The sequence below is a fragment of the Eucyclogobius newberryi genome, unplaced genomic scaffold (genome assembly GCF_026437365.1).
Source record: "Eucyclogobius newberryi isolate DKJ021-1_F unplaced genomic scaffold, fEucNew1.0.hap1 SCAF_2, whole genome shotgun sequence".
In the NCBI taxonomy this organism is placed as follows: Eukaryota; Metazoa; Chordata; class Actinopteri; order Gobiiformes; family Gobiidae; genus Eucyclogobius; species Eucyclogobius newberryi.
Genome location: NW_027315834.1, coordinates 40,861,302 through 41,004,585, shown reverse-complemented (window position 1 = coordinate 41,004,585; position 143,284 = coordinate 40,861,302). Strand labels below are relative to the sequence as shown.

At 40.7% G+C, this 143,284-nt stretch overlaps 9 protein-coding genes and 1 long non-coding RNA gene across 13 annotated transcripts; 6 read left to right on the top strand and 4 right to left on the bottom strand.

Annotated features, from left to right (window-relative positions):
- The first annotated feature begins 630 nt into the window (after positions 1-630).
- Positions 631-20,794, top strand: gnaz (guanine nucleotide binding protein (G protein), alpha z polypeptide). Its single transcript, XM_072455369.1, has 3 exons — positions 631-1,022; positions 9,490-10,794; positions 18,560-20,794. Exons 2-3 carry the CDS (start codon positions 10,072-10,074, stop codon positions 18,902-18,904), a joined length of 1,068 nt encoding a protein of 355 aa, XP_072311470.1. The 5' UTR covers positions 631-1,022; positions 9,490-10,071; the 3' UTR covers positions 18,905-20,794.
- Positions 20,795-28,097: 7,303 nt separating this feature from the next.
- slc5a1 (solute carrier family 5 member 1) lies at positions 28,098-35,343 on the top strand. Its single transcript, XM_072455368.1, has 16 exons — positions 28,098-28,281; positions 28,894-28,965; positions 29,080-29,184; positions 29,748-29,807; positions 29,935-30,039; positions 30,120-30,225; positions 30,793-30,873; positions 30,964-31,172; positions 31,435-31,570; positions 31,661-31,768; positions 31,850-32,000; positions 32,084-32,252; positions 33,506-33,721; positions 33,807-33,924; positions 34,497-34,822; positions 35,196-35,343. The coding sequence occupies exons 1-15, from the start codon at positions 28,150-28,152 to the stop codon at positions 34,709-34,711; spliced, it is 1,983 nt and encodes a 660-aa protein (XP_072311469.1). The 5' UTR covers positions 28,098-28,149; the 3' UTR covers positions 34,712-34,822; positions 35,196-35,343.
- Positions 35,344-45,146: 9,803 nt separating this feature from the next.
- rnf208 (ring finger protein 208) lies at positions 45,147-47,280 on the top strand. Its single transcript, XM_072455367.1, has one exon. It carries the CDS (start codon positions 45,778-45,780, stop codon positions 46,558-46,560), a length of 783 nt encoding a protein of 260 aa, XP_072311468.1. The 5' UTR covers positions 45,147-45,777; the 3' UTR covers positions 46,561-47,280.
- Positions 47,281-48,762: 1,482 nt separating this feature from the next.
- On the bottom strand, positions 48,763-56,946 carry LOC140368366 (uncharacterized). The gene is made up of 6 exons (XM_072455366.1): positions 56,213-56,946; positions 50,298-50,444; positions 50,032-50,194; positions 49,863-49,945; positions 49,109-49,191; positions 48,763-48,876 (listed from the first exon to the last, which is right to left on the bottom strand). The coding sequence occupies exons 1-6, from the start codon at positions 56,777-56,779 to the stop codon at positions 48,789-48,791; spliced, it is 1,131 nt and encodes a 376-aa protein (XP_072311467.1). The 5' UTR covers positions 56,780-56,946; the 3' UTR covers positions 48,763-48,788.
- A 2,397-nt stretch (positions 56,947-59,343) lies between these two features.
- Positions 59,344-62,035, top strand: cimip2b (ciliary microtubule inner protein 2B). Its single transcript, XM_072453928.1, has 6 exons — positions 59,344-59,430; positions 60,028-60,233; positions 60,624-60,778; positions 61,079-61,208; positions 61,426-61,632; positions 61,707-62,035. Exons 1-6 carry the CDS (start codon positions 59,354-59,356, stop codon positions 61,799-61,801), a joined length of 870 nt encoding a protein of 289 aa, XP_072310029.1. The 5' UTR covers positions 59,344-59,353; the 3' UTR covers positions 61,802-62,035.
- A 581-nt stretch (positions 62,036-62,616) lies between these two features.
- LOC140368365 (AP-4 complex accessory subunit RUSC2) lies at positions 62,617-71,120 on the bottom strand. 2 transcript variants are annotated; one of them, XM_072455364.1, is made up of 10 exons: positions 70,800-71,120; positions 67,423-68,645; positions 66,934-67,159; positions 65,692-66,573; positions 64,594-64,670; positions 64,324-64,498; positions 64,124-64,229; positions 63,501-63,547; positions 62,824-63,409; positions 62,617-62,740 (listed from the first exon to the last, which is right to left on the bottom strand). In XM_072455364.1, the coding sequence occupies exons 2-10, from the start codon at positions 68,590-68,592 to the stop codon at positions 62,653-62,655; spliced, it is 3,357 nt and encodes a 1,118-aa protein (XP_072311465.1). In that variant the 5' UTR covers positions 68,593-68,645; positions 70,800-71,120; the 3' UTR covers positions 62,617-62,652. The 2 variants fall into 2 exon arrangements, with proteins under 2 accessions (XP_072311465.1, XP_072311466.1); XM_072455365.1 differs by having other exon boundaries at positions 65,692-66,561.
- Positions 71,121-71,677: 557 nt separating this feature from the next.
- On the bottom strand, positions 71,678-72,701 carry LOC140367445 (liver-expressed antimicrobial peptide 2). The gene is made up of 3 exons (XM_072453927.1): positions 72,372-72,701; positions 72,150-72,289; positions 71,678-72,002 (listed from the first exon to the last, which is right to left on the bottom strand). Exons 1-3 carry the CDS (start codon positions 72,435-72,437, stop codon positions 71,969-71,971), a joined length of 240 nt encoding a protein of 79 aa, XP_072310028.1. The 5' UTR covers positions 72,438-72,701; the 3' UTR covers positions 71,678-71,968.
- Positions 72,702-73,211: 510 nt separating this feature from the next.
- scarb2c (scavenger receptor class B, member 2c) lies at positions 73,212-79,526 on the bottom strand. 2 transcript variants are annotated; one of them, XM_072455384.1, is made up of 12 exons: positions 79,332-79,526; positions 78,704-78,861; positions 77,281-77,443; positions 77,026-77,196; positions 76,854-76,945; positions 76,570-76,689; positions 74,855-75,033; positions 74,649-74,767; positions 74,114-74,187; positions 73,872-73,923; positions 73,625-73,777; positions 73,212-73,540 (listed from the first exon to the last, which is right to left on the bottom strand). In XM_072455384.1, the coding sequence occupies exons 1-12, from the start codon at positions 79,449-79,451 to the stop codon at positions 73,505-73,507; spliced, it is 1,437 nt and encodes a 478-aa protein (XP_072311485.1). In that variant the 5' UTR covers positions 79,452-79,526; the 3' UTR covers positions 73,212-73,504. The 2 variants fall into 2 exon arrangements, with proteins under 2 accessions (XP_072311485.1, XP_072311484.1); XM_072455383.1 differs by having other exon boundaries at positions 77,026-77,217; positions 77,299-77,443.
- A 1,248-nt stretch (positions 79,527-80,774) lies between these two features.
- rai14 (retinoic acid induced 14) lies at positions 80,775-115,507 on the top strand. 2 transcript variants are annotated; one of them, XM_072455376.1, is made up of 21 exons: positions 80,775-80,837; positions 81,737-81,811; positions 104,481-104,611; positions 106,121-106,209; positions 106,286-106,350; positions 106,513-106,570; positions 106,648-106,718; positions 108,927-109,033; positions 109,141-109,313; positions 109,455-109,480; positions 109,719-109,805; positions 110,029-110,106; positions 110,490-110,606; positions 110,950-111,051; positions 111,616-112,269; positions 112,401-112,876; positions 112,954-113,116; positions 113,208-113,375; positions 113,458-113,616; positions 113,706-113,771; positions 114,211-115,507. In XM_072455376.1, the coding sequence occupies exons 2-21, from the start codon at positions 81,776-81,778 to the stop codon at positions 114,295-114,297; spliced, it is 2,913 nt and encodes a 970-aa protein (XP_072311477.1). In that variant the 5' UTR covers positions 80,775-80,837; positions 81,737-81,775; the 3' UTR covers positions 114,298-115,507. The 2 variants fall into 2 exon arrangements, with proteins under 2 accessions (XP_072311477.1, XP_072311478.1); XM_072455377.1 differs by lacking the exon at positions 110,950-111,051.
- Positions 115,508-117,786: 2,279 nt separating this feature from the next.
- Positions 117,787-118,546, top strand: LOC140368451 (uncharacterized). The gene is made up of 2 exons (XR_011928163.1): positions 117,787-117,896; positions 118,325-118,546. It is a non-coding gene; the product is annotated as an uncharacterized lncRNA (long non-coding RNA).
- Positions 118,547-143,284: the final 24,738 nt, after the last annotated feature.

The following is a 143,284-nucleotide window of genomic DNA, read 5'->3' as shown; positions in this document are numbered from 1 at the left end:
GATAGGGGGATTTCTGCTGTTGGAGCTGATGGGTTAAGTGTGAACGTGAGTCAAAAATACGTCTCTGTAGCTCTAGTGTTATCCATTAGGACAAAGCGTGAAGGCTGCTGTCGTAGCAACATCTGCACTTATTAAAACACCGCCGGTCTTGTTTTCCCCATAAATTAACCGTCTATGAGAAAAACACGTAAACGGGAGCCGGCAATTACACCCATGGAACGCTGCCTCATTTGCCAGAGCTCCTATCAATTCATAGTTATAGCCAATAGCAATAAAGGAAGTCATCCCACTGTCACAGAAACAGTTGGCACGGAAACAGCACATTACGTTCGGCCCTCCTCCTTGTTCGTTGTCGTCATTTGTGCCCTCCCCTGCCTTCCACTCCTCTATTGTCCCCTCCTCCTCACTCTTGGCCTATCATGTATGTTTTTTCAGTCATCAATGAAATCACAACCAAGCCTGCTGTTGGCTTCTGGCTCAGCAAACACAACTGCCCAGCGTTCTGTTCACATTCTGGCCTCTTAACAGCCAATGAGAATTTTACTGTCATGTTTTGTCCACAGTCAATTTGGACAGTCTGTTTGCGATGGTGACGGCAGCTACATCAGGGGCAGCATTTTGTTACCCTCATGACTTAATCCTGACCATTTCCCTTTTCTCCTCTCGGTCCCAGCTGACTCCTCCCTTCGTTTCTGCTCCGCACTCCCTCTCGCTGCCTCTGTCTCTGGCTCACACTAACACACACGCACACACACATATATACACGCCCTCCACCCCCATCGCTGCAGTGTCTCAACTGCCTCGGAGCAAACAAGAGAGGATACAGCACACAGACGCTAGTAAGAACGAGAAGCAGGGGCACGGAAAGGCTGAGCGATGTGCCAGTGTGACGCCGTGAATGCGAGGGAGCAACGAGGATGAAACAGCAGGACTAAAGCGGGATTGCACAGAGCTGTTCTCACTCCAAGGGCTTGTCTGCAGTATCCTTTTTTTTTTTTATCGGATGCTGGCTTGTGAACACGGTAAGACTACTTTACAATATACAGCTTTTTTGGTTTCTTTGGACATAGAACATGATCAAGAAACCATTTGATTGCAGCTACTCTGTGAAGAGGGAGTGGCAGTGTTTTTATTTTTTTCTGTAATGTAGCATAAGGGATGTTCAGAGATGGAACCAAGGCTTGGCTGCCCTGTCCCCTCCTCCACCCTGCTAGCTCTGTGCCAACAAATGGTGTTATTTTATGCTTGCAATTTGACTCATCACATCCCCACTGCGTCTTTGCTTGACATGGACATGCTTTTAACTAAGTGCTCAGTGCTTACCTCATATAATTACTTCAGGTTATGTAGGACAAGTGGAAGATGCATCAAAGGTATGTGAGCGCTCACGTCTGCGTCTGCGATTCTCTCCAGGCCGTGCGCTTTGAAACAGAAACAAGTCGGTAAATGATTTCCAATCAATGGGGTCGACTCGAAATATTTTATGTTGATGTTCTTATAGTGTTCACTTCCATATGGGACTTATTCTGCGACGACTGAGGTGAATTGTAGCTCATCAGGAGGAGAACAGGAACATTCACGTAGGCTCTGCCAGCGGAGCTCGCTTTCTTTGAATGGAAGAACATTTATACATTGACACTGAACTACAACCTCATCTCAATCTCATTTTCTTTATTTGCATCGGGTAGCATGCATCTATTTATGAGCACAAATCTTAAAACAGTAAGAAGGAGCCACAGGAGCGCGCGGGGCATGTTCATGTACTCAGCAGCCAACAGGATGATTTGTGACATTTTCTGTCTCAACCATCCCTCATATTTTTTGACACAGTATTAGGCTATTTTTCAATGGGGGTTCAGCGCTGTAGCATCAGGAGAGGACTGGAGCGTTCATTGCGTAGTGTATGTGTGTTTGTGTTTCATGCTCGAGAGACTCACAGAGAGAGAAAAGGAGTGCAGGGAGGGGTCGTCGGGCTTCGGGTTTAACAGTAGGGAGGCAGATGGGGCAGAGGGGCGGAGGTTGATGCAGCGGAGAACAGCACAAAGAGGCAAATAAGAAATACATTGAAAGGAGATTTGGAACAGATTGGATGACAGAAAGAGGGGAAAGACTGTGATGATTTTTATGGTGCAGATCCAGCGTTTCAGAGCATGTGACAACTAAAGAATGCGTGTGTGATAGATCCACCGACACTGAGGCCTAGACATCTGCGAAGCGAAGAAAAATGGTGGAATAAATCCTCTCTACATCTGCTATCAAAACAGAGTAGAAATTGGCATTCTTTTAAAATGTCCAGTTACGGTTTCTCAAGGGAACACAGAAAAGAATAACGATTGTGTTCCATGTATGGTGTTAAGATAAGATAAGATAAGATAATCCTTTATTGTCCACACATGGGGAAATTTCATTGTTTTATGTAATAAGCCTTAATCCAAGCGAGTGATTATGCGAGTGAATATATGTCACCAAGTGTAATAAATCTGCTAATTCATTAGCACAACTACAGTTTGATGCACCAGGGTTAGTCACAGTTATCACAGTTAAACCACAGAATACAAATCATTTCGAATCGTTTGTGAATGGCATGTAGAGTTGTTTAATATGTTTTTTACAACTCTGACTACATTTTTTTACTTATTACAATTTAAAACTAAGTCCATCGTATGTACAGAATCCCATGTGGTTACCAATCAAATGTGTATAGTTAATCATGTACAAACGTAACCACCTATGCTATACGTTAATAAATAAAACTGATTATGCTACATAATAAAAAGTGTGTAGTGTAGTAGGAATGGTCCTAAATATGTGACCTACAGGGATATGATAAGAGCAATGACAAAACGTGACTCCCCTCCAGACCTCGTGTTACAAACTCTGGCCACACCACTGGGTGATATTATGGTCCAGGACAGAGAGGACAAATGGGGTTTCACAGTGACCGTTTGCTCCCTTAGGCCTTTGCTCTGATCCATGAGCAGTTTCAGACATATTTAACCTTGCAGGTGAGCGGACCAACTACTTGGAAGATTACACATCGTTCTATTAAAGCACAATGCCAAAGGGCTAAGTCTGTTTCCCTCAGGGACCAACTTTATACAATTATTAATCAAAGATGACACTTTGTTCATGAAGAGTATAAGAATTACAGAATAATGTATTTAGGGAGAGTACAAATTAGTTGTAGAAGCAAGTGTTGTTATATGTGTGTAAGGATTGCTTTGTCACTCTATGATGTCAGGCAGGACATTGGTCTGTTTTAGCTAGCTCAGCATTTGTGTTTGTTTTGGGTGTTTAAATGCTTGCCAGTTTCTAGGGCAAAGTATCATCTGTGGACAAAGAGCGATGGTACAGTGTCTGACAGCCACATACAACACAGACAGGTGAAGTGGACTCATAAATACATTAGCACAGATAAATGCAAAAATGCAACATTTCAAACCAAGTTCAAACAGGGTTGCATGAATGAGTTTGAGGTTGAGCTACATAAAACAGTTGATTCAGTTCACCCCTCGCCTTTTTCTATGCGCTGTTGTCTGATGTTTGTTGGTTGCAGAAGACAGGGGCTTGTCTGTTTCCCTGACTCTGGAGAGTGAGAGGGCCTTACTTGGAACACTCAAATCTAAGGGGCAGAGCAGAGGGAACTAACAGAGCAACTTTGTGTTACGCTGCACACACACATAACAGCGGTCATATGACAACAATGAGGTTGTGGAAAGGGAGAGAGATGATGAGGGAGTGCTACAGCCTCCAACCAACAGCAGAGGGGAGTGAAGATAAGGTACACGATTTAGAAACACTGAGTGAAGGGACGCACCATCTTTGATTCAACCAATTGCATATTGTAGATTTTAAAGTAGCCGAAAGGCTGAAAATGAGTGATCCTAATATATTGGTGTGTATTGTAAGTTCTGTTTAGAGCATGTAGTTTAAAAAAGAAATTCAGACATTGAATGTGTTATCTTTTTTGTCAAATAGTTGGCTCTGTTTCTATCTGCTATGTGCTATCTGTATATCTGTGGGTTTTAAGAGCCTGAACGAACCCACAATTTGTATCAGCAACTAGCAAGCGCCTTTTATCATAACCAAAATGACTAATACCGTGCTTCAGTGCGTGTGAATGTATGTCAGAAAGCCTTTTGCAATAGCTCCATGGTTTTGATTAGTGTTCAAATATTTCTGTGCAAGATAAAAGTTTTGACACGCTTTGCAGGCTGTGGCTGTTTCGATCTACATCAACAATGTCGTCTCACTTCACACAGTCCACGACACAAACTCCAGCGTCCACCTTGTGCCATCTTCTCCTCTCACATCACAGTATGCACTACACACAGCTCCACTCTGCACAAACCTGCCATTGTCATCACTGACTGGTCTTGTGACTCAGTGTGACCCGTCAGATTGAAGCACACACTGAGAACACAGCCATTGAGATCAGCTACGTTCAACAGAGCATTATCACGAAAAAGCATCTAGAGCACAGAGAGCTAACCCCCAGCACATCTCCACCCTCAACAGTCTACTGTTGGAGGGAGTGGAACACAGAACACTGCACATCATTGTCTTCCTTAATGAATGTGTAATGTCCTTCAATGTGTATAGGGCAGGCATCTCTGAAGTCTGCACCAGGCTTTCAGTAACATAAAGCATGTCTCTCAACTCCAGAGATGCCAATACAAGGAAGGGAAAAAGTGCCTATGATCTGTCTCTCATAATTTATATTTGATTAGTCAATCAGTTGAGGGACAGTGCAGAAGATAGTAAAAAAAAAAAAAAAAGGAAGGAAGGAAGGAAGTAGATTCCTTTATCAGTGTCATCAATACAGGAAATGTCATCCAAAATGCAGATACAATTTAGGCAAAATCTTAAATATAACTGTGTTTACAACATTTATTTAAAATTCATCTAAAATTACATTTTAGTGAAATCTGTGGTCTCTCATTTGCTGAGTGTGGAATTGAAATGTATTAACACTTAAACACATTTATATTGCTATCTCTTGTTAAATAGATTTGTAAATCTGACATACCTTGAGGTCTGACTCACTACAGAAAACAAGCTTCCAGTGTGCAAAATGTACATGACGCTTTTCGAGTATTATTAGCTCAAACATAGAGGCCTCATACGATACAGTGCTATCTGCTGAATCTATGTTGCAACTGACATTGCTGTGATATTAATCTAACGGTTGTTAGAAGCATGACATTGACAATGTCTGCTTTTTGCTGAAGTTTAAATTTTTTATAGATGTAGCAAAATTACCGGTATTTAACTATTTACAGATTCTCACTTTAAATTTACTATGCCTAACTGACTTAAAACTGCTTTTGTTTTGTGATCTCTGCTGCAACATTCAGAGGTATTTTACAATCTAATACACATCATCTGGTCAGTTCAAATTGTCCTTTGAAATTACACAACTTTTATGAAATACATGTTGTATTTAATAAATATAAAATTCCAATGAGTCGAAAATACTCAGGTAAGCAAGTCTACAAACCGTTTCTGTGAAATTTGAGTCCCATCAGATCCTCCTTTTTGGAATTTGCTTGCTTGTGCATTGATTCTTGGAAATCCTCTCAGGCTGCGAGAATCTCCCTCACCAGTATCACATATCAGGAGTGTGGCCAATGGAAACGGAAGCAGACATATTTGAGATATGATCTGGAAAAAATAAAAAAATAAAAATGTATACACAATTATGTTTTCCATAAACTCATCAAGATGATTAAATTAATTGATTCACTGTGTGTATGCAATTTTTATTCAGATTTGGCTCAGCAACCACGTTGACTTGTAAAGTTTGCCCCTGTCAATAAGAAACAAGATTGAGCCCCCCTGGACATTCACTGCACCAAATTCGTGTCATGTGTACTCTATAAACCAATGTTGTGGTCCAAATTAGGGCTAAATCTAACTAGATTAAAACCTCATGTTTTCAATTATTTTATTTTTGCAGTTAGGCCGTAGTTATTTTATTACTTGGTTTATGGATTTTTAAATGAAATATATTGAACATGCGGGCAAAATATAAATATAATTTCAATTTTCAAAAGACGCGACGCACAGGTGAGTGTAACAGTAGATTTAGTGTGTTTTGATTCGGTAGAACAGACGCTTCTAAGTGTGCAGCCTTAGTCACGGCAAAAGGTGCTGGATAAAATGTGGTAAAAGAGTTTAAAATGTGTATTTGTTAGTTAGCGCTGCGCCTAGCAGACAAGGAAACGGGCCCGTGCGTCTTCTCATGCTCTCCCGGAGCCGTGCGCAGGGACGGAGCCGCTTTGTCCCAGACTCATGCAGGATTTTGACGAAAAATTGCTTCACACGCTCTTATCTTTTGACTTTGGCTTTTTATATTTCATTTAATGCTATTTTGCCTTGTCGGCGGTACTTTATAAAAAAAAAATGATAACAATGTATTTTATTTATATTGTAGAAATCAATCATCTAAGTGCGGATTCGTAAACCAAGTAATAAAATAACTGTGGCCTTAACTGTAACTTAAGAAACATTTCTGCAAGGGCCCGGAATTAAAAGAGAAAATGATGCTTGTTTAGCACCATCAGTCTAGGACAGTTGGTCTGTTGTTCTGACCCATGAGTGGGCCTCTCACGGTCAGGCAATTCTCTAGTCTTCACTGTTCGTCTATTTTCTTTTTCAGTTTGAACGTTAACTTTCTCAATCAGTCATACAGAAGGTGTAGAATACAATAAGTATATGGCATATTTTCTAAGCTCCTACATGCACCTTTGCGCTCTTAAAGTTAGGGTACATTACGTTATTATGGTGCTTTCAACACCTGTCCATAGGGGGCTTTTGGGTTTAGTCCAGATAGACAGGTTAAAAATTCAACACAAATATAGACAAAGGCACATTTCTTTTTAATAGAGAATTTTTGGCCCCTAGGCTTTTTAGACAGGACAGGGGAGCGTGAAATGGGAATGAGGAAGGACATGTAGTAAATTGTAAGATTTGAACTCAGAACACAGCAACCAGCTTCACATGGAGCTTGCCCCTTTTCAAACATTATATGACTAGCTCTGGCCTGACTTTAACCAGTTTCAGAGTCTTGCTGAACATGTTGGGTTTAGTCTGTAGTTTTAGGTCAGAGGGAAGAGAGTTCCATAGTCTGGACCCCTTTTAAAAGAAACTGGACTAGAGAAAATTAGTGGCAAAATTAGATTAGTTTTCATCTATTACCAGTAATAAAGTATTTGACTGCGCTTTGGTGGTCCGCCCCTGCTTCACTTTGCTGTCCTAAAGCCGAGCATGCGGACGAAAAAATCATGTGCCAAAGGGTTTGTGAGACCTATAGGTACTAGTTACATTAAATAGTTTGAGTGGGTAATACATCTTTAACCTAAATCATAATGTTGTATAAATTGAGCATGTTTTTCAGATTTATTAGATGTCACAGAATGTAGTAACTCCATTGAATAGGCATTCTTAACTTTTTTTAACCTAATTTTCTGTACAAAGTAACCTGGGGTGCATTGTCATATTGAATGTATTGTAATTTACTGAGCCCTCAAGGAAGTGCTCGTGGCCCTACTTTGGGCCCCGGCCCTAGGGTTTAGAATAGGCTCCATAGATTATGCTGCTGCAACAGATGTTAACAATAACATCGAAACTGTTATTACAGTTTGATGCGATAGAGAAAATCAGTTATCGCGAGTAAGCAGCATTCTATTCTGTGATAATTTACTTTAACCCAGTTGACAGAACTCATTCAACCTCAGTAACTGTGTTTATTATAGAGTTGATTCACCCATATGTATCCATTATGCAATATTGTTTTTAAGTGCAGTAAAATGTCATGTCTGAGTCCGGTGGTTGAGTGCTTTTGCGACACAGCACACGTATGCCAGGCGCCAAGTGCAGCCGGCCGCAGTCTTGTGAGTTTGAATCCTGACAATGTGCTGCATGTCCTCCCTTCTCTCTCATCCCCATTTCACACTGTCCTTTCCTGTCTAATAAAGCCTTTGGGCCAATCTGAAAATCATCTGAAAAGAGAGCTGGTTAACGCTAACCTGAACACTAGGCTACCGGCATATCACGCTCAGGACGTACCACGTTAGCTGCCCGGGACCACGCGTTGTGGGGCTATGACAGCGAGACCACAACAATCCCAAGTCAGGAGAGATCACATCGGAGCGTTAACAAAGCGGCGCCAGGTGACAGGCCACGGCACTAAACCACAGAAACCATTTTATGAGTAAAACTACATGATCGAATCGCATTAGCAAAAAGGACAACTACTACCTGGAGAGCGGAGGTACGTGGAGCAACACCCAGACCCAGGAAGTGCGTAGGTCAGAGGATGAATGACAAAACTGATCAACATTTTATTGGCCAACGGCCCTAATGATTAGCCAATAGGAAGTGGCATGGTCTGCCCGCAGGCCATACTGCCACATATGCAATAATTGTGACAGTATGTTCAAGTTCAATACAGGCTGCAAGCATCTTGGTCATAATGTTATTGTTTATTTAGTAACAGTTTTGACAATGACCTTTGAGAACTCACGTATTGTAACTCTGAGCAAGTAATTCTCTGTAGTTGCTCCCTGGGCTTTCTACTTTCCACACAAATAATTACTAGCGTGAAAGAAGACTTGCTTTATTGCTAACGTCAAAGAATGTGAATACTACTTTCTCTGATAGACTGCGCGGATCATTGTTTAAGATCAGTTCTACTCTTGACAGCAATTATTAAGTATTCTAAACAAATTCCCCACTTACCATTTTTTTTATGTGTGTGTGTGCATGTGCGCGCGCGTGTGTGTGTTTGTACGTGTGTGTGCGCATGTTTCTGTGCGGGTGTATGTGTGCGTGTGTGTGTATGTGTGTGTGTGCGTGTATGTGTGCGTGCGTGCGTGTGTGTGCGTGTATGTGTGTGTGTGTGTGCGTGCGTGTGTGTGTATATATATATATTTATTTTTTGCAGGGAGCAGTGGACATTATGGGAAATAAAGATCAACGTTTTTGCGGTTGTTGGATATTGAAAATTAAGAGTTGAAACCGTATTAAAATGTTACTGTTTCGCCTTAGTTCACCTCTGTGTAGTCTTGACCTTGGTTTGTTGTTTGCTAATGCACGTGTGCATGCAGTAGTGGTAAAAGGTGGGCGTGGTAAGGCAAAACAGAAGCACAGGGTGTGGACCTGCTGGTGTTAGAGCTGTGCTTACAGGACAAGGACAGTAATTCATGGGCAGTAAGGTTAGTGAACACATTATACTTCCGAATACAAAGCTTCATTGCTAAATAACCAGAAAAATGGAAAGTTCAGGATAAGGAGGTAGTCAAACTAATATCTGTTTTTGACTCCCGTTAGCCTGAAATTCAGGTAAACCAATTATTTTAGGTAAGTCATTATTCAAAAAATTTTTGTACAAAGTGGAGTTCATTGTGACACAAAAAAACATTGATCTAAATATTGTATACTTCCATTTGGACTGAACATGCTTTACTTGTTTATCTTTTTTGGCAGACTGTGAGACCTTCACGTGTGGGAGATAACATCACATCAGAAGTATCAAGACCTGAGCTGGGAATTCAAGTGAAGAAGACAAATATTGAGCTGAGGTTGATTGTTCTTAAAGATAAACGGAGGCAGCAAAACTCAGTCGCAATGTGGGAGAAGAGAGTGCGAGTGCTTCTGTCCAAAGACCTACTCCACTGATAAGACTGCAGACTCTGTTGTCCCCCGCCCCATCCAAAGCTGTTTCTTAAGGGCCCTGCTATGCACCCCTGCTCCGTTGGCCTCCATAGGCAGTCCCAATCTCAGGGCCAGGCACTGTGTGGGAATCACACCAGTCTGGCTTCTGCCCACACAGGACTCCAACTGCCTTTGAGTTAAGAATGAGATACTCCTGAATCACTCCTGTGCGCTGGCTCCTCTCTCAAGGACTAAATTGGTCTGATTCTGTGCTTTCACTGAAAGGCCGAAATATATTGAAAACACTACTCCAAGGCCGTAATAATATTTCCATTTGGAAAACACTTTATCATATTGTGTTCCCCATCAAAAAGCAGCACGTGTTCCTTTGTGCTCACCACGTGGTGGAGGACCATGGGATGCCGTCAGAGTTCGGAGGAAAAGGAAGCTGCACGGCGCTCGCGGCGAATCGACCGTCATTTGAGGTCAGAAAGCCAGCGACAGCGACGTGAAATCAAGTTACTGTTGTTAGGTACTAGTAACTCTGGGAAAAGCACCATAGTAAAACAGATGAAGATCATTCACAGCGGAGGCTTTAATCTTGAGGCCTGCAAGGAGTACAAGCCCCTAATCCTGTACAATGCCATCGACTCCCTCACTCGCATTATCCGGGCCCTCACCACTCTCAAAATTGACTTTCACAACCCTGACCGGGCCTATGATGCTGTGCAGCTCTTTGCACTCACTGGGCCCGCTGAGAGCAAGGGGGAGATCACACCAGAATTACAGGGTGTCATGAAACGTCTGTGGGCAGACTCAGGAGTCCAAGAGTGTTTTCAACGATCCAATGAATACCATTTAGAAGACAACACTGCCTACTATCTGAATGACCTGGACCGCATCTCTGCACTTGAATTCATCCCTACTGTCGAGGACATCCTACGGTCCCGTGACATGACCACAGGCATTGTGGAAAACAAGTTTACCTTCAAGGAGCTCACATTCAAGATGGTAGATGTAGGAGGACAGCGCTCAGAAAGAAAAAAGTGGATCCACTGTTTTGAGGGCGTGACTGCGATCATTTTCTGTGTAGAACTTAGTGGCTACGACCTCAAACTCTACGAAGACAACCAAACGGTAAGATTGACAAAATTATACATTACATAATTTATTACTTTATCTTCCATTTAGACAATGATTATTGGAATGGTATACCTATTAACACTTATATCGAGTTGTATTATTGTGTTAGTTCATATATCTGTAATTACTGGACCTATACACATGAAACAAAAACTGGCACAAACAGTATAAATGAACAAAAGTAAAATTATTCCTACACAATAGCCCTATGTTCCCATACGACTATATTCCCACATTTGACCGACATTTTGTTTTTATTTATTTTTTGGTGATAGTTAGAGGCTTTTTGTAGGGTTATGGTTAAGGTCAGGGCCTTGTTATTCGTTTTTGGTTAAATGAGCCTTTTAGCCGCACTAAAAATAAATACTTACTCACACCCGTAGCTCACACAGCAATCAGTGAGTTACGGGTGGATTTCAATGACAAAATACAAGGTTATTTTTTTAAGATACAAAAAGGTGTAAAAATAATAAAATACAATACAGTGCATGATATAAATATATGTATATATGGGTGAGTTAGTCTGTCACTGACAGACGGAGTTATATGTCCAGCTTCTTCCTCTCCGTAAAGGATGAAAGAAGGTCCTCAGGTGTGGCCCCCTCACTCCACAGCAGGTAGTGCCAGCTCCCTCGGGCCCTTCCTGTACTGTGCATCTGTGTTCAGTCCAGTCTCTTATGTCCTTTCCTGGGTGTTAACTTGTGAAGGGGCAGTACAGTGGAGTCTGTGGAGGTCCATCACCATCTTCTTGTTCAGCTCTGCGTTGATGAGGAGGTGGTTCAGCTGACACCAGTCCACAAAGTGCTGTGTTACTCCTCTGTATTCCACATTGTCTGTGATGTCAGTGTAGGGACGACCACACAAAGCTAGCCGGCCACTGTTGTGCAATAAGACAATATGCACCCATTGTAAAAGAATGAGAGCAGTTCCGAGTTTGCCTGTGTTTGCGCTGGTCCAAAATTACGACTAACTAAGTTAGTTGTTTATTAATTGCAGTCCAATATTTCTTCTCCAGCCAGTAATGGAGAATGATAGGGGGTCCTTGAGATATTTTCTGACTGATGAGGGGTCCCTGGCCTCAAAAAGTTTGAGAACCTGAGATGTAGCGGATTTCAACGAAAATGCAATCTTCTCGTGTTAACTCACACCCAAGCCCTGTATACTGTAACTTTACAAAACACACTTTCTGTAAATAATGTCTATGTTTTCTTTTCTAATTTCTATTAGTAATTTTGAACGTTCAATTGGGTTTAATACGCCGTTAACATTAAAGGATGCTAATCATACATTTTCAGATGCCATTTTGTTAGTGGTATTGAATTCACCCTGGTGAAACTCTCTGGTCCAGCACAACACACAACCACAATAACTACAAAAACATGAAACAGGGAAAAAATAAACTGAAAAACAAAAGGATTTGTCACACACATCCTGATCAAATACTTGGAGTGATGTCAGATCTGTAAGTCGGGCCCTTTAAGCCAAGAACTGGATACACAACCTTCCAAAAACCACTATGTTCCTCTGCCATAGCTTGTTATCAATCAAATTTCACGCTCATCCAATCTACCACTATTGTTACTCCATGAAGTCTCCACAGAGCAGATATACCATGATCACAATACCAAACATGGTGTTCCCAGCTATGTTCATGTGTCAAATCAATAATTGAAATGTATAGAGCATGTGTGTTCATGTAATTACCATCCTCAAATCCATGTAATAATCATCACCATAATTACCATGTTTAAAAACCACGTTTCAGCCGTCTATGCCTGAATTCCTCACAAACTTGAATACCGGCTGCTAAATCATGAGTAAAGAACACTTTCTTGTCATTGTACTTGATCTCTCCTCTGAATCTTGCAGCTTGCAGTACCTTTTCTTTGTCATAGTGAATAGGAACTGCATTATCAGGCCACGTGGGGGGTCGCCATCTGTTTTGCCCTCTCCAAAGTAAAAAAAGTGATCAGAACTGGAGTCGCAGATACAAGTTCCGTAACAACGGTTTCAAGGAATCCTTCAAATTGTCCTTCTCCTTGCCCTCAGGGACTCCCACGAGTCTCAGATTATTTATGGTGACCTGGACTCCAAATCTAGAAGCTTGTTTTTCATAGCCTCGTTCTTCACCTGCAGCCTTCCCATCTCAGCTCTCAGCTCCCTCACCTCCTCCGTCCAAGACTCGCTACTCCGCCTACCACACCTTCGGCCATTACACCCAGGTCAGCTTTCAGAACAACAAAGTCCAATTCAAATTTTGACCCATGTGGAGTTTTCGCCTCTTATTTGAGCTTGCATTGCCGCCATCTCACGCTGCATTGCACTTAGCATCTCCATCACCCGTTCAAGCGTTATGTCTCTCAGCCAGTCCTCTCTTCCGTCTGCTGAGCTCGCCATGCGGTGGTCTCCCAGGTTTTCCTGTGCTGTGGCTGTTGGTCACCTAGTGCCAGGGGCAGTTCTGAGATTGATGGTGTAGCATTGTAGCATTAGCTTGAGAGGCCGTTTTTTCTTAAGATTGTACGGGAGTCGGAGAGTTCTTGTCTTTGGATATCCATCTCTAAAGCGTCTGGCTCCTTGTTTTTATTAATTATTTTGGTTAACAAAATCAGCTTGATCACTTCATTCTGGAACCGGAACTTGAAAAGCATATATTTCAAATCAAGAAGTAGCCTAATGTGAAGGTTTTCAGGAGAAGGCCTTACGGCTTCTTTTCAACTTTCACTCATATTTCTCTTTTATAATGATGTTTTACCACACATTCTCCCATTCGTCATATATAATATTTTGTCTCTAAACAAATGTGTTGTCTTTTTGAGTGTGCCTACAGAAGGCTCCTTATCTTATATCTTACAAAATCTAGATCACCTAAACCGTAATTAATACACAGTGTGGCACTATTACCATTCAAACTGACAGTTTCAGATACTTACAAGCCAGACCTACATTTCAGTACCATGAAGATTTTTCAGGAAGTGTTATAGGCTTTGTTTAACCTGTAAGCTAATCATTAATGGATGCAAAACACTGTATGTTGCCATTTTCACATGTCAGAATGCTATAGTAAGCTACATAATGTAATAAAGTTGTTGCAGAAATCCCAGCATTACAGCTAACAGTGAAGATTGGGATAGTTCCGATATTTGAGCAGTTAAAGCATTTTTCCTTTGGAGTTTCACATTTGTTTATATTTGGCTGTGTACAAGTGAGTACACCTCTAAACCTGGCTGTTACCGCTAGTGTTGTTGGAGTGCGTTATGTCAGCTACATGCAGCGGTGGTCCAAGTTGACACGGTGTTCCTCAGTTGTGCTACTACAATTTAATTATAATCCAGTTAATGTTTTGTATTCTGATTTACATAGATTCTGATATTGCTTGTCTTTTTATAATAATTGAACCAATGCAAATGTATGAGACACAAATAATCTGTCTCAATAATAATAATTTACCGTAATAATGTAATGTAATAATAATTCCCCCACTGTAATTTAAATGTAGGCTACGTTTGTAAATGGGCTACAAGAATAAAGCAGAGTGCTGATGTGCCAGGTTAGAACAGGAAATCAATTACTTTTATGTTTAAAAATAAAGCAAGATGAGAAAATCCAGTGTGGTGTTAATTGAGTTCACAGAATCCCGAGGCTGTACCTGTGAGAATTAACAGATTGCCATGGCATTGTGCAGCTGAGGGAGTTCACAGGTGCTTGGAAAATATGTTGTTAAATATTAAATTAATGTAACATTTAAAATTATTTGAACACTTTATTAAATAATAAATTACGATTTTAGGCTTGTAAGATGAGCTGCTGTGTTTGAGATCTCTCAGTTCTAGTCCTGGAGTCGTTGCTTGTGCACAGCAATGGACACTGGGTTGTAGAGGCTTTAAAGAAGCATCTTAAATTTCTGATGATGCTGTAAAAACTGTGCCTCCCTTACAGTCCCTGACTTTCTCTGCTTCGCCCCAGCTCACGGACAAAGCTTTTTCTCACCTTTGTCACTCTTCTCACTAGCGCTGAAGACAGATGATCCAGACAAATCACAGGCAAACTCTTTTATCAGGACTTTTCAATTTTGTTTAGGCCTACAGAAAATTTTGGTTTATCGAAAGAATGGCAATGAATTAGAGCACGTAGGAGGGCTTGTGTGTAAAATGCATTGTGAAAACTATGCTATAAGCAATTATGAAAACTAGGTAGGGCTGTATGCCGGCTAATTGAAATTTGTCTACAAGGCCCACTATAGTTTATGTGCCCTGATAAAATCAATATCACAAGAACCTGACGCCCAATATGTACAGTGCAAGGTTTGCCTTATGGAGTGTTGTTACTGTCTCTCACACACGCAACACCCATTCTTCAGCCCACATCAGAAGGAAAAGGCTCAAAATTCACTCAAAATGGGAGAGACAACCAGTGTGGGAGTTTAGAAACTTCCAAAATACTGGCCATATTGCTCGCCCCAGCACTCATGAAGCCCCCTGCTGGCCGAGGCCCAGGGCTGCAGCATACAGTATGAGGCCAACTCCTAAGATGGCCTCGACTATAACTGCTGAATCCGTGCAATAATAATACAATAATAATGTCTTTGACTTTTAGATATATTATTTTACTTGATTCCTCCCAGTTATCACCCCGAGTCTTAGTAACCTTCACTCAAAGTCATCAACATAAAAACCAAAGTCAGCACCTGAGCAAGACCATGTCCAACACCAATGCACTAACTCACACAAAACAGGGCCTACTGTAATAATTGCAGTAGAACATTTACCCGTCAACCCATTCCCTGATGCATTTTCCTTGTCCCATTCCCATCCCTGTCTTCATAATGAATCGTTGTCATGGTTACTGTTGCTTAGCAACAGGCCAGTCAAATGCTCCTAATCCTGTGCTGCTGACAGTGAGCTGTGACTAGGAAAGTGGGGATGAGAAGCGCAGTGGAGGGAAGTGAAAGGGGAGGGGCTTTAAAAAACACTTATGAAATGTATATGAGCATGATTATGTGTTTGTGTGTGTATTATTGATGTGGACAGCAGGTGTGTACAGAACAGGGGTTCTTGCAAATAAATGTGTAAGTGGAAAAAAAAGCTATAAAACATGGTCGGAGTTACCTATAAATCATCCATAAGAAAGCATTTTAAGGGTTATTTTATTGAGATGCAATTAACTCGGGTAAAATGTGGGTATTAATGATCAAATGGGAGCAAAATCACCCTTATGGGTTGATTCCACAATGTATGTCCACACTACACATACTGCACTACTACGCTACAGACATCTCTGACTGAGGGCGCAGACCCTTGCTTACCCTTGTGTTTTGTCTCCTCACGGGTGCACTGCACATGGCTGTGGAGCCCTGAGGAGCTCGAGAAGAAAATATGCAGAGACCGTGGGCATCACAACCATTTCAGATGTGGAAGTAACAAATAGAGTTGGGTGTATGACAGGAAAGGGGGTGTAGGTTTCTTATGGCTGGATGAAGTGCCTTTAAAATCATGACTCAAAGACACCCCTGTTCATGTTAAAAAAAACTTTCCATGATAAAATACAAAACTGATGAGGGTTAAATGTGGATTGTGTCATAACTTTGGAGAACAAAGTTAATTGATTTAATTTATCCCAATCTAAAGTCTTAAACTCCTGCTCGTCTTGTTGCTGTTCACTTAAGCTCTTGGAATGAAATATATAGGTCTCATTTACTCATTTTGGAGACAGTAAATCATAAATGAAGCCATCTATAAGTAAAACATTCTGTTGTAGGCTTGCAGTAAAGGAATCCACTGTATTCAATGTCATTAATGCGATGAAACTACCCAAGTGATCTTTAACCTTATTTCAGACAAACTTATTGTGCCACTGGCTGCTTCCTTCCCTGCCCAGCACAGTAACTACAAGCCATGCAGGCCTCTCCCCCTTAACGCTTTGGTGAGCACAGTACAGAGAAGGGACCCAAGAGCTCACTATATCATAGTTAACATAAAAGAAGGATTTTCAAGGCAATATGCATGATTAGCAAATACAAAAGCGGGAGAGGGAAACAAAGTGGTTGTCAGATTTCACATCGTAAAGAGCAGACTAGCTGTGAAAAGTGGGAGTGCAAATCGCACCGGTGGAGAAATATGTATTCTTAAGTGCAGAACACCCCTGTTTATTATGTAGATCGCTTTCAGTTTTCACATGTTTTTTTCTCCACCACAAGAGTAATCAAGCATTAAACTGTTACGTGAAAGTTAACAGCCAATGGAGTCCAAATATCAAAGGAACAACAACAACTCCACTGTCATCCACTTTGACAGTTATAAGCATAACATAATAATATTTTAAAAAGGATCTTTGGCAATATCATTCTAACCAAATCCAGACAGACTTGAGTAGACGCCTCATGGAGCACCAGCCCCACACCACAGCACATGTTGGATGTGTTAAAAGCATTACTTTATGCTAGTTCCTAACTTTACTCCTAATGGAAATATAGCTGCATTAACTCATCTTAATGAAGTGCTCTACCTCTAGAGTCGTCTGACAGGAGGAGGCGAGGGGAAGCAGAGTGGGCCACAGCACCAGTAGGTGTTTAAAGCAAAGGAAGGAAGTCTGAAGCCTCAGTCCTCCTGGGTTCTTTCACTTCCTCCTGTTCTCCGGCTTCCCATTAACAAACTTACTGTAAGAGCGCCTCATTGGCCGGTGCAGAGGCTGGGGACTCCCACAGCTCAGCTGGCTGTCTCCTGCCCAGTTCTGTCTCCCAGCATCGAGGCTCTTGTTTTTCTAACTGTGAGATGAGAAGTCAAACAGCATGTCAGACTCTGTGTGCACATTTATTTAGGATCAAGTTATATTCTACAGAAAATGGTAAATCAGACAGATATAGAAAGTTCAATTAACATTTTGGTTTACCACATTTTATTTTTTCACTTGCACTTCCAACAGAAATAAATCAGGGTTTACTCCTTTCTGTATTTTTTGATGCAGAGAGATCTTGTGATTTGCTCAGAGCATCATGTTGTTTCTGTAACCTTTCAAGCAACAGCCTTGCATCTGACAACCTTCCAGTCACAAGCTCCTGGCTAGTCGCCACATGCCAGCAGCTGCCATGAGCAGATCAACTTTCTCTTTATTCCCTTTCTCTTATACATTGAAAGTCATATGAGCCCCGGCAGTATTGACGCATGCACACATGCGCATGAGTGAAGAGGAATGCTTTTTGTAAGAATACAGCAAACATATACCTCTTAAAGCCTGAACACCAATATTTTGCTCAATGATGCTTGCTGTAAAACCTTAAAATTTTAAGTGATTGATTAATTTTACTGGATGAACATAAACGTCTTTAGTTTGTCTCTAGTATAAACACATTGCTCATGTCCAGTATTTCTGCTGACATCCACAATGTCATATAGAATTTCTTTAGTTGCAGTACATCATTTATAGCCATGGCCACATACTTCTGTAACAGTTTGTCGAGTCTACTGAGTAATTAGAAATATATATTCCTTGACTCAATAAAGGATTGTGAGAAAAGTAAGAGGTGATTGTAGGAGTTCAAACTCAGGTCTTCAACTGTCTTCTTCTGTTGACATAACAGAAAAACTGAACCTTTGGCTAGTCAGCTGGTTGGCTGGGATATGTTCTGGTTCACTTTACTTTTCTTTACTCCCCTGAATACATTTTAACATGACTGCAAATGTTTCCTTATTCTACATTGATTACATGATATATGTTTATGGAAAGAAGGGGTTTTAATATTGTCTTGTTTTTTCATCCCACACAGAGTCGTATGGCAGAAAGTTTGCGTCTGTTTGACTCCATTTGCAACAACAACTGGTTCACCAACACGTCTCTTATCCTGTTCCTCAACAAGAAGGACCTGCTGGCTGAGAAGATCAAACGTATTCCTTTAACAGTATGCTTCCCAGACTACAAAGGTCAAAACACCTATGAGGAGGCAGCTGTCTATGTGCAGCGGCAGTTTGAGGACCTTAACCGCAACAAGGAAACCAAGGAAATCTATTCGCACTTCACCTGTGCCACTGACACCAGCAACATCCAGTTTGTGTTCGACGCTGTCACGGACGTGATCATCCAGAATAATCTCAAGTACATTGGTTTGTGCTAGGATCTGACTGGGGGATGGGATTTGGGAGGGGAATTCAGACCTCTGCACACCAGCTAGCCAGCCATTGGGCAGGTTTTACAGACAGCCTAGTGTTTTATCTCCACTGAGAGCTGCAGCAGAGAACTTTATAGAACTGTGGTTACAAGGTGCTCTGACAGATACTACTGTAGAGTCAATGTGTTCAGCTGAGGCTAAAGAGCTGATGGTCCACACAAGATGGGTATCCCCCTTTGTGTTTGCACTGAATATGAGTATGCAGAGACACCCAAATACCCACACACACACACACACACACGTACTTTTCTGTTTGCTCACACATGGTCTTTGGATAACAGTCAAGTACTTCTATATGTGGCAACAGTGGAGTTGTTCAACATCTGTCCCTAGTCGACCAAACCAGACTAAACTGGGGCTTTCCAGTTACTTTGGTCTCTTGTTTTATTTTGCCTGTGTCAATTAATGCTGCATTACAACTCAAATCAAATATTAATGTTCTCTTTTGAATTTTCACCCAACAATTAAGCAGTGAGTGCACTTGATGTGATGTTAGGAGCATTGTATGTCTGAAAAAATGTCAGTAGACATTACGATGTCACAGGTATTTTGCCTGAAAGAGGAAACTGCCACACTTTAAACCCAAGTGAATATTCTTCTTCAAAAGACTTAGTTTGACCCACATTCGTAGCTCTGTTCAGTTCAGATTCTATCATTTTTTATTTATTTTCCCTTGTACCTGAAAGGTGTTACTCAAGTTGAGTCAAAAGTATTAAATGTCATACCATTGTCCATCCAAAAGACAAACAGTGCCAAGATCAGATTGTAAATAAACACAGATCCTATCTACAACATTTGTTTTTATGGACAAATATTTTAAACATGCATGGTTTTGTTACTTTGGGATACTAATATATTTTATTTTGAATTTTGTTTCTCTATTCTTAGGTAAATAATATATTCCCAAAAATCTATATAAAAGTCAAACACTGTGTACGATTGTACAGTTAAGAGAGGAATTTATTGAAAAGAGATATATAAATATAAAGTGGTCAAATAATATTCTAATAATGGTGAAGATGGCTGTGATGCTAAAGACAAAGTGAAATACACATCACAGAATAAGCATGAGAAAAGCTCAAAGGAGAACAAGACTGTAGAAAAAAAAGAAAACGTTCAAAGCTCAAGCTTCCTCCCATTATCGACGTGGAAAGTTGTTCAAGTCAATCAGATGACGTGTAAATATACTCTGTAAGGTACACTCTGCGTAAACAAATAAAGATGACAATGGTATACTGAAAGGGGTGGAGACAGAGCATGTAAGGATGAGTGGAAAGACTAAATCTTCCTCTCACCCTTTTAAAACTGCTGATTTGCAAAACAACTGTGTTAAGGGCTCAAGGCTTGACTTTACAGGATGTCCAAACCAACAAAAAACAGCAATTAAAAATATAATTAAAAAGGACATTAAAAATGAATAAAACAACTTATGCAAATTTCTATGGTGTTGTATGGTTTTGAGTGCTGGTTGTGTCCAATATGCTAACAACTTTTCTTGTTTAATTTTGATGTGTGAGAGTGGTTCTTGTCTGAAAGCATCATGTCTTTTGGCCCAAATCATTCCTCTCTAATTTTATGTGCATGGCAAACAAGTTCTCTTCATTTGAATGATTTGGCAAAAGTGCTCAGTCACAGTCATAAGGGAAATCTTTGCAACAACATGGGTTGGCTTTATCTTTTAATCTAGTGACGGTTACCAAAAACCCAACATTCTTACTTGTAATTATAATCCAACTCTGAACCGACAAAGAAGGGCCACAAAGATGTGCTGGACTGACAAGAGCCTACAGTGTTCATGGTGAACTGCTGTATGGTATAAAAATGCTCAACACCTCCTGTCTTTCTTATTATTTCAGAATTGCGCTGCATCAAAATATTTGTCACTTTGAAAAGAACACACTGTCCAAATTCATTCTGCGTGCTCCTCTGTCCAAGATCATGACATAATAAGCGTTTGTCCTCATCGTACAATGTAGCTACTGGGGCAGCAGTAATGCAGACATAAAGTATGCAATTAAATTACTCCTGAATGAACTTGGCCTATGAGTGATGTGGTGACAATGTATGTCCAGATTCCTCTCTAATTGGTGGCTAAACCCCAGCTGACCCAAGATGTTTTTGAAGCAGTCACGGTTAAGCATTAAAGAAGTTAAAGGTACAATTAGATTTACAGTTTAGCAGGAGCTGATCTTCTGAGTACATGAAAACACACAGGCGTTCTTTACACACTCTCTAAAAACAAGTTGTAAAAAGAGTCCTGCTGTGGATGAACAGTTCTCATGGGTCAGGTGACTGTAATGTGGACACTACACTAGCTGATGAATCATTACCAGCTCAATGGTCAATCAGTGTTTGGAAACATGTTTTCAAGTCACATCCCCATTCACTTTGTGGAGTCACAAGGAGAATTTGTGTAGGAAATGGACATTAATATAATCTGGTTATAGAGAGTTTCGCTGAAATCATGCCTCGTGACAATCATGTGATAGGGGTTGGTTGCCAACAATAAAAAAATGAAACTAAATGGGAGTAAAGATTCATATAATTCACATTCAGTCATCAAACATCTATTAACAGGAATGTTTATAACTGACCTTGTTTGCAAAGAAGCTGATGTTTGGTGGCCCAGGAGCAAACATGACCTCAAAACGATAAGGCCAAACTGAAGCAAAACAAAGTCCATTTTCATTCAATCAACATTGAACATAAATGTGTGTAATAATGTACATATCAACATCTGATTCTTCAAATGAAAGGAACAAAAAACATACACTCAAACTACACCAATATATTTCAGTATTTCAATACTTTTCTTTATGTAGAACTGTGGGAAATGACGATTTATATACTGTAATGAAGTCGGGCTGCACATTATCTTGGAATTGAATTGAAATTGCAAATTGAATAGGGGCAATTATCAAAGACCATATTTATTCAATTGATAGCATGTCCTTGTATAACAAAAAATGTTAAAAAATAACAACTTTCAACCCTCTGAACAGTATCCTATTTTTTTCTTTTTTAAACACACCATAAATATAAACAAACACGTGCCAGCAAAACTGCAGATCAATTTAAAAACAACAAGATTCAAAATCATGTAGGTCTGTAGTGAAGTACACTCAAATGTGCAGGAAATGTTCTCTCTTCATACATGACAGGACATTCTTTGTTGACCTTGGAGGTGTTGCAGACCCATACATGAAGTCCTACATGATCTCTTTACTGGACCTATCCTTAGTTACTCTCACTCCACTCCTCAGTAACCTCCATAACTGACTTAAACCATAACCTCTTCTGGCCTCCTCAGTTTTGCTCTTAGCTCATCTATCTGCCCCCACCTTTTCTTTGGCTGCGAACTGTCAGGAAGAGACACTGCCAAAGCCTTGCAGCAGTCACAAAAATCCACCAATCTGAAGTCCTAAAATCACATGAGCAGAGCGCTGATCCTATTGCTTTCATCTGGCTGTGAACCATCTGTCTTTGACTCGTTATACCACTGGTCTCACAAAACGGCTTCTTGACCGCTCTGACATCCATTATACTTGCTTCACTTTCACACTCCCTGCCATGAGCTTAGTTTTCTAATAAAACCTGGACTCACGGTAATACTCAATAAAAAATAATTCTGTGTTTGTTATGTTTTTTTAAATATCTGAAGTAAATACAGACCACAATCTTTGTCTGCCTCAAGGGCATGTCGTGTGCTGTGAATCGTCTCGTGAGGCTGTGTGGAAAATGAAACATTCAAACCAAGAGCGTGTGATTGCGTGCTGCCTGACCGACACACATACCTGGATTTTTCATTCAAATGGTGCTCAGGGGGCTCAGTGAAGCCTGGAAGGAATATCAAAGTTAAAACAATTAAAAACACATGTGAAAATCTGTTTCTAAAACTAGTCTTTTTTAATCATTTCTATAAAAATATATTAGAGGTGGGCAATATAGTCAAATTTAGAATGATTATACCGCACATTTTGTTTTGAAGATATGCAAGTATCAAGTTTATCATTTATGTTAAAAAATGTTAAATTGTTATTATTAAAGTGATATATATAAGCGTATAAAGTGATATACACTTTTGTTGCACTTATGCTATAAACTTTACAAATAATTCATCCTTGTCTGATGATTAAACCTCAACTAATACATTTAAAGACATATTTTAACACATTTCTGTTGGTTTCTCTGAACATCGTTATTGGAATATTAAATAAAATATATGTAAAGATGTACCTTCTAGTCAATATTGCCCACCTAAAGCCAAAACTACTTTTTTGCTGCGTTCTCGGGAGAGACTCCAGCTCCAGCAGTTCAAATTGTACCAAAAATGTAGAATGAGTCCTCTTAAACTACTAGACAAAGGATTTATTACTAAATTTAACATCAGGTATTTCTTAATCAATTTTGCAATAGGCCAAGTATGTCACTCGAGTATTTGGTTGAATGTTTAGTTATGATGGCAATTTGAGTGCAGTTCTTCTAAAATTGCCAATCCTTAATAATTGGTTTAATGTTTTGTTTGATGCATTGTTGTTTAATTAATACACATAAAATCCAGCTGCTACCATTCCCTACTTTATCTCTGTGTATCTTCATTTCCATGACCCTCGTTTTTCCTAGCCCTCTTGAAGTCCTGATTCATGTCCAACCAAAGTTTTCATAGTCATATGTTCCATTACTTCACTACAAATAGAAAGATACTATTTCACAGGAACAATCCACCTTTAATTAATGCACACTATCCACTTTCCTGTTCTGGGCTTTCTTCTTTTCAGCTGGCATTCTTCATTACACCAGAGAATCTTATATTATAAATGATGAAAATAGCCTAATAGCCTTAAAGTGTACAGTATATGACAAAGCATAGTGAACATGATTATATTTATGGTTTTAAACATACACTTGGCCTATTTTTCGCCCAGTTTGACAATTTTGGTGATGTTTTTAATGTTACTTCCTGGTTGGACATGAGCAGCAGAGGTGACATAGGTAGAGGCAATTCCAAGACTGCTACCTAGCAGCCAGACTGTAAACAAGGGCCATAAAGAATGAACACATAATAATACCTGATAACACTTTAATTATGTTGGAAGTTGGTTTAAACTGTCAGAGAAATGTGTCAGATGTGTGTAAAGTGTCTTTGCATGTGTGATAGTTGGTAATTCTGTTTTAGAACCACAGGACTAAGCTCTACTTCCTGTCATTTTCAACTTTTATATTGAACTATTTCTTCACTAAGTGCCACTTGACTGATGTAAAACTATGATACATATTTACCACAGGTTCTATCCCACCAAAGTAATCATTTGAAAAACATGAGAACCTTTATATGGACTTTAGGGCTACGGGGAAAATAATAAACACAAACTATGTTAAAACTATGTGTGGCTATAATAATACATTTGCAAAGAACTTGTAGCCTTTTGCTTCATGGAAATCTAAAAGTAGGCCTATATTCAGGGGTGCTAAAGCAGGAGACCACACAAAACAACCCTAATTTTCACCAAGAATGGGCCCTTTACGTGGTCCTAAAAAGGCCCGTTGCACACATGGCTGATTTCATGAGCTCAAGGTAAGTTTCATCTGTAAAACACATTGAAACAAACCTATGCTTCTTTGTAAATGTTGCTTTTCCATCTTTAAAAAGTGATGCAGTCAGACATTGTGCGTAGGCCTGCAGTAGGCTTTAATTAGTGGGGATTGATGTGTTATTAAGGCCCATTAACTAAGGTTATTTGTGCAGGAGGGCTTACCACGTGGTGTTGTTAGCTTTAGCAGAACGGTTTTAACCAAATTAAATGAAAAGGCAATAAAACATACTTATAGGCAACTTACCCCTGCCAAAGTGGTCGTCTCCTTTACAAATGACTAGAACATCTAATACTTTATATAGTTCTGGTTCACTCTCCCTTCGGCCTTCTTCATGTCTGTAAAAGGAAAGAGGAAACAAAAACACAGAGTAAATCATCTGGGGGTTGAGGGAAAGAAAAATATCAAATAATCTTCTCATATAACCGCTTTCGTGTGGGTTTATAGAGTAAAGCAATGGCCGTAGTCGATTATAAAGCCCTCAGCAGCAAACCTAGGAGACATAACTGGTCTCGCGGCGGCAAATGATCCATTTAACGACATAATGTTACACTGCGTTTATTATTTATGTCACTCAAGAATCATGAGCATCAGCTACGTCTCCAAAAGAATGAAGTAAAGACATTTCCTGGCAGAATAGGCTTCAGGAGGGACACGTGCACTTGCGCCCCCTGGTGGTCGCTGCTCGCCTCCTGACGTGAGAAGGTCTATGGAGTTGACCTACAAACCACAGCAGTGATCTATCTGATGAGGTGTTTGTCCTTCATCCAAATGTCATCTCATTTATTCTGAGGTCACGAAATGATTCAAAGTGGGTCAGTTTAAATGTGAGCGTAGCCTCGCCATCATCATTCTTGAACTCAAAGTTTTGATTGACGCTTCAGTAATCACGTATTGTCCTGCAAGTGCTCAGGTAATTCCCGTCCTCACCTACCCCCTATCCCCGCCCACATCTTGGTACTTAGTTATGATTTTTCACTCCGAGTGATGAGCGTAGAGTTCTAAATGCCACTTTAGCCACTTTTCTCGACATGGCGGTTTGAAAATAATGAACAAAATGTGAAATGCTGATCTACTGATGTGAAAGTTCAATAATAAGAGAATAACATGTCTCCTGTTAAAGTGCACAATGTAACTTTTCTGGTAGAAGATCCACTTGTTTCTTCTCTACTTATCTCTACTTTGCCTGTAATTTTCCACAGTATGGCATAAACTTATGCCACCAGACCAAGTTACGGGTCAGATCTGTGGAGAGGAGCCCCCGCCCACTCATGGTGAGAATGAATGCATGTTTTTCTAGCAATAGAAACATCCTAATTGAATAAATGGAAGACAGAATACCTTACATAGTGCACCTTTAAGGGCAAACCACATTCCACAGAATATATTACATATCAAACTTAATGAAACTTGTCACACAAAGTACCTACAATACAGACAAAAATGAATATCTCAGTATTTTTTATGTCAACAATGATATTCAGACAATATTCTAACAATGGGTCAGGAATGTGCTCAAATGTCCTGTAAATGTCTTGGATGAGGTTCAAGTATCACACAAAACCTGAATGGGCCATAAATTGAACAACAAAAAGTGCAGAAATATGACTTAATAACCTTGTTTTAGTCATGTTTATTAATAGTTTGAAATATAAAAAGACTAATATTGCATAACTCCAAAACAACATTTACGACATTATGAATCTTTCGGCAGGTCTAAGGGATTATTGGTCCAAGGCTGAGGACATGTACTAGCAGTAGCCTAGTTCTAAGGACAAATACAAAGTAAGAACATTTAAAAAATAAATGTGGTCTGTAAACAGAGCACATAGGCCCGAAGAGGATCACGCTTTGTTTTGCGATCTTCCTCAACCCGTTCTCAGCGATGTTCACCCCCTGGTCTGGCATCTAAAGCTCTGGGAGTGATTATAGACCTTCATGAACAATAACAAACTCACACATCCTTGTTTAAGCACTCTTTGGCACAAGAATAACATCACCTTCCTTACCTTGCCTTAGCTTACCTTCTGTATTTATTTAACTGTAATTCATGTCCTGTGACAAAACTACTTTCTACTGTGGCCGTTTTCATTTGCCATATGACCACAATCTTCTCATTTACATCTATAAAACATGCAATGTCTAACAATGTATAAATACCAATAATTGTAGCTATTGATATTTACATTCTGGTTGTCATATTGCACAATGCATGCTTGAGATTCATGCTTCCTTTTTGTATTTTTTAGTAAAACACGCCAAACTTTTGATAAAAGGAATTGTATTACAGTTGATAAGTTGACACACTTCCTTATGAGTTATGATGAATTGGTGTGTTGTCTTTTTATTCATTTATTATTCAGTTTGACAGTTTGATAGTCTCTCTTCATCTTATCCAACCATACTTTTAGAGGCTTCCCAGGGCCAGTTTCCTCCAGCAATTAGCAGAGTGTTTAGTGTTTGTAGTCCAGAGACGTGCTCTTCTCTGTGTCTTTGTGTTTCGACAACAGACCGGGGAGATATCACATAACGAAGCCCATTCACATACGTCTGCCTTGGCTGTAGTGAAGTGTCCTACAGAATGAGGGCTGAAATTACAGTGTGAGTGGGCCTTAATCTGCAGAGCTCTGGCCTCATTCCAGTCATTGATTCTCATTCAAGTGAATATTGATTGTCCCCATTTGGAGATTTCAAGCCATTTACAACAGAACCAGTCCGACAACTCCACCAAGAGATTCTGGAAAATACAAATATAGCCTAGCCAAACATCACGACTGACTTCGATTTACACGCTTATTGTCGATTGGAGTGATTAGTGTATTTCACCATGAACTCCAGTGTCAAATATGAGCAAAAGTAATAGATGGATCAGAAAAATACTATTTATTTCACCTCAGCATTAGAGCAGTGTAGCTGTAACGGTTGTCAACATAAGGCCGCACAGTGTGTCGGATAAATGCATACAAAATATAAAATGGAATTTGTAATTTCAGAGGAAATAGGAGCAGTTTTTGCTGCTCATATTTGTAATTATACTATAGAGCCCTCTAGTGGCTTTGAGTAGAGTTGTCTTTTACGTGCTATTTTTACTATTTACAATAACATTTCACTGGAAGAAATATAATTGGAAACTACAACATGTAAACAATGATGTGAAAATGTTCGAATAATGTTTTATTTTAATATTGTTTATAGTGAAATTGCTGGTTTAGTAGATGACAGCATGTAGTCACTTATTTCCTTGATAAGAATCATTGTATTTGATTGGACATTCCCACCATGCTCATGCAATCATTTATTTATATAGTTATGATTATGTGTTTTTTTTTAATTATTTTTACCTTTACCTTTGATTATAAAATCAAACAGCCTTTACGCTCGCCTCACAATCAGATAAAGCATTCATTTTGCAGGTGGATTATTTATTTGATTGGATAATATTTAATCATTGTGAGTTACATGTCTCTGCTTCTGACCGTCCTCCCAGTGACGCGTGCTCCACAGATGCACAATAAAGACACACCTCCACCTGTGCGACCCACAGTCACAGGTGGAGACCGGGACACACTCTTTCACCTTTCTCTCGGCCGATTGTAGAGATGTCTCAAGATTACTTTGGATTCTCGTACATCAAGACTGCTGCCAGAAATGGCACGTATGCTGTTAACAATGCAGCAGATATTTCTGTCATTGTGGTTTATTTCATTGTCGTGTTGGCCGTCGGAGTCTGGGTAAGTCTGTCTGTTGTTGACCATTCAATGAGGCCTTGTCTCTGTGAATTGTTAACTTTTTAGTTTCAGGTGTGAGAGTTGTTCTTTCATGCTGTAGAAGTCATACTAATAAAATGCCGACATATAAGGCGGTTCATCATTGTAGTTTAGCATAATACAAATTAAAGGGTTGACAAATGATTTCAGTTGATTTACTAAAGTATAATTAGATGGCCTTGAAGTGAAATTGTGCAACACAAGAGCCACCCATTCACAAAAATGTTATTGCCTGTCAAGCTTAACTATGTGGAAATATCTCAGTGAAGAAGAAGAAGAAGAAGAAGAAGAAGAAGAAGAAGAAGAAGAAGAAGAAGAAGAAGAAGAAGAAGAAGAAGAAGAAGAAGAAGAAGAAGAAGAAGAAGAAGAAGAAGAAGAAGAAGAAGAAGAAGAAGAAGAAGAAGAAGAAGAAGAAGAAGAAGAAGAAGAAGAAGAAGAAGAAGAAGAAGAAGAAGAAGAAGAAGAAGAAGAAGAAGAAGAAGAAGAAGAAGAAGAAGAAGAAGAAGAAGCTTTTTTTTTCATCAAACTTCAAATAGATTTGATGCTACAACACTATGTCTGCCTTTTCTGTTTCAGGCTATGGTCCGAACAAACCGGTCCACAGTTGGTGGTTTCTTCCTGGCTGGGAGGAGTATGGTCTGGTGGCCGGTGAGTATTCATCCATTAGATTATCAGACCTATTTCCTCAAGTGTTGAATAGATGTATTCATTATTCATATCACATGCATATCACATCTATTGATAATTTCTGTTTGTTCACAGATTGGAGCATCTCTCTTTGCCAGTAATATAGGCAGCGGTCACTTTGTGGGAATCGCAGGCACCGGCGCAGCAGCAGGGATAGCGATCGGTGGATTCGAGTGGAATGTAAGTAATCTCCTGAGCTATCTATATCACAATCACTTAAACAAATGTTTTTATTACACGTAAAAGGTTTAACGACCATGGCTTCAGGGCAGACTTGGAGAAATAGACAAATTATCATTCAGGTCAAACCATATAGTTTAAGTCTATATTTTACTTGTCCCCAGTTTGATAATTGTTGTAAAGTTTATTAATTGTACTTCCTGGTTGGACATGGGGCAGCAAATATGACAAACAATAATACCATATAACACATTTATTTTGTTGAATGATCATTTAAACTGTCAGGAAATTGTGTCAGTGTGTGTTTTTAATGGCACGTCGCAGATTGATGACTTAGTTTTAGAACTCAGCTCTACTTCCTGTTATTGTAAACTTTTATTTTTTTGAACGTCTTCATAAACTGCAACTTAACAGAAGTAAAGTTATGATAAAATATTTATCACAGGTGCTATCCAACCAAACTAAGTCATAAATAGAAAAACAAGAGACATAGAGACTTTAAGAGGGATCTCCAGCTGTTTCCCGGCGTGACCAGCGAAGCTTCTGTGCTTTGTTTATTGCAGGCTCTGATTGTGGTGGTCATTCTGGGATGGCTGTTTGTACCCATCTACATCAAGGCCGGGGTAAACTACAGTACACACGTTTTAATGATAAAAATCATCCATTTTTGGAATTGCCGCTTGGGACTAATTAAAGTCATTTGATTGATTTATTGATTCCATTGCTAGTACAACAAATTGTGTTGTTTAGATTGTGACAATGCCTGAGTATCTGAAGAAAAGATTCGGAGGCCAGCGCATCCGCATCTACCTGTCTGTGCTGTCACTCTTCCTGTATGTGTTCACCAAGATCTCAGTAAGTCTAAATGTCTTTCAAATGTCATCGTTCTGCACATATAGTATGTAAGCATTGTTTTCCCACCTCTCTCTTTCAAGGCAGACATGTTCTCTGGTGCCATATTCATCAACCAGGCTCTAGGTCTCAACATCTATTTGGCTGTTATTGCACTGCTTTCGATCACTGCACTATACACCGTCACAGGTATCGTATTTTATGTGTGTTTGCTTCCTTTTCCATTGAAACGCGCAAACTGAACTGTATCCGAAGTCTTATCTGTTTTATGAAAGCCACCAGGTCTGGGTTAAAGTCTTACCACATCCATTTGTAGAGATCTTGTTTATTGGCTTTGTGTTATTGTGGTTAATCTCCCGTGGTGCTGATAAGCAGGAGTTGGCTTTTCTCTTTCTCTAATGCTTGCACACCTAAATGTTACCGTAACCGTGCTATAGCTGTGAGCAGTGAAACCTAAGTACGTTAGTACACATACTATTTATTAAAAAGGCGCTATATTCTGTGGGTTCAGACCCAGTCTTAGTCAATATGTATGTTTTTAACAGTCAAATACTATTACAATGTAACTTTTATAGGTGGAATTTGGCATAGGTGGAGTCTATGAACATGATTTATGTCTTTATAGTGTGTTCTAGAGAAGCATTTGAAAATGTTTGACTTGGTGCAACATAGACAGATCCAAAAAGAGTTTGAATGTTTTGTGAACCACCATGTGTATATAGTCCAGTTGTAGTGTGACACGTGTTTGTGTTTCAGGTGGCTTAGCTGCTGTGATCTACACAGACACCTTACAGACCGTCATCATGGTTATTGGATCATTCATTCTCATGGGATTTGGTAATGTGGCATTTTAATCTTGATCTTTCTGGTTCCTCCTAAATATGTCTCTTTTAGCTACAAAGGGCTTACGTCTTGTCTTGTCTTAAGCCTTTAATGAGGTGGGAGGCTATGAGCAGTTCCAGCAGCGCTACATGACAGCAGTGCCCTCCATCACCGCAAACATCAGTGCCAAGTGCTATGAGCCTCGTGCAGATTCCTTCCACATTTTCAGGGATGCGATCACTGGCGACCTGCCCTGGCCTGGCCTGATATTTGGACTCACCATTCAGGCCACCTGGTATTGGTGCACTGATCAGGTAATTATATAAGGATGAACGTGCTGCATATGTGTAAATTACTGGCATAAAGGCAATCACCATCTCATCCAATTGATTTGGTGATGCTTTTATGGTGTTGCCTAAGTGCACACTGAGTGCTGATTGCCTCTACAGAGAGAGAGCATCCATTTACTTAAACGATAATGGTCTGCTCGTGAACAGGATAAAGCCCTGCTTACAGATGGTTGTAAATGCCTAATATATATATTTGTATCAAATTATAATACTAATCATTGTGCAGGTAATTGTGCAGCGCTGCCTCTCTGCCAAGAGCTTGTCCCATGTGAAAGGAGGCTGTATTCTGTGTGGTTATCTGAAGCTGCTGCCCATGTTTCTCATGGTGTTTCCTGGCATGATCAGCAGGGTCCTTTATCCAGGTACAAGCTTTGTGCTTCTACCATGCAAAGCCATTACAGTACATTTATCAAACTGAAGAAAAATAACTCACTAGATGAATGCTGTTTCAGATGAGATCGCATGTGTTGATCCAAAAGAATGTCAAAAATATTGCGGGGCCAGTGTGGGCTGCACCAACATTGCATATCCTAAACTAGTGGTGGACCTGATGCCTAACGGTGGGTTGAGTCTAACGCACCGGTATGTTTGCCCCACAGTGTCTCTCGTGTATGTGATTGTGTATTATTTTCTCATTACAGGTCTGCGTGGTCTAATGTTGTCTGTCATGATGGCCTCACTCATGAGCTCACTCACCTCCATCTTCAACAGCGCCAGCACTCTCTTTACAATGGACATCTACACCAAGATGCGCCGCGCCGCCTCTGAGAGGGAGCTTATGATTGCTGGCAGGTAGCTGTGGTCTCTTATCTTTTAGTTCTGGTCATAACAAAGAAAAAGCAACAGAAATAAACGCGTTGTCTGCTCCGCTCTAGACTTTTCATCGTGGCCCTGATTGGTGTGAGTATTGCCTGGATCCCGGTGGTACAGAATGCTCAGAGTGGCCAGCTCTTTGACTACATTCAGTCCATCACCAGCTACCTGACTCCTCCGGTGGCGGCCGTCTTCCTGCTGGCCATCTTCTGCAAACGGGTCAATGAGCCTGTAAGTAATCGATTTACTAACCTTATCACTCACTGAATTAGTAGAGAGCAAATATGTAATAGTAACTCAGTAACTCGGGGAAGTTAGGGTCGTTTCCGTGTTATGCTGAAGCCATTCTTGTAATAGGTACGTTCAGGATGTTAAACACAGACTTGTATATTTAGTCATTAAAGGTTTTAAAAAATTGCTTTGGCATATTTTCTGACACTGTTTACACATTTGGTAAAACTATCACACTTTGAACAACTATTCACTTCAGTGGCATAACAGTTCAGAGTTATTTTCTTTTTTAAATCAAATGTGACTTTTCTTCTAATAGGACAGTGATAAACAAGTGGTTTCTGTTGGTCAGGTTTATGTTGAAAATGTGTATAATATATTACACAAATATGTATCAGATATGTGTGTTTGTGTGTGTGTGTGTTCTGTTGTGTTGTGTTCTGTTGTGTTAAAGGTTGAATGGACGATTTTTTTTGGCCCAAATCTGAGTCTTATTTCCTCGTGGCGTGGACTGCCAATTAGTCCTGCCATGTATCAATCATAAAACGCACCTACCGCTCATCTGCAGCCGCGTGCGGCTCGTCCCCCGAGAGCAGCACGTTTCTGCGTGTCTAAGCGCATTGATCTATCATAATATAGTTCCCTCACTGTAAATCACACACAAAATGAAGATTGAGAAAGACTATTCGAGCTGACTCAGAAGAAGACGGAGATCTACGGGAGACGAGAGATGCGATGCGATCCGTCGCGCTAATAAACAAACGCACGTGTGTGTTGTATCAGTCCGCACTTCCGCCTGCGTTCTCAAATCGCCGAAAAATTGTCCATTGCGCCTTTAAGTTGTGTGTTCTGTTGTCTGTTCTGTTGTATTCATGTGTGTTCATGTGTGTTCATGTGTGTTCATGTGTGTTCATGTGTGTTCATGTGTGTTCATGTGTGTTCTGTTGTGTGTTCTGTTGTGTTCTGTTGTTTTTTTGTGTATTGATTTGTGTTCTGTTGTGTTCTGTTGTGTTCATGTGTGTTCATATGTGTTGTGTTCTGTTGTGTTCTGTTGTGTTCATGTGTGTTCAAGTGTGTTCTGTTGTGTTCAGTTGTGTTCTTGTGTGCTCATGTGTGTTCTGTTGTGTGTGTTTTGCTACAGTGTGTAACACAGTGCATTTGAATAGTGTATTTACTGCTACCCTTCTGTTATCGTGCGATGGAACAGTTGTGACTACAGCACCAGTGTTACATCCAGTTGTTTTCTCTTTCAGGGCGCCTTCTACGGTTTGACCATCGGCTTGGTCATTGGTCTGTCCCGAATGATTGCAGAGTTTATCTACGGGACGGGCAGCTGTGCAAACCCCAGTAACTGCCCCACCATCATCTGTGGCGTCCACTATTTGTACTTCGGCATCATTTTGTTCTCGGTGTCTTGTATCCTCATTCTGGGAATCTCCCTCGTGACCAAACCCATTGACGACAAGCATGTACGTGACCAAAGACGAATTTAAACATGCTTCAGAAAAAGAAAAAAAAAATGTTTATGTTGTCTTGGTGTTTTTCATTGCCCAGTTGTATCGTCTTTGCTGGAGTCTCCGCAACAACACGGAGGAGAGGGTCGACATTGAAGCTGATGACTGGATTGACAATCAGGATGACAAGAAAATGGAAATAGAGAAGACGGAAGATGGTAAGTTATCAGCGGTTTAATGATGAGCCTTAATCACAATTTAAACATGCATTCTCGATTGAAGTAGTGCAGTTGTAAGGTCTTTAGAGTCGTCACGGTGAGCAGTCTTGATGTTGCTGTTTGTTGCTGGAAGTAATCTTTTTGGGAATAGAATATAGCCCTTATGCAAATGAAGTGTTTAAGTTTATATCCCCCCATTAAGCCCCCCATGTCTTATCAGATGTGAATTTAGCTTTGGCTTTTGACCCGTGTTATAGTTTTTTTTTTTTTTTTATGGATCATACTGCTAGAGTTAACCAGAATCACACCTTCTGCACCAAAAGAAAGAGTTAGTTAGTTTCCTTTTGACTGTTGTACCTTTTAATGCCTGTAGTGTAGTTTTATACTGCCTCTTCCTTTCCACTTTTTGAGAAATGTTATCAAGTGGTGGTATTTTGGCTAATCTATTCCCCTTCCCCTTATGGTTAGGGTTATATTTCATGTTGACATATTTGTATTGTTTGATCTACAGTTTGGGTGTGTTGTTTTTGACATGTCTCATCACAGCTTAATTATGCATTTACTTTTGACAGAAGAGAGAAGGCCTGGTCTCTGCAAAAGAGCCTTGATGTGTTTCTGTGGCCTGGACAATCAGAAGAGCACTGTCCAACTGAGCCCAGAGGAGGAGGCGGAGATGAAGAGGAAACTCACAGACACCTCAGAAGTGCCACTGTGGAGGAACGTGGTCAACGCCAACGCGCTCATCCTGCTCTGTGTCGCCGTATTCTTCCACGGATTTTATGCATAAACCAATGGCAATTACGTTATTTCTGTGGTGTTGCATTTAAATGTTAGAAATTACCAGGAGAGGTCCAGTAAAACACAAGACATTTTTTATGAACAACCAATTTACTCTAAACTTACTATGAAATTCCAATTAATCTTGCTCTATATGACGTTACACGGTTCAGGATAAAACACTAAAGAGAGAAGGGGATATTTTTAACTCAACCACATATACTATGGAACTCCTGCAAACAGAGGAGATGCTAACATGTGCTTGTATGGATATTCTTCTCCTATTAAAAAAATGTAAACGCATCAAACTGAACTGAACGAATCACCCTTTTATTCGTTATGGTAACGATAATGGTCTGAATCAGAGATGGTCTGAATGAAACAATCCCACATCCAAACAAATGTTCTGTACATAACATATTTGGGGATTATTTAAAAAAGCAGCTTAATCAACATCAAGTTTCTTTGTAAAAGGTTCACAGTTCAAGGTTCACTTAAATGTGTTTCACAAACTTGCCTATTTAATGATTAATTATGACTGTTTCAATCAAATGATTGCATTTGCTTAAATAGTCAAACATACACACTTTTAAAGGCAACCAAATAGGTAAGAGAAGGGCAGTGAACACAACAGATTCAAACATGTTTTTTTGTCATATGCAAATATTCCTGCATATTTCGTTAAGAAAAGCATATCATTTAAGAAAAGCCTGTAACTATACATGTTAAAGATTGTTTTAATATTTACCATTGTAATTGACCCTGGTTCACATGTTCTGTTGTGTTTAACTGGTGACTTTGGTTGTAAAAGTGGTGGATCATTTTATGCTCTTATATTATTATTTAAATACTTAATGATGCTCTACTTTATTTTCTTCTATGACTCATATTAAATTTGAATTTTCTACATTGACTCTTTTCTACTTCATCTGTGTTTCAATCTCAAAGTCCATGTGCTCTGTGTTTTTTTTACGTGTTAATGAATAAAGGCATTTTATGAATCGGTTGTGGTGTGAGACTTAATGTTTGAAGAAATAAACATTATGTTCAACTGAATTACAATAATTGTTTAGTAATTCATTACATTATGTGTGATAGCTTATCATTCTTATCCTCTGTAGAAACGCTTTCAGGACATCCATTTTTGTTGCCTTGAACTTAAGTGGAATAATTACCTTTGGTTTATAGCAGTCTTACTGCTGGTGTCAGGAAACACTGGCTTCTGATTCAAGAAGTGACTCAGCAAACAGACCCTTTGCCTTATCTACAGAGCTAACTGGATTCATTTTTTTTCTCAGAGCAGCAAAGAAATGTGGAAATGTGTCCACGTATATGGTTGACATTGTCTCATAATAAAAACGCAAACTATGATTAGGTCAGGAGCATTGTTTTATTCCAACTATACATACTATGACTGGTATTGAACATTACCTGGCTGTGTGTAGTGGTAGTGTGTAGGACTCACTGCAAGGAAATGCAAAGTTAAACTGACTTGAATTTAGACGATTGACATAGATACAATCTTAATTTGCTGCTTAATTCATTTATGATTTTATTCACGAATTGACTGTTTTAAAAGCACGTGACATTTAATACAATAAAACATGGCACACAAATCAGGGCCTTTAATGGTGGGTTATCTCTGTAGAAAGCTTGTTTTAGCTGCCCTCAAGTGGACAGTCCACACAACTACATCATCCACAGGTTGGACATGTTTGGGCAAAAGAACAGCATCTGCATTTTTAGATCCCAAATATGCTGTAATAAGTCCATCTTTAATGCTCCTTCAACTTCAAGTGAAGATTAGAAGACAAAATCCTTCTTACAAATACCGGTAGGCAAATAATTCATTTTTAAATAATAAGTGTGTCCTAAGCTAATTTGATTGCATTTATCAAGTTACTTTGTGTCCCTGTTCAGAGGTGTTGACTTCATGCCCCACACTGTTCATGCAAGACCTGCTCATCCCGAAATGAAGAAATGTAAGTAATATTGACATTATTCAATCATTCAATAACTGTTGATTTTAAAATAGTATGAGATGGTTTATGTGCATTTGATCTAGAGTTGGCAGTAGAATAAGTGTTCATGTTGCTTGTGGTATCTGATCACATTTGCCACAGTCCAGCTGAGACATGTATCTGTGCAGTTTGAAAAGCCATTTAAAGTAACGGCTCCTCCAGGACAAGTAAGAGTCAGGTTTGTGGAGATGCAAGCCCATTCGCAGGAAGAATAAGAACATAAGCAAAAACGAAAACATGCCTAAAAAAGTTACATACTGGGGCTTTAAGTTGCAGACACAATTCCCTCAAAGTACCAATATCTGCTGTGCTATGATGAGCTTTCACTTTTAAGCTCCCTATGAAGTTATTATGCAGACATTTTCAGAGCACTCAAGCCTCCAATGCAGAACGACATAGGACTCTGCAAACATTCATGATTCAATCAAAATACAACTCTGGGTAAGCTATTGATGCGGGAACAGCATTATAACATGGTTAAGACCACACAAAAGTTGATTTTGCTTTCAATGCTCGGAAAAGTTGACTTGAGTAGCTTTAAACGCTTGAGCAACTGTAGTTTTTGTCCAACCCTCAAAGTTAGTTTTCAAAAACATAGCATTGGCCCAGAATCCTCAGAACAACTTTTTTTCAGTTTTGACACGATTTCTCCAATTACATGATGCACCAGCAACAAACACAACCCCTCTTAGATTGATTGAATATTTGTATCCCATCATGCCTTTTTGGCTTTGAACTGAGGATTATATTGGTCGACATCAGAGCTTATGCAACACTGTTTGTCTAGAAATCCAGGCAGGCCTTTTAGGATGCTGCTGCTGCTGCTGCTGCTGCTTCCAAGTTTGTGGACAAATAGACAGTAAAAAGGAACTGAGCAATGATGAAATTGTTGCTCGAGGATTTTCTCAGATCAGAGTCTTGAAGAGGCCTCACTGAATAACATTGAGCCTCAACGTTATACAAAAGTTTCCATGTTTGAGATAATGTTGCGCTAAATTTCAACCTAGAGTAATTGTATTCCACTTTCCAGCTATTTCCTCTGATATTATTATTGTTATTTGATGTCTGTTAAGCCTACCTCCTTGTGGGGAGTCGGATCTATTTGAGGGTGCTGTACTTCCTGTCTGCTGCTGCTCTGCCCATATGTGTGTGCATATGTTCACTTTGATGGTTGTGGTGTATGTCTCTGCTCTGAAAACAACGTGGAGGTGTTTGTGTACAAAGACATGTATGAGTCTCATGCTAAAGCTGGAGATGGGATGGTGGGGAATATTGGTAAAGCATCTCATTGGTTGAAACAGTTCTCCAGCAACTAGAAAATGTGATGCTGTCTGCAGAGGCACTGCAGTGCAGCGGGAGAGGAGGAGTGTGTGAGAGAGAGAGGAGGGGGAGGGAGACAGGCACAAGCAGCCTGCACATAAGGCTGGGGCCAGAGCACACAGAGAGACGTGGAGTGTGTGTGTGGTGTGACTGCGCATGTGTGATGCTGGCTGGAGCTGACGGTGGAGGCTGGAGACATGAGCAGCAGCTGAGAGAAGAGGAAGAGAAGCGGGAGACGCATGAGGAAGACTGCACTGGTGCTCAGGTATGACACTGACAACTGGATACACTCTCCTCTCGTGTGAGACTGAGGAGACAGAAAGAGGACTGAGGAACTGAGAGAGAGCGGAGGGAGAGACATTTCTGCAGCAGACCATCTCACTCCTCACATCCCACATCCACAAAATGACGGCTTCACTTCCAGCGGCTTCCTCCATCTTATGTATCCTCCTCCATTTGTGATCAACTCTGCACGGTACCGGAGCATCCTCACCCGCTCACACCAGCCACAGACATGGAGTTGCGCTTTTGTTCACATAGAGGAGCATGACTGAGGCCAAAGCACTGGAATGATCTGAGTGTGTGCAGGCAAACAGGTGACAACAAGGCTGCATGCATCAATCACCTTTACACCATGTGTTTCATTGTCATTGTGCTTTCTAACTCTTTTCATTCAGATATCTGAGATGTGGCAGTTGGCAGAAATCTGTAGTCTTTTCCTTTCGAGTAATAGTGTGGATTCATGTAGCACCTTGCTTTGGGTTTACATGACTGTTGCATCATGGACGTCCATTTTGCTGGCATGAATGGAGACATGCATTCTCGTGTATTGTAACTTGAGTGTATGGAGACGTTCATTGACTTATTCAACAAATCTCCAAGGGGACATAAAATGCAATGTAAAGCTTCACCGTTTGCCAAAATGCCATGTGTCTTTGTTTGCTGGCGTTACCTCGGCTTGTATGGCATCACTGATAACATATTCAAACAATAGCCATGGATGTGAATAGGTCATGCGCTTGGATGGAATCAGATTATGACAATGGCTGGACTGTGTGTGTAAGGACAGACTGTAGGTGGGGGGGGGGGGACTTGGACAGTACTGGAACGGTGTGTTCTGTAGGTGTCAGCAGCATTGGGGCATCAGGGGCCATACATCGTCGCTGCGGTCCGGAGCTGGGACTGCACACCATGCTGCGATTGCATAACACCCCTCCTGCATGGACGCACTCCTCCCACAAGCGCCAAATCCTCTCCTCCTCCTCCTCCTCCTTTTTTTTTTTTTTTTTTTTTTTTGACCTGGCCAAATATTTTGCCCACCTCATGTGCTCTCGCCAAAGTCACAACATCAACAGTCCACCTTAAACCTGTGCTCCTCCAGCCTCCTTAAGAGAAATCAATGTTCTTAATCAATGGAGAGACCTGGATATTTGTCGAGCATTTCCTCTCATAAATCTTACATGAGGTCTTCTTATGTGCAAAGGCGGCCGGCTGCAGTTGAGCTTGTCTTTTAGCGGCGAGCAGCTCTGCCACGCATTCTGCTGGGAGCTTACACCGGCAAGAACAAAGAGCACTTGGTTTAAATGAATAGAGAGGCAAAATGGCGATGGTTGATGTGATTGAGAGTCAGATGAATTATTTAAAAACTACAGCTTCTCTAAGTACCCTACAAAATATGCAAGCAATGGAAGGGGCAGAGGACAGGCTAGTCATGTTTTGTACTATATGTTTTGTGCTGTGTTACATTGGGGCAACACAGCACAGGTTTTAATGTTTTATGTTTTATTGTTTTATCTACAGTCCTATTACAGAGTATTGGACTGTAGATGTTTAGTGACTTTGATTTAAAAGGATTTCTATAGGATCAGCAGACAGGAGAAGGCATGTTGTGAGATATCTTTATATTTGGGTTTGAATTGTGAGTTCAATCTGCCTTTTTACTTATAAATTCACTGTTTACTAGTGGTTTTCTGTATATGTATTTGTAACTGCGTGAGCTTTGAGTACAGAAACATGATCAACATCATAGAGAGAGCTTTTGCCAGCGCCACGCCATGAACCTTTGACAAATGGATGCTTTTCAAAATGTTAATATTTGAAAGCTTTGTTAGAAGCTTGGGAATGTGTGATGCTATTCATTATATTGTAATAACTTTTGACTATATCACAGCAACACTACAAAACATCTTGTACTAAATTGGCCAAGAATCAACCTGTTTACTCTGATTCAATATATACACACAAAAAACACACAAAAAAATCCACCGTCAATTCATGGCTTCCCAAACTATTCCACTAATACTATACTATTCCACTACACCATAGAGCCACAGCAATTATTGACTGATTGTGACGACTAGTTGCTTATAGAAAATAATCCTAATCGTATTCTGATCATTGTAAATTTGTTATCTGAACTAAAGTAGACAGAATCTAAAACACACAAGAAATTATCTTTGATGACAGTCTCAAACCATTTTCTTTGGATTGAAAATAAATTGTTTTCAGATGGAAGTCGAAACATCTTGATTTCTAAAACCCTTGTAACCCTGTCTACCAACAGAGACAGTGACAAATCAAAATGTCAAAGATTTTCATCAATAATACACCTTATTCATACTCCATCTATAAGCTTTCAGTTGCCATATTTCAACCTTTAGTTGGTTGATAATGTATATAAAAAGTCGCGGTGTACAATAGAGACTAGTTGACAAATCAGAAAAAATAATCTCAAGTTTACAGACAGTGACAGACAACCCTACTGTATAATTCTGTAAAAATGTCATCTAAAATACAGTCAATCCCCTTTTATCCGACAGAGGTCATGGTCATGTTATGTAATCCCGACACATGATAATATCCCAGATCCGTGCAGTTTGGGATGTGGTGGCCGTGCTGTTTGCCAGCTCAGGCACGAATTTGGATCCAATCTCCACATAGCTGACATGCCGTACATACTGCCACCACCACGTTGTATAGGGTAAACACAGTAGAGTGGGCCCTCTGTGCCTCCATGCAGACACACGGTTAAAGGTGATTAGATGGAGAGGTTTTCATCGATAGGCAGGCGCATGCTGGTCTATGACTCATTCACAGTGCCCTTCCCTTCGTCTGCGACACAGGTGGTGAACACAGGCCACAGCAGCTCCGAGAAAGAGGAATGTTCTGGATATTTGTGTCTCCTTTTGTTTGGCGTTGTTAGTGTGGCTATAATCAGTCCAATAGCAGCGAGGCACAATGTGGTTTTGTGTTGTCTGGTATGTGATGAAGGCTGATGCAGGAAAAGCAAGGGAAGGTTGACAACATGAGGTGACGTCAGTGTGAGTGGTTGTTTACAAAGATTTGCAGTGTTTAAATTATAAAGATAGTATTTTTATTTTTAATATATTACTTGTCAGATATATATAACGCAATGGTTCACAAGCCATATAGTGTTTGTTCTGTTGCCAAGCCCAGTGAGGATTGGGTCAAAATCAATATGCAAATCCCTGCACACTTGAAGGAAGGTTGGAAATATATCACTGAGCAGAAGTTACTTTACAGAGCAGAATACAGCAAACAGATACTGCGCTTTGAGAATATGTAAATGCCTTCTTCTTTTAATATATAATCAGTGTATATATAATCAATAATATGTAATTTTATATCCATATATTGTATCTATACATCTTCTTCTGATGCAGTACTATTGATTCTTCTCATTGGACGTCCTCATGTCGTACTTAATATAAAGCTGTATAGATCTAATGGCATGAGGTATCTATAGCTGAGAGAGTCAGTGCACTGTGCTCTGTTCCATCCTCTGTCTCTTGCTTGTGATGACAAGGTCAAATACTTGCCTTGATTTCATTAGAGTAATAATTTGTGTGTGGGGAGTGCATCCAGGGCTATAAACACACATGATGTCTGACTCTGTGCTAATATGGTGGCCGCCTGGGCCGGAGATGAGCTCCTTACATAAGTATGGAGGGTTTGGTCGATTGGAGGACGTTAGCCCATCAGCATCTTTGCGTCACTTATCAGGCATTTTCATAGAGCTGTCACCAAATTAGAGGTTAATTTTAACTGCACTGCCTCCCCGGGGCTCTCTCAGACCCTAATGCATTCTGGATACTCTATCTACTCAAGCCCTGCCTCTAACATGCATTTTCAGCTGTTTTTAGAGAGCTGGTTATGATAAAGCTATGGCTGAAGATCAAAGTTGTTGTGTGAAACGGAAATCTATTTCAGGTTTACATATTGTCCACATTGGCCAAAAGAGCCATATAAATGATCTGCTGTGGTTGACAAGAGCACAGCAATGACAAGTACTGCGTGTTTATTTTGTAGTATATCACAGCTAAGCAATTATAATCAATTACGACTAATTTGGGATATATTATGTTTCCTCAGGTGCATCTATTATCATTTGAGCACATTTGAGCAATTCTTCAACCAAAATCTAAAGTGTTAAAGGCTTAGTTGAATAAAGGTTTAAATTTGTTTTTGATAGAATCAGAATCAGAAAGGGGTTTATTATTGTCAATGAACAGGATTCAAAAACTAGGAACTTGCTTTGGCATTAAGGTGCAACATACAGCACTGAATAATAATTGTAGCAAAATATATCAAAAGGGCATGCATCAAAATTAAAATTTACAAATTAATTCAAATAGACTTGGTCTGAATATATACACAGTTGATCCGAAGGAGTTGTTGCCTTGATGTTTAAGAGCTCTTCACGGGTGTAAGAGCACGATGACACACGATTTACGCACAAAAAAAGATCAAACAAAGCGCACCAAAACACTAGGGCACCCGTCTGCAGCGCCATCTTGGATATTGGGCCTATTTGATGGGCTTATTGGCAAACAAAGGGACATAAACTGAATACATTTGAATATTATTGTCCCCTAGGATATTATCTTAAAATGCAAGTGAGTTATAGACCCGCCTGTAGTGGTTTTCATCAAAGACATAAACAAACTTGACACATAGTATTTAATGTTTTGCTGAGCAAATTCTTCAGATCTTTGTTTCATCATTGTATAATGACACAGATCTTCCATAAAATGAACACTATAGACTAAGTCCTCTGCTTGCAAGTCTCCTTACAGCTTGAGCCTCGGAGAATGAGAAAGTGATAAAAAAGAGCTATTTTGGGGACACGTTGTCATAGTGCAGCTCTCAAGGATCACAGCTGTGAAGACGGAGTGTGATTCACCTCAAACTTGAGTAATAAAATGATTTGGAAAGAGGAACAAATGTGGGCCCAGTATGATTATATGAACACAAATAGAGTGTAATGTGGATAGACAACCAATACGTTCATGGGACAGCACTACAACCGCTTTGTATCAATTGACATGAATGAAGTTTTAACCTGAGTCACAATTGAAATGAATGTATCTGTCTCGTCATAGTTGTATGAATAGAAGAATGTTGATCTACTTTGGTCCGAGCAAAACACACGGATAAATTGTTCCATTTTAAGCTGAGGCACTTCCTTTGTCAGGCGCACCTCTGCATTTGGGGCTTCTTGAGTTTGGGCCCGGGTGTAGGAAACCACATAGAAGTGCTTAGAAAAACAGACCATAAATAGCACCAGCGTTGTGTCCCTCAGCTCGTCTCTCCTCCTCTCTCCTCCTCCAGACCATGTAGGTCACTCTTGGCTCTGTACTGATTCATCACTGTACTGTGCGCACTCTGCCGATGATGTGTCATTCCATTGTGTGATACAAACTCAAAATTCTCGGCTATTCACTTGTTGTTTCAGCCTAACCCACGCACACGCTCAGAAAGGCAGCGCTCAGGGCCGGCTGCAGTCAGGCCCCACGCATGTCACAGACATTCAGGGGCAAGAGTGACGCCATCACTGCTTCTGTTGTCAAGAAGAAGGAAACAAGAGAGACCTGAGCAATACTAAAACCCTTACACACCTGCAGTCAGGCTTTCAGACGTGTGCTTATTGTTTAATTATAGTTTTTATTCTAGGTCCATATGTTATGTAGTTTGTTTTACAGTAACTAATCATAATGAAACAATATACCCAGGCTGGATTGCACTAGTTTTAGACCAGGGTACTTTTTAGGGGGTAGACAGGTGGGCTCTCTTTCACCTCCTGACCATCTTTTCATTGCAAATTGAGTGTAATTGATATTTCTCATAAATCTCAAGACCTGCTCGCTGGGCCAAATTAGACAACTTTTGGCATCCATGTTTTACACCATCGTGTTTCAGTTTAGATAAGTGATCATTAAATGAAGGCTTGGGGGCCATATTAGTAAGGCTGTAGTTGATTAAAGACATGTCTTTATCGACCGATTAGTTGACTAAATGGGGGTTTGACAAAAGCTATAAAAACAATGAAGTCTCTGTATCTAACTCAAACTACACTCTAAATACTAAAATTGCACGGATGTTTGAGATATATTTAAGAACAAGGAAAGAGTGTCTTTATGTGTGAGATAAACCGGTATAAGTTACATTAAACTCATGATACACTCCAAAATCTTCAGCTCTAACTCACTTCATATCTTCTTGTTTTTGCTGCTGTCCCATATACATCCTTTTACTCTAAATAAAATAAATAAAAAAATTGGTCGACTAAGACACCATAGACTGACGTCGTCATGTTAACCTAATTTCAGTACACTCTATACACAACACAGTAATTTGCAATTCCTGTTGATTCAGTTCAGTTAACAGTGATTTCACAATCTGAAAGTAATCTGCCAAGGGTGTGCCTACGTTTGACTGTATTTAGACTATGACTGTTTGTTTCATTAAAAAAACAAACAACAACGATGAAACCTGGTGTGAGGCCAAAAGGAAGTAGTCAAATTTATTAATAACTAACCTGAATAAGCCTGTATGAACTAGTAACACAGTGACAATGCAGCTCCTACTAATGATTTATCATTCTGGAGTTGCTTGTCATGTTGCCACCTCACCTAATAATACAATTCACTGGTATTATGTAAATGGAAATTTCTAAACCCTAACCCAAAAACATGAGTTTTAAGTGATGTGTCATGTCTGATGTTGTTTTTTATTTTATTCTTTCAGATACGTGGCTAAGGAAACATTAATGCATTGCTCAAACAAGCACAGCTCTGAAGAACAGTCTGCTCCAGTGCTTCCACCCAGGAATTTAGAAGCTTTGCACCAGAGGAGTCATTCCAACAGCTCTTTCAGACGCCTCCCTTTTCTTATCGAGAAGGTCAGTTGACCACCCTCAACCCAGCAACGACAGAAGGAGTCTCACCCAGGCTTGCCACAAACAGGAAGTTCAACATTCTTTCCTGCAAGAAAAAATCAGGAGTTTCCCTTGCCACCAACAGGATATAGTCAAAGACAGAATCTTCTGTGATTCTGCCTGTGAATGGTTTACAGCCCACTCTTCAGACTGCAATAACCTCTGTCCTGTACGTGCACATGTGAACATCTGTGAGCATTACTTACCCACGTTATGAGTGACATGTGCTGAAGTGTTCCTTTGTCTAAACAATAATCTCATCAGAGACAGCACAGACCCTGAACTCACATTGGTACTACATTTGTGTCTATTCAAAGTTGGTGCAATTTCTGGTGCTTTGAATTGTGCTAAACTAAAAAGACTAAATGATGGACAGAGTCTTGCGCCCTCATGTCCCATCCAATGGCTAACTTCAGAAAAAAAAAACACTTTGTGTTCCCTTGAACTCTAGGCAGAGCCAACAACACTTTCACTTTAACCACCATCTAACGACTGTGAATGTCCTGCCTACGGCGCCAGCCTGTCACCATCCCCATGGATACTGTCAAAATCATCCAATCAGAGAAGTTTCCTCGGGAGTGCCCTGTGCCAGTCACCCAACCCCGCTATGCCCCACCCCCCAGAGTGGCATGGGACGGTGGTGGAGAGGGGGAGATCATTGTGAACCAGGCCTGCAGTGATCTAACCCTGGACATAACGGGCTCCCCCAGACCCATGTTGCCCCCTCCGGCCCCGATGATGCGCAGGGAACACAGCTTCCTGGCACAGCGCAAACCCAGTGCCAATGAGATCTGCTACCACCAGTTCCACTACAACATGGATGACGTCATAGTGAACCAGTATGTGCTGCGCTCCTCCTCCACCTCGTCCTCAACTTCCTCGTCTTCGTCATCGTCCTCGGGGCCGGTTATGCCGTGTGAACCTCTGGACTGCCCCACCTGTGGACACACGTACAACTTTGCGGGGAAGCGGCCCCGGATCCTGTCCTGTCTGCACTCTGTGTGTGAGGAGTGCCTGCAGATCCTGTACGAGTCCTGTCCCAAGTACAAGTTCATCTCATGCCCCACATGCCGCCGTGAGACGGTGCTGTTCACTGACTATGGCCTGGCTGCTCTGGCCATAAACACCAGCATCCTGAGCCGGCTGCCCACCGACCCCAATGGGCCGGTGCAGTGGGGCGGTGAGGCAGACCGCAGCTGTTATCAGACTGTGCGCCAGTACTGCCAGTCAGCCTGCACCTGCCACATCACCAACCCCCTGTCCACCTGTGGCATCATGTAGACACCAACACTGTATGTAAACATGGTCAGAGTGACTTCTCCGATTGTTATTGTCCTCTATTCGCTTACTCTGAGCTTTAAAATCAAATGTGTAACTTTATAGACGATTGTCCAGTCACTGGGAGATTAAGTACTCTACATCTGTAAATGTAGCCAAAAGCCTTTGATTTGCATATCAGTTAGTCCAAATATTTCTATGCATAGATTTTATATAGTAATCACAAAAGAGGTGGTTAACAAAAAGTGCATTGTAAGCTGATGAACAAAAGCTCTGATTAATCAAGTAAGATGCCTATTTCTATATCCTTCATACTTCAAATAGCAGCATAATGGCAGCTCCTGTAAATACAGACAATTGTCCTCCTTTGTAAACCATGAGCCCTGTCACTCTGACCATCTTTACACACTGGTGTTGGTGTTGAAACAGCTGGGGGTACTGCAGGCATGACTCGATGCTGCCCCCCTGTGATATAAGCTCTCCCTCACCACCAGTTAATAAGCCCATCCACACGTTATCTTTAATAGCACAGAAGGTCGCTGTGTGGGACAATGGACGCCGCTGCTGGACAAATATTAAGTATATAAATGTATTTTATGTATGGACTGGAAATCGATTCACCCTCTCTGTTTGGTTGGACGTGTTTGTCATTGACATCTCTTTACATGTGAATGCCAGGGGAAATCTGTCTCCCCAATCTAGGTGAATAAAGATATAATATATTATGAATCATAAATGTGTGTATATGTCTAGATTTTATAATGTAAAAGTAATTGATTTATTGGTAATAAGCAAATGATTGGACAAACAGTCAAGACGTATTGAAAGAGGGTTTGTTCAATCGGCAGTTATTAACACAAATTTGAATCACAAATTGTTCCAATGAAACATGTCAGGAATGAAAGTTATCTTATTTGTTTAGCTAAGCAGATGTCATGCACTCCCCGCTTTTCCATTTGGGGCCAACTAAAACCATAATATTGACCCCGTTACCATGACGTCAGGGTTTTTATTTTGCTCAATTTGGGTTTCTTCCACTGGATGCACTCAAGTCATCCTTTAGCTGCAAAATCAGAATAAGAATCAGAATCAGAATAGGTTTATTGCCATTGTCAATGAACAAAATTCAAAAACATAGGAACTTGTCTCGATGCAACACAAAACAATGAACAATGAATAAGTCGTAACAACAAGGTATCAGAGTTGTGGTGCTTTCTATTTCCCAGATTGTGCTTTATGAGATAGATCAGTAGAAAACGGCCGATCTGTGAGAACCACGGAAAGCAAACTTTTTTGGTGCAAAGATAAAACGGTAATTCCAGCAAGTCAATTTAGAATAACGAAAGACAACCTTCGACCTAAAAGAATATACTGCATGTCTACAAACTGGTGAGACGAACAAAGCTGAGAATATAAATTATGAAAAGTCATGAAAAATGTATTTGGCTTAACAAAATGTTTTTGAAACAGTATGATGTTCAATAGCAGTGACAATATGAATCTAAATATTTTACCTCAGAAAAAATGTATAAAAATAATCATATGAAAAGGACCTGTAACAAATCAACAAAACAAAGAGTGCATTTCCAAATCCCCTGAGTCTCTACATCCCACTGCTGCCAGAGCCATAAACATAATATATAAACGTAATACAACATGTATAATAGATTTAGAGATGGCCAAATCTCTTAATGTTTCACAACATTTCAAAATGTAATACTCAAACATTAGTACAATTTGTCTGCACTTCCGGAAATGCAAAGGATAAATAGGAATCTGTACAGCACATAATAAATAAAACTAATATAGTCCATTTATGTATGTATTGGGGTGCACGGTGGCAAAGGCGGTTAGCGCTCTTGCCTCCCAAGAAGGAGATCATGGGTTCGATTCCCGGACCAGACCAACATCACATGATCTCTCTGGGTGGAGTCTGCATGTTCTCCCCGTGTTACCGTGGGTTCTCTCCGGGTTCTCCGGCTTCCTCCCACCGTCCAAAGACATGCATGTCTTAGGTAAGATTGGTGACTCTAAATTGGCCCTAGTGAATGAATGTGAGCGTGAACTGTCTGTAATGTCTATGTCTCTGTGTTGGCCCTGCGACAAGTTGGCCACTGTCCAGGATGTACCCCGCCTAAGGCCCGAAGTCACTGGGATAGGCTCCAGTCACCCGCGACCCCGAAAGGGAACAAGCGGTAGAAAATGGATGGATGGATGGATGGATAGTCCATTTAAATCGGTCCCGTTTTCCTTCTTTTCCTGAAAAACTGACTCAACCTCCTTCGGGTGGAGCTTCTGTCCAACGGCAGCATCTGTGGGCTTTACAGATAAAACATTCATCAGACACAGAGCTGAAAAAACAATTGCACAAGTCCGGAGGCAGTGTGCACCAAGGACAAAGTGTTCATGAAGAACAGATGCATGTGCTCCACAGTCTCCTCTTCATCTACTGTGCATCCTGCCAGGCCCACTGAGTCTGTGGCTGCCTGCCATGATGGAGCTGGAACTGTGAGGAACACTGCCTCCTACTGGACACAAGCACAAATCTCACCTCTTTTTCTCATCTCTTCTCATGGAACCAAACTTGAATCTCCAGTAGTTTTTAGACTTGTTCAGCCCATCTTCCTGACACTCCTGAAACCACACAAGATAAATCAAGTCTGAAGTTTCACAGTGAGTATATTTTCACTGAGCAATAACTTGAAAACAAAATGTGCAGCTTTGTGTACATCATTTTTGTTAATGGGTCACTAATAACAGTATAGCTCATGATGCCTTTAAAGTTATCATATTACAATGTTACCATTAGTTTACTCAAGAGATGTATTTTGATTGATTGCTATATGTTTGAGTAATCCTTTATTGTCCCACAATGGAGGATCGGGTAGTAAGATAATGCTTGTTGTCACTTACCCCCTATCCCCGCCCACATTCTTGTGCTAGTTGCAATACAGTAATTTGAAAAACGAAAACTCTTTGATACATGCAGGGCTCTAAAATGTCACATAGCCACTTTAAGAAAATATAAATATATAAGTAACAATCCACTGCTTGCTACGGTGAAATACAACAATGAAGAGGCGGTTATCACTTGGACCTGTTTCTGCATTTTACAATGAACAAAATGCAAACAGATGATCTACTATGTGTTAAAGTTCACTACTAAGTACCTGGAAAAAGCATAATAAGTCATTTAACATTACTGCCACAAACAGTATTATTATGAACAATTGTACGGTCTTGTGAACTGATCTATACAATAAGTGACTTAATAAACCACAGAGAATCAAAGTGTAAATGTTTACCTGATTCTCCTGGTCTTCCTCAGCCGTCTCCTGTAGGTCATGAGAGCTCAACCTGCACTCTTCATAGTCCAGTTTCAATCGTCCTGCAACACATAATACACTATTTAACATCGCAAAAATATGTGCGTCTGCTGCTGCGCATGTTGTTGAGTAAATATTTCAGACTTACGTAAATGCAGTGACGCCAGGTTTGTGTCTGAGGCCGATCTTTGCCTGAAGTGGCCGTAGCGTCTTTCTCTTTTCTGCTGAGACAGGCTGGGGGAGGCCTCTGCTCGTGTCTTCTCCAAACCCTCTTTCTCGTCAACAGGCTCAAAGTGGCACGTGCCTGCAGCCTGGAGAATGACAGCGCCGTTATGACCAACTTACCTACAGATCCGAGGCATTGCTGAGACGTCCTGATCAACTCGTCAGTAGCATGTTCAAATCGGTTCTTACTTGTTTATCGTCGCTTTCCTCTATGGTCTCTGTGGGCGGCGTGTTGTGATGCAGCTGTTCTCTGGCGTATTCTTCCAGCATTTGACAAACCTGCTCCAGATACTGCAGGCCTGGGCTCAGCTCGGACCGCTCTGCTCCGGTCAGCACCTGTGTCAGACGAGGGGCAGCACTCAGCTCAACTTGACGGGGACATGTCATGCAAACAGTGTTTCCTCATCATTAGTTTACTCAGAGTTGTACGTTGATTGATTCATGCATATTTAAGTAATCCTGTGTTAGGGGCTGGAGTGCTCAGAACATTAATGTTTTCACCTACCCCCTATCCCCGCCCACATCGCTGTACTTAGTTGAAACTACAACAACTACAACTACAACTGAAGCTTTTTCTACTAGTTGAAAAATTAAAACTCAGAGTGACACATGTAATGTCCCGTAGCCACTTTCAACACGGATGAAAAAAAATGTTAGTGACAATCCAGTGTTACTCAGTTCTGCAGTTTCTAATAGGAAGTCAATAACTTGTTTTTATTACTAAGCCGTTTTAAATCAGTATTGTGGTTTACAATGAAGAAAATGTAAAATGATGATCTACTATCTACTTATGTTATAGTTTAATACTAAGTACATAAAAAAGCATAATATGTCACATTTAACATAATTTTAAGTGCATTGTCACACGTATGCAACTTTACACAGATACACAATACAGAGATGGCAAGATTGACCCAAAACTTCTCACAAGAGTGAAAGCAAAAGCAGTCACTCCATGACAACTCAAGAGTAAAAACATGAACACATTTTGCTTATTGGTCATGAGTAATTATTTTGAGTTGTATAATAAATAAGTAATTGAGATTGAACAGATAAACGCAGTCATTTATGCACTTATTCTTGCATCAAAATAATAGACTAAAACCTTTGTAAGCTGTAAATCAGAAAGTGTGGCACAAGAGACGCAACTGTTGTTAGTTGTGATAAAATGTGAATATATGATTATATTTCTGTGCTGTATTTTAAGTAAGTGAGGGTAAAGAGTAAGTGAAAAGAGAGAAAGAAAAAGCAGGTTTAGAAATTTGGAAATGGGTGTTTCCTCCATTACGAGGGGAAGACAGAGAGGAAGACAGAGAGGAAGACAGAGTGGAAGACAGAGAGGAAGATGAGAGACAAAGAAAAGACAAAGAAAGTAGGCAACAAGGGGAAAAAAGGGTTGATAAAAAAGATGTGCCTTATGTACAAGGGGAAGGGTTAGGATCATTTTGATTTTAATACACATATAGACTTGTTAGAACAAACTAATACACAATGTTTGTAAAGCACCACATGAGCAGGTGTGAGAGATTGAGTTTGAAACTCACCTGAAGCACATAGAAGAATAGAAGATTAGCACATATTACATTAGATGGGTGACCTTATTCAGGCCACACCAACAGAGGAGATGTGAAATTTGATGTTAATACTCTAAGTTGTGAACTGACCCTTATGGTCAGCTCAACGGGGGAATTATTGAGATAATTATTATTGTTTGATGCATTTGTATTGCACACAAACACACACACACACACACATACGAGAGCACACGTGGACACCAGACATTTAGAGTTTGAAACATTTGGAGTTTGAAACAAATGGTGGTAAAACAGATAGGTTTGGCAGTGTCGGATTACAGACACAGACACACAGGGGGGGGGCCCAGCGCCGTGGAAGGGGGGGGCTCAGCCAGGGATGTGACCACTGAACTGTGAAAGGTCAAGAGGTGACATTGCGAAGTTGGAGTGACAGACGAAATTCCATCTCTTCCTTGATTACATCCTGGATTAGTGAATGTTGTAAACTATCTGGATTATTGAATTTTGTTTAAATGTCGTAGTTTGAGAAATGGGCAAAGCCATACCTCAAAAAGGAGGGATATATACGAGTAAACGAATATTCCGAATCAATTATTACTAAAAAAAAATTGTAAACAAGAAAACTGTTTGAAATACATTGAATTGTCGAAAAGACTTTGTTTATCACCGCAGCAAAACGTGTTGGAGATGTGGTGTTTACAGAGACGAGCCAAGTGGACGAGCAAGGTGGACGGAGCCACACCGTGTCGTTCTTACCAGGGGAGGACGAGATCATGGGTGCAGCAGACAACACAGCACCAGATCCATAACATCGCAGACGCAGGACTTTGTTTGTATGAGTTTTGTCCAGAGTCTACGGTAGAGTACGATACTCTGCTACAATGGATCGGAGACAGTACGCAAAGTGCTATACTCTGCTACGATGAACAAGAGCCAGAGGCTACGGTGCGCAGAGTACCATACTCTGTGAAAAAGAATCAGCAGTTATCATCATCACAGCGATGACGGTAATATGGGTGCTGAACACCTGTGTTATGCAATCGGGACAATCGGGACAATCGGGACAAACGGGACAATCGATCAACATACAATGGTGTGTCACAACTGTGTATACCAGTAAATGAAACATACACAGACCTGAAAAAGAGGGAAGAAAATAAGTGATCAACATGAAAGGTTATGAAATGTATAATGTATACTGTACAATGTATAATTGACATGACAGTAGCTGAAGAAACACAATGGCATATTATACAGCCACTATTGTTTGCACTAACTAAGAGTTTTTTATCTGCTACAACATCACTGCATGCAATGTTAATGAGATTATGAATTGAGATGGGAAATGTACCAGTTCATATGTGTCATAGGTGTGACCGAAGCGAGCAGCGGAAGAAGGTCTCTTAAGAAACCAAGCGAGGACGTATGGTGGTGTGAAGACACAGTGCTGAGCACTTGGAGGCAAAGGGTGTAGGACGATGTGCCTATGTATCCCTTTTGTGGCCAGCCATGGTCATAACAAAGATCAGCATCACCCAAAACCATACCGCAGGGTCAAGGTCGAGAGGTTAGTGGACAATCTGGTCCCAGTAGCACCTGATACTACGTATTTGATTCTATTGGGGTGTCCAGAGAGGTCCCTGACGAGTCAAACTGACTGACCAGAGAGCAGCGGGTTTAAGGGCTTTCCGCTTGTACTTCTATATTTCCCATCACACCGCACAAAATTATAGACAAGATAAATTGTCTGTTTGTCAAATTACAGATATTGACCAATCTGACTCAAAATTTAGGACAGTAATGCAGTAGACATGTTGTGGGCCGAGAGAAAAGAAGTGTGTTCAATGTTGAGAACTGTGCATAACTTTTTGTGTGTAAAAGTGTCATTTTAACACCAATGTGAAAGACATGTTGAAAACTGAAAAGAGTAATGTGTTTGGCATATGATACAATAGACTAATGCTTTGATAAACAGGAGGGAAATGTGATAAAATGTGAATATATGATTATATTTCTGTGATGTATTTTATCTGCATAATAGTGATATTTTATCTGCATCATTAGTCTAAGAGAAGAACGGGTGTGTGACAAACTGCATTTGTGAAGGGGTCGTAAAGATGGGCCAAAGAATGTTGCCCCAGGAGGGGGGTGACAGCCCAGAGGAGTTTGGGTAATGTTTACCCAAGGCTTGATCTCTACGGAAAAATACCAAGTGCCTTGATGTGAGGCTGACCAATGAGAAATGTGACCCGCCTATTCCAGAATATCTAATAAAACCAACCAGCATGGGAAAAAACGGGGTGAGACGCAGGAGGGTCAGCCAGGCTCCTTACAACGGCCTGGCTGACACAGCCATTTCTGTGTCGTTTCATATTCTAAGTTGAATAGTGTTCTCTATGTGTTACGGAATAGCATCGGTGTTTGTCTGATTCCTTGACATTAGTCTAGCTCTGTTTCACCTTTTCCATCTGTGATATCTGTCTGTAAAACTGAGATGAGTCATTTTGACTACTTGACACTTTATATTCACCACTTAAAATATTACATTTCCTGTGACAATGTCAAGAGTCCATTTGAAACCGGTCCATCTCCTTGTTTTAATTGCCTTATCATTGTTGCTTGCAGTGATTGGAGGAGTCATTTGAGACCTTATAAGGAAATCAATGCAATAAACGCCCTTGCTTGAACTATTGAAACTGTAAATCAGCCAAAGAGTTACAGTTAATCCAGTAGTTTCCCCATCTCTTTGTGTTTCATGCATGACGGGTGCAAAAGTCAGTAGAAGGAAGTGGTGGTTACAAAGCGGCTTACCTGGGCAGACAGGTTTGTGATGCATCAGAGACCGTCGTGAGCATGAAAGAGATCGTGTGTGTGACTAAATGATATACCTGGCCTACTTTGAGCGCGACATGGCTTTGTATTTCTGTGTGGCAACCCTCTAACTAACTTTTAAAGTAGAGGCCCAGGTGCACTCCGAGTGACTTTCTTTGAGACTTCCCTTTTAAGTTTACTGCGCTGTCCTGTGCAAGACCATACGCGTTACACTGAACCTTTTGTAACGCATAAAGTGGTCCCAAAGCAACCGTGATTCATGAGATGAAGCAGAGGTTTACTGGTGTTAGACATTGTTTAAACATCGAAGGCCAATTCTGAAAATGTATGAGCAGTTATTATGACACGACGCCAAATTGTTCCCAGTGGTAATGCGAGGGTGTTTCAGGAGCCAAGTGAAACGTCCCAAGGGCCTTTCCAGACAGACTCTTCTTCTCTTTACCTTTAACCTTAAAAAAATGATAAGCTGCCTATAAACATTAGTATGGTTCTTCTGCTCTGCAACTATAATGCCACAGTTAGTTATTGCAGTAGCTGAACCCGTGACTGAGGACAGTATGTCAAAGTAACTCATATCAGCCATCTCTTGTGGTCAAAGTATGAAACCACAGTTAATATAGACCTGTCATTCATGCATTTCTGGTCAGGGGTTGCGGGTGACTGGAGCCTATCCCAGTGACTTTGGGCCTTAGGTGGGGTACACTCTGGACAGGGGCCGGCTCGTCACAGGGATAACACAGAGACATAGACACACAGACAAACACTCATTGGGGGCAATTTAGAGTGGCCAATTGTGCCGAACATGTTTGGATGGTGGGAGGAAGCCGGAGAACCTGGAGAAAACCTACAGTAACACGGGAAGGACATGCAAACTCCACCCAGAGAGATCATGTGATTTTGGTCTGGCCCTGGAATCGAACCCATGATCTGCTATTTGGGAGGTGAGAGCGCTAACTACTGTAATGAGCCTTTTATAGCTGGATTGCCTTCTGGGGCGCACAGCAATTGCCTGTCGGTAGCTACACCTCTGATTGTTCCACCAGTACACCCAGAGCACCCACATGTGCTACAAGATTAGATTTTAGATGTGCCCATCCTCACTCTATTGCAATTTCATATTATAAAGAATAACTACCAATGTAACTGAATGATCTTTACATGAAATATAATTACAGTTAAAGAAAATTAAATATACTTGAACCAGATCTAAATGAAACTACATTAAACCAAATTAAAACTTGAACAGTGATCTGACTACTGAGACGTTTGTGTATTTTTGTTTATTTAAATTAAATGTTTTTAATCAGTGTCTCATTGTGTGTTTTATGTCAGAATTCTAATATTACATTTGCTATTCTTTGTACAAATATTTTATGGGCAATAACCCTTGGGCATGCATATTCTATAACACAATTTGAGAAGCATGAGTCTAGACCAGATCAGTGTAGTTTTTCAGGGTTTTGTAAAGCTGACATTTCACCAGGTCTCGACTACTATGGATACAGATAAACCACAACAACAATCAAAGATACTTTAAAGTAGATATATTATTACAGTGTAGTAGTTCACTTTCGAAAGAGTGTAATCTCTCATAAAGACAACATGTGTAGGCTAATTATATATATATATATATATATATATATATATATATATATATATATATATATATATATATATATATATTTTTTTTTTTAATTTAAAATTAGATTTATTTATCTTTTTTGTTTTTTATCTTACCTTTGGAATGCAGTCAAATGTTTGCCTGTCATAAATAGCCGACTGCGGTCTCCTTTGTGCTTCCGACGTGTGTCTGACCAGCAGAGAAGAATTTGATGTCTTTCTGAGCACAAAGCTGCCTGACCTTTGACCTCTCGCCAGATCTGATGTGTGTCTCTGGGGAAACAAAGATGACAGGGGCCTTCTCATGACCACCTCATCCACCGACCCCACTTTTCTCTTCTCCCTAAATGACTCGACCCTCAACAGAGCTTGTTCAACTATAGACCTGTTGGACATTAGGGACGGGGTGGACGAGGACGAAATAGCTGGGAATGACAGGACGGGACACTGGGACGGCGGAGGGGTGAAAGGATCCAAATCCACCGACATAGACGCGGTGGGGAATGAGATGTCCGAGCTGGCAGTCTCCACTCCCGAGTCCACAGATTCCGAGCAGACGTTAGTATCCGCATCTGAGGGAGGTGAAGGTGGGTCGTCCTCATTCCGCTCCAACCAGTCCGGCTCCTGCGCTGCCTCGCTCACCCAGGCTTCCATAAGATTCCCAAAACTCCTGTACAAATTCATGTCTTCAAACTACGTCCGCATCGCCGGCAGGAGCAGCTGAAGAATGAAGCACGTTTGGGACGGCCCACGCAGGCCTTGGAGGTGAGCTGGTGATGTAGAATTCAAAACATGCCCTTAGGTCCGCCTCCTCAGGTTAACCACACCCTCGGATCAGCGTGGGTCCTGTCACAGAGCTCCCAGCTGCAGGTCGAGACCCGCTCAGTCCTGCCACTTCTTCTGGGAAAAGCCCTGACTCAGCTACAATGCTATTTGACAACTTGGATCCGTCCAGCAACACCCTCTACATAAATCCAAAAACATGTAATTAAAACAAGCTGTAAAAGTGACTCACAACGTACACTTCTCCTGGATTTATTGTAGATAAATCTTTTAAATTGAGCTCTAACGGCAGTGTTTTCATTTCAACTTGAAAAGAAACTCTTATCTACATATGCAATAGAGATGTCAAGATTATTCAGTTAATTGATAATCGGGATGATTTAGGCCACAATATAAGACTAAACAAAAATAATTGTGACACTTTTAGAGAAAAATATTGAGTCATCTCTATTTCAATCCATTTCAAATATGTGAAGTGCTTATGTTAATCTGTATTTTCACTTCATCATTTAGAAAGTTACATTTCATGAAGCTGGTTAGAATGTGTCAAGACAACAGGAATGAGTAGTAGTAAGTAAGAAGTAAGGATTTCACAGTTTTTGGTCATGTCAGAGAATCATCGTTGAGCATCTTTTCAAAGCCTTTTTGACGTGGGAAAAAAAAAAATAGCCATAACAAGCCAAGAAAAAACTGCTGTAGGTTAAGAGAAGATGTTGATGCTCACATGCCTCCCGTGTTGGGGTGTGTGTGCAGCAGGACACGTCTCACACAGTGTGCTTGGTCACTTGCACAGGTCATGAGGATCGTACGGAGAGAGCACGGAGGAATGCGCAGAATGCCTTTGGGCTGATAGCATCTGCATTCCCCAGGTGAACGACGACAGCTCAGGTCAGCGGACGCAGCGCGACCGAGGCTCACGCTGCAGGAAAAACAAAAGAGTTATTTTGAGGCCGGCCACAGTCTGCTGCTCAAAGAGACTGTACGCTACGCTGACCCCAGATCTCTGCCTCTTTGTTCTGCGCCGGCATATGACTGATGTTTGGAGGTAAAAGAAAAACAACACACAAAAAAACAGTATGAAAGTGTTTGGATTCTACAATGTGCTTATTATTTTATGTAGTAACCATTTCAAAATGTATTGCCTTAAACACAACCAAATATCATGCATTTTTAAGAAACCAATTAAAATAAATAAATAACATAATAAAGACTTTAGGCCTCTTTTGAGTCCTGGTATAACAACACAAATAACTAATTTAATTGCATTCACAATACTTTTATGATGCAGGTTTTGTTTTTTGTCAATAATGTGCTTTCAGCCCTTAATTGAACTCATTATTCAATCTAATGTTCTGATTTTCTTATGTTTATGCTACTAACTGTTGTGTCAGGGCCCAAAAAGAGAAACACAGAGAAATACAGCCCTTTTAAATGTATACTGATTTGTGTGTGTGTCAAACTAATTATAAAAACAAATCACAAGTAAAAATTAAAATGAGTTTCCTGGGAGCAGTTGTAGAGGCCAGAGTTTCATCTTCCTGTTCTGTGCAGCATGTTGAAGACTTGTTCCCATTCAAAACATTGACATTTATCTCTATATCTCACAGGCTTTATGTCTATGACTCAAAACTGAACTGCACTTTTAGGCCATTGGGAAAAGAATGCAAAAACGTCTTAAGGCCAACTGCACTTTCAGGGCAACTTGTGAGAGTGCAATAGAAACGGTACTTTAAGGCCATGTAGGGAGTATGTAACGAATTATGTGCAAAGCCTGTTTTTTCCTGTGGACTGTGTTGTGTAAGTATTATGTGTGACATTGTGTTTGAGATCTGTCGGTTTTCGTTGTGCCCTTGATGTCACTTTAACCATAATCGAATCACACTGTTCTGTTATGTGTGTACATAGTAAGCCTATTTTTGTTTTTTTGTCTTATAGCCTATCTTTTTTTTCCCACATATAGCAGATTTTAATTGTTTTTATTTTCTACTTATATAGGTTGTGTTATCATTGTTCATTGTTTTATGTTGCACCGAATATCAAAAGCAATTTCCAATATTTGTGAATTATGTTCATTAATAGAAATAAACCTTTTCTGATTCTGATGTCCAGGACAATAAAGGTTTAGCTTATCATACTATTTGTTTTTTAGATGAACACGTGTTTTAGCTCCAAAGTTAAGGCCCATATCAACAATCAAGACCGACCTATGAGAGAAATATGATCCAGTGCCTCGGTCCAAATGTGATGCGCTCTTTAATCCTTGGCACATCAAGACTGGACTTCATGTTACAGCCGTGCGCTAAACCCTGATCACCTGCGCCTGCCCCGGGACACTCAGACCCGTGTCACCTGCCTTTGTCCTCGTGGGGGGAAAGTTTGGTATTGTCTGTCTTCGATGTCGGATTGTTTGTGTTTGATTGTGTAGCAACAGCGGAGCGCGCGCGCGCGAGAGAGAGAGGCCCCGGAGCGCGCGACATGGACGACATGGACACGACCTTCTCTCCAAAGATCAGCAAAGTCCTGCTCACGCCGGACCCTCACTACATCCCGGGGTAAGTGCTCTCCTCCGGGACCTGCCGCATGTCTTAAAGGTTTAACGTGAAAACAGCAGCGTGACCTCAGCGTGACCTCATCGCCGCGTCACCTGCTGTCACTTGGCAGGCATTTTTGCAAAAATAATAATTATGAATAATAATAATAATACCACTTGTTCACGCTATAGTCGGTCAACAAGACTTAATTAATCTGATTTTATTCAAGCGTGAATGACTTTAATGGTTTAATCTGGGTTTTAATGACAGACTTTAATGCATATCTAAACAGGCATAAACAAGCCATGAAACCATAGACATAACACGCTGATCCAGCAAATCATTACACAGTCAAGAGCAGCCTTTGTGATGTGTTATTCTATTGAAATATGAATGACTACACTTGCCATAATAAATGTTTGCTTCAGTTACACAAAAACATTTTAATTTATCATGGGATCTTAATATGATTTAATGGTAGAATAATGTGCAGCAATGAGCAGAGATATTTGTGGCAAAAGAAACATAACCAGACAAATAGCTGTAATTATCATGACACTTATGTTCTTGTATTGTCTCCTGTTTGGCTGTTGCGTCTGATTGACTCGTGTTGTGCAGGTATGAAGGCTACTGTCCACAGCTGAAGTTCAACATTGGGAAGTCGTATGGTCGACTGACGTCTGAGCTGCTCACAAGTCCTGAGGTCAGTCACTCCACTCGCCTCATGGTCTCTGAAGTGTCCCGCTCTGCTGAGGCTGCTCGCTCCAGGGTCGGCAGGAACCTTCCAGACTGTCACGTCAAGAGGATGATTCCAGGATACACAGGTACAGCATACCTGAGCGCTGAGATAATAGTGAAGAATGGAAAAGTGGCAGTGTTCAGTTGATAAATCCCATGTTTTTTATGAGAAGATAGGTGCCACATTAACAACAGCGAGAGCATACTTCTCTGTTCCACTAAACTATTCATTATGGCTCTTGCAATTTACTGTAAATATAAGACAGATAATGTGGTAAACATTTACACATTCGTATGTAAGTGAAATGTAACTGTATGTGAGAAAAATTAAAAGCAAAGGGTATTTTATTTTTGTGTATAGGCCCAGACTCTCTCTTTTTTATTTTACATCAAGTGTTTACTAAACTAAGCACAATATAATTTTCCATATAGCAGTCACACAATCTCAGGCATGTGTCATGTTCGTTCTTGTTTAGGTTTCATTCCAAAAAGTCAGAGCCACTTTGCCTGCAGCTATGGTGAAATGTGTCGTAAAGCTCTCACTGACTTTTATCAGGAGCAGCAGAAAAGAAGCCAGCAGCAGTCAGCCAAACTGCCAGTTATCCACAACTACAACAGCCATCTGTCTGAAGTAATGTCTCTGAGCTCATGTGCTCTTCTCTGCTGTACACAAATGCCCACATATTGACACAGCACCTCTGCCACAGTTCACTCTTGTTTAATTATCCATGCTGCAGTGTCAGTTCACTGTAAGATAATACACCTGAAAAGCAAGACCAGTTACCTTCCTAATACACACAGTACTGATTGACTTTCTTACAGCTATGATTCTCAAACATTACGGGACATGACGAAATGTGAACATTTACTCTTGAGCTGCCTATTCATTTTATTAAACAATATAGTCTTTTGAATATTTTTTGTGCCTTAGAATTATAGATTATCACCGCCACTGACAGCCATCAACACTGGGATCAACATCAAGCCCTCTGCGCCCTTCATCCCTATGGAAAGGCCATATTTTATGGATGATAAAAACCCTCACAAGTATTTTATTTCAGGTAAGGAGTGGACAGATGAATATATAATATATACACCACATTCATCGGTGGTTCACTCCACAGTAGGATCACAATATTCACTCATGATAATTCCCATAGATTAGAGTTGGCAAAAGGTTGGCCTTTGAGCATGGCACTGATACAGAAGTGACTGTTTGCATCTTATTACAGTCACATTATGTTTAAGTTGTGTTGACTTTGTGTGTCTTTGTTGTAGGATTCACAGGACATGTGCCAAAGGCTCGCTTCCTCAATGGGAAAAGTTACCCTATCACCACAAACCAGGCTCTGAGGCAGTTTGGAAAACAACAGCACAATGAACTTGTCTCTCAGGACACAGCAGGGGGCCAGGTCAGCCCCACTCTCCCTTCATGTTACCATCCAAAAAGGGCAGTGGTGCCATCTTTCACCGGGCACATCCCAGGTTTGAGGAAAATGACCTAACCCACCTGATTATGATCCTAAAGTGATATAATAATGCCATGTTTTCTCCTATAGGATACAGATTCTTGTATGGACAGACATTTGGCCAGTTATCCCAGAATGCATTGGAAAAGAGTGGAAGCAAACGAGTTGCTTGGGCAGAGTGTTGATGAAAAAATAAAACTGCAGAAGAATGGACATTGCATCAGTCGAGCACTGCAGGGATTCAAACAATACACTTCAGAACTCATTGCACCAACTTTTTATTTCAGGGTTGATTGTCACTTGGCAAAATAGGTTGACTGGCAAATACAACAACTTCATACAATAAAATACAGAATATGTTATGTTTCCTTGTTAGTGTTTCTGGCACTACCGAAACAAGCCACTAGATGGCGTAACTGTGCAACTTTAACTGGAAGACATTTCACTGAAACACATTTTCAGACACTTACTGCTAGAATGTTCAAAACGTTGAAAGTGAAACAATGAAGTTTGTGATTGGTTTGGATTATGCATGCATGTGGTACATTTGGACAGAAAAAATACAAACTGCATCCTCTTAATTAATTCATTAATTCATGACATTGCATTGCTATTGCTTGCATTCTAATCTATGGTTCATATAATAATATACATGGTTTAGAATTTAAAAAAAGGCTAGCACCAACATCAGTCACACAAAACAGAATTCTACCAAAGACACTTGCATTAAAAGTTCATAATGTTCATAAAAAATAAAACATTTTTGCTTTTGCAGATTATGCAATATTCCAGTAAGTATCACCTACAGAAGTATACGCTTGCTACCGTCTCAAATCAATTTCACTTCAGGTAATTACCAACAGGACTTATAACAGGGCCTGAAAATGTACAGTTTATCTATTGCCTAAAATCTAAAGTATCAGCACACGTCATACTAATAATCTAATCATCATTGTGCTTTTATTTGTGTATTAAAATATTTATGTGCACTATTTAATACAAAAAAATGATTTGTTTGCATGGCTCACAGCTACAGTTACAGTTTCATGGACATGAGTGACTGAGCTAACACTCCTAACTGGGATCTGTCCAGATGCAGCCACTCTGATGGTCTTTTGTTGAACCTGCAAATAAAAATAAACACTATTAATACTTATATACTAAGAATTTATCCAGCAATTCAATTTAACAAAAAAATACTTCTTACCGTCTCCTTTGTTTAATGGGATTTCCTGAAACCGTGACTGCACTTGTGGATAGATCGGCTGATCCGAACAGTTTGGCCCAGCGTAAACCACCTTCACATTGACTCTCATTTAGGACGGGCGTGTTCCTCTGCTCCTCCTGTCTGCTCTCCATACTTATCTGGGACCAATGATCAGCACCGTCCGGGCTACAGTCCTCGCCATCAATTGTTCCAGATTCTCTCAACCACCATTCAGTAGCAGGAGCAGAAAACAGACTGCTGCTCGCTTGTGTCTCTGGTTGAGGTGGTCTTGGGCGTGATTGGACGTGTACTTGATGTGAAGTGTTCATTTGTGGATTGCTGTCAGCCTGTAGCAGTGGCCAGCTGGTGGCTAACAGGCCTGAGGAAGGTGCTGGTGGAGAAGCGCGCTGGTCATCAGTGCAGAGCAGTCTGTTATGTAAGAGTCGGGGCTCGAGCAGCAAGTTGAGGTCAAAAGGCAGCACAGAGAGTGGCTGAAGCAGCAGTAACAGCTCCTGGAACAGCGGCTCACAGCGCCCCAGTGACATGGACAGGAACCCCCACGAGTGATAGTGAGTCGCCACCACATCTACAGAGGCAGCAAATACACATTATGTCATCTATTAAATCAAAAGTATTTTAATTGTTAAAATTACAGTACATTCTATATTTTATTTTACCTTTTAGATTATTAAGATGACTAAGCCAGAACTCCAAAGACCTGAGGCTATAGCATAGAAAAGAAAAAAAAAAAACATTTATTTTATAAAACGAATCTGCTCTTTCTCTTCTGACTCAGGATGCAGGTGTTAAAGCAGTGCAAAGACAATACTCTTCCATTAAGTGTCAATAAGTTACACACGGCTCAAATGAGGATGCACTCCTGTCAACCCGGTCCTCTGGATATTTAGGTCTGTTTGTTTGTTTGTTTGTTTGTTTGCATGTATGTATGTATGTATGTATGTATGTATGTATGTGATTTAAAATCTTTTTGGATATTTATTTGTCACATTCATTTTAGTTTGTGCACTGTTAAATACTCACAACAATATAATTAGGTAAATTAAGAAAAGTCTGGGAGTCCCTGCTCAGACTGCTGCCCCCGCAACCCGGCCCCGGATAAGCGGCAGAAAATGGATGGATGGAAGAAAATGTACCTAATGTGGAATAATGAACTTGCAAAGAACTGTTACCTTTTTATGTTTACCTAAGGTAGACGTTAACATCTACAATAATCATCAACAGTTATTTTGGTAATCCATTTTGCTGTATAAATACAATGTGTGATTTTGATTTGACTTACTTGAGAAGTCCCATAATGAAAGCTCTCAGTCTCATACAGTGGTCTGTAAGCTGTGGATATTGTTTAATTTTTAAGACCAAACAGTTGAGAACTTTGGTGGATGGACCTGCAAACAAAAACAACAACTCTAACAGATTCAAACTTAACTACAAACAACATGATCATATTTACAGTACAGGAAACTGAACCCCATGACTTACCTAACCTTGTGGAGACCTCCACAATCCTCCAAGAATGCGTTGGTCTTTGTCCAATGATTGGATCCAGTTTGTGGTCCCTGAGCCCATCTTCCAGAATATTCTGTATCGATGGACACAAATGTTCAAGAACTAGGCCAGCAATAGTCGGACTGCGGGAGCTGTCACCCAGCCGCAACTATAACACAAAATGTAAACAGTTAGGACACGGTATAAACATGCTTCTGCCAGAGGAGAAAAGATAGTTTAGCTTAGCTTCGTTTGAACCTCTACCTTTTCCTCTGGTTCTCTGCTGCAGCCAAAATGTGCCATGATTAAATCCACCGCTCTGCTAACAGCTCTTAGCAAACCTGCAATATTTGAACAAGAAATGCACAACGTTTTAATTAATGTGTCATCATTTATTTGGCACTGTAAAAAATAATAGTGCAAAACAAACTAAAAAAGCTCAGTTTGTGATTTCATTTAAACACAAGTGGATTGAAAAAACATGAAAAATTCATATTTTTTCCCCCTCATAACTAGGTCAACGCAATGAATCATGGGAAAGCATTTCACAGTTAATTATCAAAGAGCAGAAATTTAAATAAGTCGAACTAAGAGTAAAGACTGCGGTGTTTCTCCTCAGTGACTTGCTCTTGACTTCATTCCCTCACATCGTTCTGACGAGCCTCCGCAAATGTCAGAGTAAATTCTTAATGCTTGTGGATGCTGCCCGCAGAGCTCAGAGCTGCTTAAGCAGTGGGGCTTGAACCAGTGTTTAAATGGCTCTCAAAGGCATCGTTTCTGTTGGTGAATTGGACACATATCACAAACCTAAAGCTAAAATAATGAATAAAGTAGTGAATCATTAGGTTTTGCTGATATTCTATCTGTTCCTATGATCCTTGCTTGCAAAGCCAGACACACATAGGCAACACAGCACAAGGCTCAGCCAATCCTGAGCTGGGAGAGTTAAAAATAGGTCATGTTTGAGAGGAAGCCCCTTCAGGGGACTGAAGGCACCACTGCAGCGCAGTCAGCCTCTACCACTGATCTTCACAGCTCATAGAGTATAAAATGTGTATGAAGCAAACAGTCACAGCACCATCAGTCTAATCTACTTCGGTACATGTGATGGGATTTTGTCAATTCAAAGAAAATTCCGTCTCTTTATCTCCAATATAGATGCAAATGAATGTGTTATATATTTGAGACATTGAATGCATATATGTACCAGAAATAATACCCAAAATTAAAGCAATATAAAACATTTCAAAAGCAAATTAAAATGAAACATACATGTGGTATGTATATGAGATTTACATCTCAAGCCCAAAGAAGGTATATTGCAGTCTCGATGAACAGTATGGACAACATACTCACTCATACCTCTCCTCTGAAGGTGGCTGATGGACATAGACTCATAGGCCGGATCAGGGGAGAGGCCAAACTCTACAGACGGCCCCTCACTGGCCTGGGTGTGTTTTCCATTGGCCCCAGCAGAGTCCTGGAGGTGGAGTGGATTGGACCTGTGGGAAGTCCAGGACCTCAGCAGAGAGGAGAGAGGAGCTGCAGAAGACACCGCTGCTGTCAGGGTGCTGCGCATAAATCCAGGAGCAGGTGCAGTGTAATAATGGGACAGCTTATTCTTGCCTGATACAGGAGAGGGCGGAGTCACAGCCACCTGGTTTGGGCTATTGGTGTCATCTGTTGGAGGTACAGTGGGTGGGGTCATAGTGTACTCTGAACTGTTGGAGCTGCTACATTTAGACTTGTTTAACTGATTATCCTGCTGCTCTGGAGTCAGGTGGATAAGATTGCGGTAAGTAGGAATTTTCACCAGCGTGGCTCTACTGTGCGCTAAAACTACATCTCTGTCTGAGTAAGGGCTGGTTTGATTTGGTTGTAACATAGAAGGACTTGTCCCAGAGCGGCTCCATATGTGTCGGAAACAATCCGGGCTAGGTGTGCAGGTAGAACACGTGTCTGAGCTGGAGGGCGCCTCAAGAAAGATGGGACACTGGCTGCCCATTGGAGAAAGCTGCATATTAGTAAAGCACTGGCTCCGTTTGCCCTTGAAAGTGAAGCTTGGCTGAGAGCTGACTCCTCTGTTGTTCTTTTGATGGATGTATTGCTCAAGAAGACCACCCAGGAGCTCAGACTGAGGAGGAGGTTTTTTTGTGGGGACCAAAACAAATGGCCGGATGGGAAGTGACGTTGGCCGCTGGGCTTTAGTGAAGCGCACCACGGGAATTTGCCCTGAACATAGTCCTGTAAGTAAAAGAGATAGCGATAAAGTAATATCTACTCCTGCATTGTTACAACAGTGAGAGTGACTCAAGTCGAAACGCGGGAAAAAAAACAGTCTAGAAAAAGACTGTGTGTCCAGATGACTTAAACTGAATCTTTTTTCTAAAATTGTTACAACATTTCAATTCAAAACATTAGTTGTTAAAAACTGAAAGATTAGATGTGACTATATTTATATTTTCAAATAAGAGACTTTGCTAAATGGTCTCATTTTCATCTGTACAAGTTGCATTAAATTCAGTACATGACCAAGGAACTAATAAAGGTTTGCTTGTCTTAGAAGATGGTTACCACCGTGTAATAACAGTGATCAGTCCTTACTGTCAGTGGCTTGTTCATCATTGTAATCATGGTCCAAGAGCCCAGATGGCTGTGTCGTCTCTGTACTTGTACCCTGGCATTTACTGCCTTGTGGGCTGCTCTGGCTGGAGCTCAGCAAACATGACGTGTGGAGGAGGTGCTTCCTCCAGTCAGTGGCTGTGGAGGTGGAGGCGACAGGAAACTCTGCTGTAGAGAAGCACCTCTCCGTATGCTGGTCCACTCTACCCTGTTGGGAAACACAAATCAGAGGTTTACATCTGTACATGGGGCTAGTCCTGTGCAGTGGCTTTATAGGTGATGTTGCCTCAGGACATTATTGTATACCCTCAGGCAATCATTATTAGCACCATTTTATACAGGACACAAATTCCTCCAAACAGGAAGAAAATGGATGGTAAATATACCATTAACATGGGGCACAAAGTTCAAAGCAATAAAAAACAGCATGCGTTTGTATGCTGATTGAATTTGTTTTTAAATTTTGTGTACCTTTTTGTGATCATTTTGTTGAAGATGTTCCCCAGAGGGAGAGCTGCTCTTGCTCTGTCCCACAGGGCAGCAGGTGGAGGTGCTCAAGGCAGGACTGGGCGACTGAGAGGAAAGGTCACATGACACAAGCTTATAGTACTTCTGATTGGTTCCCATCTGCAGCATGGCCTGATTTTGGAGACAGGCATTCAGATCAGAGGCCTCCAGAGAAGAGAGACCCGCAGACAGGGGTTCCACACAGTAGCGATTACAGTTGGAGTCCAGAGCGTGAGGGGAGTGTTCGGCCTCAGCTCTGAGCTCCTGCTGTGGACTGTGAGGTACAGGATGGAGGTTCAGGAACACGGAGCCCTTTGATGAATCCAGTGTGGGGCTGCTGAGGGCAGCAGGAGAAGCGGGGTTGTTGCTCCTGTTGTACATAGTGCAGAAGTTGACCAAGATGCCATCAGAACTGTTACAAGAGGAGTCACTGTTCTCAGGAGAGCACTTCTGTAAACTGTGAATACAGCAGGACATGCTGTTCATTAGTCTGTTTGAGCTCTGTGGAACATTGGCCATCAGTGATATGCTGGCATCACCATTATGGTAGCATTGGCATTTGTCCCGCAGATTGTCCATCTGATTTGGTTGGTCAGAAATCCATTCTTGGTCAAACTCAGAGCCAACGATGGTCCCTTCATTTCCCCAGCCAGGCCAGTTTGTGTTTCCATGCAAAACAAATGAAGAATCTTCACAATATCGGTGTAAATTGTCCCCATCACTATCTTCATCCTCCTCGTCCTCATCCATTTCTGAGCTAGGGAGGAAGGAGTTGTGAGAGCGCACACAAGCTTTACCCTGACAGTGGGGCCTCCTGATGTGAGAGCTGCTATCTTCTGGGGAGGAAGAGGGCTCGTACCTGCCACTGCTGTCACTGGTGCCCTCCTCCTCCGTACGCTCCTCTGTCAGACTGCTGTAGCTGCTGGAGAAGTGTCTGCGGACACCATTAAAGACATGTTCTCTGTTCAGAGAGTCCCTCTCAGGCAGGGAAACGGCTCGAGTCAGTCCCGCTGTGCACAGGCGGCTCGACCTCTTTGCTGAGCTGCACACAGGGATCTGCCATGACGGCAGCTGCACCACAGGGAAATGACATGCGATGAGCGTGTCCCCTGACTGAGAAGATGCTCCGATCATAACAGCAAAGGTGGCTGGATATCTGGGATGTAGTTCATAGTTCCAAAGGCTTACTGAAAGACAGAGGGCATAGACAATTCAGTTCAGAAAAGAAAGTAGAGACATGTATTATAAGATTTGCTGAAGACCACAAAATCAAACAAACAAAAAATTAAATAACCCTGTGATCAAGATGTTCCTCACATTGTCACTCTACTCCCAAAGGGACCAAACGATGGCTTAAATGTGGGGGTGGGCATGTGGGTTAGGTGGTTAATGCACTATACGGCACTTTGTGTCAGATTTTGTATCAGAAGCGCTTTACAAATAAAGTTTGATCGATTGATTGAATGTTCTTTTTGCCATTGGACTGATTCCAACCATTGAAACACCATATTGCTGCTGAAGTCTTCATGTGTTTAAGCTAAAAGCACCACATCCTAATCAAGAGTGTGACATTTCAAGTACAGCTGCAGGCTGTTGGTCACTGAGATAAACTACTGTGTCTCTTTGGCCCGTAGCACAACCGCCCTCTACAATTCAATCAACCATCAACAAACCCCTCCCCACAGAGCCCCAACCAACCACTGCTGCGTGCACTTACTCAGCGCCTCTGTAACTAGGGCAGCTGCACTGCAGCGATGCGCCAGCACTAACCACGGAGGCATAGTCTCACCCAAGGAGTTTAAGTGTTGACAAGTTAAACTGAAAAAGTTCAGAGGACTTTTATCATTAACATTATGTGAAATAAATCAATCATTGAAATTTGAATCACAAATGTGGGCTATAATGTAAAATAATACAAACAGCAGGGAAAAGGGTCATTCTCTCTAAGTGAGTCTCTTTACTAATATAATATAACGCAAAGGCGGTTAGCGCTCTTGCCTCCCAAGAAGGAGATCATGGGTTCGATTCCCGGACCAGACCAACATCACATGATCTCTCTGGGTGGAGTCTGCATGTTCTCCCCGTGTTACCGTGGGTTCTCTCCGGGTTCTCCCACCGTCCAAAGACATGCATGTGTTAGGCAAAATTGGTGACTCTAAATTGGCCCTAGTGAATGAATGTGAGAGTGAACTGTCTGTAATGTTTATGTCTCTGTGTTGACCCTGCGACGAGTTGGCCACTGTCCAGGATGTACCCCGCCTAAGGCCCAAAGTCACTGGGATAGGCTCCAGTCACCCGCGACCCCGAAAGGGAACAAGCGGTAGAAAATGGATGGATGGATATAAAAATATATTGTAAAGGGGCTCACAGTAAAGCCAGTAAGACAGTATTAGCAGATCACTCTGGGCTCATAAGTATAGCATGTCATAGTGTTTGTGTTTCTTCTACATTGGTTCAAAATGACATAACTTCACTGTTAAAATAATACCCTATTATGCCCTTGGCTCTTGGCACACAGTTAATTTGTCCACATGAACCTTATTTGGATGTGTCATAATTATGGATAATTCTGATCCTAAAACAAGTCTCACATTTCTCTGCAGCACAGTCTCAAATCCACTTCAAGACATCAGATATATTCATGTAATGTGAGGAGCATAATCTTCAGTCAAAAGGAACAATACAACTAAAAATAAAACAGTAACTCAATCAGTTTGAGCTTTTATTAGGATTAATGCCTAAGTGAATGCAATGGTCTGTTGTATTGCAGCACAAAGCAGCAGAGAGACTCTTGTTCATTTAACTTTATTTAACAGTTCAATAGTTCAGTGCTGCAGTGAAGTAGGTCACTGTACTGACTGACTTAATGAAGAAGTTGATTTGATGAGTCTCTGTATGTTTATAGAGATGGAAGATTCCAGGACAAATCTATGTCAGTCCTTTTTTAAGCAGACACGAACACTTTGTGCAAATCTACACGAGATGTGGAAACACACTGTAGTGGCAGGATATGGTACACTGTGTAGTACACACTTTTTTTTTAAGATAATAAGTAGATGAACCTAATTAAAGTCTTAAAAGACGTAGCCTACATATTATCTACCGGTAAATAGAAGAATAAAAGAGGTTAATTTTCAAGAACAATAATAAGAAACATGCAATAGCTAAAGAAAAGCTGATTGGGGCTATTTATAAATTATATTACATTTTGTAAATTCAAGCTTAGGAGAACGAATAAATAAAAGCAATCAAATAAAACCTGAAATGATTAACGCACCAAATAAAGCACCGTCTGATTCTGATAAATATGACAAAGGCTACTACAGGATACTTACTGTTACTTCAGTCATTTTTGTCCATTTACTCATCCCATGTCCTTGTTCGGTCCCGGCGTCACTTTGGCTTCAAAGGTTTTCAGAAACAGTCGAGAGATCAGAACAAACGTGAAATTAATGTTTTATCAAATGGTGATGCTGAGCGTTGCGACATCCAGTCCTCGAACCGGACACAAGCCCAATCTTCTCCAGACTTAAATTCTGCAGCCTAAGCAAAAGCTGATGAGCACTATTTATTTATTAACCGTAACATCTGGGTAACAGGAGAACGGTCCGGCATTGGCTTTGGACAGACTGCGGTCCACGACCCACAGCTTCAGCACCACGCACTGGCGCTGGAGGAGGCGCTGCGTCATCACGCGCTCATCCAATGGACACGCGGAGCGGTCTGGCGCGCGCCCAATCACTGCCACCTCAGAGGATGGGCTAGTTCACACCTTGGATGTTTCCATGGGTATAACAGGCCAAACTAACCTACCATTTAAACTAGCAGGGAAATATTATTCTCATAGAGACAGCAGAGTATGTAAAACTACCTCTTGTGTCACTATATCAAACGGGCTTCTGCAACAATCTGTATTTATCCTTCTGAAGTGTCCTCAAGTGGAGACGTCTGCCCTCTAGTGGTTACTGCAAGCATGGAGGTGCGTTTGTTTCCTCTTGAGAGATCTTTATTCTGGTTCAAGGTGCATCTACTTTTTATTTAACTGACTTTGGCTTTTCTGCTTATTTGTTTCCCATAATTACAATCATTAAATTGCTTTTGCGTTGGGATTATGATTTTGCTTTGTAATTAAAAGCTCCCAAATAAAAATGACCAGATATAAAAGGTAGCGAGTCTGAATACCAAATAGGCTTTTCAATCCAAAATTGTATAGAAAAGGTTTTATAACAAAAAGTGACCAGTTAATTTACAAGTACATTCCTCACATTAATGTATTTACATGTTTACATTATGTACAGTTCACATAAATAGTGCAAAAAACTAAAGTATGTTGTATTGTTTATATTTTCACGAGAAGAATACACTGATGTCTCATCCTGACTAAAGCAGACAGAATTTACATCCAGTCCAGCTGCTGATGTTCCACTTATTCTCTAGGACGTGTAACTTTGGTCCATAATGCATTTAATGACAAGGACGAGATGGAGTAGTTTTCGTTGTAGTTTCCATTTCAAGGTGTTCTCCAAAATGAACATATATTCTTCCTGTAGAGATCAAAAGTTATTCATTATTGTAGTTTTACTCCATGGCACAAAGGTCATTTAAAACAACACACAATAATAAATTTACTTAATAGCTTTTACACTCTACTAAGAATGGAGCAAAGGAAACAGTGATGAGCCTGGACCTACCTGCAGAACTGTGTGCCACACTCAGAGTGGTCTCTGCAGCTCGTCCCAACAGCCTTCAGACTGTTCCAGCGCCACAACAGGGAGCGCTTTGTTCTCAGGATCACTCCAGTCCAGTCCTCAGGGACCGGCAGTGAATTCACCTGTCAAAATGAAATTAAAACATCAGAAAAAACACTTGTAGATTTAAGTCAAATAAAAACTGTGAGGAAATAAGTGATTTACCTGGACAGCAGAGATCAAAACCATAATAATAGACAATACAACAACTGAGTGCTGAAAAGTGGCCATGCTGAAGGTGACGAGGAGATCTTCTCTGTGGTGAGACAGCTCTGCTTTGTATTATAAGACCTAATGGAGTTTGGGAGGAGTCTCTTATCAAATATGGTTTTCATTATTAATAGGTATTTATTGACTTGTAGGTTTCAAAAGTTGCTTTACACTGGTTCTTATCGGCTTAGTGATGAGGGTCAAAGTGTGTCTGCCACTGAGCAAATGGCACTTGATCTGGGTTATAAAGGACATTCCACGTTGTAAGATCTGATGACAGTGACACAGCATGTCAAAATAGAAATGTTTTGTATTATTCCATTTTGACTGTTAAAGTACTGCTTAATGCTGGGAATAGTTATAATAAAAGCTTTTTTTTTTTTTTTACAGCCAACTAGAAAATAATAATTAAACATGAAATTGTATTAATATTATTTGTCATAGTAAATTATTGCACAAATCAATGTATTTAATTGTGGTGGTGTTTAGAGTCAGATTAAGGTTGAGTTCTTTGAACAAATAACCAATAGCAAAAAGTATTTAAAAAGTTTAAGACAAAATTAAATTCATAAAATTGAACATGTTTATTGAACATCTATGACGTTAATGCAGCACACAGTTAGATATTTAGTTATTATTTTCAGTTCTGTAGTTTGGAGTATATGTAGGACAACGTCACACAAAACAAAAAACATTTGTAACACGTAGAAGAATCCACAAATGTTTTAGGCAAGAGTTACCAACAGGAACAAAATCTGCTCCAAAAGTGCAATTATGCTTATCACCAACAACTAATTAAATTAAATTAATTAAACAGCAGAAAGAAATACCCAAGAAAAGAATAGGACATAAAATGGAAAAATATGAAAACAAAAATGTTCACACTCTGTTAAAATTGTTAATTTAGTTGAAAAATCATAATTGTAAAAACATTCCTGCGCGCAATATAGTATATTCCCTTTGAATTTATCAGTAAACTTTCTCCACTGCACTTGTATTTGCAAATAAAAAGCCATGCCTATAAAACGCATGAAAGGAAGCCAACACTTTAGTGGTATAAGAAGAGCTTCACAAGCTTCTTTGCGTCGCTATGACAGAAGCGGCAGTCTCTCAGCAGACGTACTCTGAAAATCACAACGCACACAATTAAAATAAATGACAGAGAGAAAAGTGAGTAATATGTCAGGTTTAACTGTGTGATGTGTTACCTCTGGAACGGTCTGTTGACACATGAGGAACATATAGAGCAGTCCTATGAGGATGCCCAGGCCAATCAGCATGAAGGGAATATTCACCAAAACAGTCTGCTCCACCATAACCGTCTTTAGCTTCAGCACCGAGGCATCATCAATGACAGCACTCTGACACACACAAGGAAAGACAGATTACAGGGTCAAATACACATCACATGTCACATTTACCGATGTGTATTGTGCATAAAAGTCTATTACAAACCTCATTGAGCCAAACCACAGGGAAGACCACGTTCCTAACATTACCAGTTTGACTAGAAGACAAAAAACACACAGTTCAACGACATGTACACTTGTTATTCTGAAACACCATATTTACACAGTGTTTAGTGCATGTATATTAAGGAAGAGAGCAATGTTCAAAAGTCTGTTTATAAAGATTATGGTGTCCATTACAGACGTGTTAAAAGGGGGGGAATAACAAGTGAGGTGAAAACAAATTACCTGAAAACACCAATTTTCTGTACAAAGACATTGACTTGGAGGCGCTTGGCAGCTTGCAGAACAATTCCCGTCAACTGCACAACAAAAGAGGAGACTATAGATATCGTTTCAAATTCTCAGCCAGTTGTTGTTTTGCTTTTCATTAATGTTCAGCTCAAACTAGATATGACCCCAACACCTTTATGACAAGACCAGTAGCTAGTGCAGGCTTTTCGCAACTCCAGATTAATGTGATCATTAAAAAAGTTCAAATTGTGAGATTGTAGAGTTTAGTTCTTTATAAACCATAAAATATGTTGGTACTTACAAAAACATACCGGTATGTCTTTGTTGGATGAATACATTTGTTGATTAAAAAACATAAGCACTTTTTCATTTGGTGATTTTAGATTACCGTAGTTCACCTCTTAATCCTGATAAGACGTTATCAGTCAGGGGCAGCCTGGTGCCATGCACAAATGTTTTAATTTTTAACCAGCGCTTATAAAAGCCTCCTACTGTGGACGTTTGCCACCTAGAGGTTATGAAAACATACTGGATTAAGATCAATGGAGGTTTGGTGCCATTCTTTTTTAGGCTCCATGCCAAAGACGGCCTGGACAAATGTATCATCGCCTTGGTAGAAGTGGGGGGAAGACATCAAAATTGGTGCCCCTGAACAAATAAATAAAATTGTGAATGCAAAACAAAGTGACAATGAAAATATCACATTTGAAGGTTTGAATCAAAAGCACGTTTCACCTTGTTTGCACGGACTGACATTGAGGACTCCAGAGCCCAGGCAGTTTCCAGCAGGAACGCAGAAACCAGCATTGTCTGGGTTGACTTTTGCACTTGCAAAGACCTTAGTGGGAGGACTAAAACGATACCCCGGGATGCCTTTAACGCTAACATCCTCTTCATATTCTGCATACAGAGATCTGGACAAGGGAAAGAAGAATCACACAGAAAATCTAAAGAAACTGGCTAATACACAATAACCCAATCCTAATGTAATATCTAGTGCATCATCGGAACATATTGATTTATTAATGCTCAAATTGATTTAACTTAAAACTTCTAGCTGTCCTTGCCCCAAGTGGAGGAGTTCAAGTATCTCGGGGTCTTGTTCACGAGTGAGGGAAGGATGGAGCGTGAGATCGACAGGCGGATCGGTGCAGCGGCTGCAGTGATGCAGTCGCTGCATCGGACCGTTGTGGTAAAAAGGGAGCTGAGCCGAAAGGCAAAGCTCTCTATTTACCGGTCGGTCTACGTTCCTACCCTCACCTATGGTCATGAGCTTTGGGTAGTGACCGAAAGAACAAGATCGCGGATACAAGCGGTCGAAATGAGTTTTCACGGGGGGAGCTCGGAGTAGAGCCGCTGCTCCTCCACGTCGAGAGGAGCCAGCTGAGGTGGCTCGGGCATCTGTTCCGGATGCCTCCTGGGCGCCTCCCTCGGGAGGTGTTTCAGGCATGTCCCACCGGGAAGAGGCCCCGGGGAAGACCCAAGACACGCTGGAGAGACTATGTCTCTCGGCTGGCCTGGGAACGCCTCGGGATCCCCCCGGAGGAGTTAGAGGAAGTGGCTGGGGAGAAGGAAGTCTGGGAGTCCCTGCTCAGACTGCTGCCCCCGCGACCCGGCCCCGGATAAAGCGGCAGAAGATGGATGGATGGATTAAAACTGAGACTATTACAGAAGGCTTAAGTCGTTTAGTTGATTTATCAGTCAATGGCGTTTATAACGGTGTGTGAGTCATTTGAATTGTGAGTTTCAAGCTGCCTTTTTACATGTTTACTCATAACTTTCTGTATAAATTGTTGTTTTTGCATAACCTCCATCTATCACAGTTTGGTTTGGATGAAGAGCTTTTGCCAGTTTCATGCCACGTCCTGTTTAGTCGACTTATTGAACGACAGCATGTTTTTAGTCGACCAAGTATTTCTTGAGTCGACTACGGTCCTATAATACAGACTGTACCCGTAGTTTTCAAAGATACAACTGGTAGGCTCCTTAGTGGTACTTTCTGTAGAACTAGTTTGTTTTCTAATCTACAGAAGACCTCATTTAAACAATACATTTAGGTTTTTGGAATACAGTTAAGAAGGAACACACATTTCTAGCTGCTATAGCCCAATTTAGCCCCTTCTTGTGTGGATGCCGTTTCAAGGGAAGGGAGAAATATGGAATCTTTGTCACGCACAATTCATATAAAGGCAATATTATTTAGTGTAGTCAGTTACAAAACAAATATAAACTACGGAAATATATTTTTAGATACTTGCAAATTTGAAACTTAAAAAGGTTAAGGTTACATTCTGAATATTTACAGTCAGCTGCTCCTGTTAAGTGGCTGGGTACATGATCTTGGCACTAAATAAATGACCAATGGAATATAATCCTGCTCAATTGTTGCCGCTGTAAATCGTAAGAAATCCAACAATATTGATATAAATGACAGAGTGTGTGTCGCTAACCTGCACAGATCTGAGACGAACATGTAGAGCGTCTCATTTCTCGTGACGACAGGGTGAAAAGACGCTCCATTGGTGCCATTAATCATGTTGCACTCATCAGTTGTCCACCAATTTAAAGATCTACACAGAGAAACAAAAACAAACATACGATTAAAACTTTCAAAAACCTCCCACAATATCCAACAGAAAATGTTATTTCTTGGCGCCACATGAACACTTGGGCCCTATTTAGTTTAGTTTAGTTATTATTTCGTTTAAGTATTTGAGCAATGATGAGTGATTACCTATTCCCATTCCACGTGTCCACTCTCGCAAAGTCTTTGGAATTTTTCAGACCAGTCAAAAAAACATATTCTCCATCATTAGAACCATTATTCTGGAAATAGGAAATAAAATATATGTTGCAGCATGTCACGGGAAACAAAAGGCATGTAGACAAATAAAGCAATAAATCACCTTGTAGAAGAGTCCAAAAACATCATCGATACTCGGTTTAAGCTTCTTGAGGTCTTGAAGAAGTCTATCTTCATAGCCCCAGAGAAGTTCCCCAACAGTTCGGGTGGTAAATAGACCTTCCCCCAAGGACGTCATTAAGGCTGAGATTATATTGGCCATAATGCGAGAGTCCTTGTATAAATCCATTACAGCCTGTTGACAAACACGAGAGCTCAGTCACATTTTTTACATTTAAATAAAATCATTATTATTAACCACTTTAAAAATGCTCACCATTGCAGGGATGTTAACAGTCCGGATCAGATCAGTCTCTGGGCCTCTTGACATATCGGGCTGAAATATGTAAGTCTTACGGTTGACAGCTGATACTTTGGTTCCATTTTCTAAAAAGCTGACTTCCTCCATAGGCCGATACTCTCTATTGGTGAAAAAAGACTATATTATGTACTTTTAAAAGAAAAACAAAAAACAACCAAAAACATATCTTCAAGTACAAGTAAAAGAGTAGATTGGTGCAGTGTACACTAGTGACACACTTAACAATATTTTTCCATCAAAAAGAGAGACGTAATGTTGACGTATTATTAGACTGATCTGACTTTCAATAATCATAAAAACTCGATCACTAAAACAAGTCTTTTACCTCTAGAATAAAAGGCTCAATGGCTTAGTGTGATTAGGAAATATCATGTATGCATTTATAGACAGATTATTTTAACGGTCTCCTGACACATAACACCCGGGTTTAAGACAATAGCTTCCAGTCTGCCAGAGTATAGACTTTATTGTCCTGTTTCTTGTCTACAAATACCAAAATGGTCAACATCCAGAGTACATCAAGTTTACAAAATAAACTGGAATAGAAACTTGGGAACACAGATCTATTACACAAGCCAGGAGTTTAATTACAATGCTGGAAGTGAAAGCAGCCTTTGCTCAAAACGTTGTTGAAGCACCTTTGGCACTAATTACAGCCTCAAATCTCTTTTCCTCAGTCTGAGGTCCATAGTGCTCTCGAGCAGGTTTTCATCAAGGATGTCTCTGTACACAGCTACATTCATCTTTCTGTTGATGCAGACTAGTTTCCCAGTTCCTGCGGCTGAAAAACACCCCCACAGCCTGAGGCTGCCACTACCATCTGTAGGGATGGTCCTGTCCAGGTGATGAGCGGTGCCTCCAGACCTGACGCTTGCTATTCAAGCCAAAGTGTTAAATCTTTCTTTCATCAAACCAGAACAAACCAGCTTGTTTTTTTTCTCTGACACTGTTGTCTGTGGGACTGGAGTGTGCTTTTCAAATCAAGTCCATTCAACTGAATTTACCACACGTGGACTCCAATCAAGTTGTAGAGGCATCAGAGAGGATCAGTGGAAAAAGAATGTACCTGAGATACCTTTTGAGTGTCATGGCAAATATTGGGATATGGGATTCGTGAATAATTCTCAGATGTACTTTATATGAACTGGTATATGAGTGGTATAAATAAAAAGTTTAAAAATAAATTTGCATCACTTTACAGAAGTGAATGATTCCGGCTGTAGTTGAAACACTGTGTATGGTTAAATATGTCCCGGCTGTTAGGTTAGGTGTCTGTTAAATGTAAAATGCTGATAACATACTGCACTGAGGGTGATTACATGGAGATCTCTGCACGTGCTTCTTCCTTTTCCTTCCTCACCTGTAAGTGTATGGTCCAATCTCCACAACAGCAGGCCTGTCGCCTTCCAGCATCTCCAGTGGATTTGTCAGGTTAAAAAAGTAAAACTGCATGTAGATGGGAGCTGGTGGGTTCTCCCAAGCATTAAACGCCTCGGTACCATTCTTCAAAATGATCTCCTGAGGAATACACAGGGCAGTGGCTCAGAAAGCATCACAGGACACCAATATGTGACTTCTAAGCAGAATAGTCTGCTGATTAGGCACTTTACACATCATATGACAAAAGCAGTCATTGCACAAGACCATGGGCAAGGAACTACATTTACTCACTAAATACAGTCATTCTGTGGTACTTTATCTTTGTTTGCTAACACAGCCAGGTGTATTAAGTAAATCATCAGCAAGATTTAACAAAATAGTCGCTATGTCACAACCCTGCTTACTTTACATTACATTAGAGAACACAATCCTATTAAATACCCAAACCAAAAAAGCAACTCAACCATCTTAAAGAAGAATCTTCACATGAGACTAAACAATCATAATAGAGAGCTTAAGGTTAAGCTCTCTGAACATTTACCATACTACAAACAAACAAAAACATTTGACTGACATGGCACAAATCTGCTGCTAATATCTTTGTTTACCTTTTTCACAAGCGCCTGGAGAAAATGAGGAAACACGCTGGACAACACCAATGAAATACCTAAAATGAGACTTAAAATAGAAATAATTCCAGTGCTGTAAATACAACACGATTTCCTCATCGCGGCGAATAGAAACCTATAATCCACAGCTAACCGAGCTAATGGTGTTTGTTTTGATGGGTCGGGGTCCTTCCTTTAAAACGAATGTTTACAATTTCCTGTTTCGATGACAACTTCCGGGTAAGAAAAGTCTGATTGTTCTTATAAATATAAAATAGTTTACTCATAAGGCTTGCTTATGTGAGTCTATTTACAACCAGTAAAGTCTATTTACAACCAGCAGTGGTCTGTATTGTGGCCAGAGTAACACATTTTAAGCTTTTCATTTCGTTTGACTTGCCACACCTTGGATTCAACTATCTTGTCATTGTATACTATCTTTTTTCTTGTCACATGACAGCAGTTGTGTTGGTATCTATTTGATTAGATTTTGATACCTTGTGATTTACACTCAACCACTGTAGATTAATAAAAACACGATTGAATGTGGAGAGAAATACAAAAACAAAACAAAAATGACCACAATGTTGGGTACTCATTGATTACAGGGTTGATACAAACTATTCTAGGCACTGGCTAGTGCAACACAAACTAAAATATTGTCTTAGTTATTTTACAGCCTACCGTAGGCACAAGTTTTATTTTGTTTGGTCGTTTTCTCTACGTAGTCATGATGCAAACAACCGCTAGATGGAGCCATTACACAGACCATGGAGGATTTTGCCTTCTAAATGATTTTGGTTGTATTATTTTTACACACACAATACTTGTTTGAAAAGATAAGGTCGCCTGTATATATATATATATATATATATATTAAGTTAATTAAGTTCACATCTCATCTACAGCATGTGGCAGTTGTGAAAAAAGCCTCACAATTACAAACATAATTATACTACTTACAAGTAAGATGTACATGCATTGTGTCCCTTTATAGCTAACGTAACCTTGCATTTTTATTGCAGTCAAAATCTATTTTTGTCCAATCACATCAGAATTTAAACTTTGGTCTCATGTATTGATTCTACATTAAAACAAATTATTTACTTAATTTACAGACAGCACATTCTGAGTGTGACTACAGCGGAGGCCCCCAGTGTTCCCACAGTTCCCACAGTTCCCAGTGTTGGCCTGAACCTGAAGATTGGGGGCACAATGGAGCTCGAGCCTGCGCCGCGGAGCAGGGGGGGTGACGTCACTGACTGAAGCGGACACAGCATTTGAGCTCGCGCTGTGAGCTCTGAGCTCTGAGCTCTGGGACTGTGAACACACAACTTTGAATGTTTGCTGCCGGCACAGCACAGCTCTGAGCTCACACTCTGCTTCACGCACCGCGGCTTTGCTGCTCCGCTGTAACTCGCGGTTTGCTCGCGCGGACTCTGCTGTCTTTATCCTCCAGGTCTGCTGCCACTTGTCTCGTATGTTTCAGTCTGGACTAGTATCAAGGTAAGTGTGTGTCCAGTTATTTACCACAACTTATTTAGTGCTCAGAATCACATCTGCTCGTAGTTCTGAGGCATCAGGCTGTAAATGAAACGACACTGGCCCTGGACATCTATTGTTCAGCCTCTCGGAGCAGTTAAGACGCGTAAAACGGGACATTGTGGTGCTTTGGTGTGACTGATGCTTGTGCAGGGCGCACATGTACATGTTGTATACAAAGGGTTGCCAGGTTAATCATTTTTCACAGTCTATTCTTGCTGGAGCTTGATGAAACGCTTCTACTTCTTAAATGTCGAGCCTCTTCTTCAGAAGCAGCATTATTATAATGCTCCAGGGAGAAAACATGCGCCTAAGCAGACTTTGTATCTAATGCAAATGGCAAAATGTCCCATTTTCATGACATTCACATTACAGTGAAAAGACAGAATTATAGCTATGATGCTGAGAGCTTTGCTGTGAATAGCAGTTTGACAAAGCAGTTCAGCCTTGACTATCCTTGAAACACCCACCAGCAGTTTTTCACACTGTCCACTGCCCACATAATCCATCTCTGTATTTCCATATATTATATTCCCTATATAGTGTTTTGTAGTAATACGGTCTACAATTCATGAATGCAGATTATGTCTTAAGAGAGGAGTTTAGGGATGCTTTCAATGATTGTTTGAAGGTTGAAGGTTAACTCAAACATCAAATTCCTGAAGGTAATAACATAATGTCATGTGAAAATAATGCATAGCAAGAGAATGGCACAAAGACAAACGTATGAACTCGTTTGCCCACTGCTGTACTGGCCAGGTCCAAGGCTGACACCTGCTAATGACCTTAACAGTACTGTTTGGTGGCAGAGTCAGAAAAAGACTTTGTTTCTCTTACGAGTCTCTGCTTTGCTTTCCTTGTAGTGAGTGAAGAAGTGGGTGACTGCATGGACTGGATTGAACATGAAGAGCCTCAAAGCCAAGTTTAGGAAAACTGATGTAAGTAACACATGTGTGTGGTATCTGCTGCTGTGTGCGCTGCATGTGTGGACAGTGCACTGTCTGCAGCTGACTCACAGTCTGTGCATGTAAAGCTTAAACTATGATTTATGCCACTCTCTCACCCTTAGGGTCAGTGGTACTTTATGGCCTGGGAATATTGTGCTTCACATGACAACAATGAAACTGCATTTACTACTTCTTTATATAAACCAGAACATGCTGTTGTAGACAAAGTTCACACATTTTAGCATGACTAAACCCCTCTGCTAGGTCTGCAACACAAACTATACAAAGAATACCTCTATTTTAATACACCACACAACAGTTCCTAGCCAAAGTTGACCCATATATGACCGAATTGATTTTACAGGCTCTAAAATGGGTCAAAGCAAGACAAATAGTGGTTTTAGGCTCTGAAGGTCACAGTGGGGTCCTAACACTGTCAAGAAATGATTGAAAATGTGAAAGCGTCCAGATGGTTCCCCTCAGTGTCCGTCACATATGAACTACATGATCCCATATCTAACTTAGAATGTTGTGCCTCTTTTCTTTAATTGTGGAGATCATATTAATTGTTGGGTTGAAGATTTAAGTTGTTAGCAAAGTATCAGAAACCCAGAACAACAACACAGTTCATAATGAGTCAGTTGGGAGGATGAGCTCTTTTGGAAGCATCAGGTCCATGATGTGGCTGTGATCCATGTGCATGAATCAGAGGTTTGGGAGCGGTTCCTGTGATTGGTTCAGTGGGTCAGAGTCCATGGTACTTTACTCCACCAGGAAGTGGGCCTTGACTCATGTGGTGTCAGAGTGTTTGGGCTGACAGGAAGACAGGCAGGGATCCCGGATGAAGGCGCCTGTCAGGGAGTGTCCACAGGAGTGCACATGCAGAGGGCAAATACTGACAAATGAGCACTTGGTTATGAAGACTGTCTTTAAGAGATTAAGTGTGTGGTGTGGCAGGATGAGCAGCAGAAGATCAAGAGAAGGAAAAAACAAGCTTTTAATTTGGGCTAGGTTTGATTTCCGTTGTGTTTATGATATATTAATAGGCTGTATTTGAGAGATTTATTTTTAAAATATTGTTATTTTCTACCTGGTCTTCACTTTAAAGGACACATATTGTGCATTAGGCTAGCTTTTCCTGACATGCTAAAACAAGCATGCAAGTGATTTGAAGGCAGTACACTGAACAAGTTTGGAGATGATTTATGGACTTAAAAACAGCACAGAAGACCTCCTGTAGCTCTACGTTTGATGTCACAAGTGTTTTCTGAGGCTCAGAGCAAGAGATCCTGGTAAACAGGATGAATGAAACCAGCGTGAATTACCGCCAAGCACAATCCACATATGTTTTTGTTGAGGAAACAAAGTTAGAACATGGTTAAAAGCACAATATGTGTCCTCTGAAGGTGCACTATGTAACCTTTCTGGTTGAGGATCCGCCACCTATTTTTCTGTGTGGAGATGAGCATGTGACACCACCAGGCCAAGTTACAAGTCGGATCTGTATGATTTTTATGGAATTTGTTAGCAACAAAACATGGAGACAAGCGGGTGGCAGGAGGTGGCCCTCCCTTAGAAAAGTTTCATGATGCCTTAGAAAGTCCCTGTCAGCTGTAGAAAAAAAACTAGTATCATAATAATGATATAAAAAAGGGATTATTTGACACAGATACTGTTAATATTAGTGTCTTCATATGTGATGTGGTAATAAGAAGTAATTGAGTGAAAATATAAGACAAATACTGCACGAAGAGCAAGATACCATAAGGTAGCAATTAAAAGTCTTTCAAAACAACATGATAATTGCATTTTGTCATAGATATAACACAAATTATTTATATATATATATATATATATATATATATATTATATTATATTATATTATATAATTCACAACTGGAACCATGTGCAATAACATATCATTCTGCCCTGGCTCCTTTGCACTTGAACTCTACATATGTGAACCTGCCTGAACCTGGAGGCCTAATATTACATAATTATTGCAAATTCATTCAGCTATGTGGAGGGGGACAGAGGAGGTCATTGTTCAGGAGAATGTTTGACAAAGTTCAAGGACTTTGCAGTTTCTCAGGCTTTTTTCTAACCTAGTATCTTTTTGATTCTCATGTTCATCATGGCATCCTGATGATAGAGAGACGGTTACATTGGACTTGTTTACCGTGATAGGTGGAATAGAAAAAGAGTTGAACATGGATGTTGCTTGGAAACCAGACCACGGCTTTTGTCGTCATGGTTCTCAAGGTCTTTCCCGACATATGCTGCTGTGCACTTTGCTTTAATCAGCAAAATTACATCTGTTTAAATGTGGATACAACTGAAAGGATTTGATCTGCGCTCACCTTTTTAAAAAGTACATTTTATAACGATTATTTATGTTTTACTTTATCTGTTTGTATACGGATTTCAATGCATCGTTTCCTGTTATGCAAAGCCCTTTGAATCACTTTACATACGAATTGTGCTCTACAAATGAACTTGCCTAGATGAGCTTTTTATGTTGGTTAATTTGAAATGTTTCTTCAGTTGTTTGGTTATATAGCAGTGTCTCGCCTTAACTAAGAGAATACAATTTCTTGCTACAATGAAAAAAAAAATACTCTCTTGTACGCCACTTGAAATGGTTATGTTTTACAATCACATGACAAATACATATCTTAAATCTTTCAAATGCAAAGCAATACCAAAAACAGGCCCAGCTAAAATAAAACCCTTGTTCTATTTTAAGCCGTGTTTGTCTGTAACAGAACAACAGGAACGTTTCCCCAATACTCTATCTCCCATTTTATGACATGCCTTTTTCATGAAGTCATACAAAGTGTCTGACTTGTAATTGGATCTATGTTGTTATTTGTACTGTTATTTCTTTATTCACTGAGAGGAGCTCGGTACTAAACAAGCAGCCTGTTCGTCATCGCAGTTCCTTAATCTGACAACTTGACACAGAAGTGAAAAATGACCTGCACCACCGACTGCTATGTGTTGTTTCTGTAAGATTAGACCGTAAATTAAGGGAATAAGTAAACAGGATGTGACATTTAAATCAGTCAGTGGGTACAGAAACCTTGACGTCAGTTTCAAAGTCCTGCTTGGATAACAGCATAATTAAAGACTTGTGACATTTGTTATCAAGATGAGAGGCACAAGCCAAGGTATTTGTTTTTAGAGGGAATTTCTTAGTCGTACACACTCTACTGAAATGTGTAAATCATTGCTGGATTCCATTGGTCTTATTTCACACAACTGTAACCAAAATATCCACACATCAGGCCATGAGTCATGAACCTAAGAATGTTGGTTCAATTTGTTTCGTCCCTTTCTTTGTGATGACCCAAGGTATCCATTTATTGTGTCCGTGGCAGGAGTTCTGAGGCCCAGATACATAGTTCTGGAGTCCAGTCAGATGCTAATTTAGATTTTTCTGACACACATTGTGATCACAATTTTGTGATTTAGGTTTTTCAAAGTTCACATTTGAAACAGACGCTGTAACAATATATATAGCTGTTTTTATATTTGTATTTATTTATTTGAGCATCAGCCAAAACATTGTAAACATCCATATATTGATTGCATAAAAAGACACAAGATGGGAAAAAATATTTATAATATATCTTATGGAGTCCATGAAGCTCAAAAGGAGAAGGACGTTCGAAGACTTATTTGATCTACCCTTCTTGTAAGATTTTGCGTAATAGTTGCTTTTTAAGGAAAATATGTGACATAAATAATTGCGATTTGCCAATTGCAATTTAGTTTTAATCTAGCAGCTATAGAAGCCAGTGCTAAAAAAAGTTTTGCAACACTTTATGGATCTCAGTGCAATATTTAATGACAACAGGACAGTCCTAAAACACATGATAATGATGAGCTACTTGGCAGCCACAGTTTCTACAGCAACTTGTATTTCCCTGTTTGACAATTTGACATGACGTTATAAAATACTGTGATACATTTTTCCCACAGTATTCTTTCCAAACATGCGACCTTGTGGTCCTGCTTTGAGAAGTAGATATTTTCTCATTCTTCATCTGTCAGAACAAATTACCTTCTCTTTCTTCTTCCTTTAAAAAAAAATATTTTTGTAGAGTGGCTGTCCAGATTATTAATGCATATATATATATATATACAGACCATGAATTTAAAGAAAAAATACCAATCACTTTGTAAAACGGATGAAGTTTGCAGACGACATTGGTACAGTAGCAACAACCTGGAGCTCAATGCCCAGAAGACAGGTCATGTATATTGTATTTATATTTGTTATTTAGTATTTAAAGTGCTCATAGTTTGTCTTTTACTATTGTTTTGTGTCGCACAGTGTTGCTGAAGCACATTCGTAGTTTGGGAATTATGTTCACTGACAAAAGTTTTCTGATTCTGATGAGATAAGAATGTTCTCAGTAGTGTAGCGGTAAGCCTTTCTGTCATAAATAAACAACACATCATTAAAACACAATAACACACAATACACAAAACATATAAATAACATCTGTTATACTTTGTCATCAGGTTCAGATTCCAGAATTAGGATGGCTGAAAATAGAGTAGGACAACTTGATGGAAGGAATTCAGAATCAGAAAAGGTTTATTGCCATTGTCAACACATATGCAACATAGCAACTTGCTTTGGTGATTTGGTGCAACATAAAACAATGAACAATGAAATAAAAATAAAAAAACATATATAAAATCAAAAAGAGCATGCATTAAAGAAAAACAATTAAAATCTACAATAGGATAAAAATAAAAACATGCTATAAGATAAACAAAAATTGGCTTACTATGTACACAAAATGTACAGTTGAATTTACATACATAGTGCAGAAAGTGAACATCCATCCATCCATCCATCCATCCATCCATTTTCTACCGCTTGTTCCCTTTCCGGGTGACGGAGCACATGAGTCCAACGGCAGAGGGAAAGAAGTGAGGGGAGTGGCCTCCTGCCTGAGGGGAGTGGCCTCCTGCCTGAGGGGAGTGGCCTCCTGCCTGAGGGGAGTGGCCTCCTGCCTGAGGGGAGTGGCTCAAATAGTCCTTGTCCAGGGTGAGAATGGTCGGCTGAATTGAACCGTTCATTAATGTTTCGGTTATTAAGTGCGTCTGACTCATTTAAAATGCAGTATTATCTATGATTTTGTTAAACGTTTGAGAAGTAGATACGTTTGACAGCTGGGATCCTTCGCCGGCCCCGCTACATCCACAGGGGCTCTGGTCTCTCCCATAACCAACACTCCAACGACGGCTCACCTATCCCCTCACTCTGGACTAGTTTTCGCCCCCCTGTCACCCCCACCTGCCGCACTGCCAACCTCAGCAACCTCCGCCCCCCACCCCTGCGCCCCCATCCATCTCCGCGCCCCCATCCATCTCCCTTGCACTGCTGAACTGCCGCTCCCTCTCCAACAAATCACCTGTTATATCTGAACTGCTACTGGACAATAACATTGATCTGCTTCTCCTCTGTGAAACATGGCAACAGCCCCTGGACTTCTATGCTCTCAACCAAGCCACTCCCTCCAACTACACTTACACTGCCAAACCCCGCCTCTCCGGGCGTGGGGGAGGTCTTGCTGTTATTCATAAAAAATCTACATCCATCACTGAACTGAACCTCAACCTTCCATCCATCTCATCATTTGAATACCTCGCCTTCTCCCTCCCCAACTCTATCACTATCACCGCTATCCTGATCTATCGTCCCCCAAAGCCCCACCCCTCTTTCCTCACTGAATTGTCTGAACTCCTCACCATCGCATCCTCTCTCTCTGCCCGCCTCCTACTCACTGGTGACTTCAACATCCACATTGACTGCCCCAACGCCCCACTGACATCCGACTTCCTCTCTCTCCTGGACTGCTTCCATCTCACCCAACATATTGACTTCCCCACCCATACCAAAGGCCACACTCTGGACTTAGTCTGTTCCTCTCTCCTACCCATATCTAAGCCCCACCCCCTCCCCTTCCCACTCTCTGATCATCTCTGCATCCTTTTCTCCGCCCCCCTACCCTCGCCCCACAACCCCAAAAAACGCACCATCACCTACCGCAATATCAAGTCAGTCAACCCCCTCACGCTCTCCCAGCTCATATCCTCTGCTTTCCCCCCTGACTCCCCCCCCCCTCTTCCCCCGACGACTATGCTGTCATGCTCAACACCACCCTCTCCGACTCCCTTGACTCCCTAGCCCCCTGGAAAACCTCCTCCGTCTCATACATCAACCCCGCCCCCTGGTACACCCCTGAACTCCGCACCATGAAGCAGACTGGCCGCCAACTCGAACGACTCCTCAAAAGAACCCGCCGAAGCTTTCAAACTACACATCTCCTCCTACCGTGACGCTCTCCAAGCCGCCAAATCTGCCCACCTCTCCACCCTCATCAACAGCTCCCACCGGAGCCCTCGCACCCTGTTCTCCACCGTCAACAAGCTGCTCCAGCCACCGGACATCACTCCACCCTCCTCCCCTGACCTCTGCAACTCTTTCCTCCTTGCCTTCAATGACTAAATTTCCAAAATCAACAGCTCCATGACTGCCGTCTCCATTAACTCCATCACCACCCCCACCCCTGCCCCCCCTCCTCTCCCTGACCACCCACCCTTCCCTGCCCTCACCACCTTCTCCTCTGTTAACTCCTCTCATATCATAGACCTCATCACCGCTTCCAAAACCACCACCTGCTCTCTCGACCCCCTCCCAACGACTCTAACCAAGGCCTGCCTCCCTGCTCTCATCCCCCATCTCACCACCCTCTTCAACCAGTCTTTATCCCTCGGCCATGTTCCTTCCATCTACAAACTGGCCTCCATCACCCCCATCCTCAAAAAACCCACCCTAGACTCCGCCAACCTCTCCAACTACCGCCCCATCTCCAACCTGCCGTTCCTCTCAAAAACGCTGGAACGCATCGTCGCCGCCCAACTTCACACCCACCTCCAGTCAAACAACCTCTATGAACCCCTCCAATCTGGCTTCCGCCCACTTCACAGCACTGAAACAGCCCTGGTCAAAGTACTCAACGATCTCCTCACCTCTGCAGACTCCGGGGCCCTCAACATCCTGTTACTACTAGACCTCAGCGCAGCCTTTGACACTATAAACCATTCCATCCTCCTACAAAGGCTGCGCCAACTGGGTGTTGAGGGCTCTGCACTTGACTGGCTCACATCCTACCTCACCAACAGGCAAGAGTTCATTTCCCTCTCCGGTCACTCATCCACCCTCTCCCCAGTAACGCAGGGGTCCCCCAGGGCTCAGTCCTCGGCCCCCTCCTCTTCATCTGCTACATCTTCCCCCTTGGTCACATCCTCCGCCAACTCAACCTGGACTTTCACTGCTACGCTAACACACCCAGATATACCTCACCACCAAATCCACCCAAAACCCTCCCCTCAGCCACATCGAAACCTGCATCTCTACAATAAAATCATGGCTCACTCTCAACTTCCTCAAACTGAACAGTGACAAAACAGAGCTCCTCCTCATTGGCACCAAATCCACTCTCAATAAAACTGGTCCCTTTTCACTCAGCATCGACACCTCGACCATCACCCCCTCTACCCTGGTACGCAATCTCGGTGTCATCATGGACCCCACCCTCTCCTTCACTCCCCATGTCAGCCACATTGTCAAGACCTCATACTTCCACCTCCACCGCATCGCCAAAATCCGACACTGCCTCACCCTCCCCGCTGCTGAATCCCTCATCCATGCCTTCATCTCCTCCCGCCTTGACTACTGCAACTCCCTCCTCACTGGCATCTCCTCCCATTCCCTCCATAGACTCCAAATGGTCCAAAACTCCGCTGCCCGCCTCCTCACCCACACCCGGTCCCGTGATCACATCACTCCCGTTCTCCGCTCTCTCCACTGGCTCCCCATCAAGCAGCGCATAAACTTTAAAATACTCCTCCTCACCTTCAAAGCTCTTCACCACCTTGCCCCCCCCTACCTGTCTGACCTCCTCATCCCCCACCGCCCCACCCGAGCTCTCCGATCCTCCTCCTCTCTCACCCTGACTGCACCAACATCCCGACTCAAAACTTTTGGCGACAGAGCATTCTCCCGAACAGCACCCCGACTCTGGAACTCCCTCCCCCAACCTGTCCGCCACTCTCCCTCACTCACAACATTCAAATCCCGCCTAAAAACATACCTCTTCACCCAAGCCTATGACCTCCCCTACCCCTAGCCTCCTCTACCCCATTGCCTACACTTCTACCCCCTGTTACATCCCCATCTTTTTCTCTCTACTTCTTCTGTCTTGTTCATTTTATCTGTATATTAATGTGTTCTGTACGTGTTGTCCCCCCTGTCTGTAAATACCCCCCCCCCTTTTTTATTATGTTCAGCGTCTTTGGGTCACTGAAAAGCGCTATATAAATAAAAGTTATTATTATTATTAATTCTACCCCAGTTTAGCATTTTTCCAGGTTTATAATTTTACTTCCTACTTCCTACTAGGAAATCCCATAATTGTACAACCATATTGTACACTGGGACAAAACTCCTCTAATGTCACAGAAGTTATTATTTAACAAATAAAAACACTCAAGATCACCTTTATTTTGTTGAAATAAAAGTTTAAATGTTCAGAAATTGTGTTTTTTACTCAAATTGTGCCAAACGTTTGGATAGACTTCTGAGACTTCCTTGTGTAATGTCATCAATATGTTTCAAAACTCTTCCACTTCCGTAATATATTTTTCCACTTTTCGTCACAAACCGCTCCTTGTTGTAATACTATCAATACTAGTATTATTTCCATCACGTAAAGTCAAAATTAGAAAATCACTCACACTTTATTGTCCCCGTAAAGGAAAAGTCCTGGCTGCGTTTGACCCATCCTTCAAAGCCGTTGGTGTGACCTTTCAGGAGTACGCTTATAACAGTTATTGTCGTACTTGTTGATACTAATTGCGCTGTGTGGGCCGACAAAAGTTCCACTGTTCAAGATTGACAGTCTTGTTTAAGAGTAGCTCGTGTTAGTTTTCTTAACTACAACAAAAGTACTGTAACATCCAGTTCCTTTTTTTTGTCAAAGACGGTTTCACATCCATGACCTAAAAAGACTCTCCTACCACAGGATTCTTCTCATTCTTTTGTGGCTTCCTTGTGCGCCAGAGTTTTTTTGGGGGGGAGAAAAAAATGTCGAAATACTGTGCAACCTGTCCAGAAGCATGCAGACGGACAGAGTCAACATTAGCAGTGTCTCTTCAGGTTTACTACAGCTTTAGCACTTTCACCACTGCCAAAACACCTCCTATGCTTTTCTCATATGCCGCCAATCTTAACCTTAAGCGTGACTATGCAGGGAATTATTCTTATGTGTACCGTATGTGTGGTGTTTTGCTTCATTTGTAATCATCTGGCATGGCTGCTTATGTATTTTGAGTGCAATTCTTTTTGTTTTAAGATAAGATAAGCCTTTATTTGTCCCACCATGGGGAAATTCCAGTGTTGCAACACAGAGTAGGTACAGAAGTATTAATAAAAAGCAGATAACTTATAGACCACACGTTTCACTAAAACGTAATGAACACAATTATATTTCAGATTCGACTGAACATTTGTCCCATTTGTCCTCAGTTTGACCATTTTTGTAAAGTTTATCATTGTACTTCCTGGTTGGACATGGGCAGCAAATATGACATAGGTAGAGGTAATTCCACAACTGTTACCTAGCAACCATACTGAAAACCGGAGCCAAAATCCATTTAAATTACAGGATTAGGATTTGACAATAAATATTCCTCGATAACACCTTTTTATTTTGTTGAATGAACGATTAAACTGTCCGAAAAGTGTGTCAGTTTAGTGTAAATTGTCTCTTTGTTTTCAATGGCACGTCACAAATTGATGACATCACAGAGGGATTCAGTTTTAGAACTCTTACTTCCTGTATTTTTAAACTTTTATTTTTCACAAATGTCATCCCAAATTGCAACTTAACAGAAGTAAAGCTATGATACATATTTACCGCAGGTGCTATCCTACGGTAAGTGATAATTAGAAAATCAGACTGACACAAAATACAGAAATAGAAACTTATACCCTTGTTTGGAAGATTACGTCACACATTTATCTTCTTTTTTATCTATACCTTTGCAGCGTTGGACTTTTACCTTGAGGGTTTCAACTTGAATTAATCACATTTGTAATAAGGGAAAGGCTATATTTCCATGTGAGCAGAGTTTGGGGCAGACGCTCTAATCTGGCTTCTGGGAACAGCCACACAAAGACATTGTTGGGCTCGTGTTGTCAGAAATGATGACATCCTCTAATAACATCATAAACAACAGTGCTCTGTGTTTAAATGTTGCGTCATATTTGTTTGTCTAAAATAACGAAATCACATGAATGAGGAGCGGAGGACTTGTTAGAGCATGGAAGGTCATTTGTTGCTTTCAATTGTAAATACTGGATAATTCTAACACTGAATTTAAAACCTTTTAAAACAACATATTTGAATTGTTTTTATTTAAAAAAATATTTTTGTTTTTCTGATCAACAATTCTAAGGAAAAAAAAAATCATGCATAGATTTTCAAACCCTCAAATTAGAGAAAGAAATTCAAAGCAAAGTTGAGATTCATTGCTAATTTCTTGCTTTGCTAAACTCACTGTGAATTTAAAATGTTGAATTTGAGGGCTTGAAAAATCAGATTTTTTTAAAATTGTAAACTGAGAAAAACCCTATGAAAATGTGTACTGCATAATCCAATGACTGAAATCAAAAATAGAAAAAACTAAGTGAGAAATTCTAAATCTGATGAAACAAATTCTCTTTCACATTTGCAGACTTGTTAAAGGGACAATACACCTCACACACAAACATCATTTATTTACCTTATTATGCCCTGCCCTCAACTTCTGACCCGGAATTGTTTGACCATTTCCAGTTTATTATTATTACAGTGTATTTCCCACCTTCAAGGCAGGTGGACATTGTAGGTGTAGGACATTGTAGCGTCCCACTGTGGAACCTGGTGTTCTAGTGGTCTCTTATCCAAGTCCTCACCAGGCCCTGTCCTGCTTAGCTTCAGGCATTGACAAGCAGATACGGCCACTTTAGCTAATCTCAATGGAGAACTAAAGTCTTGCTGTTAAAATATCACCTAAAGTTAGTTGATTTGTGTGAAATGTTTAATATTCATATGCACCAACATCCTTTTCTGCGGGTTGAAAAGGACTTTGTGGTCTAAATATATCTTATTGGCTGAGATTGGCAGCCCAGTCGATACTGGGATAGAACTAATGGCGGTGCCTGTGGGTATTTCCTGAAATAGGTGGATACAAGATGCCATATATGTATCTGGGTTGTGAAATCTTACACGTGAATGTTGCAGTTGTTGAAGTTGATCTTTTGTGTTTATTATAGCAGTATTTAGTATATTAGGTCAAAACATGCAACACTGTCATAAAATCTAAAAATACAGTTTAAAGCCAGTTTGAGGTTTGTTTATGAAGTCATTCAGTTTAGGCAGCTCCAGCGTGAGCTCATTATCAGCTGTTCCCTGCTGTTTTATCAGAGCTACTCGGAATTAGTCAATTTGCACAGACCAGCCATTCCCAAAGTCTGCGGTGCCACGGCCCCCTTATCAACCCCCAATAATAATCTATTAAAAAGTATATATAATGTTTTTTTCCTTTAGATCTACATAAAAAATAATGATTGTTTTCTTTGTACTGATTTGCAGTTGTAAATATGGATTTCACACTAAATAGTATTATATTTGTTGTGTGGACAACCTTTGAGTGGCCCCCTGCATTGCCTCTAAGGCCCCCCACTTTGGGTACCACTGGCTCAGACTATTATCTTACTCTCAGCCCAAATACACACACACACACACACACACACACACACACACACACACACACACACACACACACACACACACACACACACACACACACACACACACACACACACACACACACACACACACACACACTGTGGTGTTGATTGTAGTTCTGGAATTAAACCTTCACCAGTTCTAGTTACTGTCACACGATTTTAACCAAACCCCCCCAGCTGCTAAGAAGGATTACCCGAGTCTTCTCCACATACACACACATACACACACACGCACACACACAGCTCACAGCCATTTTTCCCATGGTGCACCCAGCATATGCACAGACAAACCCCCACTCGCTCCTCATCTCTGTTTCTAATTGATGAATGGACAGATTGCAGATGTCTCCTCTCACTGCACACGGTTCCTTGACGGATTCATGGTCTCGTCCTCACGATTTGTCTGTGATCTCTACATTTTCATAAACAACTCTCTCTCTCTTTTTTTTAAATTCAGGACTTTCCTTATGAGCGGTTTCTCTTCTCTGAATATGCTACACGTGTTATTTATTATAAAACAGAACTACCAATGCGTGTTCTGTGTGTGCTTGGAGGCCTTTCTCAAGTTTCTCAGCACAAAAGTATGTTATACACATTAGTGATAGCAATGTCAAAAATGCAAGTGGTATTATCATTAAAATGTGAAAGAGCTTGCGGCTTCTCTTAAATACCTTACGTGGCCTGAACACTCTGCACTCAAGGCTTTGTTTGACTTGGCTCAGCTCACATTGGCACAGTGTGGTTTGTTCTGGCTGCTCTGATGAATGGTATTAGTTAGTGACGGTAAAACCCAGACGGACTAACATTAATCTGGGGCTGAGGTGGATCAGGGGGTATCAGCAGGAGACACTGGAGTGGACTAATGTAATCTGGTTCTCACGCACCGGGACTAGCAGTCTGGTGTTAAAAAAATAGTTTGTACACACTGGCACAGTGTGGTTTGTTCTGTTCTAATACAGTTTCAATGATTAACTGACATCATTACATAAATAAATAATGTAAAATACATGAGTAAATGTCTGCAAACCAGGCTCTGATATCACTCATGTGTCTGGGGGGTTTGCATCTGGCAAAACCTTGATTGTTCATATATTTTGATATTCTGAGGTTAATCCCAGTTCCTCCATTGGAATCACATAACATTCCACTTCACTTTTGCCTCCATTCAGAACTTTGGAAAGTTTTCTGATATATATATATATATATATATATATATCTCAAGGATCTATAAAATTCACCTTTGGAAATGTGTCTTTTATTGTTAGTGTAGTGCGATTCAACACAATTCTGCCAAAATATCAAAGGAAACAGGGTCACAACAAGTAAGTCATAAACGTGAGCGTCTCCCTGCGGGCCCTACACACGAGTTACTGATGATATCACTAATGGTCTCCGATGGCAACAGTCGGCAGAGACAGGGTTAAATATAATTCAGCTTCTGTAGGTTTTATTATTAACACCTGTGCTTTTCCAGTCCTGTGTCTTTGACCTGTTGCCGACTGGTGTGTGTCAGCTTCCTGTAACATGGGGCCATTTTGAGGACGGTCGACCATTCAAAAGATATTTAATTTTGAATTGTGGGTTGTTATGGCAAAAGTCCATCATTCTGAATCCCATTTAAAGACAGTTCTTGTTCATCCAAAATTTTAGTCATTTACCATATTTGAGTCAATCATGCTAGTTGTTAGCTTGGCTATATTTTCATTATTTAAATAACCAGAAACAGTTAAAAGTGTTATCGGTCAGTTGGAGCCTCAGTTTTCCAGTCATTTAAGTTAGAGTGTTTAAAGGAAGTTTCATTATGTTTAATTGTGATAAAGACAGGTCAAATCTCTTACCTGTCACAGCAACCAAACACATTAAATATTACACTAAAGTCAGTTGGCATTAATGTTTCTCTGGACTTATTTGTTGTTTGCTCAAGTTTATAAGTAGTTAAATATTGTGTTTTCAAGAACGCTTGGCCCATATTTAACTTGTATAAATATATGTATATATAAGTATATCATATTACATATCTGTCCACTTCTGCGTTGCCGTAATAAGACGTTTGTGCACTTGCTCAGAAGCATCTGGAAATGTCAAGATTGAATTTTGATGCAAATTTGGCACTGGCTCAAATTGGAAATTGCAGTTCCAACCAGTCTGACACTATTACTTCTGTTTTAGCTCAGCAAATACTTACCTCGCAAATAACAGGACATAAAAATGCGGTGCCAACTAGATGATTCCTAGTTTTGAAGTGAAGGGCAACTCCCTATGATTGAAAACCTCTGATTTGGACATATACAAAGTGGTTCACACTGCCACTTCTCAACTTTCAAGGGTACAATTCTCTGGCCTGACAAATGGCATGCTGCCTGGTCAAGTCTCTAATCCCAGACCAGGAAGGAATATTTAACTACAACTAGATGTGGGCAGTATGTGGAAATTTAGACAATATTGTGAATGTCGTTTTAAGATATGCTCAATTTTAATATTGACTAAAGTTATTGTAAAAAAATCTCCAAAACGAGCTAATTAAAAACAAAAATGAAAAAAGTTATGTTGTAATTTCAAATGATGGCATGAGGGGATATTTCTACACTTTTGTGATTCATTTCTCACTCACTCAAAACTACAGGCCTTTGTAGTCCCCATGGGAACGTTTTATTGCTTATCATTTGTTTACATAAACCAAATGAACGGCGCGGCAGTAGCGGCTTGAGCATGTGTTTGCACGCTTATTAATGTTTCTGCACGTCTGCATGGGCCTGCCGTTTGTCTGGGAGTGGGAAGGCAGCACTGGATATGTGAAAACAAGCTCTCAATTTTGTTACTTAAAGGCGCAATGGACGATTGTTGGGCGATTTGAGAACGCAGGTGGAAGTGCGCATGCGCACTCCCCCGTATGGACTGATACAACACACACGTGCATTTGTTTATTAGCGCAACGGATCGCATCGCATCTCTCGTCTCACGTAGATTTCCGTCTCTTCAGAGACAGCTCGAACTGTCTTTCTCCGTCTTAATTTTGACCCGTACACTAAGGGAACTATATCATGATAGATCCATCCACTTAGACACACGGAACCGTGCTGCTCGTGGGGACGAGCCGCACGCGGCTGCAGGTGAGCGGTAGGTGCGTTTTATGATTGATACATGATTGAATCAACTTGGGTAAAAGTATTGAAGTACCAGTTTAAAAATGTATTTTAGGAGTAATAAGTAAAAGTACAAGTAAAAGAAGTTTAAAGCGTTAAATGAGATGATTTTGATTCCAATCCATTTTCTAACTATTTTTTTAATTTGTATTTGCTCAAAGTCAGGACTTGAACTCAAAAACTTTATGCCGGATGTTACCATGAACGTGCTTGAAAAAAAACATGAAAAGTTGACAAATTCATGCTGCTCTCAATTGTAGTAAAAGTAAAATGTATCCAATGTAAAAACTACTGTATTTTTCAGACTATAATTCGCATCTTTTTTCATAGTTTTGGCTAGCTGCGACTTATATTTATACTAATATACTTATACTCCGGAGCGACTTATATGTGATATTATTTGTTATTTTCACACTTGCATTTCATGACTTATTTACGTTCTTTTCTTCTCTCTTATGCCTTTTATGGTTGGTGCGACTTATAGTCCGGAAAATACGATACTTGGGGTAAAGCACAGATACCTAAAGATTTTATGTAAGTACTGTGGTTTTTATTTTTGTACTTTGTCACTTTGCACCTCCGTGTGTAACTCTTAACGGGATGAGGAAATCCTGCTAGCTTAATTTGGTGTGAAGGGCGAGAGAGAGGGATTTAGGAGGTCACGGTTCATATTGTACTGTTACACAAGAATACAAACTCCAGGGAAAATCTGAAACAGTGACTGCTGCACTGTAGATTGTTATATAGATGTATCCCCTGACTCAGACTTGTTTTGAAATACGCAACAGCTCATATAGTTTCAGCCCCACAGCACGGACTCCGCTTGATAGAAGACAGGCTGTTGAAATGTGGGAGATAAGGCACAAGGTTCACAGATTGTACAATGTTGTGAAACTAAGAGAGAATTAAAAGACCGCGATGGATTGAGACGAGATCGAATGAATCGGAAGGTATGCATGAGGGGAACCGTGCACCCCGCTCAGGACTCTTGTCTCCGTGCGCTTCCAGATGGCTTGTTTAGCTTGGCCAGCGCAGCACAGAACTGAAACAATATTACTACAAGAAGACGGATGAATAACGGTGCAAAACGGCTCACCTTAAATGTTTGCTGAGATTTCTATTAAAAAGAGGTAGGCGAACTTCAGAACCCCAAAGTCCTGAGCAAAATGTATCCGAGTACAGTGTGTTCTGACTCAGATTGATATAATTTCTTGCCCTTTCCTCTGAATTTTATGAGCGGCCTCTGAGCTCTAATGAGACTGGGGGCTTTCCAAGTAAAGCACAGTTTATTTACGGGTCAGGAAAAGCTATTTGTGTAAGAAGGAAGTGCTCCATTTGGGCTATTTTAACATGACTGCTTAATACAGACGGGTGAAACGTCATGTCCATAAACAAAATAAAGTTCCTGTGTCATGTGGTGGCTGCCAAAGAGTCTCACAACTAAATAACCTAAAGTCTCTGTCAATAATCCAATTCAAGTAAGACTGACTGAACTGATCGAAGAATTGTTTCATTGTACCGGAGTGGAAAGCTGCTTTTAATTGTTTAATCAGTTAAACATCTAATCGAAACATTAAATTGACCTGCATGAAGAAAACGTATATATCCCCCAAATCTAACTGGGCTTAGCTTGAACTCTGACCTTTGAGCTAGAGCCAGATTACAATTTAAAGGTTATCCAGATTCATGTAAAATTGAAGTAACCAGAAAGTAATCTGCTCGTTCTGAGAGTTCTCACCTCATTACAGTTGGTTAAATCCAACTGTCACTCACTTGAAGCGTTGCTGAGACTGACCAATAGCAGGTTTGGGTGGAAACGGTGTCTTTCTTTGAGAACAGAGCTACATTCACGAGAAAATTAGTTGATTTTACAAAATTAGCAGATTGTCACAGGGATTGCCATGGTTTGATTTTTATCACCCAGCCCACTTTAAACGCTGCATCCATGTTATCTTATATCATTTACATTAATCATAATGGCTAAACTAGTGTGTCTATTTAAAGCCATATAAACGGGCAGAGTCCAGTCAGTTCTTGACTGGAGAGTACCCATCTGGTTTTGGTTGAATAGCCATGTTTTAGCCTCTCTTGTTGTGGGCTCAAGTTTCAGGGCCTGCTGAACTATTGTGGTGTATACGTGAATGCAGTGCATTTTGTGCCACAGAGAGCAGTAAGCGCTTTCAGATGTGGCCCACTCAAAGGACTCATTGTTTGAGGACACATCTGCTTTGTTGGAGATAAGGAGCTCGGAGCAAACCTGTTTGATCAGAGTCCATGCACTTTGGAGATGGCTTACTTTTACTTTTTAGTACATTGTCCTTCCGTCCGCTCTGCTTCCTGTATGGATACTTGTCCTCTTTGTTCAGACAGACAATCTAATGAGTTCAAGAGTCAGGGGAGGCTTGTGTCGTTTGCATGTCTCCTTCTCTAACCTACTTTCCTCTTGCCTTTGTTTACATCCATCTTCCCTCTCAGCATGTTGGTGGCATGGCTCTGTTTACATGAACATCACAGCTTGTAGTGCTTCATCTTCAAAGGGTTTCAGAAATACACCACTTTCAGACTAATGGAAACATGTGCCAGGGATATTGAGTAATTCTGCCATAACACATGCAGTGAGTCAATCAGTCTTCTCTTTAATGGATCTGTTGTGTAGCAATTTCTCTATCTAGTGTTATACATTTTAGCTGGACTCAATCAAAGCTGGCAGTGATGGTTTCAGTCTACAAATAGACAGCAGGAGTACATTTCCTGATCTTGGTTTCTGTTTCCTTGAGAGAACTGTGAAGTCTTGGTAATGAGCGTTTGTCTACAATCCATGTCAACAAACTTCCCTCTCATTGCTCTGCTTCTTCTCAAAGATGTGTAATTTGTGGGTTGTGCTTGTGCATGGCAGATTTACTAACTGGAAATGTTTTTTGTTGGAAAGCCTATTCATGTTCAAACTCATTGTTCCAGTCTGCTTCCAAGTCTTGCTCATTGATTCTTCCCGTCCCCTCCTTCTTTTGTCCTGGCATGGACAAACAGGAAACATTTAGGGTTATCAGCGAAGCCTTTGTGTGTCAAATGAGTGTCAGGCTAAAGACAGAGGGGGAACAAACACACCCAAAACCCTCTGTAAACACACTTATCATGGCCCAGGAGACTACCAGGGCCAGACAGGAAGTCAGATCCATTTCACTTCCTGTCTCTAAAATAGGTGTAAACCCAGGATTTGTGAGCAGTACTCATCTCAGTAAAATTGACTTTGTATGGTGCCATTCAGTGAAGGCAGGAAACACAATTTGAAAGTGAATGGATAGTTTCTGAAAAAAATTAGGTCAGTAATGTAAGTTGAAAGAATGAAATATATGTTTCTATCATTAATCTGTTTTCTTGGATAGGGATGATTGACATATAGATTAGCCAATCAGGGACACACATGATTAGTTTGTATCAAAACAAATATGGCTGCTTACGAGGAAAAAATAAAGAAAAAATATCAGAACAACACAACATTGCAGATTTCTGCAGCCAAAAATATGTTAATCTGTGGTGAGAGAAGTTTGATTTTAGATAGATGCCCAATGAGAAAATACACAAATCTGATTGCACGGTACTGTCTGAGTTTAGCTCGAGGTGAGAAATATCATACTTGACACGCAAAGAACATGTTGGGTCAGGATTTGTAATGACAGACAGTTAAGGAAGAAACGCTTTGTTGAGTAGTACTAGTAGTAGTTTGGGTCAAGTTTAGGCAATATTGGCAATGTTTGGTAAAATGTTGGTACTCTCAGCTAAAGCATGATCTCTCGGTCTTTGCTGCGTTCCAGTCGCCCTCGGAGGTCGGAACTCGAGGAGATGTTTTGCATTCCAGTGGTCAAGTCGAAAAAACTATGAGCAATACATGTCTGGACTGCAACGACTCAAATCAAACATGATAGATGATAAAATGCTAGAAGGTGCTCAAATCAATCAAAATATGGATCCGGTTAATTTATTTATCCACCCTGACAGTGTGATTACATCTTTGAAGTTATAAATCAACATTTGAATGCGAACCTTTTCTTTTGTCATAACTCTGTGTAGACATTAGTGACATTAGCATAACAATGCATTTCTAACTGCAGAGGCTCAACGGCAGCACAGGAGCAGCTTCACAGACAGCGGGGGGAGTAAAGAGCAACTAAAGAGAGAAATAACACAAGGACTATCAATAATTATTCAGATGTAAAACTGTATCCAAAACGCAGGACGCAGCCTTATTGGATTGGTTAACGCAAATAAACTCAGGGTTTTGAAATGTTGCCCGAGTTTCCAAGTAAGAATTCCGAGATGTGTTCTAGTGTGACTTTACAAAAGGGAACTCGGGAAATCTGAGCATTTGTACAGTATTTTTTTCCATAATGAACAAAGCCAGTGATCCTAGTTTTGAATTTGAACAGTAAGTACTTTCTCTTTCAGTTTACTGGTGCTGCTTCGTTTCCAACGTCACTTGTTATAACGGTGGACTGAGCTGATTGTAACTTCAACAGCCTTCATTATCCCTCTGTGCTGACACACCAGTGAGTGGCACTGGTCGGGAATGTGGCCTGAAACTGGAGCAGTGCATTCCGCTCCACTTAAATCTGTCCAATACAATGCAGTCACATTTGGAGCTACGTCACGTCATCACAGACTACTTCTTGTGGAAAACTAGATTGGTTCTTGCACACAATCATGTTTGCTGAATAGTCAACGCGCTATGGGTTTGGACCCCAAAATTCTTTCTGGTGAATTTCTCCTTAAAACAATGTCAAGAAGTTTAACTGTAAACTGTTCTAAAACTTCAGCTACTTCTTTTAAAGGTATTGTGTACACGCTAACTACTAGAGAAGTTAGAAGGCCTGTTCACCCAAAGTCGTTTACATGGAGACATACGCCTGTATTTCAAACTGAGCCTGTAATTTAGTGTGTCTCAAACATATTTAAGACGTAATACATTACTTAAACAATATGGTGTTTGAAAGCTACTGTTAAAGCTTATAGAGTTCATGTGAGCTTTCAAAACGCGCATCACGGGGCATTTCTTATTTTACTTGTCTCACATGCACATTTTAGCTGTAGGTTGAATGATTAACATATCTATCATTAATTATACTAATTAATAGAGCTGCAACAATTAATTGACTGATAAATACTAACCTTATTTTGTTAATCATTATCTGGACTGTGTAGACTTTAAAACACAAACAAAAAGGCATTATGAAATCAAAGTGTCAAAAAGAATCAATAATGATACACTTTATTTGTAATAATAATCTCTTCTAGATAGAAGCCTTCAGTCAGCATATTTTAAACTTAATTTGGTTAAAATGTATTATTAAGTTTAAAGAAGTTTCAATTGTATCATTTATTGTGATATTTTCATTTGCAATATATCGCCCTTCAAAGTTTGTTATTGTGACGGGCATAAACGGGACAATCGTCATTGAGGCTTTACACATTTGTGATTTGTCTTTGGCCTATGCTTTTTCCTCTGTAAATGGCTAACAAGTAGCAGCAGCACGGCCTAAAATGTGGTCAAGTGAGTGCAGAGCAGGTCCAATAAAAAGAATAGAAACAGAGCACTGGGCCGTTGATTTGGAATCCAACCATGACTGAGTGACGCTGGCTCTGTGAAACCACACTGAACATTATTACACTCAGGTTCCTCTCAGAGGCCTCTTACAGGTTTGTGTGGTTCACCACTTTTTATAGTGGCTTTGCTCAATGCTTGTGGCTTTGTCTGTAATCGGAGCTTGTAAGAATGTGCAGTGTATGTTATGATGTCATTTCAAGATGGTCTAAAACCAGCTATTTTTTGTTAAGAACTAAATAGACGATGTATTACAGTGACATCTAAACCTACATTTTTTTCATTTTAATCAATGTGCTCAAAGGTCATATTTAGACTGGCAAATGGTAAGAGAAAAGACTTCAGTAAATCCAGTCTGTCCTTGACTATAATGTGAGGTTATGTCAGCTGCAAGAGTTCCAGTCTCTAGTGGTTTGTGTGTGTCGTATGAGCTGTAAGAGTTATACATTTAACTATATGAGATGTCCAAGTCTAATTCTAACCCTGTGCAACCTATACAAGTATTATTGTTTATATGTAGATGGCTCTTTCTACTATTTATGGATTGTGTGTGTCCTCAATAGCACTATTGCTTCCACACATCCTGTTGTACCTTATCATAAGATAAAAGGATTAGTGGCAGCGTGTTCCCTTTGCTCATTGGAGGGCATTTCATTCTTTCTTTTGGGCCCCTGATGCCTGCTGGCTGAACACATGGCTGTCAGTGTGAAAATCATGAGACTTCAGTTGACCGCATTCTCAACTCTGAGTGAGAAACTATTAATGCTGCACCAGCACCGCTGCAGCACATGTTCCTCTTGACTGTGCCTTATTGCCTCACCATATTTCACCCCAATATTAATGACTTCATTTGATTATCATTAAAGTGTTTTTGGATCATCTTATTTAAATAGTTTGAGAACTCCTTTTTAAAATCTATACAATGCAATAAATGATGGCTTCTTCTACTATTTTAAACTTCGGCCCGTGATGTCGTTGGGCACGATGCTATACTTACTGACCTGCAGTCTACGAGACACCTGGAAGACGTATGTCTCTGTCAAAGCTCAGCTGAGCCTTTGTATCCACTGTGGTGCACCTTCTACTCATCTTACGCCTGCTCTAAATAGTTTTTTCTGTTTCAGAGCACTGCTTTGAAGCCAGATCACAAGGCATCATGGCTATCAGATTCTGTATATGGCTTCAGTTTGGATAAGAATAATTTTTCCAGACAGACTTTTAGGAAAGGCTGGGTTCTTCTCAAAGATCAAGTGAATATCTTTCACTGACTTGGGTTAAAGAGCCTCCTCCTTCAGAATTGCTCATCTAAGCTGGTCGTGTGACCAAAGGGGTTTTTATAGCTCTGCTTTTTCCACCAGCTGTGCAAAATGTATTGCAGCGACTGCATTTGGGTGTGAGCCTCAAAGCTATTTGCACTCAGTATCACTAGGCTCTTCCTAAAATGGGGTACATACAGTGTGCCTCACCAGCTATTTGAGGAGTCAGTGAGTTTACATCCTTCTGTGTAGGTCACTGGGTCAGATTGTACTGTGTAGTGTCGGGTGTCAGTCTGTGTGTGCAGTGGGAAATAAACTTTATTCTCAACTTACTGACCCGCTGCCTGCAAAATAAACTGCTTTTAAACACATCTACTGTGTATACTACAGAATAGACATACATTCTAATTTTGTTTTTTTTTTTAGGAGAAAAGATGGTAATTGCAATTTTCGTGATTGGATATTTAGTTTGTTAAGATGTGACTGTCATTTATGCTCACAATAAGTGTGAGTGTAATTAGGAAATGTTTCTTTGGTTAACTACAGCCCAAACTTTTATAAACTATCAAATATATTATTCAAAACATTATACATAAGGCCATTTGTTTTTTATCAGAATGTTCAATATTGTGAGAAAATATTTTTTTTTGTGTGCCAAAACAATAGAGAATCAGTAACAGTTCAGGTGTCTCCAAAATGCTTCACCTCAGCCAGCATGTTTGTTGTTTTGACTAGTTTATTAGACTTTAATCTCCCATAATCATTGTTACCTGTTTTTCTTCTGTAGACAAACGAGTGGAACAAAAATGATGAGCGTCTCTTAGCTGCTGTTGAACATGGGGAAGTTGACAAAGTGACATCTCTGCTCGCCAAGAAGGGCTCCAGTGCTGTCAAACTTGACGGTGAAGGCAAATCAGCGTAAGTAAAAACTCCTTTTGTCATTCAATCTGCACATTGGGAAGTTTATGGTGTGGTTTATTGCTCAGAGCTGACCTTTAACACATTATTTTTTTGGGAGTTAACAGTTTAAGGGAAACTGTGACTCGAGTTCTGGCTCAATGTGCAGTAACATGTTCTATTCCAAAAGCACAGGTTTAGCTAAGGCATTAAAATTCCTTCTTGGAGCCAGAACATTTGTAAAAAAAAAAAAAAATACCGGTAATTTGCTCTGTTTCGCTTTCATGACTGTAAGTTTTATTATTATTAGTCATGTTGCCAACAGATACAGCTGGCCTTGTGCAATGGCCAGGAAAAATATAAGTGATTGATCTAAAAATTCACCCAGGATATTTACAGACAAATAAACCAAGTCAGTGAAACTGGGTCCTTAGAAGAACAATATGATTCATGTGGATATGATTTACCACATGAAGTTGCAAACTGTATTTGTGCTGAGACATGGACCAAGTGCACAACATTTGTACTTCTCCAGCACAAAAAAATACATCCTTGTTCTAAAAATAAGTGTTGCCTTGACTTCTTAATGGATGGCCCAGCCCAGAAACTGCCTCTTCAATAGCAGAACTGCACAGGTCCCATTTTTTCACAGTTCGGCCACATATTGTTGATAACTCTGTGACCTCCTTTAGATGTAAGATTTAGACGAAAAGACAAAGAAACATTGGATCTTAATGTATTCACTAAATTTAAAACTGAAAAACACATTTAGACAAATTTGTAGAATTTCCAGCAGTCTGAAATAACTTATTTGTACACTTACTGTGTATATATGTTCCTGTGGCTCTTTATCTAGGCATTAGTTCACATCTTTGAATGAAGCCATAGCCCTTTTGTTTGGGGTCTCACCATTCCATCTTTTCTATAGTATCCATGGTGATAAAACCTGATTGAAAGGCATGTGGCCGAGTTGCATGTGTTTATACTGTTGGTTTGGCATCAGGACGAGGCTGGCCATGTGCGGCTTTTTCATTCTGCTCAGTGAGCTGAAAACAGTGGTATTGATTGCCCACTGCACACATTTGCACAAACAGACAGGCCCTAATGACAGAAACTTTTGCAGCTCCTGTAATACTGACCCGACATTCCTGCACACAAAGCTTTACCGTGTCTTAGTCGTTAGCTAAAACATGTTCAGATTTATTTAACTACTCCTTCTCACTTTGCCACAGTCCAATTTATTGAGCACATTTTGAACTTTAATAAGTCTAAGGAGGACCTGAACAACAGAAATATTAACAAGCCAAAACAAAACTAAGAACATTGAAAACATGACCATAATACAGTGATTATAATGTCATAATAATGATAATATAATGTAAAGTACAACAGAGAAAAGGCACGTGTCTGTGGGTTTGTGCATGTATATATGCCTAAAACCAGAGTATTTAACTCAGAAAATACTCCTGATTCTAGATCCTTTGGTCCCTCCAAATACTCATTCTGATGTGCTCATGTATTTGTCCTCAGCCTTCACGCAGCAGCGGCCCGAGGTCAGACTGAGTGCCTGGTGGCCATCCTCTCTCATGGAGCTGATCTGTCAGTCGCAGATGCTGCAGGTAAAATGATAACTTAGCAATGTGTTCACAAAAGAGACATTTATGATACTCAGAATTTGCTTTGATTTTCCTCTAGGTTTGAGTCCTTTACATCTGGCAGCCAAAAACAATCATTTAGACTGCTGCAGAAAGCTCATTCAGGTAAGAACTGAATTGTAATTGTTTTTTTGTTGAGCTACACTAAGAGGCTTGAGGAAAAGATTTAACTGCATCCTTTTCTTAAACTATGTGCTGGATCATATACATTTAAACAATGTCAACTGCCCTAAACTTCAAACTGTAAACTTTCTGTCTTATTTTCAGGGGAAATGCCCAATAGATGCCGTGGACAGCTCGGGAAAGACTGCCCTCCATCATGCAGGTACGTGTGTGCCAGTATTTACAGCTGAAAAATATGACAGATCTGTAGGTTAAGCTAACGGTTCTCATTGTGATCAGCTGCCAGTGGGAGTGTCCAGGCTGTTCAGCTGCTCTGCGAACTAAACTCCCCAATCAACATGAGAGACGCAGTAAGTGTTTCTGAGCTCCATTTTGAAAGTCTACCATTTCTAGCACAATACTAGATGTTGATATGTTTGACAGCTCTTTGCTTATTATTATTAAGTATAGTAAGTCCGGGTGAATAATTGCCCTCTCGGCGGCCAATATTTTGATGAATATTGTGGATGTTGTGAGCGTACTACGTGGTTGTAGGTCAGTTCTGTGGGAACCAGCTCTGAATCCGCAGACATGTGGTCTCCATTGCAGCGCTGCTTGATGCTTGTGGTTTTTGCCAACAGGGAAGTGAGAACATGATACGCACTTACAAGAGAAAGTATGATCATATTAGTGACTGCTTTACCTGTTTTCGCTTATATTTTCTCCCTGCAGCATCAGACATACACAGTCCAATATTATGCGCTGAAATTACCATGACATTGTGTTAGGAGCTCTTTGCATGGATTCACAGTGGTGGACAAATAAATGTACAAATGGTAGCACATTAAAAAAATCTACCTTGGTTTTGAAGTACCTGTTTTAATATGTACTTTAAGAGTATGAGGTTAAAAAAAAGTTAAGTAAAAGTATTTCGTACAGATTTTGAGAATTCTTAAAGCCTTACATGTGGTAACTTTGATAAAGATTTGTTGTTGTTTGTTCAACAGTAGCAATTCACATCAATTTCTTAATTTCCCAAGTTATTTTAGGTATATATTTTTATTTGCGCGATGAAAATTTAAATTATAACCCTCAAGACAGAATGTTACCGTGAATATGCTAAAAATAAAGATGCCTTTCCCTCAAAAGCAGCGAAGTAAAAGTGAAAAGTATATCATTTTTTGTGTACTTGGTTACTTTCTACTATTGGGAAAGAAGATGTATTTACGTTTCTACAAAGAGAATAGAAGAACGACTAAAATCCTTTCAGACTGACCCCTTTATTTTGTGATCTCCACTGAACAACTCAGTATGATTTGGAGAGTGACCTACTCCTGGGCAGTGATCGAGAGCATGTGTCTGCGAGCTGTGCTGACTGTACTGGGTGACTTAGAGACACCAGACCATCATGTGGTCTGTAACTGTTCAGTCTTGAACCTTTTAGCCTCAGGGATACACACATCAACACCTGAATTGTATTATACCCAAGTAAACATGAAACCATGCATTGAAAGGAACATCAGAACATCTGCCAGGTCTTGCACAAGCCGGACAAAGAATGTTTATAAAGCTGTATGTGCTGCAGGGTAAAGATAACTGAAAACATCCTTACTATTTAAAACCTGAGCCACACAAAGGAAGCATGGGCTTATTCATATATGTGATTTCCATAAAGAAGTTGACAATGAATGATAAATATTTGGGTTAATTCAAGTATCGGTGGTATTTATGTCACAACATCAATGCATGCACAGACTTTTTCCTGAACATAAACAATGCTACAATTATTTTTTTATGGATAGAAACTCCATAATTTCAACATACAGCTTTAGGCACTTTGGACATACTCCAAGTGTGTAGTAATATTACCCAGGGACAAGTTAAAAGTAAAGTCTGAAAAACATATCCTTCTCTGAAAATGAATTTAAGTAAAGGTAATGGAGTAACTGTGGCTCATTATTATTAACCTTTGATAAAGTATACACAGTGGTGTAATCTCTTTAATACTAATTTGAATAGTCACTCGCTGAGTTTTATGGGGGAATGTGCCAGCGTGCAAGTGAGCGTGGCAAAACATGTCCAACCGTCAGGCTGGTTCTAGATAAATACCTAATGATGAAATACAAACAAAATAAACCATACCAGGGTAGCGACAGCAAGCTGACTATAAAAAGGTTTAAAAATGTCTCCGCTGAAAGACTGTTGAAGATAGTTGGCAAAGCTCAGAGGAACCCACAACATAGTTTGGCCTCGCTGTGGTCAGAGTGGAAACAGCAAACTGTAATATAACACACAGCTACAGTATTCACACACTCGCCCTATTCTTTGGCCCCATTGGTTATATACAATCAGCCTTTGTGTCTTTAAAGTCTAATTTGGGTCAGACATTTTGCTATTACTCTGGATATTACCTCAAGTTAAGTTTTTAGTCATTTGTTTTCGGCTTCTGTGGTTCATTAGAAAAGTATATGTAATCTCTGAAATGCAGGTGATCAGGTCAAGGATGGGGAAAATGCATTTACACCCACATAAGAGTAGGGTGTAATTTCTCTACCTAAACATAAATATTTGTTTACTAGGATGGGCTCACCCCCCTGCTGCTGTCAGCCAAACATGGACACGCTGAAGTCTGCGGTGTATTACTGGACTTTGGGGCTGAAATCAATGCGTCTGACAACAGTGGCAGGTACCAAACAGTTTGAACTAACTTTAAATCCTGTAAGTTATTCTCACTTGCATTATGATTATGTATATTAGCATGTCAGTGTGATGATGCAGATGTCTGTGTTTTAGGACAGCTGTTATGCTGGCCTGTGAGACCAACTCTGCTTCAGTGGTTGACTCTTTGCTTCAGCATGAAGCAGATCTGTCGGCCGTGGACTCACAAGGCCATGATGTCTCTCACTACGCCAAACTATCCTCCAGCTCTGAGCTCAAGACTGCTCTGGCTAAGCAGCAGGTCACAGGTACTACACAAACACCAACTGTAGCACCTACTTCAGGCTTACTAGTATTGAAAAGTAGCCAATACTGCCCCCTGCGGGTGGTATATTGTATTGACACATTTAACCTTTAAAATGCCATTAATACAGTTTATTCTTCTACAGATCCAGGACCCATAAGAAGCCCCCAGGTAATGAAAAAGAAACACCTTTCTTTCAAGTGTATTTTAGCTGAGAGCTCACCGGTCTTTATCTGATTCGCTGAGTCAAACATCCAGCTTTGATTTGTGACAAAGTACATCATTAATAAATCTCTTAGTTACTATTGTTTTTTACAATTCTAGTCTTCACTGATTCTCTTCACACTAACAGCACCAATCATACTAATCCTTATCTGTGGCTTCTCTTTTGTCTTTGCTGGCTCCTCAGCATGATCAAGTAGCTAAGCTAACTGATGAACGGATCACAACTCCCAAAAAACGAAAAGCACCTCCACCTCCTATTAGCCCGCTGCAGGTAAATGCCTGTCCACTTCAGTCTGCTACACTTCAGCATCTGAGAATGTGTGTGATTGGACAAATGCACCTTCAAAGTTGTTGTGTTCAATGTCTTAGGTGTGAAAGAATGTTGGCTAAAAGCAATGATGAGAAAATAGTCTGCTACTAACATTATAATAAATACAAACATTAGAAATAGAAATACTTTCCCTTCAACCAATTCAACATGTTGATATGTTTAGAGCTCTGGACCATCGTCTCCCTCAGCTGGCACGCCTGCCTCTGGCAAAAGTGACACTCCGAAACGCTTCAATTACAAGGTAATGCTTAAGACAATAAATATACAGTAATAAAACATAGAAAAAGCAATAATATTTAACTAATAAGCACTCCTACTTACACCCTTATGTGCATGTGAATGAAATCATTTTGAGTTATAAGTTCTTTTTTGCATTGATTCAAATCAATATTTATTATATTCTTCTATTCTTTACAATATTCTTTCATCAGGACCTGAGGCACAAATGTTTGAATGTCTATGATTTGTGATTCTTTAGCACGTCAACTGTGCTGAATATTGCCTTTTGTATTTTCCATTCTGCTTCACCTCCACTTGGTCTACTCCTTCACATTCATCATTTGGCCAAACCCCCTCCCACTCCTCTTTCCCACTCCTTCACCGCCTTCCCTGGCTTTTTCACAGGAGGATGAGCTCAGAAGAATGGCACAGAAAGAGCTACAAGAAGAGAAAAATATGTTACTCGACACTATTGAAAACCTTAAACAAACTGTAGAACAAACTGGGACTGAATCAGAAAAGGTAAGCCTTGGTTAACCGTAATAACTCTGTACTTTGGTTTAAGTCACAACTAGTCAATTTCAAACCGGGTTAAAACAACCAATGCATTTATGGCTTTGAAATGCATGCTGGGTGTGTTTTCTTTAACTAATACATACAGTTGTTTACTAATCAGTTTGTTATTCTGTATATAATCTTTGCTGTGTTTGTAGTGTGTTGGACTTATTCACCTTAGGCATTCTTGCAAAGGTATAACTAAAGCTTAAGACATGTCATGGCACGTTTTGTTTTGCAGAAGGTAGATAGTGGTCCTGAACATGGCTTTCATGTTTTTGTGGGCCTTTGCATGTGAATGTGTTGACAGGACCAGTACAACCTAACTGCATCTTCCGCCCTGGTTTCTGCACTGCAAGCAAAGATCACTGCACTTACTCTGGAAAATCAGCAACTTAAATGCAAGAGTAAAGTAAGTTAGCTACTAATTCACCTTTTAGTGAACATACAGTGGCCTTAACAAACGTGGGCCCTGGGGCATGGTTTGAACTACTCTTCACCTGACAAATACTTATACAATATAAAAAAGAATTATGAATAGGAAAAAAGATGTATTCAACACAATCAAATATCTCCCAGAAGTCAGTATGTTTACCCTGAAAGTTTCAAGCTTAGATAAATTAGAGAGAGATTAGTGTCACAAAATACTACATTAGTATTTAGTGTGCCCCTGCTTGCTGGATTGGAAGCAGTTAGAAAATATATGCATGTATATTCAATTTTTGGCACGGCCAGAAATGTTTTAGTCTGTACTTTAATATGTTTTAAATACGCATCACAAAATAGGGAATGAAAACGTGCACTGTCCAGATTAGAAATACCACAGTCTTATAGGTTCATAGGGTATTGAGGTTATGGTCATAAAACACCCTTTTATGGAGTTTGCAGCTACTAATTTAGCACTGTACAGATATTAGCCACTTTGGGCCTATGTGTAATCTAGCATTAGAATTGGAATGCCTTTCTTTTGTTGCAGCAATATAACAACGAGGAACTTCAAGACAGTCGACACAACAGCCTGACCTCCAACTCATCCTTCCACTCCACCCAGGATGAGCTGGAGGTGTCTCTATCCCACAAGGACAGGCAGACTGAAGAGGACGACGGTCAGAGAGAGAGAGGGGGGAGCAAAGAGGAGATCCAGCTGCTCCGTCAGGCTTTAGAGGGCGTGCAGATAAAACTATTAGAAACCAGAAAGGAGAACCGCTCCCTCCAGGCACAGCTGCGACCCGAGCGACCGCAGAAGGAGGATGAGGCAGTGAGGGAGAAAGATCGTGAGGCTGAGCTCATGGAGAGCCTGGCTGAGCTTCAGGCCAAACTCACAGACACTCAGGAGAGATACCACCAGGCCCTGGAGGAGGTGGAGGAGCTGAGGGTGCGGATTGGACTGGGAGACAATGATGAAAAACAGGAAGTACAGAGAAGAGTACTGATGCATGAACATGAAGTAAAACAACTCCGGGCCCAGCTCCTGCAGTGTGAAAACCAAAGAGAGAAGTGTCTCCTACAAATGAAACACCTGGAGGAGGCTTTGAGGAGAGCAGAGGACAAGCACAATGGAAAAGAACACCGAAGCACACAGATTGAGGATCTGTACAAAGAGGCTCAGGAGGAGATCAGAATGCTTCAGGTAAGACTAACAGATTAAGTGTTGTAGATGGTATGAACTCACCATTTGAGCCTGTTCTGAAGATACTGTCATGTTGTGAGGTAATGCAAACACCTTCATATACTATAAGGGTTGTTGATTTCTTTGTTCAGGAGGCTCTAAGGGGAACAGTTCCTGTGGAAGCTGCTGCTAAAGACTTTGAAGAAATGAAGGGAGAGCTGAACGAAGTGATCGCTGGACTACAGAGACGTCTCCTGGAGCTCTCTCACTCTTACAGTGAAACTAAGAGCCAGCTTGGCGCCGCACAGAAACAGCTTTCGGATAACAGTGCTTCTTCCTCTCCGACTTCAGAGCAACAGCAGGGACAGACTGAAGCGCTCAAAGGCAGAGTGGAGGAGCTGCAGGAATGTCTTCAAGAGATGGAGAGCAAGTACTCCGCTGCTCAACAGGAGATTTCACAGGTTCGGCAGGAAGCTGAAAAGCAGATGGACAGTTCTGTGTCTCTCACAGACCACACACAGGTTGTGTCTTCTATGGGAAATGCCATTAAAGAACTGGAGAAACAACTGGACACATTCAAAGAGCAGTTACATCAGAAGACATTGCAGCTGGATGCTCTTCAGAATGGGTAAGGAATTATTCAGGCCAATCAAAAGGAAAATAATGTGATTTAAAGAGTGTTAAAATCATGTTGCTTCTTTACAGACTTGCGTCAGATAAATCGTCTGATGACTCTGTGTCTCGTATTGACCATGACGCCTTGAAAGAACAGTTGAAAGGTGAGGTGAGCCACCTGACGCAGCTCCTCCAGGGAGCGCTCCGGAAGCAGGATGAGATGGCCCTCGAGGCTGCTGATGCATGGCAGCAGGTACTGCACGAGTGTCAGAAAATTGTATTCCATATTTTGTGGTTGGAGCTCCACATATTTTATATATAATATATATAATTAAAAACTTCAGGCTCGCAATAACCGCGCTGAGAAGGAAGCCCTACTGGAACTGGTGACGTCGAGGGAGAAGGAGAACCAGACTCTGACCACCAGACTGGCTGAGTCCCAGGACGCTGTGAGCCAACTGAAGCAGCTGGTGGAGAACCATGTGGCCTCAGAGAGAGAGAAGAATAAACGGGTGAGTGTTACTGCTCTCGGGCTCATGAGGGGAGCACCCAGTGACCCAGGGCTGACTATGAGACCACTGTACACCCTCACAGATAGATGACCTGTCTCGTGAGGTCTGTAAGCTGAAGGATGCTTTAAACAGCCTGTCACAGCTCTCATACAACTCCAGCTCTCCGTCCAAGAGACAGCAACAAAACCAGCAGGTGGAGATGATGCAGCAGCAAATCAAACAAATGCAGTATCAGTTGGCAGTAAGTCATTATATTAGTATTTTACAGTCAATATCAGTACAAAGGACAGAACAGTAAAATGATTGACATGCATCATTGTTTTTCTGTAGGAGTCAAAGAAACAGCACAATGAGATTGTCTCTGTTTACAGAATGCACCTCCTCTATGCTGTTCAGGTAAATGGTTATTTTATTAAGGAAAAGTTGTGACAGTGCTCACTGCAGTTAATGCCACAAGTAGAGAAAAGCTGTGCTTAGCTGGTAGAGCAGTATGTACTATATGTACTGTGCATGCTATACAGTAAAGCTTATCTTTTATTCATATCCTAAATATTTAAGAAACAAACCTAATCCTGTCTCTTGAAATTAAAATTAGTTCCTCATAAACTTAAGACAGAATGGTATTTATAGAGATTGAATGTTTATAGAATTGATGATTTATTATTATAAGTTTATTTTTATAAATAGGCCCCTGCGCTGCTCTGGAACTTTTCACATACAAACCCAGTCTCGCTATGTTTACAAGTGTTTCTATTGATTAAACCAAATGTTCAACAGTCTCAAAAGGGCTTTCTTCTTTTTCTGCATCCCTGAACTGTGACTATTGTATTTGTAGGGTCAGATGGATGAAGATGTCCAGAAAGCCTTGAAGCAGATCCTTATGATGTGTAAGATGCCTAGCCAAGCCAAGGAGGCCTGTTGAGACATTGGGCCTCGTTTCCAAAAGTGTTGTGGCCACCCATATTTATGTGCTGTTTGTGTTAAATCCAAGGCAGCACATGGTGCCTCTGGACAAACTCCACATGAGGAAATGTTTACAGTCATATTCAGCTGCCTTTGCCAATGTCTTCTTTGACCCATCTTCAGGTATCAAGTCATCAGTCATATGACTACGATACTTTAGGTAAACTGAAGACTCCAGATGTTGTTTGAACTTGGAGGCTTTCCTTGATGCACCAGCCAAACTTAAAATCATTGTGTATGTGCTAACCCCAAATCAGATGCTGTTGTAAATGTGCATGCCAATATGTGTTCACTAATCAGCCTCTTCAATCTGTTACAGTTTGTTTTAATCACTTTCAGTCGGTGCTGTCTTTGATCCTATCTATTTTTATGATACACCGGTGTTGGTGATGTCTAGTCCAAGCTTATGTCCAAGTGTCCATGTCATAGTCAGCAATTTTCTAAAACAATCTAAATTATTTGTGATGTGTTTTTATGCATGCGCTTCAAGCCAACCTGGAAATTTAAAGAGTGTGTATTTCTATGAAGAAAATGCATGAGACTGTTCTAATTGCTATATTTTAAGCAAGATTTAAATGAAATGTATTATACTTCATGTTACTGTACTAATGTACCATACTGTATTGAAGACTGACAAGTGTGTATTCTCTGTTCACATCTATACACAATCATTTTGTTTAGAATTTACATGCCAAGTACGTACACAAGTTACTGTAAAGTTTTTTCTTAACGTTTACTTGGACAGATATATTTATATCCAGTATTTTCCTTTCCGTCTGCACTAAGCAAATAGACACTTTGTCTTCTTAAAATAAGTCTGTACTGAAAATAACATATACAATCCAATTCTTATCACGTTTGTTTATATAAAGTGTTGCGCTTTTACAGGTACTCCAAACAGAGTCTGAAAATACAAACTGACCACATTTCATGATTTGCCTTTGCAGCACTGTATTTATTTTCATGGCAACTATCTTCAACACTCACAAAGCACACTTTCAACAAGTTATGATTTGTGCTGAGAAACATGTCAAGTTTGCATCTGAGATTTGTACAGCCTCAAGGTGCACACATGTGCCATTGTACTAGGAAAAAGGCATTAATGTTTGTCAGTTTTATAGAGACAAAAATACTGTTGTATGGTATTTTTAATAAACTTTTTGAGATTATCTTGAGAAAAAATAGTTCTATTTGTCCTCAAATGTAGTGTCACCCAGTGTCATGCATTATAAGTATTACGGTCTGGCAATGAACATGCAGGTATTTTATGGCATTTATGGACGAGTGCAGAAACTGGACCCAGGGTCACAAGGAACAATGCAACACAATAAAGGTCCACTAGAGGGCAGTATTTGTTAAATACAGCAATTGTATGCAACAAGTAGCAAGCATGAACATAAAATGACAAAGCATTGCAAAGCTTAGCACCTGTGGTTGGAGCATCTCACTTAATGACTTAATATCTTCTTATCTAAAAACAAACAAACCTCAGATTAAAGCTAACTAATGTCAGATTTGAATTTCACCTGCTTTTTCAACCAGTCATACTGTGTTTACTGTCACAGGTCAACTATCCAGAAAATGAATAAAAGGTTGTGGGTTTCTGCGCAGACATCTGTAAATGATGTATTGTGTATGAAAATAATAATTAGGTTCAGATACCCTTCCAAATTGTTTTAAAACTGACTTTAGGCAGTAACCAAAACCCTTCCATATGCCTTGTGGATAATTATGTTTGGGCTAAGTTTGGACGACCGAAAAAGTCACTGCAAAGTCTGGGGAAACATTGTTTATTTTGCTGTTGGCTCAAGCACAGCGTCTTCCATGTCAACACACAGGGTCCACTGAGTGTCCACTCTCAAGTCCTGCCAGCCTGACTCTGGGTTATTCATCTGCAACTCTGTTTCCTCTGAGAACCAGTGGCAGCGCTGCTTCCTGCCCTGGCTCTGTTTTCCTGCCCAATGGCCAAACACACAGCACATCTGCACACACACTAACCTGCTTTTACACAACAACTACATGTCAATATTCTGTCCCACTCACTCAGGCCTTGGATCTCAGGAGTTTGTGCAGAGATCCAACACTGTGATCTTAATCCAACCCGGACCTGTGTTTGTCCAGCATCCTGAGGACTGTGAGTGGCAGCTACAAGGAAATATACTCATGGGAACATTAATTCAGGAGTCATTTCAGTTAGTTTTGGGGCTAATATTTCAGGCCTGTTAGCTGGGCTCTTTTAAAACCTATTTTCTTTAGGCCAAAAAAAATTAAACCATATTATTGCTGCAAAAGTAGATGATGCAGCATTTTTTGTTTAGTTTTTTCTTTCTTTGGCACATTTCCTGAAACTTAACACTTTCCAAAACGATTAAGTCACAAAATATCTAACCATCACCAATACACAGCCCAGAGAAAGCTACAACATTTGTGTGCTGAGCGTTAGACCCTGTAACATATTACACAAATGATTTTCAGACTTGGGTAATGGAGTCTGTGGTGAAAAACCTGGCTCAGACACGCATCACTACAGAATTCTTTACATTGTACATCTACCCTGGATTAGACTCAGAGCGGGCGGCCTTTAGGACGAACTGTAGCACATGCAGAGAGCGTTGTAGTTGAAACTTATGTTTGAATAGTGACAGTTAAGACTTGAAAATGGATATATGGTCTAAAAGGAGCAGAGTGCTTGCTTCTCAAGTGGCATGTTTTGGAATTTGAGGTGGATTTTCAAAGCAATTGGAAAAAAAAACATAATACTATAAAAGTGTTTCAAATTTCCAAAATTTCGGTTATTACATTTTTTAAAAACGTGAATTGGTTAACAACGCCAGGGACGGAAAACAAATAAATTGTATTGCTGCTGTAAGCAACAGGATAGTTATGTCATACGTATGAATTTGAATGTTACAGCAGTGAAGAAGTTGTAGCAGGAGGTCAAAACGCAGCAGAGGACCAGGCCTGAAGGAGTCCGTTTGAGAGGAAATGAGAAACGACTGGAGCCAAAAGAGAGAAAAAACAAAACACAAAGTTAGGCCCAACTAGATACCCTTAGAAAATGAGAAAGGCCTTTTGACATTAATAATGATTGGCCAGTTATTAAAATGTTAAGTGTATTTGACGATAGGATAATGACATTCTCAGGAGCATCAGTGGTTTGCCAAAGAGAGAACATAAAAAGAACAAAATACATTTTTAACATAAACATAGAGAAGGGAATGTGGATAAAACGGTTTGTGGATCACACTGTGCTCAGAGCTTAGATTCTCTAGTGTTGATACTACATTTACTTCATTAAAAAGGTCAAAAAATGCCACTGCGCAGACAATTTTGTTTACATTGCACATTTCCGGATATTTCCCAATCTGTGTGCTGAGTAAATAGAGTTTTACGGCTGTTTAGTGATGTGCGTCACTGGCCGAGATCCCGCTCTGAGTAAGCAGACCTATCTGAGTTATTCTGCCACAGTGTTTGTGTAACTGCAGAGGAAATAGTTTGGTGTTTCCTATTTTTGGCTGGTATAAAAGATTTCCAAGAAGGCTGAGGGAAGTAGAACAGGTAGATACCCACTCTGTATTCTGCTTGTCTTTTCTTTTATTATGAATGTAATACTATTTATATAATAGTATTTTGCTATTTCAGATACATTCCTTGCAGAAATACCAGTGAGTTTATACAAGCACAAGAAGATTTTTGTTTTCCTGCAGGACTAGGTTTATTTGCATTGTCCTCTGCTTTTTGACTCTGCCTTGTGAGCAGAATTCTTGATCTTGAAACAGCTCTGAAACCACAAAAGTACATGATGTGATACGGTGATATGATTGTAATTAATGCTCAGACTCTAAATGAAGGAGTAAATCACTGACACATATGGCTGTAGATTTGACAGATCTCAACAGACTTAAAAAATGTTTTAAACATTTAAAAAACGTGTGCAACATGTTGTTGATATGTTCAGCCTTGTTCACCAAGCCGTCAAATGTCAGTTTGTCTAGTGTGAGATGGCCTTGAAACCAGAGCCTGCCCTGGACCAGTGGAGGGGCGTAAGAGACGCATGCAGCTTAATTGCTGCAAGCTGTAACTTGGCCTCCAGCCTACTGTGGCCCGCAACACACATCAGAGCGGGCACTTGAAAGCATGTGAAGACACACATAAAAAACTACACTACAACGTCATTTATGCAAGAAATAAACACTATTTTAAGTTTGTCATTAGCATTTTTATATGGAAGGGGTTTCTTTGAGAATTTCTTTTTTTTTTTTAGTCTACCATGAAATCATCAATCTTATGGATATTCCTCATAATATCTTAGCTAAAGGAACAGTGTTGGAGCTATTACATGTCTAAGATTCCCTGAGTGTATTTATATTGATTCAGACTGTTATATTTTGTTTCACAATATTTTGCCTCATCTTGATTGTTGCTTCCCCAAGGTGACCTCACAAATGACTGACTTCTCTGGTTTCGTCCTTTGGAGGATATTGTAGTCTTAAATGATTTTGTGGGAGCCACTGGAACAAATGTGTGTTTTTAAACCAAACTTTCCCATTTTCCCGTCGAGACTGGGGTTGATGAGACTACAAGGGCAGCACCTTTGAACAATCATAATAGTGCAATACAAATCCAATATTGAATAGTCTTTAAAGCAGGTTAAATCTAACCCAATGAGCCTTAAGTAGTATTCAGGGGTCCTTGCGACAAATACTTAAAAAATCTCCTCTCCAAATGCATTATCCACTGTGTGGCATCCTGAGTGTGTGCCCAAACCACTCTGTAAAGTGGTGGGATCTGAACTGAGGATTTTGGCTGTGGTTTCAAACCCCAAAGATGTTTATTTCTGCATTTGATTTAGCACAGAATGATTGCAGCAAACTGTCTGGAGGTGGGGTAATAGCAGTGGGTAGGACATGGCCTTTGATCACAATATTTTCATGTTTTGTTTTACATTATGGCATCTTACAAATATGTTAATAGGGTTGTCAATTCAGATGTGTCCCAGGGCACCTACTTTGTACACCAATCAGCGAAAACAATGTAATTATATTGGAGAATATGTGCATGTAAACATTTGGCTAACAACCAGAGGACAAGGCGCAGAAACCAGAGAAAACATGGGAAAAGTGGCAACAGCTCAAGAACGACATCATTTCACTCTACACACTTCCATGTGCAGCTAAAGACTTGAGCAAACCCACTTGTCATACAAGTCCCGTCCCATTCCAGACCAGGTTTCCCAGTTCAGGCTGCCCTCTTTCCCGCCAGCTCCACATCAGGTTCTGATGAGTCTAACTGCAAACACGTGCTGGGCGCTGCTCCCCCAACAGATGCGACAATATCACATTATTAATGACAGAGACACCGCCAGCAGAGCAGGGGAAGGGAAAGTCTGTCTCCTCAAAGGCCGCTCTCTTAAATAGCTCAACACTGAGCTGCCGCCGCTGCTGAGGAAGTTATTATAGAAAGGAGAGCGTCTGTGTTTGTGCTGGGAATATCCTCTCAATCTAACTCAATAGTCAGAGGCTTAGCTCCAAGTCAGCCTCTTAAAGCCACTGAACTCTTGAGCACAGTTCAGTCTCACACCACTGGAAGAAGGGCGTTTTCTCACAGACTCTTGAATCGACATGAGCTCTTACTATTATATTAGTAGTATTTAAGACAAAAAGCTTCTTGATTATTCAATGGTACATGTTACAGAGACAATACTTCAAGTATAGTTTTGTTGTTTGTTCCACATCAGAGATGAACTGTCAAACCATGTCCCTATTGTCTGATTTAGAATATTCTTTTTTTCTTCTTGTAAAACAAGATGAATGTTTTTAATCTAATACTTAAAGTCACCTTACATTACATAAAGGAAGCACCAGACCAGGTCCTAATTTGAAGTGCTCCAATCAAAGCTCAACTGAATTAAACTAAATAAATGGAAAAGGTTATTTTGTCTTTTTGTGCATGTGGAATGCTTTTGTTTGTTCAAATTGGGTGATCTTTATGTAGACACACGTAGTGGACTGTTCTGCAGGTAATTGTGGTGGTCTCCTGTGCTAAAGGCTCCCTCACCCCCCCGTCCAGACTGATTCACTCCGTATCAAAGCAGCGGAAACTCCATTTACTCTGAGTCACTGGTGAAGCCCACTCCCCCTTATCGGCGCACACACATGTACTGTACCCTGCCTGCCGAGGAAGGGGGTCTCCAAGTTCACAGCCAAGTGACAAAGAATTTACAAGCCCGCTGCGAAGACTCGTCCAGCTAAATGTGCGTGTGACAAAGTGTGTGTGAGGGGCAAAGAAGAAAGCCTCTGACACTTGTCTCTGAGTGCCTTATTAAAAAGGTGAGAAGTGAGTGCGCTGTCTGGAGGAGGGAGTTAATTGCACTCTTTAAAGAGCACTTCAAAGGGACACTGGTGTCAGGGCTGAGGGGCATGAGACGCAGAGAAGATGAAGGACGGCCAGGAGGAAGAGGACGATGGACAAAGTAGAGACGCTGACACCACATCGAGCCAGAGAATCAGGTGAAAAACGCCGTTAAGGCTGCAAGATTATCCATAATCATGTCACAGTTTGAATGGTCGCAGCAAACTAATCTTAATTAAAGTAAAGTGTAACTAGAGGTGGGCAATATATCAACCTTTAGATAATATTGTGAATGTTGTTTTGAAGTGATGCAAAATTGTAATATTGAGTATATCGTTCCAAGTGAAAACAACACGTTATAACAGACATAGGCACAATTGAAAAAAATATCTCAGGACTCAACTAGAAAAAAAAAAACATTTAAAAAACAATGAAGAATTATTCTGAACTTAATATATTCTTTCTCTTTCTTTTTTTCTCCTTTTATTCCTGAACTCACAGTATTTTCTCCCTGCAGCTCGTTCTTTGTGGGGTTTTTTCTGTTTTTTTTTCTTTTCTGTTGTTGTTGTTGTTCTTTTTAGGCCCGAGCCCCAGCAGGGCGGAGGGCCTATTGCTCCCGCAACGCTGCCCCTGGCAAGTACAGTGAACTAGCCCATGCCGAAGGCATGGATCATGCATACTTACTCCTGCTATGACAGAAATAGTCAACAATTAGTGAATGGGCGTAGCCCATTCACTAATTGTTGACAACAGCAGCGCGAAGCGCTGCATTCCTCCAAAAACCCTCCTGGCATCGTCCCGTACGCGAGAATCCATGCCGCAGGCATGGGCCATGCTTGTATCTGCTCAAATCAATGGAAGTCTATGGGGAGTGGGCGGGGCATCCCGATGGAATAGGGAGTGACGAGCGCGTAAGCGCTCGTAATGATGATTCCACCCCATGGCGGCATCGGGAAGGCTTAGAGCTTTCAAATGATGTATAATTTGTTGTTATAGTGGAAACGGCTATATTGTTTTTGCTAAAAATATTATTATTATTAGGCCCGAGCCCCAGCAGGGCGGAGGGCCTATTGCTCCCGCAACGCTGCCGAAGGCAGCGTTGCAACTGTCTTACCAAACATGCGGGCGCAGCCCGCATGTTTGGTGCCCCGTCGCCCCTGGCAAGTACAGTGAACTAGCCCATGCCGAAGGCATGGATCATGCATACTTACTCCTGCTATGACAGAAATAGTCAACAATTAGTGAATGGGCGTAGCCCATTCACTAATTGTTGACAACAGCAGCGCGAAGCGCTGCATTCCTCCAAAAACCCTCCTGGCATCGTCCCGTACGCGAGAATCCATGCCGCAGGCATGGGCCATGCTTGTATCTGCTCAAATCAATGGAAGTCTATGGGGAGTGGGCGGGGCATCCCGACGGAATAGGGAGTGACGAGCGCGTAAGCGCTCGTAATGATGATTCCACCCCATGGCGGCATCGGGAAGGCTTAGAGCTTTCAAACGATGTATCATTTGTTGTTATAGTAAAAACGGCTATATTGTTTTTGCTAAAAATATTATTATTATTAGGCCCGAGCCCCAGCAGGGCGGAGGGCCTATTGCTCCCGCAACGCTGCCGAAGGCAGCGTTGCAACTGTCTGACCGTCGCCCCTGGCAAGTACAGTGAACTAGCCCATGCCGAAGGCATGGATCATGCATACTTACTCCTGCTATGACAGAAATAGTCAACAATTAGTGAATGGGCGTAGCCCATTCACTAATTGTTGACAACAGCAGCGCGAAGCGCTGCATTCCTCCAAAAACCCTCCTGGCATCGTCCCGTACGCGAGAATCCATGCCGCAGGCATGGGCCATGCTTGTATCTGCTCAAATCAATGGAAGTCTATGGGGAGTGGGCGGGGCATCCCGACGGAATAGGGAGTGACGAGCGCGTAAGCGCTCGTAATGATGATTCCACCCCATGGCGGCATGGGGAAGGCTTAGAGCTTTCAAACGATGTATAATTTGTTGTTATAGTGGAAACGGCTATATTGTTTTTGCTAAAAATATTATTATTATTAGGCCCGAGCGCCACAAGCTGGCGAGAGGCCTATTAATCTCGTAAGGCCGTGCGAAGCACGGCTGCGAAAGTGCGCACGTAGTGCGCACGAAATCGAGCGCGAAGCGCTCGCCCACTTCCAAACACTCACTAACGCACTCCTCCACTCATGCACGCCCCGTGCATACTAATTAGTTGTAGGAAAATGGAACATTACCGTTGTAAACGGGCGAAGCCCGTGCAAAAGTTCGCACTAAACGAGCACTTAACATTGGGATGACGACCGCTTGCGGTCGTCATCCCCATATAAAGCACTCATTTGCGCTAAGTAGCTCACGAATACGTTCCCCATCTCTTGCATGTTCCGTGCATATAAGCATGTAATGCAAAAATTGAACATTATTACTGTATAGAGGGCCAAAAACACAAAGTGGGCGGAGCCCACTCAAAATTATCGAAAGTACCCGTCAGTGACCAGGGACCCACACCATGAGGTAGGAAAGCGCGAGCGCTTTCCGAAAATGTATAGTTTATGATATTTGAAAAATGGGAAACATTGTTTTCGCATCGGAATATTATTCTTTCTTTCTTTCTTTCTTTCTTCTTCTTCTTCTTCTTCTCGGGACCAACCCCCCTATTTTTCACCCAGTGAACATTGACGAAAAGTCACAAAAATTTGCACACCTCTAAAAATCGTGCCTCTCTACATTCTGGCTATTTCCCTTTTCTAAAATAAAAAAAATTGGCGTGTCAGCGCCACCAAATGTACCAAAAATGCATTGAGAGATGGGAAATGACCCAAAAAAAATCTGATCGTAGAATCATGAAATTTGGCGCAGAGGTAGATGGTGACAAGAGAAGTAAAAAATATTATTACGGCAACGCCGTCCCCCGAACCAAATGTCGGCCATATTGCTTCAAAAATGGCTAAACATGACTTCGGAGTCTTTCCAAACGTCGTACTTTTACGAACTCCTCCCAGGGCGTTGGCCCTAAAAAGCTGAAATTTGGTGAAAATGCTACTGAGGAGTGGGACATCAAAAGTTATCCAAATTACATTGATACCTCTCACGGTCTCTGTGCGGCGAAGCCGCAAACTGTAACTAAAATTTCAGAAATCTCCCATATTTAAAATTTCTGCCGTTTGCGCAGATAAAGTCCGAATTGCATCAAATTAGAATCAGTTGTTAAACTCTTTGCCCTAAACCTACTTGAAGTGAAATAAATTCATTTGGCGCCACAGCGCCCCCTACAGATTTTATATGGAGGTTAAATGTTTAGTTTTGCGAAATTATATGAAATTTGACACACAACTCAATTTTAGCATCCCCATCAAAAAAGTCAATGAGACTCATGTCATAATTGTTATGGCGTTGCCCAACGATGACCGAAACCTTTCATGTTATTCCAATGGGGAAATCGCCAGAACATGTTTACACTTTAGACTTTCACAAACTCCTTCCAGGGCGTCAGCCCTATTAACCTGAAATTTGGTGGGACTCATCTTCAGGGGTGGACCATCAAAAGTTATCCACATTTTCATTCAAAGAGTCACGGTGTCTGTGCGGCAAAGCCGCACATTTTGCCAAGAATTCAAAATAAAATAGCTTTTTGATGGTAAAACAAAGGGGAGAAGATGTGACAGCGTCACAGATTCAGCAGTAGGCGTAATAAAAGGACAATTGGGGCGCGTTAGCGCCCCCTCCTCTTGCGGCGTGGCGGCGGTGTGGCGGCGGCGTGGCGAGGGCCGATCATTGCCGCTTGCGGCTATATTTTTTCTTGTTCTTCATCGCTTTGAACTCTAATTTGACCCCCTGAACATGCTCAAAAACTCACCAAACTTTGTCCAAAATTCAGAATCGGCGAAAAATTTTGTTTTTTCTGGGCCATTTTTTTTTTCCTAAAAAAATGGCGCGACAGCGCCACCGACAAAAGTCAAAATACATTGCGCCTATGGGAGACGCCCCGAGGTCAACTTTGTCGTAGAGCTACGAAATTCGGAACACGCATTCCTCTTGTGAGGACAAAAAACAAATATTATTGTGGCCACGCCCCCAGACTTACCCTATGGCCGCCATCTTCCTTTGAAAATGAAAACACGCTGTGTTAGCCATTTTGTTCACGTCAAACTTTGACGAACTCCTCCTAGGGCGTTTTGCCCACCGACTTCAAAATCGGCGTACGTCCTCTGGACAAGTGGGGCATCTAAAGTTATCCAATTTTTTGAGATACCTTTTACGGTCTGTGTGCGGCGCAGCCGCAAAGTTGGACAACTTATTTTGGGATATTGCAGATCTAAAAATTGTTCCCATTTGATTAAAACGAGTCCGATTAGGACCAAATTTGAATCAGTTGTTCAACTTTCTAGTTTGGACCAGTTTATGATGACAAAATTTAAATGGGCGCGATAGCGCCCCCTACAGAGTGACCTTTAAATTAACATCGAAGGTCAAAAATTAGTTTTACCAAAATTTTCTAAACTTTACCCAAAATTCTATTTTGGCGTCCCGATCAAAAAAGCCAATGAGACAAATGCCTTAATTTTTACGGCGTAGTCGTAGCGATGAGATAAACCTCCCATGTTATCCCTATGGGAAAACCGCTAAATCTCTCGAATATCCACATTTTTACGCTTCACACTTTAACGAACTCCTCCTAGTGCGTTTTGCCCACCGACCTCAAAATCGGTGTACGTCCTCTAGACAAGTGGGGCATCTAAAGTTATCCAAATTTCAAGGATAGCTTTTACGGTCTCTGTGCGACGGAGCCGCAAACGTTTCCCAGAATTCTGACTATTTGGCCTTCAGAGTGGCCTATAAACAATAGAGTTTTTCCAAATGACATGATATTTTGAACAAAATTCTAATTTGCCATCCTGATCATAAAAGTATGAGAGCCAAAGTCATATTTTGTACGGCGTAACCGTAGCGATGACAGAAACATCCCATGTTATCCTTATTGGAAAATCGTAGAATCGCTCAAATCACCACATTTTTACGCTTCACACTTTAACGAACTCCTCCTAGGGCGATTGTCCAATCAAGTTCATATTTGGAGAATATCACCTACACAAGCGAGGCATCAAAACGTATCCATATTTTGATTCTAAGTGCTACGGTCTCTGTGTGGCGGACCCGCAAATATATGTCAGAAATGGGAAAACAGCGAAATCTCTGAAATGTTCACATTTACGCTTCACACTTTAACAAACTCCTCTAAGGGCAATAGCTCGATCAAGCTCATATTTGGGGAAAATCATCTACACAAGCGGAGCATCAAAAGTTATCCATATTTTTATTCCAAGTGTCAAGGTCTCTGTGTGGCGGACCCGCACATTTGACCGACACTTGTGTTGATTTGCACTGGATTGGCCATGTCAATTGTGTCGCCGTCTGTCAAGTTCTTTTTTAATCCAACACAATAAGGGCGCCATCTTTATCAAGTCGAAAGCGCAGAGTCGGAAGGCCAGCGGCCCGCGAGGGCTGTTGGATGCCGCTTGCGGCTTTAATGTTTCTGTTGTTCTTTGTTCTAATGAAAAATAAAACTGTAAAAAAAAAATAATGATACAAAATATATAAAATAATAAATAATAATAATTATTAGGCCCGAGCGCCACAAGCTGGCGAGAGGCCTATTAATCTCGTAAGGCCGTGCGAAGCACGGCTGCGAAAGTGCGCACGTAGTGCGCACGAAATCGAGCGCGAAGCGCTCGCCCACTTCCAAACACTCACTAACGCACTCCTTCACTCATGCACGCCCCGTGCATACTAATTAGTAGTAGGAAAATGGAACATTACCGTTGTAAACGGGCGAAGCCCGTGCAAAAGTGCGCACTAAACGAGCACTTTACATTGAGATGACGACCGCGAAGCGGTCGTCATCCCCATATAAAGCACTCATTTGCGCTAAGTAGCTCACAAATACGTTCCCCATCTCTTGCATGTTCCGTGCATATAAGCATGTAATGCAAAAATTGAACATTATTACTGTATAGAGGGCCAAAAACACAAAGTGGGCGGAGCCCACTCAAAATTAACGAAAGTACCCGTCAGTGACCAGGGACCCACACCATGAGGTAGGAAAGCGCGAGCGCTTTCCGAAAATGTATAGTTTATGATATTTGAAAAATGGGAAACATTGTTTTCGCATCGGAATATTATTAGGCCCGAGCCCCAGCAGGGGGAGGGCCTATTGCTCCCGCAACGCTGCCGAAGGCAGCGTTGCAACTGTCTGACCAAACATGCGGGCGCAGCCCGCATGTTTGGTACCCCGTCGCCCCTGGCAAGTACAGTGAACTAGCCCATGCCGAAGGCATGGATCATGCATACTTACTCCTGCTATGACAGAAATAGTCAACAATTAGTGAATGGGCGTAGCCCATTCACTAATTGTTGACAACAGCAGCGCGAAGCGCTGCATTCCTCCAAAAACCCTCCTGGCATCGTCCCGTATGCGAGAATCCATGCCGCAGGCATGGGCCATGCTTGTATCTGCTCAAATCAATGGAAGTCTATGGGGAGTGGGCGGGGCATCCCGACGGAATAGGGAGTGACGAGCGCGTAAGCGCTCGTAATGATGATTCCACCCCATGGCGGCATCGGGAAGGCTTAGAGCTTTCAAACGATGTATCATTTGTTGTTATAGTAAAAACGGCTATATTGTTTTTGCTAAAAATATTATATTATTATTATTAGGCCCGAGCCCCAGCAGGGGGAGGGCCTATTGCTCCCGCAACGCTGCCGAAGGCCCGCATGTTTGGTGCCCCGTCGCCCCTGGCAAGTACAGTGAACTAGCCCATGCCGAAGGCATGGATCATGCATACTTACTCCTGCTATGACAGAAATAGTCAACAATTAGTGAATGGGCGTAGCCCATTCACTAATTGTTGACAACAGCAGCGCGAAGCGCTGCATTCCTCCAAAAACCCTCCTGGCATCGTCCCGTACGCGAGAATCCATGCCGCAGGCATGGGCCATGCTTGTATCTGCTCAAATCAATGGAAGTCTATGGGGAGTGGGCGGGGCATCCCGACGGAATAGGGAGTGACGAGCGCGTAAGCGCTCGTAATGATAATTCCACCCCATGGCGGCATCGGGAAGGCTTAGAGCTTTCAAACGATGTATCATTTGTTGTTATAGTAAAAACGGCTATATTGTTTTTGCTAAAAATATTATTATTATTATTAGGCCCGAGCCCCAGCAGGGGGAGGGCCTATTGCTCCCGCAACGCTGCCGAAGGCAGCGTTGCAACTGTCTGACCAAACATGCGGGCGCAGCCCGCATGTTTGGTACCCCGTCGCCCCTGGCAAGTACAGTGAACTAGCCCATGCCGAAGGCATGGATCATGCATACTTACTCCTGCTATGACAGAAATAGTCAACAATTAGTGAATGGGCGTAGCCCATTCACTAATTGTTGACAACAGCAGCGCGAAGCGCTGCATTCCTCCAAAAACCCTCCTGGCATCGTCCCGTATGCGAGAATCCATGCCGCAGGCATGGGCCATGCTTGTATCTGCTCAAATCAATGGAAGTCTATGGGGAGTGGGCGGGGCATTCCGACGGAATAGGGAGTGACGAGCGCGTAAGCGCTCGTAATGATAATTCCACCCCATGGCGGCATCGGGAAGGCTTAGAGCTTTCAAACGATGTATCATTTGTTGTTATAGTAAAAACGGCTATATTGTTTTTGCTAAAAATATTATTATTATTATTTTTCTTGTTCTTCTTCAGCGCTTTGATCTCTAATTTGACCCCCTGAACATGCTCAAAAACTCACCAAACTTTGCCCAAAATTCAGAATCGGTGAAAAAATTTATTTTTTCTGGGCCATTTTTTTTTTCGTTAAAAAATGGCGCGACAGCGCCACCGACAAAAGTCAAAATACATTGCGCCTATGGGAGACGCCCCGAGGTCAACTTTGGCGTAAAGCTACGAAATTCGGGACACGCATTCCTCTCGTGAGGATAAACAAAAAAAAACATTGTGGCCACGCCCCCAAACTTACCCTATGGCCGCCATCTTACTTTGAAAATGAAAACAAGCTGAGTTAGCCATTTTGTTTACGTCAAACTTTGACAAACTCCTCCTAGGGCGTTTTGCCCACCGACTTCAAAATCGGCGTACGTCCTCTGGACAAGTGGGGCATCTAAAGTTATTCAATTTTTTGAGATACCTTTTACGGTCTGTGTGCGGCGCAGCCGCAAAGTTGGACAACTTATTTTGGAATATTGCAGGTCTAAAAATTGCTCCCATTTGATCAAAACCAGTCCGATTAGGACCAAATTTGAATCAGTTGTTAAACTTTCTAGTTTGGACCAGTTTAGGCTGACAAAATTGAAATGGCAGTGATAGCGCCCCCTACAGAGTGACCTTTAAATTAACATTGAAGGTCAAAAATTAGTTTTACCAAAATTGTCTAAACTTTACCCAAAATTCTATTTTGCCGTCCCGATCACAAAAGCCAATCACAAAAATGCCTAAATTTTTACGCCGTAGTCGTAGCGATGACAGAAACCTCCCATGTTATCCCTATGGGAAAACCACAAAATCTCTCAAATTACCACATTTTTATGTTTTACACTTTAACGAAGTCCTCCTAGTGCGTTTTGCCCACCAACCTCAAAATCGGTGTACGTCCTCTAGACAAGTGGGGCATCTAAAGTTATCCAAATTTTAAGGATAGCTTTTACGGTCTCTGTGCGACGGAGCCGCAAACGTTTCCCAGAATTCTGACTATTTGGCCTTCAGAGTGGCCTATAAGCAATAGAGTTTTTCCAAATGACATGATATTTTGAACAAAATTCTAATTTGCCATCCTGATCATGAAAGTATGAGAGCCAAAGTCATATTTTGTACGGCGTAACCATAGCGATGACAGAAACATCCCATGTTATCCTTATGGGAAAATCGTAGAATCGCTCAAATCACCACATTTTTACGCTTCACACTTTAACAAACTCCTCCTAGGGCGATTGTCCGATCAAGTTCATATTTGGAGAATATCATCTACACAAGCGGGGCATCAAAACTTACCCATATTTTGATTCTAAGTGCTACGGTCTCTGTGTGGCGGACCCGCAAATATATGTCAGAAATGGGAAAACAGCGAAATCTCTGAAATGTTCACATTTACGCTTCACACTTTAATGAACTCCTCTGTGGGCAATAGCTCGATCAAGCTCATATTTGGGGAAAATCATCTACACAAGCGGGGCATCAAAAGTTATCCATATTTTTATTCCAAGTGCTACGGTCTCTGTGCGGCGGCGCAGCAAATTTGACTGACACTTGTGTTCATTTGCACTGGATTGGCCATGTCCAATGTGTCGCCGTCTGTCAAGTTATTTTTTTATTCAACACACAATAAGGGCCCCATCTTTATCAAGTCGAAAGCGCAGAGTCGGAAGGCCGGCGGCCCGCGAGGGCCGTTGGATGCCGCTTGCGGCTTTAATTTTTCTTGTTCTTCTTCAGCGCTTTGATCTCTAATTTGACCCCCTGAACATGCTCAAAAACTCACCAAACTTTGCCCAAAATTCAGAATCGGCGAAAAATTTTATTTTTTCTGGGCCATTTTTTTTTTCGTTAAAAAATGGCGCGACAGCGCCACCGACAAAAGTCAAAATACATTGCGCCTATGGGAGACGCCCCGAGGTCAACTTTGGCGTAAAGCTACGAAATTCGGGACACGCATTCCTCTCGTGAGGACGAACAAAAAAAATCATTGTGGCCACGCCCCCAGACTTACCCTATGGCCGCCATCTTCCTTTGAAAATGAAAATACGCTGTGTTAGTCATTTTGTTCACGTCAAACTTTGACGAACTCCTCCTAGGGCGTTTTGCCCACCGACTTCAAAATCGGCGGACGTCCTCTGGACAAGTGGGGCATCTAAAGTTATTCAATTTTTTGAGATACCTTTAACGATCTGTGTGCGGCGCAGCCGCAAAGTTGGACAACTTATTTTGGAATATTGCAGATCTAAAAATTGCTCCCATTTGATCAAAACCAGTCCGATTAGGACCAAATTTGAATCAGTTGTTAAACTTTCTAGTTTGGACCAGTTTAGGCTGACAAAATTGAAATGGCCGCGATAGCGCCCCCTACAGAGTGACCTTTAAATTAACATTGAAGGTCAAAAATTAGTTTTACCAAAATTGTCTAAACTTTACCCAAAATTCTATTTTGCCGTCCCGATCACAAAAGCCAATCACAAAAATGCCTACATTTTTACGGCGTAGTCGTAGCGATGACAGAAACCTCCCATGTTATCCCTATGGGAAAACCGCAAAATCTCTCAAATTACCACATTTTTATGTGTTACACTTCAACGAACTCCTCCTAGTGCGTTTTGCCCACCAACCTCAAAATCGGTGTACGTCCTCTAGACAAGTGGTGCATCTAAAGTTATCCACATTTTAAGGATAACTTTTACGGTCTCTGTGCGACGGAGCCGCAAACGTTTCCCAGAATTCTGACTATTTGGCCTTCAGAGTGGCCTATAAACAATAGAGTTTTTCCAAATGACATGACATTTTGCACTAAATTCTAATTTGCCATCCTGATCATACAAGTATGAGAGCCAAAGTCATATTTTGTACGGCGTAACCGTAGCGTTGACAGAAACATCCCATGTTATCCTTATGGGAAAATCGTAGAATCGCTCAAATCACCACATTTTTACACTTCACACTTTCACCAACTCCTCCTAGGCCGATTGCCCGATCAAGCTCATATTTGGGGAAATCATCTACACAAATGGGGCATCAAAAGTTATCCATATTTTGATTTTAAGTGCTACGGTCTCTGTGCCGTGGAGCTGCACATTTGACCGACATTTGTGTTCATTTGCACTGGTTAAGCACAGCATTGAACATGTCCAATGTGTCACTGTCTTGGTTCTTAGACAATTGCGTTAGCGCCAACTCTGTAAAATGCAGAGAGCAGAGTCGGAAGGCCGGCGGCCCGCGAGGGCCGTTGGATGCCGCTTGCGGCTTTAATTCTTTCTTCTTTCTTCTTCTCGGGACCAACCCCCCTATTTTTCACCCAGTGAACATTGACGAAAAGTCACAAAAATGTTCACACCTCTAAAAATCGTGCCTCTCTACATTCTGGCTATTTCCCTTTTCTAAAACAAAAAAAAATTGGCGCGTCAGCGCCCCCAAATGTACCAAAAATGCATTGAGAGATGGGAAATGACCCAAAAAACATCTGATCGTAGAATCATGAAATTTGGCGCCGAGGTAGATGGTGACAAGAGAAGTAAAAAATATTATTACGGCAACGCCGTCCGCCCAACCAAATGTCGGCCATATTGCTTCAAAAATGGCTAAACATGACTTCGGAGTTTTTCCAAACGTCGTACTTTTACGAACTCCTCCCAGGGCGTTGGCCCTAAAAAGCTGAAATTTGGTGAAAATGCTACTGAGGAGTAGGACATCAAAAGTTATCCAAATTACATTGACACCTCTCACGGTCTCTGTGCGGCGAAGCCGCAAACTGTAGCTAGAATTTCAGAAATCTCCCATATTTAAAATTTCTGCCGTTTGCGCAAATAAAGTCCGAATTGCGTCAAATTAGAATCAGTTGTTAAACTCTTTGCCCTAAACCTACTTGAAGTGAAATAAATTCATTTGGCGCCACAGCGCCCCCTACAGATTTTATATGGAGGTTAAATGTTTAGTTTTGCGAAATTATATGAAATTTGACACACAACTCAATTCTGGCATCCCCATCAAAAAAGTCAATGAGACCCATGTCATAATTGTTATGGCGTTGCCGTAACGATGACCGAAACCTTTCATGTTATTCCAATGGGGAAATCGCCAGATCATGTTTACACTTTAGACTTTCACAAACTCCTCCCAGGGCGTTAGACATATTAACCTGAAATTTGGTGAGACTCATCTTCAGGACCATCAAAAGTTATCCACATTTTCATTCAAAGAGTCACGGTGTCTGTGCGGCAAAGCCGCACATTTTGCCAAGAATTCAAAATAAAATAGCTTTTTGATGGTAAAACAAAGGGGAGAAGATGTGACAGCGTCACAGATTCAGCAGTAGGCGTAATAAAAGGACAATTGGGGCGCGTTAGCGCCCCTTCCTCTTGCGGCGTGGCGGCGGTGTGGCGGCGGCGTGGCGAGGGCCGATCATTGCCGCTTGCGGCTATATTTATTATTATTATTATCATCATTATCAGTATTATGTCGTAAACTTGGTGATGTTTCTGCACTTTTGTGATTAATTTGACAGACATTTCCCATTTGTCTGATCCTTAAACTACATTTAAAAACATGTTTAACACATTTCTGTTGGATTGACATAACATCAGCTGAACATCGAGATATTCATGTTTGTCAGTATCGGCCATAGCATAATAATATCTGCTCCCTGCAAACAGAATATCCCATTCTTACACGGAAGGATCGACCTCTAGAGACAGGTTTTGAAATGCACCTGACACAATAGACAGTTTAGCTGTTCTTATTTCAGACTTTTTCTCACGTGTCAATGTCTCTGAACGAGTTTGAAATGTGCTCTGTGAACAGTATCTTGACATTTAGCAATGGTTGTCAGGAAAATCACAATTAGATATGTGAATAGTAGAAGTACAAAGTAGTGGTCCAAGAAATGACTCAAGTTAAAGTAAAAAAGTATTTGTGGACAGCTCTGAAGATGGCTTGCAGTTAAGCAGCCGAAATATGTTAACGAGGTAATAACATCTCCTGATTAATTGTCTTTAAAAAGAACCTGAATCTGTGTATATAACCTGTAAGTAGACCTTATGAACGTTGTCGGAGTCAAGTAAGAGTAACTGTAACTGTCTGGACGAAATAACAAGTTGATTTAATTGTGAGGACAAAATAGGCACACACAAAAATGAGAAGAGCCACAATTTTTAAGAAAGCGTAGTGATACTTCAAACTAAATGTTACTCAAGTAGAAGTAAAAGCACACAGCCTTGAAACTACTCCAAGAAGTACAATTTATTTTAAAAAGTGATTCAAGTAAATGTAACTGAGTACGACCCACTGACACACTTGAATAAAAGGCATCAATTGTAATTACAAACAGAGCAAATGATGTTCCAGGGGCGAACGCTTTCTTTATCCCTCAGTTCGAACACAGTCGCAGTGAAACGAAAAGCTTTACGAGGCAGAGAGAATTGGATATTATCATTGTTCTGATTAGAATACGCAGCTGTATCGCAGATGGCGCAGCTCTCAGACTAAACACGAGGGAATGGGAGGACATAAAATATTCGACTGTGATAACTTCGACCAAGAAAAAAAAAAAAGGCCAGTGTCATCTAATAAAACACAAAGAGTAAACATCTGCTCGGAGTTCATTATCACAGGCGAAGTTAAATAGAGAATGAGAGAAGTGAGGCGCGCATCTGGTGTGAAATCAATTACAACAGGAATTTTAAGGATTTACACCAAACATGCAGCAGGACCACTCACTGACAGATTGGATTAGGCCCGTGCGTGTGAAGTTTATAGAGATTTGTGTTCGGAGAAAAGACCTCCTCATTAACAAACAAAAAAGGACAGCGCCATTCGTTTTAGAGAAGTTGCCGTTTACAATAGATAATTTTTTTCTGAGAGCAAAAATTCCCAAGCGCTAATCGAACACAGATTATACACTTTTTGCTCTTCAAAGGTGCACTGTGTAACGTTTCTGGTGTGTGGCATTAAACTCATCTGCAGTGCATTTATTATATTACATATTTGCTTAAAGCTGTTTTTTATAGCTCATAATTACTAAAAAAACGGGGTAGGGATGTCACAATATTAGATTTAATGTTACAATTATTGAGAGAAATTTAACCAGAACAATTTAACGATTATTCACGATGATTGACATTGAGACAGAACAACAGAGGGATCTTCATTTTGATTTCATTCCCATAATAAGCAAACCTATGCTTTCTTAACCTTCATTTATAATAACAAAACAGAACAGAGACAGAGAACGTGACAGAGAGAATCAACAGACATAAATAGCACAACATGCACCGTACATTATTCTTTTTTTGAATGTCCATTACCATAAATGGTTATCGGTCCAGTCCTTTTGTGATGACCTTTTCCCTTCTGCCAGAGGAATGTTCCAGAGGTATTCGTTTGCATGGCAGGAGTTTTGAGGCCCACAGTACATAGTTCTGAAATCAAGTGGAATGCCACCGTCTGAAACACATGATTTATTTCTTATTTTCTTTCTTTCTTTAATTATTTGGTAGGGACAGTTCAGTCATACATAGTTACAAAACAAAGCTTGTAGCCAATGAAACGCATATAAAGTTTACAGCCAGTGCTAATTTTCAACTCCCGTCTCTGGTTATGCTTTTCTACACTTTTTACAGATGTATAAAATATATTAAAAGACATCTCCATTTTGTAAATACATCAGTGGAAAATGTACACGTTCTAATTTCAAAGGCTGAACATTACTTACAACTGCTACAAACATCGATATCTGAGTAAAAAAGAAAAAATACAGGCAAGGAAAATCCACCAAAAAGGGCCCAGATTTGTTTATTTGTGTGTTTATTTATGTTACTTTGCTTCAATGGAGTGACATTTATTACAGGTGCAGTGTGTGCCCAGAATATTCCACAGTACGGCATTAAACCATGGTAGAAAATGATTCAGTTGTGGTCATCGAGACGCTGTTTTTGATTCAGTTGTAGTCATGTGGACACGGCTTTTCAAACAGTATCCAGATGACTACAACTGAATCAAAAACAGTGTCCAGATGACCACAAGCGAATCATTTTCTATGATGAAACATTCCTGGACAAATGAGGGATTACACGACTTATCTCCACGGTGATAACGCCGAGCCAAATGTAAGTCTGTGTTTTACTAGTCCTCAATTTTGTGACCAGCTTTACAAACATAGAGGTTATGTGACCAAAACAGACATGATAATTATGTTTGGGTCCTGAATATATCGTGACGTGAATAAACTCTATAATAACATAATAACATGAACGTTTCTATTGTTTTGGAGTTTCCTGATTTTCAGACGATATTATTTCAATTCGACGAAATTTTTAGTTTTTTTGTAGGATTTTTACTTTTTGCAGCATTTTTCCACTTCAAACAATATACTTGACTATCAAATTCAGCCTTTCTTCAAAACAACATTCACAATATTATCTAAATGTCTGTTTATTGCCCACCTCTAGGACACAAGTCACGCTAACGTCAGCTATTCGTTTCACAAAATACCAGTACGCGGTGCACAGATTGCACTAATATCTGGCGGGGGATTATCAGAATGTGGCTGAAAAGCATTTACTCAACCACCTCGTCTCTTGCATAAACTGTGAACCCTTGGAGACCGGGGCTAAGAAAACTCCATGTGCGCAGAATTCAAACTGTCAAACTCCACGAGAACACAGCGATGGCCTGAACCCTCCAAGTGAATCTGATACAGTAAAAAAAGCTCTTACGGAGACTCTTCAATTACACCTCCATTAGAGTCCAAATCAGGGCTAAAGACTTCCATACAGAACGTCTCGGTGATTCATGATCGGGCCGTGTTATTTCACCTGACACTGATTGCTTTCCTTTATGACAGATGGTTTTTACAGCCGATTGAACGTATTTAACGGAAATATGTGTGGCTGAATCACTTTGGCCCGCGAGTGTCTTTTCCGCTCCAGAGTAAGTAGTTCACCACCGCTCCAGCACTTTGGTTTGTGCAGCGGTATTAGCAGGTATGGCATAACGTCTGGCAAAGACATTACCCCGACTTCAAGCGGGTTCCACTTGTTCAATGTCTGTTTACATCCATTTATTTCCTCAAATATACGGCATAGAGACTTGATCGCTAAATTGGTAGAGATATATTAGAAAAATACAATGTTTATGCTATATTTATGTTAATTGATAATAATGTAGTTGTATTAGGGATATGGTAAATTAGAATGCTGAGTATATCATCTATCATTATATATTTTGTGGTTCATTTTATGGTCCAGTCACACTACTGCCGTATTTTCCGGACTACAAGTCGCACCTTTTTTCATAGTTTTGGCCGGGGTGCGACTTATACTTATATTCATACTTATATACTTATACTCCAGAGCGACTTATATGTGATATTGTTTGTTATTTTCACACTTGTAACTGCATTTCATACTCCAGTGCAACTTATATGTTTTTTTCTTCTCCATTATGCATTTTTTGGCTGGTGCGACCTATACTCCGGAAAATACGGTATAGTGTGTATTTGTATATTTAGTTAACATCACCCACCTCTAATTTATACTGGTATCAACAATGACTCATTTAAAGGTGAACTCTAACATTTCTGGTTGAAGATACGGCACCTGCACGTCTCCATGACGATGTTATTGCTCAGCCTAGAAAGTTGAGAAGTATGGCATTAAAGTCATCTACATGTGACTTCATTTACAGGTATTTTTATTGAATTTAAAAATACATTTGGCTTGGTGGCATCAACTGCTGGTCACCGTGGAGATGGTTTAGTTTAATGCCATATTGTGGAACTTTTTAGGCAAACAAAGTAATAACATTTCCACAGAAACTGGCAAAACCCTCCACCTGAAAACTGTAATAAACATCATTACATCGAAGCAAAGTTGTAGTAAAGCTGTAATAAAGCATGTATAAGCAAGCAAATAAACAAACAAGAAATACATAAATGTTTCTCTGCTTATTAGAAGTTACACCTTTAAACCTTTAAAAAAACATTTCTGCAGTTCAATACGGTCGTGAGAAAATGGTTCCACTCGGAAAGCAGTTTTTGGCAAGTATTGGCCAAAAATCCTACTGTAAATTCTAAAACACATGATGTTTTAAATTACTGTGTGTTCAGTAAGTGATTTTTGGCTGAAAACATTGATTGCACTTGATCCATGGAGTGACTGATGGACAAACAAAGCTAACTAACGCGCTTGGGACTGGAATACAAGCATTGCCGTGTGATGTTTGCCGCCAAGGTGCTCGTCTGACAGTAATTACAATGATTCATTTGGTTTTATTGCGCTGGAGACATGACTCTGTGTGTGTGTCTTTGCCTTGGGGGACCTGAGCATGTTTAAGCGACGGCTCTGTAATTACCAGCACAAACAAACGACACCGTGTACATGTGTTGTGGTTTACTGTAATGAGGGAATCACCAACATGAAAACAACATATTACAAGAGATATCAGATTTTACATCTCTCGTTCTCTTACCCGGTATAAAGCAATCATCAAGAGAAGTTTAGTAATCTAATCCACCTACAGTATATTGCTTTGATCCATTAGTGTATGTGGACTATGGAGTTAGCCGCTCATCAACTGCATGTGGTTCTAATAAATCAGGATTTTTCTGGACCAAGTCGTTCCACCAAGATTAGTTTGGACTCCTCCATCTGATCTGACGCTATTTCGGACGGAATAAACCAACTGAAGTAAAAGCACGACTCCACGTAGATGTTCTGTGTCATCTGAGATTCATGGAGCTGGAACTTTTGTTCAAGGTCACGTACCTCTTGAGACATTTGAGCATCAGTCGCATACGTTTACTTTGACAAAGGAAATGTCTCTGCACGACGCAGCACACTTCATACAATATCTTATCATTTGAATATGATATTGAAACATGAATAACATCAAACAATAAGGTTAGCCAAAGTATGACATTTTTATCAAATACATTTATTCTATTTTCTCATAACTCTCTTCACACCCTGGGTCGTTCTGCGTATCCATGGGTGTACCCGTACCACAGTTTGGGAATCACTGGTCTTAATAATTCATTTATCTAAAATTTTAATTTGTGTTTTACATAGAATGTAGACTTCAGAATTGTAATAGGCAATTAAGGAACAGACAGAGTTGATCTGGGTGCTTTGGGGGGATTTGTCTTGCCTGTCTTTTTCACTTTAAGTGGGCTCAGATATCACTGTGTGACCAGTACCTCCAGTCGCTATGAGTAATGTTTAGCCTTTGGATGTCTCTCTCATGGAGCTACGTCAAAGCCTGCTAGTAAATGATTAATCAACACCATTATTTGGGCTAATGCACTACAATAGTATATTTCCTGGAACAGCTGGATTTTTACAAGATCTAAGCTCTGAAAGAGAATCTCAAAATGACATGGAGGAATGGTGCAGTGTTGCAACACCACAAAGAGGTTTAGGATAAAGAAAATAAGCTGTTACATAATTCATCAGTGGGGCCAAGCATAATATTAGCACTACACAAACTGACTACAAACTACAAACGAGAAGGGTTCTTTAGAGACATACACTACCACGTTTAGCACATGTAACTGACATGCATTAAACAACACAACAATAATATAATACACATTTAGGTTCACAATAAAACCATATTTAAAGTCAAATTAATTCCAGAAATGTCCCTAGAGGGTTTAATAAGGTGTTATGATGCTCCCAGTGTTACCAACGTCCCCACATAGAGCAGGCTGGCTGGACATGCTGCATGCTGGAGACGGACGTATATAACGTGAGGTAACCTGACAGATTTACCACCAAAAGGTCTCATTCATGAATTACATCTGCTGGGGAAGTGTGCAGAACAGAACACACTGGGAATGGGACATACTGTATTAAATGTACTATTAAGAGATGACTCATGACCCATGGCTTGCATTAAACACAATATTTCACATTATACACACATTACAACAGTTCTCATGGGACAGCTGTAAGAACTGTCCCACTTTTCCAGCACATTCTGATTCCACGTTGTCAGCTTAAGCTACAAAAGACATTAAAAGATGGAATGTTACAACAAACAGACCTAAAGGTTCCACCTGGAAGACTCCCTGCTGTCTCACCTGTGCAATGCACTTCCAAGCCCTGCTCCGCTGTGATAGGCTCAGCTCGACCTATCAGCTGGCTTTAAACTCGGCCCTCCGCATCGCCATTCGACAGTTCAGCTCTCGCAGCCCTCCTCCGTCCCAACACCACCAACAACTAGTTTAGTTTCATTTTTTTTCAGATGTTTGTCTTCAGCACCACCACATTCCTGTCTCATCCTGCTCAAGCATATTGTCTTCTCTTGAGTCTCTCCAGGTTGAACTAAAAATAATATGATTTGGATTAAATGATTCATACAACAATTCATACAAGTATATTGTTGTAATTGTACAATTTCAATACATATTATTTCACATAATTCAGTAGAGTAGTTTCAAAGCAGCTTTCCCGACAGTCCTTCCTCTTCAACTCTTTGACCTTGCTTCTGGAAAACTCCTCTCCACCCAGCTACACTTAGGATAACCATAAACTAAAGACGCAATAAATCTGTGGCGCATTTGCAAACAGTCACATCGTATTGTTATTAATGCTCTAATAATATTAAACAGCTCGAGTGTTACTTAAATGTCTTATATACAAAATATTCATCTCTAACTTGGCCGGTCAAACTTTAAAACAAGCTTCTGAGGGCCACGATCCAAGTCCCTCCTGTGGTGTTAGAGGATGTCTCGTCCTGCGACAGAAGTTAAAACATTAAACTCCTGATCAGACCCAATAATGAGCTTTCAAACTGAGATTGTATGAGAAAATCTTTATGTGTGTGTTTATTTGAAAAAACAGTGCAAAGAGAGTCTCTATAAAGTGACACTGACTAAATTAAATGTTAAGTGTCTTTTTTTAAATTATTAGAACCTTTATTTATATAAGGAGGGCCCTTGAGAGCAAGCTCCCATTTGCAAGAGCACCCTGTTAATAACACGACAAGTCTTCATCTTCACTAAGCCATGCGTCTCAGTCCACTGGCTTTCATCAGAAGGACAGGCGTAAGCCCAGGCTTCTAAACTAGATACTTATGCGCATTGTATTTTGTATTTTATATTATATATCAAATATTATATATATATATTTATATTATATTGCCTTTGTGAAAAAAATATCTGAATAAAAAACAAGCTGAACTGGACTGGACAAGGAAAAGAACACCAACAGTGAGTTTGTACGTTGTAGAACATTGAGTTACATCAGTCTGTGCTCCCAAAGGCAAAAGGATCACAGATACTTAACTCCTGACAGTGCGGTCACTAAACAGGAGGCACAGATATGTAGCATAGCCTTCCAAAAATGAATGTTAAATGACTTATTGTATAATTAAGGGAGCTGCTTTAGTGAATTATTAAAATCCTTACTTATGTGGAAGTGGCATTATAATCACCTTGTTTCCACAAGGAAGCTCTCTAAATGGAGGCAGTTATTTAAATATCACAAGAACCGTTTGTCCACGACAGCAGCAGGTGGTTAATGTGTCTGATGCTGGCATACTTTCATAGCAAACGCAGCTGCCTCGCTCTGTCACTCAGAGCAGCTAACAAAGTAGCACCACAATTAGCTCATTAGTCCATGTGTGTCTTGTACATGTAGCGATGTAGCACATATGCTCTGAAAGCACCGAACATCCACAGCTGACAAGCTCCATTGTTACTACTACTACTTCAGTCTGCTTCTGTCGCACAGGATCAATTCTCTCTACTCGCACTCAATAAATATACATATGTGACAAAATATACAACCTCTTTAAAACTTCTTTAAAAATAATTGGGTTTTCACAGACGTCATTCGTGTAAAGTTCAATATAAAATCCTTGTGGAGAAAAGAAGAACGGTTTCCCTGAGGAAGCTCTCGTGGCCACATCACTCCTCACAACCACAGGCACCAGAAGCAATCACAACCGCAATCCAAACAAGGCTGACTCTCTGTTTGTTGTAGCTCAAGTTCATAACCTATAATGCTGTAATGCTTATTAGTCCATTTCTGTTCTACTAGACAATAATCATGTCTTTGGGAAACATGTGGGCTCTATTGGCTCTGAATCGTCAACTTCAAACAAAGTTTAGTTTTGCCTCAATACACTCAATACTCTGCAACACGCATCTGACTGTAAGCTCAAAAACCTTTACAACAGAGACAGGACAATGTCAACTTTGTGTTTTATAATACACAAATCTATTTGTGGATATTTGAGGTTCTGTTTCCGTTCACTCCTTATGACTTGGCCACAACATGATGCACATGGAGAGGAACTCTAAGGTTTGTTAAATGTCAAACTGCATTACAGCACTTTGAGGCACAGACAAAGACAAACCTGGACTGAAAGTCTTTTGTGAAAAAGCTTTGAGGTTACGTCTCCAGCTCTACAACAGATTAGGTTTGTACTCTCTCCTCACAGCATCTGTGTGGAGTTTGCATGTTCTCCCCATGTCTGTGTAGGTTAACCCTACCACTAAAAACATGTACAATAGGCTCCTCCCCTCTGGAGCCAGGACCCCCCTGTGCTGACTGAGCTAGCTCCAGGGCAACTGTTAAATATTTGGGTGCCCCAAACATTATAAAATACCACCTGTGTTTACAACTGCTGGAAGAAACATACAATTGTGTAGCAAATGTTTTACCGTAGTTTCTAGATTAGCAGCCCCAATTATTACATGCCAAGTAATAAGTAGAAGGACTTGATGTCTTTTCATGTCAAGCGTTTGAGCTCAGTGTTGTGTTTGTCTCATCAGCTGTAAATGTGTTAACTTCTGTGGAACAGAGCGGTCAGATGGCTTCCCCACACGGCTTTGTCAGCACCAGTTTGTCTTTTCGGTGGAAACCAGACATAATTGCTTTTCAACTTCTTGCCTTCTCTGCGGGAAACCGGGGAGGGAGACTTTTCAACAGAAGACTCCTGCAGGTAATGTGGTCACTGGCCCATTTTAACATGACACCTGAAATCCAAGCTCATACATGACTTGGTCCATCGCCGGAACCAAACACCTGTCACTATGTGTGTGTGTGAGTGTTACAAAAGCTGGAAACTTTAGCAAGGAGCTGATAGAACTTCCCATGTCTCACTCTTTCCTCTGACCTTTCACCCTCAGCTGACCCCAATGCCATTGGTGTAGTAGGTACAGCGGAGTCCTAAAATGTAACAGAAGATGCAGAAGCTGGATCCTCTGTACTCGGAGTGAACATAATGTGGTGGAACATTCAGAGCAGGAGGTCTTTAATGGCCTGAAAGTCTTTTGAACAAATAAGCTTCGTCACTGGCTGATACACACACCAGGCCTCCATTTTACCTCCGTCTGACGCAGCCTTCTACGTCAGAGTGTTGTGTAGACACTTCACAATGAAACTTGGATGAGAACAAACAATATTCAATGAATGAATTTAGCTATTTTGTTGTTAAATAATCCTGTGTTACACACAAGCACTATCCATCTAAAATCAGTCTCTGTGAGCCAAAGTGACTCATTAAGTTCCATAATTTAATTATGTTGCAAAAACCCTACTTTTTCCTTGCTATTCTGACTTTCTCGTAATTCTGTTCTTTTGTGAAGCGGTATTAGATTAGTTTTGGAAATTGTTTTTTAAAGATGACCACACTGATTGGTTGCAGACATACTTGGCTTTCTGCTTATAATTTAGTGAAATCCACAAGAAAGAAATGATGCTCATCAATCTTCAAAGAGAATAATCTGACTGCTCTGGCTCACTGCTGCAGCCCTCTGTAGCTCACAGGTCTGGACTGTGACACATGGGCTGGTTTACTGTTTATGTCA

What these genes read in the sequence shown, in the direction of transcription:
- slc5a1 (XM_072455368.1), top strand. Translation starts at nt 28,150, where the DNA reads ATGTCTCAAGATTACTTTGGATTCTCGTACATCAAGACTGCTGCCAGA. An exon ending in TGTTGGCCGTCGGAGTCTGG is followed by an intron (nt 28,282 to 28,893) that starts GTAAGTCTGTCT and finishes TTTCTGTTTCAG; the next exon opens with GCTATGGTCCGAACAAACCG. An exon ending in GAGCTTATGATTGCTGGCAG is followed by an intron (nt 32,001 to 32,083) that starts GTAGCTGTGGTC and finishes GCTCCGCTCTAG; the next exon opens with ACTTTTCATCGTGGCCCTGA.
- LOC140368365 (XM_072455364.1), bottom strand. Translation starts at nt 68,592, where the DNA reads ATGATCGGAGCATCTTCTCAGTCAGGGGACACGCTCATCGCATGTCAT. An exon ending in GGAGGTCTCCACAAGGTTAG is followed by an intron (nt 64,230 to 64,323) that starts GTAAGTCATGGG and finishes TTTTGTTTGCAG; the next exon opens with GTCCATCCACCAAAGTTCTC. An exon ending in CCCATTAAACAAAGGAGACG is followed by an intron (nt 62,741 to 62,823) that starts GTAAGAAGTATT and finishes TTTTATTTGCAG; the next exon opens with GTTCAACAAAAGACCATCAG.
- rnf208 (XM_072455367.1), top strand. Translation starts at nt 45,778, where the DNA reads ATGTCCTGCCTACGGCGCCAGCCTGTCACCATCCCCATGGATACTGTC.
- LOC140367445 (XM_072453927.1), bottom strand. Translation starts at nt 72,437, where the DNA reads ATGGCCACTTTTCAGCACTCAGTTGTTGTATTGTCTATTATTATGGTT. An exon ending in TTTTGATCTCTGCTGTCCAG is followed by an intron (nt 72,290 to 72,371) that starts GTAAATCACTTA and finishes TCATTTTGACAG; the next exon opens with GTGAATTCACTGCCGGTCCC. An exon ending in TGTGGCACACAGTTCTGCAG is followed by an intron (nt 72,003 to 72,149) that starts GTAGGTCCAGGC and finishes TGATCTCTACAG; the next exon opens with GAAGAATATATGTTCATTTT.
- gnaz (XM_072455369.1), top strand. Translation starts at nt 10,072, where the DNA reads ATGGGATGCCGTCAGAGTTCGGAGGAAAAGGAAGCTGCACGGCGCTCG. An exon ending in TCTACGAAGACAACCAAACG is followed by an intron (nt 10,795 to 18,559) that starts GTAAGATTGACA and finishes CATCCCACACAG; the next exon opens with AGTCGTATGGCAGAAAGTTT.
- scarb2c (XM_072455383.1), bottom strand. Translation starts at nt 79,451, where the DNA reads ATGAGGAAATCGTGTTGTATTTACAGCACTGGAATTATTTCTATTTTA. An exon ending in CCTCCATTGATCTTAATCCA is followed by an intron (nt 74,188 to 74,648) that starts GTATGTTTTCAT and finishes TTTGTTGTGCAG; the next exon opens with TTGACGGGAATTGTTCTGCA. An exon ending in CTGTGGTTTGGCTCAATGAG is followed by an intron (nt 73,778 to 73,871) that starts GTTTGTAATAGA and finishes TGTGTGTGTCAG; the next exon opens with AGTGCTGTCATTGATGATGC.
- LOC140368366 (XM_072455366.1), bottom strand. Translation starts at nt 56,779, where the DNA reads ATGAATTTGTACAGGAGTTTTGGGAATCTTATGGAAGCCTGGGTGAGC. An exon ending in AGGAAAGCGACGATAAACAA is followed by an intron (nt 50,195 to 50,297) that starts GTAAGAACCGAT and finishes GTCATTCTCCAG; the next exon opens with GCTGCAGGCACGTGCCACTT. An exon ending in CCTGGCGTCACTGCATTTAC is followed by an intron (nt 49,946 to 50,031) that starts GTAAGTCTGAAA and finishes TATGTGTTGCAG; the next exon opens with GACGATTGAAACTGGACTAT.
- rai14 (XM_072455376.1), top strand. Translation starts at nt 81,776, where the DNA reads ATGAAGAGCCTCAAAGCCAAGTTTAGGAAAACTGAT. An exon ending in CTGGGACTGAATCAGAAAAG is followed by an intron (nt 110,607 to 110,949) that starts GTAAGCCTTGGT and finishes ATGTGTTGACAG; the next exon opens with GACCAGTACAACCTAACTGC. An exon ending in AGAGAGAGAAGAATAAACGG is followed by an intron (nt 113,376 to 113,457) that starts GTGAGTGTTACT and finishes ACACCCTCACAG; the next exon opens with ATAGATGACCTGTCTCGTGA.
- cimip2b (XM_072453928.1), top strand. Translation starts at nt 59,354, where the DNA reads ATGGACGACATGGACACGACCTTCTCTCCAAAGATCAGCAAAGTCCTG. An exon ending in GACCCTCACTACATCCCGGG is followed by an intron (nt 59,431 to 60,027) that starts GTAAGTGCTCTC and finishes CGTGTTGTGCAG; the next exon opens with GTATGAAGGCTACTGTCCAC. An exon ending in ACAACAGCCATCTGTCTGAA is followed by an intron (nt 60,779 to 61,078) that starts GTAATGTCTCTG and finishes TTTGTGCCTTAG; the next exon opens with AATTATAGATTATCACCGCC.